The sequence below is a fragment of the Sceloporus undulatus genome, chromosome 1 (assembly GCF_019175285.1).
Source record: "Sceloporus undulatus isolate JIND9_A2432 ecotype Alabama chromosome 1, SceUnd_v1.1, whole genome shotgun sequence".
NCBI lineage: Eukaryota > Metazoa > Chordata > Lepidosauria > Squamata > Phrynosomatidae > Sceloporus > Sceloporus undulatus.
In genome coordinates, this window is record NC_056522.1 from 41,515,990 (window position 1) to 41,617,618 (window position 101,629).

Consider the following 101,629-nt stretch of genomic DNA (forward strand, 5'->3'; position numbering starts at 1 on the left):
TCTTCTGAGGACTATCTTTCTTCTTTTGTGGACTTATCTTTTTTTTTCAAAGGAAAATACTCTCTCCAGGTCTGACTTGGCTGAAATCTTACTACACACTGAAACTAACTAGAGGGAGACAGCATAAGACCCTGGGATTTCCCACAATCCTTGTCTTTCTTAAAGCTATAGATCTGTATTTCCCCTCTTAAACTAATACATAGAAAACCTATTATAATCTTAACTAAATATATGTCTCAAGAGCATCAAAGATGCTCTGGAGGCATGACAATAACATATTTATATCCCACCCTGTATTACAAGCTCATCAGGCAGTGTACAAGTAAAATCAGTATTAACAGATTTAAATAATTTAAGATAAGAAAATAATGAAATAGTATTAAAATTATTAATTAGAATTATTAAAAATAATTTAAATGGATTAAAATATACTAAACACAGTTGAAAATTTAAAAGTCTTAAAAGCTTAAAACTATTTAAAATATTTTAATGCATAATGCATTAATGCATATATATTTTGGAGTGAATCGGTTAAGCCCAAAGGCTTTGGTGAATGTTTTTATTTGGTGCTCAGATAAAACCAATGTTGGCACTAATTGGGCCTCCAAGGACATCTCAGATCTCAGTGTTTGGCTCTTCTTCTCAGGGTAAGGAGGAGGAATTTCTGGACAAGAGTGGCATAAATCTTTGAAAAAAGAGTGAAGGAAATTCCTTACATACATGTTTAAAAAGTGGGGGGAAATGGCAATAATGGGGGCAGAAACAGAATTAGAAATAGACAAGACAAATTAGTCTGAGGAACATCAAAATATGGTTGTCTTTCTCTCTGATCTCTTGAAATAAGTTATAATTAATAACAATGGGCTTAGACTCCTGTTGTAAAATATATGTAAGAAGAAAGGGAATGGGAAATAAGAAAGAAATTATGCAAAATGTAACCAAGCTGTATTTTAAGTGTATTAAATATGCATTGTTGGAAAATATGAAATGAATATTTAAGAGAGAAAAAACAAACCAGGCACTGCTGCTGAAATTCCAAAAGGGAGAAAAAAAGTTAAATGGCATAGATCTGTGTTTTCTTGGGTGCCACAGAAGAGTGTCCAAACAGAGTGTGGAAAAATTGTTTGACTGGACTACAACTCCCATGTGTTCTCAAAAGCAGTGCTCACAGAGTTGTTAAAAAGAGAAAACAAAAAATGTGGGGGGGGGGGCGAGGTTTCCTGGGGGAAAAAATATGGGAAACATAATTTCTAATGTGATAAATATATTCACATATGCTAGAGTTGGTGATATTAATTTGAATTATATGCCCCACACAACTATGATTTATGCTTAATGTGTTATAATTAAATACACCAACAAAGAAGCCAGTATATAGTGGTTTGAGTACTGGACTATGACTGGAGACCAGAGTTCAAATCGTCACTCGGCCATGGAAATCAACTGGGTGAATATGGGCAAGTCATACTCTCTCAGCCTGAGAGGAAAGCAATCCCTATCCCAAACCCTGCCAAGAAAACTCCATTGTAGGTTTGCCTTAGGCTCACCATTAATCCAAAATGACTTAAAGGCACACAACAACAATCTGATTTTGGCCCTGCAATTTTAGGGCAAGCCTTACTAGCATACTCAAATGAAAAGTTTGGAAAAGCTGCCAGACATCAGTGGCATCCCTAGGGTTGGTGTCCCCTCCCCATTGATCTCCTCCCGTTTCACACCATACAGAATCCTTAGCAATGCTTTTTTGCACTGTTACTCATAAATCGTAATTTCCATATAGCACTGAGTGTAATGCTAATAGTTGTGACATAAACAACTAGCAAAATTAAAATTATACCTTCAAATTACAATATCATATGCACAACCTAAATGGATTTACATATGCACAGCAAAGATTTGGTTAAAATGTGATGTTTTTAAAGAAAATTTAAAAAGAATTTTTTAAAAATTAAAATTTAAAATTAACTTTCAAAATAACTCCCCATTTCCATTCTTGTCATCCTACATAGGGTGGAGGTATATCCTTTCTGAAATAGGAGAGGGACTTCTCTGGGTTGGCTTTCCATGCAATTGAGAATCTGGAAAACCAGTGTCCTGAATCATGTGGGAAGCTGACACAAAACAGAAAAGCCTCCTTGTTACAGGGATCCCCTTTAGAAAGGGAACTCTTTCACTCCTCCCCTGAAAGTTTTTCTTCTGTTCAAGGGGGAGGGGTTAAAAATCAATGAGAAAAAATAACCATACGTTGCAGAAATGTTGGTCGTCTTCTCCTCCTCCCAAACAGGAGAAAACAACTATGTATAAAATTATTTCAAGAAAAGAGTGGCAAAAGTAATAAAAACATCTTTAATCCATTTATAATCACCAGGGAACAAGCCTGGTGAGCCATGCACTCTAGATGAACCCAAGGCAGCTAAATGAAGAGGCGGGAGTGATTTTGCCAAATAATTGGCCCATGAGTCAATTAAAAATAGATCCATTAATAATAAATGCCTGTGAGAGGAGAGCCCCTCTGCAAAAGCAAGGGAGATAATGGGCTTCAATGGCATAAACCCCTTTTGCAGGTGTAGTGGTTTTCAGTGATGCATAATTTGTGATGCAAATTACAAGTGAAACTGCATGTAGCAGAAGAAAGCCTGCGATAAAAGCTTTCCTCCTGCATAAAAGTTATCTTGCACCATTGGACATAGACTGTTCCACTGGTAAGGTTGCTAGTCAGTAGCATCAGTAGGGGGATAGAGGGGGTGCGGACTGCACTGGGTGACACCCTGGAGGGGAGTGTCATCCAGTGGGGTGGTACACCCAAAGGAACAGGCACGGCTACCAAATAGGCGAGAAAAGGTGCTTTCCTGCTTGCCAAGCAGCACCACCCCCCTCAGTAGTGGCAGCTGCTGGGGGAAGGGGGAGAGAAAGGAGCCTTTGAAGTTCCCCCATGGCAGTAGCCATGCAGGACTCTGAAGGCTTTGTGGGGAGCCTGCAGTAGTCTGGGTGGGTCCGGGAGAGAGCAAGGCAGTCCCACCCCACACCAGGTGACACCCACCTTAGGGACACAACTGTTGCCAGGTCAGGACTGTCCCAGGCCTTGAGGTTCTCAGGCCAAAATCTGAAATCTAGGAATAACTTGGTGTGGTGTATTAAGAGCTATGCATTAAGTACTAACCACAAGTTCTCACAGCTTGTAATTGACACACAGAGAGACACATATATGCATGTGCACAAGCATGCTCATTCTTCCCCCCTCCCTCACTCTCATATACAAACACAAGCAAAACACAGTTTCCTGCTTGGAGCTTAAGAGAGAAATCATAGTTAAAGGGGATGTTCCCAGTTCTAGTGAAATGGGGAGTTTATTTCTTCTTACTTTGAATCTGAAGAGACAAGATAAGGGACATCTACGTTAACCAGAAGGTGAATGCAGAACAGAGGGTGAGCCTTGTCACTGAAACAACTGGGATGGAAGGGGGAACCTAACTAACTTCATATTCACAGATTCTTTGTCCACAGATTCAAGCATCCATGACTTGAAAATATTTTAAAGACATATAAATTCCAAAATGCCACCCTTGTTTTTGCCATTTTATATAAGGGACACCATTTTAGTATGCCACTGTGTTTAATGTGATTTGAGCATCCCCTGGTTTTGGTATCCATGGGGGCTTGGCAACAGTCCTGGAACCAAACTAAAGGCCCACTGTAAATGCACAGACCTGCTGGAGGGGCTCTGAAAGTTGTAGCAACAAATCATTTAAGCTTTGCAAAATTGTAGGAAGCTGCTATTTTACTAAGCCCATGAAAACTGAGGAATTTATACCCATTTCCTGCCTGGAGATGATCCATGAAAATTGGAGACTGAGGGCCAGGCCCTGAGATCTGGTAAACCTAGGGGTAACCTTCTCCATTAAAGTCTGTTTTAATTTAGGCAAGACCTAAAATAAAGATTGATGTCACTCTGAAAGATGTGAGGCAAACTCGCCCTTCTATATTAAGAACTTTCCCAATCCCAGAGTATTCTTCTCAGCTTGGATTTAAAAAAAAAATTGGATGACAACGCCTAAAATTCCCAGATAGCATGGACAGTGCTTTTTGGAGTACAGTTCCAAGAATCTTGCAGCCAGTGTGGCCAGTACAGAAGTGTTCTTTTGTGCTTCCAAGGTGAAGAATTTGGCTTTCCTTGTTTCCTTGGAAAAATAAGTGGAGTGAATCCAGGGCTTTTCAACTATTGGGCAGGTGTCAAAGGCAGATATTGTCAGGCTCTGCTACCAGGCACTTTTAGAATCCCCCCTGAAGAAGACCAGTTAGGCTTTTTAAGACAGAAAAGTTGTTGACCATCACATAGCACATGGGACTTTGTCTCCTTTGATTCTACTGTGAATACATGCATTCCGGATTTTTATTTTGCTTTGCTCAGGCTTTGCTACCAATCAGACACTTAACACTCCCACCTCCCAAAGTGAGATTCACAGAACTCAAGATCAACCACATCGTTGTATGCCTTCAAGTTGTTTCTGGCTTATGGCAACTCTAAGGCTAACTATATAATGGGTTTTTCTTGGCAAATTTCTTCAGAGGAGGTTTGCCATTGCCATCCTCTGAGGCTGAGAGAATTTGACTTGCCCAAGGTCATCCAGTGGGTTTCCATGGCTGAGCTGGGATTTGAACCTTGGTCTCCTGAGTTATAGTCTAATGCTGCCACCATTACACCACACACAGGAGGCAGAAAATCCCACATATGGCTTTCTCCATCTTTGGCAGCAAAAATATAATAGTAACAAATAATTAACCATGTGCTTTTCATGGGGGCACCCCCAACCCATTTGCCTCTTAAGACATTCACCTCGTCTTGCTTAATAGTAGGGCCATACCCATCAGGCAAATTTTGGCAGATAATCTGATGCCAATGTCTGGGGCCTTTTGGCATAGCTCCTCCTCCTCCTAATCTTGCTTGTTCATCAGGTCACACAGAACTCCAGAGGCAATTCCAAATAGTTTTTGTAGTGTTATTAAGCGAATAAGCACACACTCACGCACACACAAGAACTAACGAAGCAAAGGTGGGAGGCTTTACTAATGGTAATATGATACTAATCCTGATGCACGGTTCCAATTGATGGACACCCGGAAAGGAGATGGCTCAAAGCCACCTCGGAAAGTGAGGTGGCCAGCTTAGTAGAACAGTGTGTCTGCCCAATCCCAAACTAGGCCAAATTCTAGTGTCTAGGTGGTGGTATACATATTCAAAATCATATCCCAGGGCAGTAATCTCAGAATGAATGGGTTAACTCACTGCTAAATTGTTATCCAGGAGAATAGAATGGTCAAGAGATGGAGTAAATGTTCATACAATTGGCTCAGACAATGGTAAGTTTCCTTTGTCTATGCATGCTAAGCCATCTTCTTCAGCCAGAAGCCCATCATTGTCCATTGTTTTCCATAGATAAAAGAGATGAAGCTGATGCCTTCCGTTCTCTCATTGTGGTGGGTGCCTTTGCTTGCTCCCTTTACTAGAGCCAACTGCATTTCCAAATATGGTATGTTCATGTTTCACCTTTCCAGGTCACTTACCTCAGTGTCCTTTTTAATATTAAATTGATATCAAATATAGGGGTGATTGGGACCTGACCTTGGGGTAACACTGGTGTTCTATTCCTGAACTAGGTGTAGCTCCAATTTTCCTCAAGGGTTCTTTCAGTGTCTGACACTGACACACGTTACTGCTATAAGATAAGAAAGGTGGGCTATGAATGAATGAATGAACTTTATTTATAATTATAATTAAATAGGAGAAGGAAGAAGAACATGCAGCACCAGCAGGTACACATCAGATATGTATTCCATTCCTTTTGGTTGTAGGGTCCAGTATCCCCTCACAGTCACAGAATTAGGCCCCCAAACTAATTCTACCCAGACTGACAAATTCTCTATTGCTGGCATATGAGACATGGGAGCTTGAGTGCACCCTCTCAACCAAGGCTGAGGGAAAGGTTATATAGTACAGAAGGAGACAAAAGAAATCAAAGGGCATAAATGTGACCCAACTTCCACCCAACCCACAAGAGCTATGAAAACTGTGCAACCAGGTTAGCAACAGAGGACAAATCACTTTCTCAGTCCATTCCCAGCTTTCATGTCTCTTCTCATCCTCACACTGTCAAGCTATTGCAAAACGTATCTTACAAATTCACTAATAGAAATTAACTTTTCATGTCACTGGATAGTTGTTAACATTTGACCATGATGCCAAGAGGATACAATTACATACAGTAACAGTAATTGTGGGTTACTAGGTAACTAGGGGATGAACAGTCATGGCAATCCCTGTCTAGGAGATTGTGGCTGTTGTAGCAGCCGTAACTGGTCAAGCACACTCCACAGTAGACTACAGATAGCTTAGAAGAATCCCAACACTTTGACATGCCATTTGACCTCACCATGGGCTAAATACCATCTCCCCAAATTCTAGATCCATACACCCACACTAGATCTCTGTAACAAATTGGGCTTTTGATTAAATGATATAAGTTGAGATGAAATTCTGAAAGCATTTGAGTAAGGACCTGAAAAGAAGCCCCGCAAGAGTTTAAAATGCAGGTTCTAGCTCAGAATCTTAAGTGACAGCTGAACATTAGCATGTTTCTTGACACTTTTGTGCATCAAAAGTCAGGAAAATGCAACATACATCACTGTTGCTTAGCCAGCCAGAGGCAGGCCTGAGCTCATAAGGCAAAAGCTTCAGTTATTGTTAAAGGGTTCATTATGATGTCAGTTGCACCTGTCACCAGACCCAGTAAGCCATTATGGCCTCATATCACCCCACCCATAAAGTGGGGATATGCTTTACTTTCTTATAGTATGTTAGGAAGGGAATCCCTTTCCCTTTTAGCCTTCATTTCCCAAAATTTGATATTTTAGTGGAAGGATGAGGTTTGTGTGTTCAGCTAGCATAGCCAATGGTGAGGGTTTGAGGGACAGTCACTTGGGGGGGCCCCAATGACATTTGAAGATCCAAATTTTCCATCTTGGCTTCTGCTGTCTACTCTCTGTGGCAATCGGACTTGAGCATCCACAGGTTTTTGTATTCTGGTGTTTGTGTTCCTGAAACTCCAAGGGACCACTGTATACATTTAGAACATTTTAATACATAGGAATATTTTAATAATTATTAAAGTGGCATAATTGTGTAGTGTGAAAGAGACCTTCAAACTTAGAAGATCCTTCCACTGAAGGTCCAAGACGTTAAAAGGCTGACTTTAAAGTATATATGAAGTTTCTTAATGGAAATTGGGAACCTATTGAGATAACATTGGTATAAGAGTATTGCAAGACATTCTTCGTTGGCCTCTCCTTCTTTTATGGGTCATGGTGCACGTCAATAAGCAATCCTGAATATGCAAAACATTCATATGACCTAGCCCATAAAGACCACATTGTTTATTAAGAACATCTTTGTGTTACTTTTCCAAACTAAATTTTCCAATGGCACTCACTTTAAAAAGTACAGGGGAAATGATCCACCTCCTTCTCAACCTTATAAACCACCCCTAAACTCCACTGGAATATGGTCTCAAGTAGGAGATGGATGGTTCTGTTAGATAACAACCTAATGTGTCACATCTCTTCATAGTCCAACATATATGGAGGGCATAGGTTTGGCAAAGTCTGCCTCAAACTAATCTAGTTTATCTCAAAACTCAATGAAACAGAGTTGGCTTAAATGCCTTTTTTATTTTAAAGCAACAATAATTCCCCCATGAGCTTCATCCAGGAGAAAAGCAACTCAAGCAAGTCTCTGGTTCTAGCTGCCTTTTGTCTTCATGCTTGCTATCATGTCATGCACTTTCTTATTAAGAGCTCCTCCATGGACTCCCTTTTTGCCCATGAGGAAGATGAGAGCTTTTGGAGTCTTCCCAATACAGATGGACCTGCTGTCACCACCTTTGGTACGAGTGTCCATCACGGCATCTTTTTCTACCAGGAGGTTGTCACGTATTACGCTGCACTTCTTCCCAGCTATGGTGATCCCAGTCTGCAAGAATGCTTTTCTGTCTTGCCCAGTGATCAGACCTACTTCCTGGGGAGAGATGGCTGCCAGCAGGCCTCCTGGCTTAGAAGCCCACACAGATTTATTGTCTGAGTGTCCCACAATAGCCACATCTTCAATGTTCTTGTCCTTCAGGACTGTATTTATGTAGGCTTTCCAGTCTCCCATGGTGATTTCTCTTCCACAATTGTTTTTCTTCAGCAAGTCTTCTGTTGCTTTTTTCTTGGTTTTCAGCACTCCCAGTTAATCCTATAAGATTTTATTTACATTTATTAATTTAAAGTGTTAATAACCTTCATCAAAACTATGTCCAAAGAGTTAACAATGCTATAAAAGAATGTGCATAAAATTAAACACACACACACATACTAAACATAGCAGGATTTGAAAAGCATCAGAAGCTGTTATATCAGTTAGGAGAGAAGCACTTAAAACAGCTGGTTGACTGAAAAAGTTTTTAACTTGATAACAACTGATGAAGGGCAATCTGCCTTGGGAGGGCATTAACCAAGGTTTCCTTGTCATCTAGGGTTTCCTCCCATCTGCCTCACTTCTGATGGTGGCAAATGACTAGTGATGGAGGGGAGGTCCCATAATCCAGCTGTTGGTCCACAGATGAACCAGAGGAGGCCCTTCTCTAAAACCTCTCCCTCTCCAATTTACAAACGTGAGCCAGATGGAGAGGAAATTATTTTGTTATCTGACTGGAGGTTACACAGAGATCTCTATCTGTCCCATTCTCTGGCCTCAGGATTTCTCATCTCATCCCAACATTACCTGGATTGCCATATTGGCAACAATCCAGCTCCAGGACTTGAAACAAATTCCCTGCTTCTGCCTTACAGAGTGGGCAGATTGAGAAATGAGTTGCTGTTCCTCCAGACACTTGGGTCCCAGTATCTTTTGGGCTTTGAGAGTAAGGGAATTGGTCCTGGAAGCAACAAGGCAACCAGCAGAACTCTTTTAAGACTGGGAAGATATAATTCAAATGTGTTTGTACAGACAGATACACTGAACTAACTGAAACTTCCAAGCTGTTTTCAAAGCCAGCCTAACATGCAACACATTTTAGTAACCTAAATTTCCACGGCATGGACAATTATGGTAATGACATCACTGTTCAGGAGAAGCTGCAGATGGTCAATCAGCCATAACTGATTAAATACATTAAACAATTTACACTTAAATCCAATTGTTAGCCCCAACTAGAGACAGTCCCAACCAATGGAATTTACATGATTACACAAATGTAGATTTACCAAAGTGGGATTTTTGTAGTTGGGACTAGCATTTAAATGTAGCCTACATACTCCACTTGAGTCTCTAAAAATAACTTTGAAGAGAGAGATCAGTCTAGGAGAACCTCAACGCTGTAAAAAAAAGTTCTGTTAAGAGGAACACAGTCCCACCTTGAACTAGCTAAATTCTATCTTCCCAAATCCAAGAATAATCTACCCATACAATACCTCCTTAAAAACAACAACTCCACAGCACTTTTTAAATGATGCAAAGTGAGTTGAAATCCTGAAAGGATCAGAGGTAAGGACTTGAAGCCCTGGAGAGTTTAAGACTGAGGTTCAGCTCAGGACCCTGAGCTCAACAAGAGTTCAAGATCAGTTTGAACACCTCAAGTCTCAGATGTCAAGAGGTTCAACACACTCCTCTTTCACTTAGCCAGCCAAGGCAGGTCTGAGCTCACAAGGCTATTGTTTTTTGCGTTTATGCATCAACTGTTGCTAAGGGCTCATTGTGATGTCAGAAGACTCTGTCACTATACCCAGCAACTTCCTTTTAACTGTCACTATACCCAGCAACGTCCTCACTGTCACCCATAAAGCAGTACTCTTTACTTTCTAATGGGTACGCTGAAAGGAACAAAAACAGTGTTAACTTCATTTCCCCACACTGGATTTTCTAATGCAGGGATGGGAAACATGTGTCTCTCTGCATGTTGTTGGACTGCAGTTCCCATCAGTCCAGATATTTTAGCTATTGGTCAGGACTGATGAGAGCTGCAGTTCAACAGTATCTGGAGAGCCATATCACAGAATCATAAACTTGGAAGAATTAACATGTAGTCTTATGTTAGGATGTTGCCATGCTGCGATCCCCCGTTAAAGCACTCCTGAGATATAGCCATTCAACCTCTGTTTAAAACCCTCCAAAGAAGAGAGCACAACACCTTTTGAGAGAGTCTGTTTCAGTATTTCTCAGGCTATGTGATTTTGGGGACCAGTAATTCCCAATAGCTACAACTGTTTCTTTCTTTTCTGGACTGGTGACTGATGCTTTGGGGACTTACAATAGCAAAAGTGGTCTATTCTACTGTCCAACAGCTTTTATAGTCACTAAGTTCTTCCTGATGCTGAAATGGACCTTGCTATATGGCGAATATGGGAAAAAGTAGGGGCAAACAATTGAAGTGTGCAAAGGTGTGCAAACAACATCAACAATGAGAATAAAAGTCTAAGTACAAAATTAAACATCTGATATAGATAGATAGGTAGGTAGGTAGATTCAGTATTCCTCCATGGCGAATAGAGACTTTCCCCCTGGTAAAACTCAACTGAAGATAACCTTAATGATGCAGTGATTCAAATCAATTTATAACTGATCATTTTCAACTCATTATTTAAATTCACTATACAGGTATTTATTTATTTATTTATTTATAAGTTGCCTTTCTCCTGGAATAGGGTGGCTTTACAAGGGTTAAGGTTTCTCCATGTGAAGGATTTGGGATTAGGGATCTTTCAGTCTTTTTAGCCAGTAGACCATGGGCATCACCTCTATGCGCTACTTTTGATCTAACCATCTGCATGGTTCTTCTCCACATGGCAGCCTGGATTCCCCTTGCCATTTCCACACTCATTTCAAAATGAATGATTGGCACAGTATTTGCTATTCATGAATTTAAGCAAGCCTCACAAAGTCCCCAGGGTTAAGACAAACTAGTTTTAAAAACCTATGTGATCAATACAAATTGCATAAGGGTTATGGAAGACTGTGACTAAACAAGGAGCACCTTGCTCTTTAAACCCTGCCCTAGCTGCTAAAGCCATCTTCAACAGGAGCCTGATATCAGTTCTCCTGAATTAGGTACTGTATAGCAACTAAGGTCTGAAACACACTGCAGAAATAATCCAGTTTGAAACCGCTTTAACTGCTAAGGAATCCTAGAACTATAGTTTTGCGAGAGATTTATCCTTCTCTGCCAGATAAAACTACAATCCCCAGATGCCTTAGCACTGAGCCAGGGCAGTTCAAGAGGCCTCAATCTGGGTTTACTCCTGCAGTGTTGTTTGGGGCCTGAGACCAGAGCGGCCCCACGACAAACTCCAACTCCCAGAATTCCATAGCCTTGGGTCAAGGAGGCAATGAAAGCGGTGCCAAGGCGGGCCATTTCTCTAGTGTGGATGCATCCAGGACAGTGAAAGCGGCCTCAAAGTGGCTGATGTCTCCTCCAGAATCACCTCTCTCACATTCCCAGCTTTCTCCCCAGTCAGCCCCAGGGCCAGGGCTGCTGCCAGGATTGAAGGCCAGGCCGCTCCTCCTCCTCCTCCTCCTCCTCCGGGGCGGCGGCCCATGAGTGAGGGCCAGGGCCTCCTCCTCCTTTCCTCCCTGCCTGCCTGCCTTATATACCACGGGCGCCTATGATGTCCTCCGAGTCCTCCGTGGCGTTGGCCTGCTGCTCTCACAGTCGGGCCCACAGAGCCCTCCGTCGCCATGGGCGACCCCCGCCTCCTCCTCCTGCCCCGGCCCTCATGGCTCCTGGCCCTGGCCTCCCTGGCCTCCCTGGCCTTGGCCGCCGCCTGGCAATGGGCGCGAAGCCGGCGGAGAAAGAGCAGGAGAAGCAGCCCCCTTCTGAAGCCCGTGGGCACGGTCTCCGGGCTCTTCGTTTACCCGGTCAAGTCCTGCCGCGGGCTGGCTGTGCAGAGCGCCCAGGTGACGCCGCTGGGCCTCAGGAGCGGGGACCTGGGAGACAGGTAGTAGCATCAGCAGCAGTAGTAGTAGTAGTAGTAGTAGTAGTAGTACGGGGGGGCGAAAGCGGGTCCGGCCCGCCCGCTTCTTCTGCAGCGCCCCTCGGCGCCGTGTTGCCTTGCATTCCTCCTTGGCCTCCTCCTCCTCCTCATTATTACTATTATTATTATTGTATCCAGTTGCACCTGAAGAGGTAGTAGGCTGAAGCCTAGGAAAGCTCATGCTGCCACCTTCTTCCAGTGAGTCTCGAAGGTGCAACGAGAGCTCTCTCGCTATTATGATGATGATGATGATGATGATTATTGTATATCCAACTGCAGCTGAGGAAGTGGGCTGAAGCCCAGGAAAGCTCATGCTGCCAACTTCGTTCTTTCAGTTATGTTAGTCCCAAAGGTGTAAGATCGCTCTACATTCTTATTCTTATTATTCTTATTATTATATTTATATCCTGCCTTCCCCCCCAGCATCAGGAATCAAGGTGGCTACTATTACTACTACTACTTCTTCTTCTTCTTATTATTATTATTACACAGCTTTCCCCCCCAAAATAATGTACTTTATTCAACAATTAATTACACACATAAAACCATACACATACACAAACATACATATTTACACAAGAGAGAAAACACAATTTTTTAAGAGCATCAAACAACCTATATGGAAGAAAACCTGCATCTACGCACTGCACCACCAACTAAACAAACAAACATACTACTGCATCTTTGTTATTGTTGTTGTTGTTGTGTGCCTTTCTTTCTGACTTCTGGCCACCCTCAGGCGAACCTATCATGGGATTTTCTTGTCAAGGTGTGTCCCAAGAAGGTTTGCCATGGCCTTCCCCTGAGGCTGAGAGAGTGTGACCTGCCCACAGACACCCACTGGCTTTCCATGGCCAAACTGGGATTTCAACCCCGGTCTATATATGCTCAGTTGCAGTGCTAGAAATTTGGGGCTTGAAGACAAATTTAATGGAAGAGGGCTAAAGTCTTCAGGTGAAAGTGCACTCACTGCTGCCCTCACCCCCCATATCCCTGAGTATGTTTACTCAGAAGTAAACTGCTTTGTCAATCTGGGCTTAATCCAAAGAAAGCATGTACTGTACAAGGTTGGAGAATGTAAAATTTAAGGCCAATGAGTTTGATGTAATCCTTAGTAAATTAAGCATAGGGCCAAGGCCTTTGACTTCGATCTTATGAATGTTTTCTTGGAAGTAACCTAAAACATGCATTGGATCTTGTAATAAATGTGGAATTATAGCTGCTCTAGGATAGACATGGGATACTTTTAGACAAGTTCCTTCTAAGTGCTAACAGTAAAAATTGCACTTTGAAGCTTCCCCTCCTCCACCTTCTTAATGTTTTGGCAGGATAAATACTAATAAAAAGGTAACTTTTCACCATTCCAGTACCTGCTTATAGAAACAGAAACTGGAAAGTTATTATTCCCTGGAGTGTGTCTTATTGCTAAATAAGTGTGTCTGGTTTTGTAAACTATTTTCGAGTGTGGGTTATAAATTATGTAACTTGGTTAAAGTCCATTGAATGCTTACCAGGGAAAAGGTGGTGGCATTAAATTCGGTGAGTAAATATGCTTAGGAACATACTGTATTTCATAATAGGCCTCACTGATTTGAGGACTGAGAACTGAACTGAGGGAAACAATAAAAAGATTACAACTGTGAGCTTTTTAACAGCATACAGATATATGTTTGGTGTTATATGCCATCAAGTTGGTGCTTATTTATCCTGACCCTACTGTAGGTTGTTTTTTTTGGCATGACTGATTCAGAGAAATTTTTCCTTTTTGGCTGAGAGAATGTGACTTGCCCATAGTTACACAGTGGGTTTTTGCGGCTGAGCAGGGATTTGAAACCAGATCTCCCAGAGTCCTAGTCTAACATCACTGCAGGTGTCTGGTTTTCACAGATCCATATACCCAGATGAAAACTTCACCTAAAAAGTTTCAGATTGGGTTTATTCCCCTGTCACTGCCTTTTAAAGAATCTCTCTCTCTCTCTCTCTCTCTCTCTATATATATATATATATATATATATATATAGCAGAAGGTGGGATTGAATATATTTTAGCCTGTTTTCTCCTTTTACAGCTCTCCTTTACCATGATTATTTTCTTGCAGTGCTCCAGCCTTTTGAATCTTAATACTACAGTACCTCATTATCCCCAGTCTTTCTTCTCTCCTTTTACATATCTGTAACTATTATACACAAATTAATTCAGTGGAATTCCTTCCTCCTCCCTTCTTCTTCTTTTGGCTTATTTTCCAGACCGTGAACCTTGTTCCAGGGAAGCTTTCTTCATTCTAACTAACATTCCAGTGTTAGGGAAAGTGTGGCCTTTCAGAAGTTGTTGGACTACTGACTCCCATTAGTCCTTGCCATTATTGTCAATGGTGAGAGATGATGCAAGAAGCAGTCTAATATCTGAAAGTGGACAGGTCCCTCAACCCTCTCTAGTTGATATTCCTGGCATGCTTCTCTCTCTTTTTAAAAGATCTTTGATAGGCTGAAGTTGGTAGATGACATTTTTCATGACATTGCTCTAAACATCTTCACATGGTTATTGTGGCAGGTCAAATTCAAGTATTGTTACAGGACAGCCACAAAGACAAAGGACTCTTACAAGCCAGCCAGAACTGGGCACCCCCACCCCACCCTTTCATCTGCCTGGAGAAGTAGCACATTACTCAGTACACTACCCAAGATGTGGGGAAAGACTGCAACTGGGTTGTGTGTGATGAGGCAGCAGATGAGCCTTGTTTCCAGATGATGCTTTTTACTGATAAGTTCACTGAATTTTACAGGGAATCTAGAAGTTGTTTTCTTCCTGTTGCAATCCTGTTTTTTCCACTGTCATCTTTTTTTTTTCCATTATAAAGAAAATCTTCCAGGGAGGGAAAGATATAATAGCTGCCCAATGCTTTTTTTATTGGTAACACTAGGTTCCTTCCACATGGAAGACCTTGAGATTCATGAAGTGATGGGGAATGTGGTCACAACATAATTGTTGTTGTTGTATGTCTTCAAGTCATGTCCAATTTATGGTGACCCTATCATGGATTTTTCGTGGCAATGTTTGTTCTGGGTAAGGGGTAGCCATTGCCTTCTCTGAATCTGAGAGAGTGTGGCGTGTCCAAGGTCACCTAGTTGGTTTCCATGGTTGAGGAGGGATTTGAGGGGTGTGTATCCTGCCTTTCTCCCAGGCTGGGACTCAATGAAGTATAGTGGTCTCAGTGCTGGCAGGAAACCAGGATTCAATTCCCACTTGCTTAAGGAAACCACTGGGTGACCCTGGGTAAGTCATACTCTCTCAGCTTCAGAGGAAGGTGATGGCAATGTGCTTCTGAATAAATCTTGCCAAGAAAACTGGTGATAAGTTTTCCTTAGAGTCATTATAGTTCAGAAACAACTTAAAAGCATACAGTAACATTTCTATGACATCTCAGTCACTAGGGCCAGTGAAGATCCAGAGGAGAGGAGATCAGAATTAGGAACATCAACAACCTAAGATATGCAGAAAACACAATACTACTAGCAGAAACCGAGAAAGATCTGGAGTAATTATTGAAGAGGATCAAGGAGGAAAGAGCCAGGGTAGGCTTAAAGTTGAACATCAAGAAAACAAAAATAATGATCACGGAAGATGTACAAAAATTCATCCTAGATAACAAGAAAATTGAAAAAGTGAAAGAATCCCCAAAGCTTGGACCAAATATTAATCAGAATGGAGACTACAGTCAAGAAATTAGAAGAAGGCTAGGACTGGGAAGGTCAGCTATGAAAGAACTGGCTAAAATCCTAAAGAGCAAAGATATAACTCTGAACACTAAAGTGAGGTTTGTCCAAGCCCATTTTATTTACCATCACCATGTATAGATGTGACAGCTGGACAATGAAGAAAGCAGATAGAAAGAAAATAAATTCTATAACTTCTTTTGCACAAAGATGTCTCTGAATTCTAGTTATAAAATGTCACTCTTTAAGGTGTCCGTTATCTCTCTCTGTATAATTTGTTAGAATGTGGTTGCAACCTTATTATACCTGGGAGAAAGTCTCATGGGGACTTGTGTTAGAACAAGCATATCAAATCTGTGCAGCCATAAACTAAGTATTTCCACATGTTTGGTGCCATATTTAAAGTTCATAGAAATACTGTGTCCCTTATAGATAATGCAGTATAAATGATTGCTGTTTTTACTGGCCGAACATTGTCAAAGTTAAGTTCTATAAATATTAGTGTTTTCAATAGTGTTAAATGAACTGTAGTCTTTTTTATTATTCAGGTGCTGGCTTGTAATAAAGGAAGATGGACACATGGTGACGGCGCGGCAAGAGCCTCGGCTGGTCTTGATTTCCATCACCAATGAAAATGGTTATTTAATTCTGAGTGCTCCAGAGATGAAAGATCTTCATGTTCCTGCCACTCTATCAAACAAAAATCCAGTGCAGAATTGCAGGTGCTATTGGCTAATGTGTAATATTTCCCACCTCAAACTGCAATAGGAGAGGTTATATACTGTTAGTATTAATGAAGTAAATGTAGTAATGTAACTGATGAAAAGGTTTGAGCTCTAGTAACAGCTGTGGAGAGTTGCCAAGCAATGCTGCTCTGAATCTTGGATCAGATTTGCAGCTTGCATGAAGAAAAACAGTTTGACCCAGTGGGAGGTTTGCCTAATGGACAATACTTTTACAGAAGGCTAGGCTCAGATAAGGATTATACTGTGAGGCAAACAGTTAAAGCACTTCCACTCTGTCCTCTTCCCCACATATGCAGCAGGATTCCAGTTTGGATCCTCTATGCTGCCACTTTGCATTAGATGCAGGGGGGGGGGGGGGAGAGGAACTTCCCATTGTACTGTGTAAGAGGTTTTTACCTAATACAGGTTGCAGTGCTGAACATATGTCAGTTGCCTCTGTGTGCATGTATACCTGTGCATGAGAGAACATGTGGCTGAATGTCTTCACTGATGGATCCCTTTCTGCCCACTACTTTACCTATTTGTTACAACAGTATTTACTTTTACAGTGGACCCTTGCTATCCGTGGATTTGATATCTGCAGATTTCAGCATGAAATGAAGAAACACTGAATTTTTTAAACCTGAGATTGATGGCAGCCAGGCTGAGAAGCTGTCTTGGGGCAGTAAGGGAGGCTTGGACAGTATGCTCCAGGCACCAGGAACATACAGTATTCCCTGTTTCTCTGATTTGGTTAGGAAGGGGCAGCAAGCCAGAAAGCAAGAAGAATGTAGTCATAGTGTTTGGGGATGCTTACTGCCTCCTCCCTTCTTGCTGATTGAAATCCATCCAGGGAAGTAGTTAACTAAGGCATACAGGAGCAGCAAGTGCCAGAATGTCAGACCTTGGGCTTGCCCATGCTGCTTTCCATTTCATTGCAGGCAGAAGCAGTGGGGGAGTGTAAGGCAGTAATGGCAAACCCAATCTCCAAGAAGCAGGCACTTGCTGCTTCTGCCTACCTTAGTAAATATTCCAAAATCTGAAATCCAAAACACTTCTCCCAAGCATTTTGGATAAAGGATACTCAACCTGTACTTTGCACCCCACATTTTAGCTAATGAACTCAAGTTGGCCTCTATGGTCTCTTCCTTCCCAGTTCATTCTCATACTATCTTTGGTGGGTTACACACCGCCATTAAAGTACGGAGTCAGTCCGTACTAGGGTTAGGAAGATGCGGTGCTTCCGCACCCCCCTAACCCTAGTACGGACTGAGTCCGTACAAAATGGCGGCCCCCCTTCCACCTGGGGGCCGCCATGATGACGTCATGACCGCGCCGCCTCTATACGGGGCGGCGCGGACATGACGTCGTCGATCCGCACCAGGGCGCTTAGTGCGCCCTTTCCGCAGACCAGGAAGGAGCTCCGTTTCGGAGCACCGCTTTGCTTCGCTGGGCACAGCTTTCAGACAGCTGCGCCCAGCGAAGCAAGGGAGAAAGGGGCCAAGCGGCCCCTTTCTCCTTCTCCCCGCCGCCGCGGGGAAGCGGCGTTTTGCCACTTCCCCGCAGCCTGAAAAGCGGTGGATCGGGGCCTCAGCAGCTGCCGTTCTGACAGCTGAGGCCCCGATACAGCAGGGAAAGGGGCAGGTGCAGCCCGCCTCAAATGGGCGGTCTATAACCCGCCTCAGTGATTTAAGTCAGGCTGAGAGAGAGTAACTGCTCCAAAATTAACCAGTGAATTTAATGGCTCAATGAAGACTTAAATCTATGCCTCCTGAGTCCCAGTATACTACTCCAACCATCACATAATACCTTTCCTATAAAGGAATACAGTAGTCCCTCGGGTTACGAAATTAATTCGTTCCGCGGCTCCGTTCGTAACCCGAGTAATTTCGCAACCCGAAAAGGCTAGCGGCTAGCGCTGGAATGCCGCTAGCCGCGCTTTGCGGTTTGAATTTCGCGCCGAAAAAAAAATTCGTAACCCGAAAAAAACATTGTAACCCGGAACAGTTTTTTCCTATCTATTTTTTTCGTATCCCGGAAATTTCGTAACGCGATCAATTCGTATCCCGGGGTACCACTGTACTTCATTCATGTTTTCTGCTCTTGATCTATGGGGTTTTCTACAATGTGGTGGTGTGTTATAATAAATCTGTGGGGCCATGGATTTTTTTTCCTGTAGGGGAAAATAGCAGCTGGGAAGGATTATATTTGGGAAACAGTAAGGAAAAATAAAATGCATAAATATAGGATAGGCTTGACAACAGTACACTTGAAAAAGATCTAGGGGTCTTAGTAGACCATAAGCTAAACATGTAGACCATAAGCCAACACAATGCTAGGCTGCCTCAACAGAAATGTAGTGTCAAGATTGTGGGAAGACATGGTTCCACTTTATTCTACTTTGGTCACACATCACCTGGCATACTGCATCCAGTTCTGAGCCTCACAGATCAAAAGGATATTGAGAAGTTTGAATGTATCCCTAGGAAGGCAACCAAGATAGTAAAAGGTCTGGAAACTAAGCCCTATGTGGAACAGCTTAGTGAGCTATGTTTATCTGAGAGAGGATGGAGAGGTGACATGGCAGCCATTTTTTAAATAGCTGAAGGGATATCTTGTAGAAGATGGAGTAAACTTCTTTTATGCTACTATGGACACTAGGACATGAACCAGTGGATTCAAATAACAAGAAAAGAGGCTCCACTTAAATGTTTTCTGACATTTCTCTTCTACTATCCAGTGAAAATTGTGGAATAGCTACCTCAGAGGAAAGTAGATTCTTCTTTCAAGGTTTTTAAACAAAAGGTGGATAACTTCCTTTCAGGGATGCTTTAGCAGTGGATTTCTGCATGACAAGCGGTTGGACTAAATGGCTGATTCCAACCTTAACATTCTGTGGTTCTACAAAAGATGTTAATTCCTCCTCCAGTGTGATCATGATCCAGTTCAGGATTCCTCATGACAATAACAACAACAAAACAGAGATGGGTCATTTACTTTCAGATCTTACATCTAGTGTGGTCCTTAATCCAGTGTTACCCAAGACAGGTCAGTTAGTGTTGTGATATTTACTCAAACGCATGTAACTTGTCTCATAAACATCATGGTGTAAGAGGACTTGTACTATAAATTCAAAATTCTTTTTAAGTAACATTTTGCAATGGTTCAAAGTATTTTTCACATTAATAATTTAAAATAATAATTTCAGGAGCTAGCAGAGATCATAATGAATGCCTCTCCCTTTTTCCCCCACAGAATTTTTGGCTTTGATATCCAGGGCAGAGACTGTGGAGATGAGGCAGCTAAATGGATCACAGCCTTTCTGAAATCAGAGCCATATCGTTTGGTTCACTTTGAACCAAACATGAGTCCAAGAAATGCAAACGATTTAATTGAGCTTTTTCGACCAAGCGATAAGGTAAAAAACAAGCTTTGCATTAATCTATACAGTAGTTTGCAGTCAATATTTTTAAGATCAATGTTTTTCTTTCTTGTTTGTCATGTTAACTTTGGAATGATCTGTGTACCAGTTTAGGATTTATTGTCCATTTCAAAAATGATTTGTAGGAGTGTATGCTGTGTAAGCAGGTTGATGTTAAAAGTGCACTAGTAAACTTTTAAAGTACATGGAATATGTCTCCATCTAACTTTCAGAAAATTCTGAAAGTCAGATTCTTCCTATTTGATGAACCATTGTTTTTGCTATAAGAATATTCTGTTATTCTGTTGAGTTAAAATGCACAAATATGTGATATATTTACAATAGTCCTCAATATTTACAATATGAGACCACCACGAATACAGTTATCTCTCTGCCACTGTTTTAGAACTGCATGCCTCCTTTACTTGTCCCCTCACACATTCTCAGCCCCAGAAGATCCTGTGATAGGTTTATGTTAAGATCACTGACTTGAAGGCATGCAACAACACAACTTGCCTGATACTCATTCTTTTCAGTATAAATGGAAATTCTTACATATTTGATAGTTGTCACCTTAAGTGTCACTCAGCAGTTACTGTTAATTATGCTTTTTTCAGAAACAGTAATTGTAAACCTCCATAACTAACAGAGTAGAAATAGATGTCCACTCTTGGAGAGGGAGTTCTGAACTCACAAGCCTCTTTGTGAGCCTGAAGAAAAGTGCATTCAGTGTTATCCAGTGTTGGGATTCTGATATTTTTAGAGTACCGAAAAGAATTTTGCTGACATGCTGTGAATCTGCTTTATCTAAAGCCCTCCTAATTCCCTATACAGGTGAACAACGTACACTTTCTGTACATATTTGTGTGTGTGCACACACACCTTCAAATCACCTGTAGACATATGGTGGTCCCATGAATTCCATAGGGTTTTCTTAGGCAAGAGAAACAGAGGAGTTTATCACACGGGAGGCATTTCTCTTAGTTTCGAATGAAAAGAAAGTAGGGCCAGAACACATTCACGTGAATTAGCTAGTTCAGCAAATTTACATGAATTCGAATTGCGTTCGAACTGACTTCCCATTGCCCGAAAATAGCTTGCCATTGCCCGAAATTGCATGTGATCACCTCTCACACAATAATGTGAAAACCCATGATTGTGTTCAGACTGACTTCCCATTGCCTGAAATTGCGTGTGGTAGTCTAAACCCCATGATTGCGTTCAGATTGCCATTGGATTATACTTCCAATTTCCCTTGTCTGATAACCCTTTCAGAGATGGTTTTGCCAGCTCCTTCCTCTGAAATTTACCCTATAGCATCTGGTATTTGTTTGTAATTTCCCATTCAACTTCTAACCAGGGCTGATGCTGCTTAGCTTCCAAGATTGGATTGGAGCTATTGCCTTAGGATATTTAGACCACACTTTTAGTGTAGTGTGAATAAATGTCAACTTAATAATACAATGGGTGCAACATCCTTGAACTCACCTGTTGCACAACAGTTGATGAGCTCTCCAGCCACAAAAAGAAAAAAGAGAGGAGGCTACGTGAATGTGTGTGAAATGACTGACTGTTTTAAGAACTGCATTTGCACAACGTTTAAGACAGAGTCGCTGCTTGTAAAACTATGGTCAAATTAGCATGATGCCTCATGGGATTCTAACCATAATTCATTTTCTGCTTCTCACAATTAACAAGAGGGAAAACATTTAGAAAAAGGCATTAAAAATGATTGAAAGGAAAAGTGCCACTCTATCCACATTCAGTTGGACAGTTCTTCCACTGTTGGACCTTCCTCTGCATCTACAGGTTGAATTTTCTTGCCTATGGTCTGTTTTCAAATATTCAATATATCTTAATAACAATTTGATGAATTGGCTAGAGGTCATAACCAAGTACTCTGAGGGCTTCATTCAGTCTGTGCTACTGGCTGACCATCCCTAGTTTAGATGCATTTTCTTTGAATGGTTTTACAGTACTCATTTCATTAAAATGTATGTTTCTAGATTGCCTATCCTGACTGTAGTCCAATTATGGTCCTCTCTGAAGCTTCTTTAGAAGAGCTAAATTCCCGACTGGAGAAGAAAGTGCAGATACGTAACTTCAGGCCAAACATTTTGGTCACAGGCTGTGGTCCTCATGAGGAGGTAATAGAGAACTTTTAAGAAAACAACAATAATAACCTTTGGTTGTACATGGGTGTGAATTACAGTATTTGATAGGAGTGTCAGGTTTGTTGATAAATATTAACCATCATATTACATTATCTAGTGAGCAAATGAATGATATAGTTTTCAAGAAACTATGGAGACAGAAGCCTTCTTTCATTTAACATTTGACTGTAACTTGAGTACCTAATTCAGAGAGATCTTGTAGCACCTTTGAGACTAACTGAAAGAAATAGGCAGCATGAGATTTTATAGACTTCAGTCTACTTCCTCAGATGCATTTGTAAGTAGACCGAAGTCTACAAAAGCTCATGCTGCCAATTTCTTTCAGTTAGTCTCAAAGGTGCTACAAGATCTCTCTACGTACTGATTCTACAGACTAACATGGCTACATCTTTGAGTACCTAATGTTACTGCTGAACTAATTTCCTGTGAAGTATCAAGAAACAGTCTTTTAGTTTTTTAGACTGAAACTTTTTTTACAGCGTGGGGGGGGGATATCCAGTTTAAGTGAATGTTAATAGTCTTGACTATGAGATATTTTATAGAAGCTTTTTGAGTGATCATTTAAAGGGCCTAGTATCAGTTTTTCCATCCTGAAAGATTAGAAATATGTAATAATCAAACCAAAGGCAAAAATCAAAGATCCAGTCTCAAGCAGGTTAAGTACATTACACAGCAAATCATTTTGAATATACACTGCTCCCTCGGGTTACGAAATTAATTCGTTCCGCGGCCGCTTTCGTAACCCGAAAAGCCTTCGTAAGCCGAAATGCCATAGGCGCTAATGGGGAAAAGCCGCGATTCCGTGTAAAATAGCGCCGAAAAGCACCAAAAAATTTTTCGTAACCCGAAAAAAACATTCGTAACCCGGAACAATTATTTCCTATGGGATTTTTTCGTATCCCGGAAATTTCGTAACCTGGGTATTTCGTATCCCGAGGTACCACTGTACCTGCCAGATTCGTCAGGTAACTTATTTGCATTTAGTATTGGGAGCTGGAAAATGTGAAAAGTCCTTTTTTCTTGGGAGGAAAAATTATATCAGGCAACAAACGGCTTGTACCAAAGAATTTTTATTTTAGCAGTTTTCTGAATTTCCCATTGTGTGAAAATCCTCCAGTCCCAGCAGTCCTACCCAAGATAGCCAATAGTGAGGAATGATAGGAGTTGCAGTCCAACAACATTTGGAATAATGCACAGTTTCAGCCTTTAGCCTAGAAGATAGTATAGTAAATCTAATAAGGACTAGAGAAGTCCGTGCAAAAGTGGTGGTGGATTCAGTTATCAGCCAGGCATACATTTATGTATTCATAGAGCTGGATCCAGAATCTGCCCACCCATGAATGGAATGGAAGAATTATCACAAAGGTCTCCTTCTCTCCTCAGGAATCTTCTGATCCAGCAGGAGAATCCCAATGGCAGATTGAAACAGTCAATGGCAAACCTTGCCAAGTTTCCAATTAGTCCTTTATTTCCCTCATCTGCTCCAGATACTTGGGGGAATTTTGAATGGTAGGAGAAATGGTGCTTGGGACTTCAGAAGGACAGAAAGATCAGCAAAAATTGCATCCCTTTTCTGTTCCCCCACCAATTGAGGGTTCTCAGTGTAGAAACATAATTTACCTAATGTGTGAATATCTTTTATGAACTGAACAGACAGCAGTACCTTGGATAATAGTAAACTTTTGTTTCAACGTTCTTACACTTATCTTTGCATGTGTTGTATGTATGTGTGTATAATATACATATTGAATCCCACTTTTTTATTTCTCTATAAACATTTTCAAACCTTTTTAAATATTACAAATTAATATTTTACTAATACAGCCATGGACTGAACTACTCAAGTAATTGTTATTACACCCTTTCATCTTTCTTGCAGTATGAAATAGTCTAAATGCAAAATGTTATATTTCTGTAGGATACCTGGGATGAGATTGTAATTGGAGATGTAGAAATGAAAGGAGCATTGGCCTGCCCTAGGTGAGCACTTTGGATTGCATTTGAAGGCATAAATACATTTTAAAAACATATTTGAGGTTTGAAAGTCAAACTTAAATGCTGTTCAATTATACCGAAATGGATATCAACAAATGAAGCCCTTTTTAATAGATTTCAAATGAATAAAGAAAATGGTTAACTTATGAAGACTTGATAGATAAAAAAATCAAAAGATATGAAAATCAAAACTCAAGAGCAGTTATTATTATGAAGGTTCTAACTGTACATGGTTTATATACAGACAAATCAAAGAAAGATTTCTAATGGATGTAAAAACCAAAAAATTGGCAAAGCAGATCATACTGCAGTGCAATTTAACAGACAAATTCAGGAGAAAGAAGGAAGGAAATGATACAATATTGACTTTTTTTATTCAATGAATTATATGTCTTGTTTTGGAATTTTTGTATACAAGCTGTTTTTCATTTATTGTCATGTTTTTGTGGGGTTTTTTTAAAAAAAGGATTTTTTAAATATAAACTAAAACATGTTTGAGGTTACTGTTACCTCATTCTATATTCTGTATTATCATTTTAGGTGTATTTTTACTACTGTTGATCCAGATACTGGAATTATGGACAGAAAAGAGCCTCTTGAAACCTTGAAAAGGTAATAAATTTTGTTTCTGAAATTTAAATAATAAATAAATAAAATTTTTATTTATATACCGCTTTTCTAAAAATCAAAGCAGTTAACAACATGTGCAAATACAATTTAAACATTTTTATCACCATATAAATTCTCTACATACATAAACATACAAATCAAACAGAAATACAAGGTAAAGCAGGGGGAAACCCTAACAAAATATCTTCAAAAAGGAGAAAAGACAAACAGAAAATACAAATATGATTTTCTTCCCAAAAACATTTGGCTATGCTGTACTTGAAAGTATATTCACAGAGTAGTCTCTGACAACACTGGCTCTTTGGCTTAGTAATGGAAATGAGCCCTATGGTTGGACAGGATTTGACAACCTTGTTAACAGGGAATACCTTTACCTTTACCTTTATAGGTTTACTATAACTCTCCTACTACTACTAATGAATTATAATTATTAGTTGAATCAAGATACTGAAATAAAAACCCCTTTTCCTTTAAAATTGCATAACATCTTTTTTGAAAGGGTTATTAAAACTGGGTGAACATGTAGAAACTGATAAGCTGACAATGTTAATTAAGGAGAAATGGTTCGTTTTTTAAAAAGATAATAAAATATTTTGAGTACCTCTGGTACTGATTTCAAATGGTATAATGCAACATTTAACATGTTTTTTTCAGCGGTCTCACCAAGTTCATTGAGACTTATGACTTGACAAGTGTGTTTAGGATTACAGCCTTAATTTGGCAGTGGTTGTGAGTTAAGAAGGTGTATTATTCTCGGGCAATGTCTTCTGTATCTACCTTCAGAACAAGTTGTTCTGATTGTCAAATGTAATAACTTCATATAGCTATATCGATTACAGTTTCTATCCATCAGCTTCTTATAACCAAAATGCTTTCTTTAGTGGTTCTTTGAAGCAAGTATATTTAACTATTGTCTAGGTGACTTACTGCAGTTTAATATTCTCTACAGTTATCGCTTATGTGAGCCTTCTAAACGGCATATATACAAATCAAGTCCTCTCTTTGGATGGTACTTTGGAATTGATAAAAGTGGAACCGTTCAAGTTGGTGACATTGTGTACAAAATAAGCTGATGGTGGAGCTGTCTTCCAAATGGAAACTATATTTTGGATCTTTTAAGTGCCTTTTTGTGGAAACTGTTGTGTTTCTAATGGATATTTTATACCTTGCATTCAGCAGTAATAAAATGTAATATTTTACTGAACAGTGCTGTTGTACATAATGAGATGATCTTGGAGATTTGGAGAACAAATTGTTATAGTAGAAATATATGTATAGTAGACCTTATATATATAGTAATCAGAAACTGGAGGTGACTTCTTTCAGAATTCAGGAATAAGCAGCACAGTATGATTTGATTACATGTGATGACTTCTGGTTTGGACAAGACTGTATATATTCAGCATCTTGTTTTATTGCAGCACCACTTGCAATGTATTTTCTTCTGTTTCATTTATATTACTACAATTAGAAAATACAATAACACTATACACACATGCTGTCCCTACACAAAAGTATTCTCAGTTTCAAGACATAACTTAATTCATTCTTAAAAGTTCTCTAATTTTGCAAAATATATTTCTGTTGAGAATCATTTTATAAAGAATCAAATTCACTGGCTGCAATGTATATAAATAAATCTGATATTGGAAATATTGTTTGAGTGTATTTTTTATTACAAGAGATTTCCACGTAATTATTCAAATGAAACAACTGCTAGAAAATTCATATGTATTTGTCTACAATCCTGTTTTCTAACATCTGTTTTACAACTGCTAGTAAACTTAATTTACACCTAATTTGAAGTTTTATAACCTAAGGACTTGGCAAAAAATATGGTGTCTTTTATTCTTAAATCCATTTTTAGCAAAATGTACAATGCAACTTAGAGAAAAGTGATCAACAGTGCAATCTGAGGGGTCATTCTCACTGGCAGGATTAATCGCTTCGTGATTCGCTCCTGCCCCGGTTTGGAAAGCAATTTCAAAAGACCCCTAGTTCTCATTATGGAAGGTTTTTTTTGGGGGGGGGGGGTTGAGGCAATTGTGGTTCCCACTGGCAGCACTGCTTTAAAGTCCCCTGTCAATCATCTGATGTAAGCCCGGCTTGAAAATTGGAGGGGAGGGGTGTTGGAGGCTTAGAGAGTGTGTTCTGAGGATGGCAATGGAGCAAGGCAAGACAGAGGAGGGGAGCGTAGAAGAGGAGGAGGATGAGATGGAGGCAAGGATGGGAAGGGAGGTTGGGGCTGGGGAAGGGACATCACCAGGCCAGAAAGGGAGAAGAGGAAGAGGAGGAGGAGGATGGAAGTGGAGGACACCGGGACTCAGGGAGATTTGTGAGAAGGAGGACAGGGCATCTTTTCTTTTTTCTCTGCCATTAGTCTCACCCCTCCAGAAAGCTGCAATTCCAGTCTTTGGTTCCCATTTGCACGACAAGCTTTGGAATCTCATTTTTTCAAAAGAATCTCTTTTAAGCTGGTGTCTGAAAAAGCTGGTTCTTTTACCTTTGCCTCACTCCATCATGACAGATTCAATAACATTGCGACAGGAACCGGTTTCAAATGGGAACTAGGGTCATTTAATTTGCTCAGCAATCCGATGCTGGGAATGGGGCCTGACATACACTTTCTTAGCAAGCCCCACAGCATTCCGTAGTACATATTTCTGGCTAAACATAAGACTGCACTGTTAACTAGGAACAAAAGGATTTCATTGCTTAGTTTTGAATGTGAAAATGATAGATTTCTCTTATTTTTAAGGGCACTCGGAGATAATGAAATGAACAAGATTTGGCAGTCATTGAGAAAATAATTAATTCTTTCGAAGCCTTGCCACGAATAAGAGAATCAAAACAATCTAAAACCATGCCATCTTTTTAGGATATGTTGGTGTGAAAGATAATTTACTTTTCCAACCCGTTTCCTTTCATTGATGAAAGTGAGCTTAAATCGACACATTCTGTAAATGTTTTCTCTATGCATTTCACCTAGCATTTCTCCCTGCCTCTGGTGGTGGACTGTTGGTCCAACGATGTGGTTCACGTCATTAACTGAATGTGTATCACATGCGATTCCTTTCTTGGGAGCTCCTTCCGTGGCGCTTCCGTGTGTGAATCCAAATGACTCCTCATTTGGTGAATTCGGTACAAAAGTGAATTCACAGAATTGCATTCCAGCCTCAATTCATTTCACTCCAAATTGGTCTGGTGTGGAATGCAACTTTGCTTCCCTCCCGGTTACACCCCCCAACCTCCCAAGAGGCAAATTTTCCATGATGCTGCACTGCAATTTTGCCCCATTGCTTCCGTTGCTCGTAAGGGTAGATGACAGGAATGGAGGGAATGACAGGAGGCTTGGGGGGAGAGATGGAAGACTGAGGAGAGAACACAACTCCAGCTCCCTGAATTCCCATGCCTCGCGCCCAAGGACCTCACAACAAACTCCAACTCCCAGAATTCCATAGCACTGAACCAGGACGTGAAAGGAGTTTAAATCGGAGCAACTGTTACAAAGGGAAGGAGAGGGATTGGATTCAGGGAGGTGGTATTTGGAGCTGGAGAATCTTATAATAATTATAATTTTAAAGTTTTTTAATAATAATATAATAATATATAATTATGTTTTTTAGTTGCTGAGGCACCAGAGCTCTCTGGCGCGACGGTCAATTCTCACAACACTACAGTTCCCAGAATTCCATAGCACTGAGCCAGGACATTGAAAGTGGAGTTAAACCGGATTATTTCCCAGTGAGATGCAACCTACGAGAAGGCAACTGTAGGAGGGAGGGATGGATTGGATTCAGGGAGGTGTACTTTAGGAAGATGGAGAATAATAATTATATTTTTTTAAAAAAATTGTTTTAATAATAACAATAATTACCTATAAAATAATAACAAAAACAACAACAACAACAACAAACAACAATAACAATAATAATAATAATAATAATACTAATAATAATAATGGATGGGGCTCTGACATGGAGGTAGATATAGATGTGGCTGAAATGGATGAGGAGAATAACAGGAAAATAGATGTAGCTATACTGAAATAGATGAGGAGATGCGGAGAATAGATGTAGATGTGGCTGATGGATGGGGGCTGGAGGACCCGTTTGAATTTGGCTGACCGGAATGGGAAATAGGATCATTCATGTGAGGCTGTCATTCACGTGAAAGTGGAACCAGGCTCCCTCTTTCACCCCGGAAGTGCAAAGTTCAGGTGCGTTCAGACCCCCCATGAGCATGTGCAAGGGTCCCAATTTGAATCAAGTTGAATCCGCATGGTATGTCCTGTTGTGGTAATACAATGTGCACTCACTCCGCTTGCTTGAATCCGCATCACGTGACTTGCTTGGAATCGAACTGACTTCGCTTCCCCCTCGATTCGGAAGGGCAAGAAAGGCAACCAGGTGTGGTAAAACATCACGTTTTACGTGAATTCGCATTGCTCGGACAGGAGTGACTCTGGATCTGGTGTGAAAAACATCACTTTCACGTTGCTAGCACAGGAGTGACTGCGGATCTGAGCTGCAACCCCCATGTGTGATAGGGCCATTGTGTTACAGCAATTGATACTTTCACATCGTTGCCCAATCACACCATAATGATTAAAAAAAAAAGAGAATTCACTGCATTCTACATACTCCATTCTTGTATTGATTTTGGCTTATTGAGTATTTCCACATGCCACCATTTTCATGCTACTGCACATGTCTGAAATCATGGTCTTGTCCCAAACCGAAGAAAATAAAATGTATATATTAAAGAACATTATTTTATCTGATAGGAACAAAATTATGCCCTACACCTTGATATAAGACCGAAATCTGCTCCCAAAACAATCCTAGAATAAGAGGAATTGCCTGTACTGATACACTCTGGATATAATGTCCCAAATTGCTCCCACGATACATGAATGAATAGTTAGTGCCTTCCTCACCTTCGCCATAGCGTGAATGAAACCTGTCGGCAAGCCATTCATGGGGTTTCCCCCCTGAATAAGATGTTACAGGAGCATTTGTTTATTGACAGGAGAAGTACTGATGAGCAAGCGTTATGTGAAAATCTTTGTGCGATTGAGTGATTATGACGGGAGCATTCCGTTTTTTCTCCATTTCTTATCCCAAGTGATAGTGTCTCTAATGCTCTGACCCCACTTTTGAATGCCATTGGTTCATCCTGCAGTTCTGGGATTTGCAGTTTAGGGAGTAGTACTTTGAATAATCAGCCAGAGAGCTCTAGTGCCTCCCTGGAACTGCAAATCCCAGGGTCCATAGCATCATGCCTGGCAATCAAAGCAGGATCCTAGTGCTACAATATGTGTAGGTTAAGGGGACCTTGGAGGAGCAATCCAAAAGGTAGGTTTCTGATTGATTTGCATGGTCACCCCACAGTGCCTAAACTAGGGTTACTCCTTTTGTGTTGTGTGCTTGTGTTTGCAATCTACAACACGATAATGCAGTTGCAAATCCACTCCTGCAGCAATAAGAAACTGCTCCTACTTGTTTCTGAGCTAGCAGAACTAGAAAAGGACTATCTCCCCACCCATTAAAAGAAGCAGGGCTAAAGTTTGAAATCACCAGGAACAGATAAGGAGAAAGAAAAACTAGCCAGAGGGACAGTTGGGTAGATCTGTGCAAGAGGAGTGGAATTTGAACTTTAAGAGTGGGACTCCGGAAGATCAAAAGAGAGAAGCAGCAGATTGCTGCTAATTGAGGCAGGCAGAGAGTGAAGCAACTGCCTCAGCCAGCAGGTTTTACTTGTACAAAAAATGAAAAGATCAGGGAATAATTATTATATTTATTGTTATATCCAGGGATGGAAAGGGGGTACCAAAATGGCTTAGACAGTGTTGGGTGCTACTATGCATACTGATCTGGGAAAGTGAGGTGTGTGGGAGGGATTAGCTGATCTACCAGAGAGCAACGTATCTGAGACAGATCTGGTTAAGGGAGTAACAAGTAGTTAAGGTAAACATATGATAAGCAATGTCTGGCAAAAGAGTATTGACTGGGAAACTGGAAGAACATTTGGAATGATGCAGGGAACAACAGTGTTTAGTAGTTTCATGGGGAGTTCCAGTGAAGTGCTTCTTAAGATGGAAACTATTTTCAATTGCCCATTTCGATGCGCTCACCCCCAGTTTCTATGATACTTACTATGCAAAGAGATCTTGTACCATCTTTGGGACTAACTGAAATAAAGAAGTTGGCACACGAGCTTTCCTGACTTAAGTCTCATTGAGAAGTAGTCTCAAAAAGTGCTACAAGATCTCTTTACAACTATTTTAAAGACTAGACCACATTCCCACTATGATTTAAAGCAAATTGCTGATTGGGCTATATGACCATCATTCCCATTTGAAACCAGTTCTGATCCTACTGTGATACATTTCATTACAATGAGTGAGGCAAATGCAAAAAGCCCATTCTTTTCTGACACTAGTTCTTTGACGGTTCTTTTGAAAAGAATGGATTCCAGGTGTGTTCAACAAGTGGGAAAACAGGTGTGAATCACATCATCTGAAAGGGAGGTACTAATGGCAGAGGGGTGTTTACCATCCCTCCTCAGTTTTTGGTAGATCCACCATCCCCCCCCCAGCGCTGCCTTTGTGCTTGTGGTGTGACCTATGCAGGGACGTAGCCAGGATTTTAGGAGGGGGGTCCAGACTAAGTGCACCCTTATAATGGGGCTTGGGCACGGTAGCGCAGCAGCACACACCATTCATTTTTCTAATGGAAGGGGGGGTCCAGCTACGCCCCTGAACATTGTAATGCTTATGTCAGAGATGTTATCACACTATGCTCTTAAAGAGGTACTTTCCAGTGTGACTCCTCTAGGCCGCCTCCTGTTTGCATGCTGGGATTGGCAGTTTTAGGAGCTGAACTTTGACACCACTTTTAACTTCCAGGGCTACAAAAAACAAAACCCAAACCCCTGGGCTTTGTAGTTTTGTGAGGCACCCGTACTCTTTTACAAAGAAAAAAAAACTTGTAAAATACCAATCCCAGGATTCACAGAATTGAGCTACAACACTTAAAGTGGTGTCAAAGTGTATATATCAACAGTGTAGATTCCCCCATGCTCTAGATTCTTGTGGCTTTGCAGTTGGTGAGAGGGGCATTTGGAAATCAGCCAGAGATAGAGAGATGGGGGAGGGTCACTGAACTACCGCACCCAAAACCCACAGCACAATGCCCTGGAAATCACTCTATAACAGTGTGATAAACTACTCAAGTTGCAGTGAGTGGCTATTGATGAAGGAAAGGGGTGACCTTTGCCAAGCACCGCCTTTTCATTGGTGCTTTCCTTCCTCGCACTGATGGGTGCTCTGTCCAATCACAGGCAGGAGCGCACGGGACTCAGGCCGGGTCGGGTAGGCAGTTCCATAAGAAACGGACCGTGTCACTCTCTTCTCATATCCAAACAGCCCCTGCCAGAGCCATCCTCTTTTAAAGTGCCTTTTATTCACACACACCCTCCCTCCCTCCCTCCGGCTGCCTGCGACTTCCCCCCTTTTCCCTCTAGTCTCCATCGGAGTCTGTGCTTTGTGGAGGGAGGAGGAGGGGGAGGAAAGTGCTTGAAATCCCCTGTCCTGATGGGGGGTGTCTTGACCCCCAAAAAATCCCTTGGCTACATCCTTGCCTATGGGCATATGCTTTTTAAAAAAAAATGGTAGAAGATTTGATTAATTGATTTTGCAACTACTTGTGATCACTGAGGCAAGTCGTTGCAAAACCAATTAATCAAATCTTCTATCAGTTTTTTTAATGGCGCTTTACAGTCTGCCCAAAAGGGCAGTCTGCTGGTGCCCTTGTTTGCTGCGCGAAGGAGCTGCAGCGGACAAACCACACGGCTCCTCCGCGCAGCAAAAAGAAACCACAAAAAGCGGCTTCTTCTTGCAGTGCCGTTGTGACATCGCAAGGTGCCAATGGCGCCCTTGCGGCGTCACAAGGGCGCCAAGATGTGCAGACGCTAAGCGTCCTTCACATCAAAATGGCAGCACCCATCTGTATAGGGCGCCGCCATTTTGACACCCTCGTTACATGCAAGGGACAAAGCACGTCAGGAAGCGCTGCCCCTCGCGTGTAACAACGGCGCCCCATAGGGCCCGTCGGGAACGCACCACTGATAGAAGATTCAATCCATTGGTTTTGCAACTATTTGCAATTACCCAGGCAATCCAACAGCAGCTCATAGTGAGGCAAGTAGTTGTAAAACCTTCTATCAAATTATTTCATGTTTTTCATTGCTTCTGGATAAGTAACCAAAAAGGATAACTAAACATGAAACCCATCCTTACCAAAACTAATGGCATCTTCATGGACATTTATGCTTTTTTCATATTCGGTTATGATCCTAAGTCCTATGCAGATAGCACAAACAGGGAAAACCATATGTATATGCAGTTTGGGAGGGCATGTCCTTGTACAAATCAGTGCCAGAAGAGTGGTACTGGGGCCAAGAAGTATAAGGCTTTCCTCTCCATTCATTAGTTTCTCCCACATTAGGGTTCTTTGTAGAGCTAAAATGCTGATCTTACCTATTTTCCTGCTAATTCTTTAAATGGAAAGCTGCCCAGAAAGTCAAGTACAGTATACTCATAAAAATATGTATGTCATTTTAGTCTGTTTTTTAAATATTTATTTATAGGTCCCATTTTTAAGGTGGAAAGGTATAGTGATTCAGGCAGTTCTTAATGGAATACAAAGGAATTGTTTGGAGAGTGGATCTAATTGTATTTTCGGTGTAATGTTGCAAGTTATTGGGAAATCTATTTATAATCTCATATTTTTTGTGAAAAATCATAATGATCATGTTTTCTTTTAATCATGTCAAGAAAACAGACATGCATTCTGCTACAAGCAGGGTTGAGAGATGAAAGAACTCTTATGGAGAAGGATATTTTGGTATGAATTCCAATATGGATAACAGAGAAAATCTTGGGCTATAATTCAGCCAAAGTTAATCACTGTTAGGCCCCACTGTTTGCAGCTAGAGAAATTAAAGCTTCAGTTTTTTAAAAAATTAAACTTCAAATTATTCAAATTATTTTATTATGGCTCAAGCATATTCTTTAATTACAAAGTTAGCTACCCTTATGGTTGTTTTTTTATTTCTAGCAGAGTAGAGATATTATAGTTACATGATCTTGTGATGCCACTAGTTTGTCTCTTCTCTATCACTTAAGAAATAAAAAATAGGTAATGCACTCTCTTGCTGAGAGCCAGTATGGTGTAGCTGTTTGAATGCTGGACTAGGACACCAGGAGACCAGGATTTCAATCCCTGTTTGGTCATAAAAACCCACTGGGTGACATTCTCTTAATCATCCTCTCTCAGTCTCAGAGGAAGGCCATGGTGAACCTCCTCTGAACTAATCTTGTGAAGAAACTCTGATAGGTTTGCTTCAGGGTCACCACAAATTAGAAATGACTTGAAGGTATGCAACAACAATAACCTCTCATTGGAGTAATTTCTGAAATAAAATGGTTCAGATGTTCAAGCTTCAGTCAGCTTTTCTACTGAATGAAAAATGAAGGCTGTGTTTTCTTACATGAACTTACACTAGTGCCATAAAAAATGTTACCTATTTTGTGGTTATACTGTGACCAACGTGATCCTATCAATGGCAAACCTTTTTGCATTTATTTGTATAGGTTGCTTATGCTGAAGGCAGTCCCATTTTGCTAATCTCTGAAGCGTCCTTGGATGATCTAAACAACAGGCTAGAAAAGAAAGTTGCAATAACAAACTTCCGCCCAAACATTTTTGTTACAGGTTGTACACCTTACGAGGAAGTAAGTAATATGAATCTCTTTTAATGTGTCTAGTGAAAGCTGATTCAAAATCCTAATTTCTCTGTTATACTCTCTTGATCCGCAGGGAGAGGCGGGAAATATAAATACAAAATTATCATCATCATCATCATCATCATCATCATCATCATCATCATCATCCTACTATTTCCCTAGAAGAGGAAATAGGCAGCTAATACAAGAGTACTAGCAGGACCTAAATACCTAAAGGCACCAGATCCTGTCTAATCTTAGAAGCTAAGCAGGGTCAGGCCTGGTTAGTACTTGAATTGAAGACCAACAATTAATACCAGGTGCTGTATTTCAGAGGAAGGAGCTGGCAAAACCACCTCTAAGTATTAATTGCCTAAGAAAACTCTATCAAATTCTTTTGGCTCACCATAAGTCAACAGGTGACATGAAGGCACACGTGCATGCATGAGCACGCACACACACACATACAAACAAAAAGTACTATATAAGTTGATTAATACTGATAGGTTTTCTAACATGATATAACTGAATTTATTACTTTAAAAAAAAACCTATGGACATGGGTGTCCTTATTAGTATTGGCATGCATGAAGTTAAATATACATGGATAACTGTCTATACTTTTATCTTCATATAGGATTCTTGGTCTGAAATATTAATTGGTAATGTTCAGATGAAAGGAAGAATGTCTTGCCCCAGGTACCACAAAATGTAGGACATTCAATAAAAATATAGGACCTTACAAAATAAAAGCTAAAAAAACTTATATAAATGTAAATTCATGCTTCTTAGTCATGCTTAAATGGAGGACATTTTGAAATTCTTTCTGGAAAGAAGTTTGAAATGTAGGACATCCTGGAAAAGGAGGATCTCTTTACACCCTGTATAAGATCCCTTGGGATGCTGTTTGAAACATTGTAGAAGATTTTGCCATTCACAAGGGATGTCTGCTTGTTTTAAGGCATATATGCGTGAAGATTTTGAAAGGTTCAGAAGACCACTGAGATTTTTTTCCAAATCCTGCAGGGCTAACAGAAGAGGAATGGCCCTGTGCTTCTTCTTGTATACAACAGCAGTGCGTGTTATTAGGAAGAGGATTAGCCAACTTCCAGCAATGGGCACACAGTGCCCTTAATTCGTCGAAAATGGCACTTGGAGTGTAAAGTACAACCTTGGTATCGTTTTCCTGCTTCTGATTAAGTAACAGAGTACACAGTACATATCTACTACAGAACAAATCTTTATATTATGCCACAACCAGTTGCTACTCAGAAACCTTTCATTCTGAGAAATTATTCTACTAGTATAATATAGCTCATTATTTCCATTCCTATAAGAATGTATGATCACTAATATTTTACTATCACTGTAGTTGTTATGTGCTTCCAAGTCACACTTTCTTGGCCTTAGACAAAGGCAGTGGCAAACCCCCTCTAAATATTGTGAAGGCAGCAGATCCCGTTTGATCTTGGAAGCCAAGCAGTGTTAGCCTTGGTTCGTATGGGTTGAGTATGGATTGTCAAATTCTTTAAAATCCAAAACTGTCCACAGTGGTGGCTTTCTTATGCCCCAGTGTACACAAACTTTGTTTCATGCACAAAATATTGTGTACAAAATTCTCTTCAGGCTATGTGTATAAACTGTGTATGGAACATGAATGAATTATGTGTTTAGACCTGAGTCCCATCTCCAATATACATCATAATTAAAAAAAAAATCAAAATCCAAAATACTTCTGGTCTGAAGCATTTTGGATAAGGGATACTCCACCTATACTTGGAGACTGCCAAGGAATACCCAGTGCTGTAGGATATACAGTACTCAGAGGAAGACATTGACAAACCACCTCTGAGTATTTCTTTCCTAAGAAAATCGAAGGAAATTTATGGGGTCACAATAAGTTGTCAGGTGACTTGAATGCACACACACACACACACATATACACAGTCATGTAAAACCTAGGATAGAGTCACCATAAGTCTGAATTGATTTGAAGACACATAAACAACAACAAAATAAATGCTATCTTATGAATCCCACCGTGTGTGCATGTATCTGCCTTTGGGTTGTGTGATTTTACTATCATGCTTGCTATTGTTTTATCATAGCTTGTGTTCTGTTCATTTTGTGTCAATATAATCTTAACTTTATTCTGTTTTACCATCAATAACCTATAATTTCTTATTCTGTTTATAGTTATCGCAAGTGTGGTCCTTCTGAACAGCATGCCTTTTGGATGGCTAAATGGAATTGAAAAGACTGGAACTATTGCAGTTGGGGATACTGTGTCCAATACAATCTACTGATGGAGTCAATTTGTGCAATGAAGCACACTCATTCAGATGTGCAAATGGATTCTTCACAGATTTTCACATTCATTTTTCAGGGAGATTTCCTATAAACTTTCAAAATAGATCTTATAAGTGAGTTGGGTTGTTCCAATATGCTTGGACTGCATGTGTGTCTTTATTGTTAAGGGTCAGACATCTTTTTCATTAAGTGCCAAATTCAGTTGGCGAGAACTTCTCAGGGCTGCTTTCAAGTGATGAGTGGGACCTAAGGACAGGATTAAAAATGCCAGTACACTTATTATTATTATTATTATTATTATTATTATTATTAACCTTTATTTATAAAGCGCTGTAAATTTACACAGCGCTGTACATACAATCTTTTTAATTAGACGGTTCCCTGCCCTCAGACTTATAATCTAAAAAGACACGACACAAAAGGAGAAGGGAGTGGTGGTGGGGAAGGGGCCTGTCTAGTAAGATAATACATATAAAATACATAGCAATACAGGAAATGATTGAATAAAACAGACAACAAAAGAACATCAAATAGCAAGTGAGAATTATGCAATGCCTGGGAACGCTTCTCTGAACAGGATGGTCTTCAGCTCCGTTTTTAGCTGGTATTGTCTTTTGCTATCAGTAACAAAGCCTTAAGAGAAGCATTTTACTTTCAAGAGTGCCGGGGGGGGGGGGGGGGGGCTTGTAGAAAACCAATGATATTATGAAAATATCTTCAGAAGAGCTGGATGCAGCCCCAGAGATTCAAGTATCCCATCTCTGTTTTAAGCCTTGAATGTATCTTTCCACTTCACTGTTTAATGCAATACAATAAATATGTTGCTCTTCCATACATATGGGTCCACGTCTTCATTTGAGGTAGCGCTTCTGTTCCAGAACACTGAAGTGCAATTGTGACTCATATCAAGGCTTTCCCTACATTATATATAGATGAGATACACTATACTTAGGACTCAAAATTCGTGCAAAAGTGAAAATATCTCTGGGACAAAGTTTGCCTACTGATAGGGAAACATTCTTTAATAAGGCCTGGGAATATTAGGGTGAAATTAAAGGATATGTTTAGCCTGGGAAAGAGAAGGTTAAGAAGTGATATCAACAAAGAGAATATATACCCAGCATTCTCAGAAGATACCAGCCAGCCACAGATGCTGGCAAAATGTCAGGAATAAACTCTTCATTTTCTTTTCCATGTCATTTTCCAGGACCTGTCCTCCATTTCAGCCTTCAGTGCAGGAGGAATTCCAACATGTCATCTATTTTGAGCATGACTAAGAACACTGAATTTACATTTCTAGGAGTGTTTTTCGCTTTTGTTTTGTAATGTCCTCCATTTTCTTCTCCATGTCCTTTCCTAGGAAGTGTCCTTCATTTCACCCTTCTTCTGTCCAGGAGGAGTTCCAACATGTCTGCCATTCTGAGCATGACTAAGAATAAATTTACATCTCTATGCGTGCTTTTCGCTTTTGTTTTGCAATATCCAGCATTTTCTTTTCCAGGACCTGTCCTCCATTTCAGCTTTCTTCTGTTCAGGAGGGGCTCCAACATGTCCTTCGCTTTGAGCAGGTCTAAGGAGCATGGATTTATATTAATATGAGTGTTGTTTTTAGCTTTCATTTTGTAATGCCCTTCGTGGTTTTTTGACATATAAAATGCCCTCCCTTTTGAGCATGATGTTTTTAGCTTTCATGTTTGTTTGTAAAAAGCCCTCCCTTTTGAGCAGGACTAAGGAGCATGAATATATATTTCTACATTTATCACATGAAGGAGATTGGGAGTTTATCCTGTAAATATCTTGGACAAAAATTGCTTAATAATCTACATGACGTCGCACAAAACCTGCCATTAAAGCGGTCACAAAGAAGCATCAACGTGCATCGTTTCACTTTTGGGATTTGAGTGACGATGTGTTTCCGACATCGCTTTATTTGCAAGATGGCGTGCGATGATCATTTGTGCAATTGTTTGCCATTTCTGCTTCATTTGCGCGACGCTTTAAACGCACTTTAATGTCTCTTTAATGCCAAAACCAGCCCCCAGTGTGATAAACTAGGTGGTGGTTTTGGGCACTTTCGGGATTTCAGTGATGATGCGTTTCCGATATTGCATTATTCAGGCAATAGCGGCATGCAATGATCATTCGTGCCATTTTCCGCTTCATTCACAGGACGCTTTAAATGCGCTTTAATCTCTCTTTAATGCTGAAATCAGGACCCAGTGTGATAAAAATATCGGAGTTGGTTTTGAGCTTATTGAGTCTGGTTGGTCAGGTCCCTCATTTAGTTTCCTGGAGGGCCTCCATTTTGTGGTGCCTGTGGGATGCTTTAAACGCGCATTAATCTCTCTTTAATGCCGAAATCAGGACCCAGTATCGGAGTTGGTTTTGAGCTTTTTGACTTAGTCTGGTTGGTCAGGTGCCTCATTTTATTTCCCTGAAGGGCCTTCATTTTAACACTTATTTACTTATGATACCCGCTCTTCAGCCAAGGCTATCAAAGCGGGCTTACGATTTGTTCATTAGACATTTTGTGCTGGTGCTTTAAGTTCAAACTTGTCAGCCTGCCAGAATAAGGCTGTGGCTGCTGGCCACAAGGCTCCGAGGAAGGCAGCCAAGAGGGAAAGAAGGCCTGCCTCCTCCTCCTCCTGGCCTCTCTCTCTCTCTCTCTCTCTCTCTCTGGCGCCATGGCCGGGTTTCTGAGGGGGCCGTTGCCCCCTTCTTCTCGCTTGGCCCTCATCGGGGCCTCCGCCGCCATTTTGTCGCTGGGGGCCTTGGCGGCCTGGCGCTGGAGGAGAAGGGCCCTGCGGAGGCGGAGGAGGGAGATGCAGCGCGTCGGGGTGGTCTCCGACATCGTCATCTACCCGGTGAAGTCCTGCCGGGGGCTGCGCTTGGACGAAGCCGAGGTCACCCCGCTGGGTCTCCGAAAGGGGGACTTGCGGGACAGGTATGGGAAAGAAGGGATGCATCCACAATGGGGGGATAACCCGGTTTGGCACAGCTTTAACATGTCTGGATCAGGGCTATGGAATTCTGGGAGTTGGAGTTTGTTGTGGGGCCCTCGGGCCCCACAAGAAACTCCAACTCCCAGAATTCCATAGCAAAGAGTGAGACAGAGAGTTAAAGCGGTGCCAAACCGGATTATCCCTCCAGTTTAAACCCACGCTTCTTAAGTTATGCTCAAAATGGAGGACATGCTGGAATGCCTCCTGGAGATGAAATGGAGGACATGTCCTGGAAAAGGAGGAGGTCTGGTCACACTGTCCTTGAAGTCTGATGGATGGGTCTCATTTTGGGGCCAGGGTGACCAGGTGTCCTCCCTGCAAAGGAGGAGAAGGCACCACCAAAGCTAGGACATTCAAGAAAAATGGAGGACACTGCAAAATACAAGCTTGAAACACTCCTATGAATATAAATTCATGCTCCTTAGCCATGCTCAAAAGGGAGGACATGTTGGAATTCTTCCTGGACAGAGGAAGGCTGAAATGGAGGACATGTCCTGAAAAAGGACAGGGAAAAGTAAATGGAGTACATTACAAATCAAAAGCTAAAGACACTCACATACATATAGATTAGTGCATTATTGTGTTTAGTTGGGACCTCTGAATGTGACACTGAGTAGAAGGACAGCAAAAATGCACACAGAAGCATCGCTGCCAGGCTTATCGGGGCTTCTGTGGACTCTGGGTTGCTTCTCGCCCTTTGCTCTTTGGCACCTGAGGCTGTGTTTCATGGGGCAGCATGGCCATGGCTAGAACTATAAGTATCTTTAGACAGAGACTGCACAAAACATTTTGGAGATTATCGCACAAGGGCCAATTCCACAACAGTTGTGCCATTGGAAGATAATGGAAGCAAGCATAGCACTGTAGCAATCTATAGTTCCGCATAGTCATGCAACTGTGCTATAACAACAAAATAAAAACAGAACAAAAACATAGTCACATTCCCCATTCAAAAGCCCACCGCGTTGCTCTGTCGTTCGTACTGTATAGCAATAATAACGATAGGAAAACGAAAGAGAAATGTAATTGTGTTCTGCATACATCCATTCTTGTATCATTAGTATATCGTGATTGGATGTTTCATGCATGCGCCATTATCCAGCTACTGCGCATGTCTGAAAAATATGGTTCCATCCCAAACAGAACAAAATAAAATTTCTATATTTAACAACATGATATTTATCCAGTTCAAATAAAATAGTCCCCTATACCTCAAAATAAGACAGAAATCAACTCCAAAAATGATCCTAGCAATGAGAGTGAATTGCCTGTGCAGATGTGTAGCTTGAGAAAACCCCTGGACTCTGTTCCGGACCCCCCCCCTGCGTAAGTAAAATATCGCACATGCTCAAGCCCCATTCAAGTGAATGGGGCTCGTGCATGTGGTAGCGTGGCGGCACTCATGCGCCATGGGGACACACCCCATTCATCCAAATGGGACATGCTGCCCTTGCGCCCCGCGCGCTCCTGTGCAGATTTCAGCATATGCTGAAAGCCACATATAGCGCGCCCACGTACTTTCTTACATCACTATAGATTGTTGTTGTTGTTATCCACTCTCGAGTCAATTTCGACCCATGATGACTCTGTAGATGAGACATCTCCAAGACTATGCTCCACTGCTCTGCTCACGTCCTGCAAATCCATACCCATGACCTCTTTAATAGAGTCTATCCAGCTAGCATGTGACCTTCCTCTCTTTCTGCTTCCCTCTACCTTTCCTAGCATTGTTGTTTTTTCCCAGTGAGTCACGACTCCTCATGATGTGGCCAAAGTTTGACAGCCTTAGTATTTGTCATCCTGACTTCCAGAGAAATTTCTGGTTTTATCTCCTCTAGGGCCCATTTGTTTGATTTCTTGGCTGTCCATGGTAACCTTAGCACTAGGGATAAAATTCATTTAATAATAATAAAAAATAGACAGCATGGTTGAATTTCATAAAATTATAACCTGTGACTTAAGTAGTACTGAAACAATTTTGAGGGAAGAACACTCCTTATCAAAACTTTTAAATTTAAATTACCTTTTAGGTTGTATTTTGTAATCTAAATTCTTATTTCTGAAAATGTATCAGTCTTCCATTTCATAAGAAATTGCTTTTTCAGTTGTGACAATTGCAGGAGATATCTCATTGCTACAACATGGTGTAATTTCTTTATTTTAAAGATTTATATCACACCTTTCCATTGCAAAATAGTCCACAAGTCATATAATAGACTCTATTTTAAAATACTGGTACATTTCCAGTGGTGGCTGGCAGGGTTGGGAGAAAGATGTAAGTCAGATGTCTCTGTGCAAGGTCAGAGAGAAATCTGGTAAAACCTTTGAGAAGAATATCTCATTAATCCTACCACGCTAAGCCTGCATTCTTGGGACCACAGGATTCCAGCTTAAAATACTTGTTTTGGCAGTGTTGAAAATATTTTTCTCATGATCTGTGAGGTATTGAAGTCTAAGGGAATAACATGCTTCCCTGTGTTGAACTATAGGTTTTGGTTGGTGATTAAGGAAGATGGACATATGGTCACAGCTCGACAGGAACCTCGACTGGTTTTGATTTCTGTAAATTCCCGAAATGGCCACTTAATCCTGAATGCTCCAGAAATGAAGGAACTGGCCATCCCTGTCAAAACCTCTGGGAAAAATCCAGTGAAGAATTGCAGGTTTCTTTCTTTTTCTTTCTATATTAAGCAAAATGCTATTTTCCTATGCTACTTTGTCTAAACTCCCCCCTTGCCCTTTTTTGATGACAAATATGGTGAATTACCTCTTGGACACTACAACTTTGTTGTTTGCAGTCAAACACCCCCAAATGTTCATGGTCATATGTCTCTAGGACCCAAAATATTTCAAGACAAAATATTTTACTCTATCAGCTGTTTTAAGGCCTTTTCCCTAACAACCTCAAACATATCTGATGAAATAGACCTAGGTTGCTGCCACACTGCAGAATTAATGCAGTGTGAGACCATTTTAACTCTGATGGCTCCATCCTATATGATCCTGGGATTTGTTGTGGCACCAGAGTTCTCTGACAGAGAAGGCTAAATATCTTACAAAACTACAAATTGCAGAATTCCACAACGTTGAGCCATGGCAGTTAAAGTGGTGTCAAACTGCATTAATTCTGCAGTGTAAATGCACCTCCAGTCTATGAAAGCTTGTGTTACAAACCTCTTTCTCTCAGCTAGTCTGAAAACTGCCACAGGACCTCTTTGTATGAATACAGTACATGTTATCTTCACTTTTTTTCACATTGCTGCAAATGGCCAGGATTTTATTCTGGACATTTTTATCCTGATAACCTAAGATCAAAATAGAGGAATCTTCAACATGTAACTCCTTGAACTCTTTTATAATCTTCAACAGGGTTTTTGGGCTTGATATTGAAGGACGGGACTGTGGTGATGAAGTAGCTCATTGGATTACCACTTTCCTGAATTCAGAATCGTATCGACTGGTGCATTTTGAGACCCAAATGGCACCCAGAAAATGTGAACTGATTAATACACCTTTTCGGCCTATTGATGAGGTTTGACAACTTTTTTTAAAAAAGTGATGGTTTGTCTTTTACTGTCTTAGGTTGTTTTTTTAAAAAAAACTTTTAAAAGGAGTAGTTTTATATCTACAGTTGTAGCCTGTTTAAACAAGAGAAGAGCATCAGAAGAACTTTGCTGGATCAAATGAAAAATATATTTACAGTACTCTGTTTTTCTGCTTCCTACAATATTAACCAAATTCCTTTGAGTAGCTAACAAGAAAGACAGGAGGGCAATAGTTCCTACTCATGTTTCCCATTAACTGATGGTCAAAGACACACTGCCTCTGATCCTGGAAATAGCATGTAGCCATCATGACATCTTACTATTGATTACATGATTTGGAATAGAGAACAGCACCCAAATCTCAACTCATTTCTCATATTTTTGCAGATTTTACTATGAAAGCCTGTCTTGAGAAATTCCCACTATAATTAGATACCTTTTTCTTGAAGCATCTTTCCCTCTGTCACTTCTAGGTTATCAGCACTAAATCAGCCTTTGCAGGGAGATTCCATCAGGATGCAGCTGATAAAAGTGCTAATAAAGCCTTGTCACGAGCAGTTAAGCTACCTATAATTGACATCTAAAATAGGGGTGTAAAATAGGCAGGGCCTTTCCCAGCCCATTTTTACAATTTTAGGCCCCTCTTGGATTGCATCTACACTGTGCAAATATAGCATTTTGATACCATTTTAATTGTCATGGCTCCATTCTGTGGAGCTCCATTGCACGACCCTGACCTACAGCAAAAAATTCTAAGTGCCTCACCAAACTAGAAATCTCAGAATTCCAAATGATTGGGTCATGGCAGCTAAAGTGGCATCAAAGTGTTTTAATTATGTAGTGTGGATATACCTCTGGACCCCTGTCCTTCTATGTTGAAAAAAAATAGCTGAAAGTGATTCTGCTTTGCAGGACAGTTTTGCTTCAGTGTGTAGGTGCACAAGGGGTAGTATTTTTAAATTTTTTGTTCTTGCTTTTAAAAATGTAGTAGTAGGTGGAAATTGCATTTTGGGAGAGGATATTGCCCACAGCAGGTTATTTGGCAACAAAATTACCCCCCCCCTCCAGATTCTTGGAAGCCCATCCCAACTCAGAACAAAAAGACATTGAAGATGTCTCTGTTGAAACAATTTGCCTCAGTGGCACATTGAAATTAAAGAAGCAGACCACTGTGAAGTCGAAGGCTTTCATGGCCGACATCCATGGTTTTTTGTGGGTTTTTCAGGTTATGTGGCCATGTTCTAGAGGAGTTTATTCCTGAAAAAACTACAGTGGACCCTTGTAATAATAATAATAATAATAATAATAATAATAATGGATTTATATGCTGCCCAATCACTGGGAATCCGGGCGGCTTCCAACAGAGGGGATAATAGACGGTAGATAATAGATAATATATGCTGGGGTTTGGTTCCAAGATCCTCCGTGGATAACAAAATATGTGTATGCTCAAATCCCATTAAATACAGTGACATAGCAAAATGGTATCCCTTATAAAAAATGGAAAATCAAAGTTTGATATTTGAAATTTATACTTTTACATTTTGTATAGGGAGAAGCGTTTCCGTAAGTAACTCGGACCCAAACCATGTAGGGCTTTAAAGGTAATAACCAACACCTTGTATTGCGCCTGGAAGCAGATTGGGAGCCAATGAAGATCTTTTAAGATTGATGTTATATGGGAGTTTATCAGACAAGGGGAATTGGAAGTATAATCCGATGGCAATCTGAACACAATCATGGGGCTTAACATCATTGCGTGATAACCCACTACACACAAATTTGGGCAATGGGAAGTCAGTCTGAATGCAATCATGTGGTTTCACGTTATTGCATGATAGAATGCCACACACAAATTTGGGCAATCGCATGCTATTTTCAGGCAATGGGGAGCCAGTTCGAATGCAATGCGTATTCACATAATTGTGTGAAACTAGCTACTTTAAGTGAATGCATTCTGGCCCCACTTTCTTTTCATTCGAATTTAAGAGAAATTCCTCCTGTTTGATAAACTCCATGGCCAAACCTTGAAGAACCGATGACCAATCTGCTGCCATGTTTTGCACTAGTTGAAGCTTCTGAACTTGGTACAAGGGTAGCCCCATGTAGAGCGCATTGCAGAAATCAAGACGAGAGGTTACCAGAGCATGTACCACCATAGTTGTTTACATATGGCAGTATATTGCCTGTTTTTTTTTAAGTGCTGAGTGCTTGAAGCAATTGAGAGTTAGGAGGTAGTAGGTTGAGCAAAGCTAATAAAGAAAGGCAATGCCTGTTTATTGCTAAAGAAGCCAACTGTGGAGCATTCTCACAATAAAAGATATTTGCCAGGTGTATAAACAAAGTGCTCATTACTGCTTTCTAGTGTTATGCTTGATAATATTTCTGTATTTTTGCAACCCAGGTTCCATACAGTGACGCTGGCCCACTCTTAGTCATCTCAGAGGCATCAATGGAAGATCTAAATACCAGATTGGAGAAGAAACTGGATTTGCGAAATTTTAGACCAAGCATTACTGTTTCTGGCTGTAGTGCTTTTGAAGAGGTAGATGACATTTTGTTGTTTCGTGCAGTACATAAAATAAAAAGCACTATTGAATAGGGCTCTCATCACAGTTGTGCAATGTGACAACACTTCTGCTTGGACCTTGGCTGCGGGTTTTTTGTTTTTAAGTTAGCTCTTTGGATAACATTGGGAAAATAGTTGACTTATAACAGGGAAGCTATATTAAGACATGGCAAATTAAGAGGATTTTACATTTCCAAATGTCACAATATGTGTAACGCATGATATAACAATCATTTTATTTTTGTTTCTTTACAAGATGCTATTGCTTAAGTAAAGGGAGCTAGTGTGGTTTAATGGTTAGAATCTAGGCTTGAATTTGGGAGATCAAGGTTCAAATCTTCGCCAAGCCATGAAACTCATTAGGTGATCCTTGGGCCAGTCACACTTAGCCTGATCTATACAGGGTTCTTGTTAGGATAAAGTGAGGAGCCATGTACATGCCTGGAGGTCACTAAAAGGTATAAATGACACAAGAAATAAATAACAGAGCAATATTGAAAGGGATTGCCAACAATGGTTGCAAAGAGGAAACAAAGTAAAGACATGCAAGCACATTTACAAACTCTTAGACTACATCTGCACTTCAGAAATAATTGATACTACTTTAACTGCTATAGCTCAGTGCTATGGAATCCTGGGATTTGTACTTTGTTGTGACACTAGAGCTCTCTGACACAGAATGCTAAATGTCTCAAAACTACAAATCCCAGAATTCTGTAGCATTGAGCCATGGCAGTTAAAGAAGTGTCAAACTGCCTTATTTCTGCAGTGCAGCCTTAGAAGGAATGAGTTTTAAAAGTTTCTACATTTTGATACTACCATTTTAAAAAAGATCTCTCTCTTGAGAGTTTGCATACTTATTAAATTTTATCCACTGGTTATTGCACCAGAGTTAATGTTTACATAACTAACAGCAGTATAAACAAATGATTCATTAAAAGACAGTGAACTCCTGCTAGGGAGTGATTATAACCCAGTTCTAAGATTATGAGATGGTGTATGGCAACTGTATTAGGGTACAACTAGTATGCCCTGGGGTAAAATAATACATGTAAATGCAGAGGCTTTTAAAAAGCTTTTTGCAGAGCAAAAAGCTGGAACATATATTAATTCACTGGAGTTTATCAGACAAGGGAAACTGGAAGTATAATCCAATGGCAATCTGAATGCAATTATGGGGTTTAATGTTATTGCGTGATAACCCACTACACACAAATTCGGGCAATGGGAAGTCAGTCCAAACACAAAAATGTGGTTTCACGTTATTGTGTGATAGACTGCCACACACAAATTTGGGCAATGGCATGCTATTTTCGGGCAGTGGGAAGCGAGTTTGAACACAATGCACATTCACGTCATTGCGCTAAACTAGCGACTTTAAGTGAATGCGTTCTGGCCCCACTTTCTTTTCATTCGAATTTAAGAGAAATTCATCCCTTTTGATAAACTCCACTGTGAGGATGCCTTTGCAAAGGATATCATAGTTCTCTACACACCTTCCTTATGTTGTTGAAAATGCAGCCTTTCATTTTCTTTAAGGGAAATTGTTTTGCAAATGCTTCCATTATAGAATTCCTACAGCTTAAGGTCACCTGATGTGGCCTCAGAATTCCTCAGAGCGTTTTTCTAGTTATTAAAATGTTGTTTTTGAAATGTGGTAGGTCAGGATGAATCAGGATTTTCCAGAGCAATATGATAGAATATGCCAAGTCTAGGTCGAAAGGGCAGTGGCAAATTGCCTCAGTTGTGTAAATGTTAATATAACACTGATATGGCAACAGCAGATCTTGAGTCCTCCAGTCAGCATGACCACTGGCTATGAGTGATCTCCAATAAGAGCCTTTCAAGCTTTAGATCATATTAATTTCTGGAAAGTATAGGTGTATGTGGGTGAGTGTGTTGCATAAAAGAGTAGCAACAGTTGTGTTTGTTTTATCACTGAACTCATCTGTTTATTTATTGGATCTAAATATGGTAGTTTGTCTGGGAGCAGACTAATGTCCCATCATCACCTTGGACAAGAAGTGAAGTTAGTACAGTCTTGGAACATAGTCCTCTGAGCACATGGAAGTTAGAAGGTGGGAATCTAGCTAAGACTGGGACCAGAGTTGTGAGGGAGCACTGCATTGTGAGAAAGCAGTTTCACATTGAGATACTACCATATTCCAGCAGAGATCATAGTGGTTGCAAGCAAGGGGTCAAACTGAGAAATCCAATTAAAGGGGAGAGGAACAAAAGTATACAAGAACAGCAGTCAGGAGGACAGGCAGGTGGATAAGGAGGATGATAGGTTGGCTAAATATATGGACAGTCTAGAGAAGTTACACAGAGAGAGAATTTATGCAAAGGAATCTTGTAGCATCTTTGAGACTGCTTTAACTACCCTGGCTCAATGCTAGGGAATTCTGAGCCCTGGTGACGCAGTGGTTAAATGCCTGTATTGTAGCCACTCACTCACAAACCACAAGATTGTGAGTTCAGTACCAGCCAGGGGCTCAGGATTGACTCAGCCTTGCATCCTTCTGTAAGTTGCTGAAATGAGCTGGGGGCAATTAGTTTACAAATTGTAAACCACTTAGGGAGTGGTTGCTATTGCTATTCTGGGTTCTGTAGTTTTGTGAGATGTTTAGCCTTCCCTGACAAGAGAGCTCTGGTGCCACAACACACTACAATTCCCAGGCTCCCCTAGCACTGAACCAGGGCAGTTAAAGTTTTTTTCAAACTGGATTATTTCTACAGTGTGTTTGGACCTAGTTGAAAGAAAAAAGCTGGTAGCATGAGTTTTTGTCTACTTATATCTACTTCCTCAGATTCTTTTGTTCAGTTCGACTTGAGGGTGCTACAAGATCCCTTTGCATACTGGCTTTCCAGACTAACATGGCTATGTCTTTGGATAGAAGCCCTGGTGGCATAGTGGTTAAATGCCTGTACTGCAGCCACTCACTCACAAACCATAAGTTTGCGAGTTCAATACCAGCAAAAGGGCTCAAGCTCAACTCAGGCTTGCATCTTTCAAAGGTTGCTAAAATAAGTACCCAGATTTTTGGGGGCAATTAGCTTACACTTTATAAACCACTTAGGAAGTGCTCAAGTGCACTGATAAGCGGTATAGAAATGTACTTGCTATTGGATTCTGCCAGAGAAAGAATGTGAGACAGTCTAAGGATGCTACAGAGGCAGAGTGTGAGCCACACGAACAACACCAGAGTACTTATCCTAAATAAGGACTATTTTAGAAGCATGTATATCCAGCTTCAGGCAAGAAAGAAACTGACTTAATGTTGTATCTGTGAAACAGAACCATGTTGGAATCTATGAGAACAGCATTACCCCCTTTCACCCACTCTGCAGCCTCAGACTTGTAAATTTGTATAATACTGATGCAGAATAATAGATCTTGAAAAAAAAAATACTTTTTTGGACCTGTTGTTCACCATAACTAGGATGACAATGCACAGGCCAGGAGTTTCCTCTTAAGAATGAGGCTAATCCTGCCAGGTAGGGTGACTAATTAGTAGTTAATAGATTTGTGGGTCACCAGATGAAAGAACCATGAGCAATGCAGAATCAATATAGGTCTTTTGCAATTTGTTTGTCTACCTCCAGTTGTTTTCCAGGGGCTGTTTCACACACAGTTACAGAGCTATGATTCTGCTTTAACTGTCATGGCTTGATCCTGTGGAATCCTGGGATTTGCAGTTTAGGATGGAGTGTTGAGAATTTTCTAAACTCTTGTATCTCATCATACTGCAATCAACAGTGCTCCATAGGATTCAGCCATGGCAGGTAAAGTGGGATCATAGTGCTATCACTATGTAGTGTAAAAGGGCCTCATATCTTTTTTTTAAAATGGTGTATGTCCTGTTCTTTAGGAAGTTGTCAAAATGTAAATATTTAATATTTGGTACCATGTTTTCTAATAGCTTTAAAAACATAGAACATTTCAACAACAAGATGATTAGGGGACTACACAAATATGATCCTGTTTTTTAGATTAGCACTAGTGTGCAACTGTTCCAAACATCACATCCTGAATGTATAAAATCAGTTGCTGAAGACATGATAATTTTAAATTCTTGTTTTTGCTATCTGAAATTATGTTGAGATTTGTAACGTGGGTCATGTGGAGTCTGCAGCCCAAATGGTTACTTGACAAGTTTAATATTGCCATCTTGTGGTGAAGTAAGTGAAATGTGCCTTGTGTCCTAAACTTGGAATGGGCCTACCCTTCATGTGCAATGAACTCTAAATCAAAGTAGGAGAATGGGACAATTTTTTTGTTCTTATAGTAAAACATAGAGATAATGCAGCACTTTACTCTAATTTTGAGAGAGAGAGAAGGGAAGACTGAGGGAGGCTTGCAGTAAAACAGTGACATATTTGTAGAATAACATTACAGATTTGTAATCATAGAGAGAGAGCAGAATTATGCCCTACCAGCACAAACAATGATGTTGTGCACCTATACATGCACAAAGAACTGTTAGATACCTCTTTACTTGAGTTTTGAGTTTTACTTGAGTACAACTACCCACCCAACTTGGAGGTGTATAAGCAAAATGGCACAATTTGATCTTGGCCTCACTGAGCCATTGTTGGGGCACAATGTCGTAGAAAACTGTTTCTTTGTCATGGTCTCTGTGAATCACACAAATGGGTTTTCCTGCACAGAGACATTTGGAACCTTCTAGAATCACTAGGAAAGTTTTTTTTGACGGTAGCTCTGCCCATCCTATACATACCCCTAGTGTTCCCACTCCTTCCACCTGTGGTTACAGCTTGCTAGTCTAACCCATTTGTATGATTCACAGAAACTACGATGAAGAAAGACAGGTTGTTACCTGTAACTAGTTCTTTGAGTGGTCATTGGTGAATTCACACAAACCTGCCCATTGTCCCCTCAAGTCGTGTCCTGCACATGTTCCCTCATTGTGCTGCGTCCAATTGGAAATGAAGGGAAAGAGCGGGAACGCTAGGGGTATAGGGTGGGCAGAGCTACCGTAAAAAAGTCTTCCCTAGCAATTCTAGAAGGTTCCAAATGTCTCTGTGCAGATGCAGGAAAACCCATTTGTGTGAATTCACAGATGACTACTTGAAGAACTACAGTTACAAGTAAGCTACCTGCCCTTATCCATCCTTCCTTTGTTGAGGGAGGGATTTTTTTTAAAGTTTTACTCTTCTCTACACTAAGCAGAAGGAGAACACAAAGGGATCTCCACACACACATACTGGAAAATCCCCAAATCAAATGAAATGGATATCCAGCCACTTCCCAGTTTTTTCTTTTGTGATTTTTGGCATTTTCATCAGTTTTCCAGTTCTGTGCACCTGGGAGTGAGAATTTGGCTTCAAGGCCTTCTAAAGTTATTCATCCATGATCTGCCACTTGATGTGATTCCCTCCGGTCAGCCCTCCATGATCACAAATTCAGTTTATCACATAAAAATATAAACAAATAGCATAATTTTGGTGACTTTATTGGTCATGAGAATTCGGCTTTGAATAATGTAATATTGAGTTTGACTACAACAATTCTTTTTAAAGAATGGTTGATATAACTAGATACTCTTTCTATTATGGAAACTAATTCCAAGGCAGAGTTCAGGAGAGTTCTGTAGAGTTACTTTTTGTACTATAACTGCCAGAATCCCCCAGCCTGCTTTACCATTTGCCATATACAGGGCTCCCCCAGGTTACGAATTTAATTCGTTCCGCGGCGCCATTCGTAACCCGAAAAGCATTCGCAAGCCGAAGCCCCATAGGCGCTAATAGCGAAAGCCGCGATTTGGTGCGAAAAAGCGCCGAAAAGCACCAAAATTTTTTTCGTAACCCGAAATAACCTTCGTAACCCGGAACAATTATTTTTAATGGATTTTTTTCGTAACCCGGAAATTTCGTAACGCGGCGCATTCGTATCCCGGGGTACCAGTGTAGTCCAGATGTAGGGCAAAGTGGTGATAGCTTTCCCAACTTCTTAGGACAGTCCAACAGAATACTGAAGTAAAGACTGGTTTTCTTCCTATTTCAATTATGTGGTTTAGCTACACCTCTCTCTTCCATTAGAAAAAAGAGTCTCCATTTTAGTTTTAAACAGTTGTACTTAAAAGGAGAACTGTTGTATTTGGCTATCATGATAAGTTTTGTGTGGAAGCTGATCTAAATTGTCACTTAATTTCTCTTAGGACACCTGGAACAAGATTATAATTGGTGATGTGGAAATGAAATTGATCATGCAGTGTGGCAGGTAAGTTTGCGGCTGGCAAGGAGAATAGCAAGCTGTTTGACGATGTTTCTTATAAAATCTTGTTTGCCATTGCAGGTGTATTTTGACAACAGTTGATCCAGATAATGGTATCATAGACAGAAAGGAGCCACTGGAAACACTAAAAAGGTAACACATATAGTGTTGTTTTGGAAGAAGCCAAAGTAGTGTTGGTAGATGAATGTGGCACTTCTTGTGAAACTAAGGCCTAAATGCAGTTGCTAGATCCATTAAAACAGTAAGAACCTGGTAAGACAACAATAATTTATAAATTCCGTTTCTTTAATGGTTCTACTCTAATTGGGATTAGTAACTGAATATTGGTCTGACGTAAGATTAGAAATTGTCTAGCCTTTCAAACGTCATTGGACTACAATGAGGAATGCTGGGAGTTGCAGTCAGAAACGTAGAGGTCCATGTGATTTCCACCCTGGTCTAAGGCTTCCGTATTGTATACATCTAGTTGACCAGAATATGGATCTAGGTACATGCACTAGATACATCATACTGGGATCACTGCAATGTGTTCTACATCAGACTGCTTTTTGAGAAGTGTTTGGAAACAACCTTTGACCTAGAATTTAGTGGACAAACTATTAGCAGGAGTTACATATAGGGAGCCCATGTCTTTTTTATTGTAAGACTTATTTGAAACATTTGTAGTGACATCCATTCTGTTCCCTGGCACAATTCAAAGTCCTGGTGATGATCTTTAAAGTTCTAAATGGTTTAGGAGCATGATGCCTGTGCTGCCTTCTCCCAAATGAGTCTGCTTATCTACTGAGATCATATTTAGAGATGTTAATATGTGCCCTATTATCCCCCAAAATATGTTTCATTGGGATAAGGAAGAGGGCATATTTTTTTTGCCTGTTTCATAACCTTTGGTAACTGAGGCTTACGCCATCATTAATGTCCTCCTAGAAGTTATCAAAAACCTCAAATTCTAAGAAAAGATTTAGTATGTAGTTGGTTTATTTGTCTCGTTTTTATGGTTTCTGCTTTTTGACTATAACATTTACTGCTGTTGTTTTCTGGCTAAATCCTATTGTTACTCCAAAAAGAGTGTTGCTGTGTGCTTTCAAGTTATTTCTGATTTATGGTGATCTAAGATGACCATATCGGCCAGTTTTGTTCTGAAAAGATGTGCCATAGCCTTCCTAAGAGGCTGAGAGTAGTGCAACCTGCCCATGGTCATCCAGTGGCTTTCCCTAGCCAAATAGTGATTCAGACCCTGGTCTCCCAGTGTCCTCATACAATACTCAAACAATTTCAAGATATTGGATCTCCCAATAAGAGCAGACCCATTGAATCAATAAGATTTATCTCTGTAAATTGTGTCAGCAGTTGATTCATTTGGAGCTAAACTATGACTCAGACCTTCTTGTCCCATTTTAATATTTTAATCTTTCTGGAACTGATGTTTTAAGATAATTAATTTTACAGTTTGTTTTGTTCTTATTGAGCTCTTTTGAGAAAATATTTTAAATAACGGAACTACTGCCTGCATTGTTGGCCTTCCTACATTATAATGCTCTTCTTATGTGTAAGAAAGGGAAACTGGATTTACTTCTGGGTCAACATGGAAAAGATTGTGCTGGGAAACCAAGAGTGCATCTACACTGTAGAAATAATGCAGTTTAATACAGTTAACTGCCATGGTTCCATCCTACAGAATCCTGGGATTTGTCGGTTTTTGAGGCACAATCACTCTTTGGCAGAGAAGACCATGTAAAATTACAAATTGCACGGTTCTATAGGATGGAACTACAGTGGGCCTTTTCTTTAAGTGGGGGATCCATTCTGGATCCCCCCATGTAAGGGGAATTCCGCATATGCTTGAGCCCCATTCAAAAGAATGGGACTCATGCCCATGGTGTGGCGCACGTGTGTGCCCCATTACCCTTTCCGGAGTGTGCTGACTCTTCTTCTTGTGCAGCTTTCAGCATATGCTGAAAGCTGCGTAAGTTCACGCCCACGTATTACATGGGCGCACTGTACAGCACTTAAAGTTGTGTCTAAAGATGCACCCAGGAGATGCGGGAGGATTAAACTTTACATTTTTTATTAGAATGTTAGAGTGTGGCCAAAATGATATCTAATACAACCTGATAGTAAAGCTATGACTGCATCTTCCTTGTTTGCAACATTGCTCTCATGAAATTATTATTCATAGAGCAGGAATTGTACAGCATCAGAATAATCTATTCAGACAGTGCTTCCATTCAGGGACAATGATTGCTTCAGACAACAGATCCCGGTAGGCAATAACAGGGGTGATGGAGTAGAAAATTGTGGGCTGTGTGGCTTGTCCTAAATGCAAACAGTTTTAATCCTACAATATGGTTACACCCACTGTCCCATTGTCAATGTTGAGGATTGATTCAGTTGCCAGTCCGGCCAGCTTTTCTGCAATGTATGGAACGGAGAGAAAAATCTTCTTATTAAAAATGTCATGCTGGATACCATGAACTGCCAAAAAAAAACCTCTACACAAATAAATAGATACAAGAGCATATGAAGACTGAACTCTTCCTAGACGCCAAAATGACTATTGTACTTTGAACATATCATGAAACAACATCACTCATTACAAAATAGGACAATGCTGGGAAAAGTGGAAGGAAAAGAGAAAGATCACATTACAGATTGAAACCAAAAATATATGGGTCAAATAAAGTGGCTTCTCGCTGTTTTGGGGCATGGCATTTAGACAGCCCACCCCTCCAAAAAAAAAAAGTGGCTGGAAGATGTACGAAGGCCAAGCCAAGCCAGCAAAAGCCAACCCAAAAGTATTTGATTATTCAACACCTTTTTTGCTTTAGTCTTCTCAGAAAAGGCAAAGGTCGCTCAACCTGAGGGTAATGAAGCAGAGGACAGAATAGGGGAATTTCAGCACAGAGAAAGTAAGGAGATAGTACAGGAATACCTTGTTAGTCTAAATGAATATAAGTCTCCAGGACCAGATGAACTACATCCAAGGGTATTAAAAGAACTGGCAAATGTAATATCGGAACCATTGGCAATAATATTTGAGAACTCCTGGAGAACAAGAGAAGTCCCAGCAGAGCAGACGTTGTCCCCATCTTCAAAAAAGGGAAAAAAGAGGATCTCAACAATGATCATCCAGTTGGTCTGACATCAATACCAGGAAAGATTCTGGAGCAGATAATTAAACAGAGAGTCTGCGAAAATCTAGAAGGCAATTCCATAATCACAAAAAGTCAATGTGGATTTCAGAGAAACAAGTCATGTCAGACTGATCTCTTTTTTTGATAAAATTACCAGCTTGATAGATGAAGGTAATGCCATAGATAAAGTATATCTTGATTTCAAGTAATGCCTTTGACAAGGTTCCCTATGGCATTCTTGCAAAGAAGCATGTAAAATGTGTGCTAGACAAAGTAACTGTTACATGGATTAGTAATTGGTTGACTGGCCGAACCCAAAGGGTGCTCAACAATGGCTCCTTTTAATCCTGGAGAGAAGTGACCAGTGGGGTCCCACAGGGCTCTGTCCTGGGCCCAGTGCTATTCAATATCTTTATCAATGACTTGGATGACAGAATTGGGGGCATGCTTATCAAATTTGCAGATGACACCAAATTAGGAGTAGCTAATACCCCAGAGGATCAAAATTCAAAATGACCTGAATAGACTAGAAAGCGGGGCTACAGCTAACAAAATGAAATTCAATACGGAGAAATGTAAGGCACTGCACTTAGAGTGGAAAAACAAAATGCATAGATATAGGATAGGCGACACCTGGCTGAATGAGACTATGTGTGAAAGGGATCTAGTAGTCTAAGTAGACCACAAGATGAACATGAGTCAACAGTGCGATGCGACAGCTAAAAAGGCCAATGCGATTTTAGACTGCATCAATAGAAGTATAGTGTCTAGATCAAGGGAAGTAATAGTGCTACTCTATTCTGCTTTGGCCAGGTACCACCTGGAATACTGTGTCCAGTTCTGGGCATCACAATTAAAAAAGGACATTGAGAAACTGGAGCGTGTCCAAAGGAGGGCGACTAAAATGGTGAAGGGTCTTAAAACCATGCCCCATGAGGAATGCCTTAGGGAGCTGGGGATGTTTAGTCTGGAGAAGAGAAGGTTGATACGATAGCCCTGTTTAAATACTTGAAGGGATGTCATATTAATACTTGAAGGCCTCGGAGGTAGAGAGGAACTGCTGGACCTCATCCCCTTTCCCTCCACCACTCCCTTCTCCTTCTGTGTCATGTCTTTTTAGATTGTAAGCCTGAGGGCAGGGAACCATCTAATTAAAAAGATTGTATGTACAGCGCTGTGTAAATTTACAGTGCTTCATAAATAAAGGTTAATAATAATAATAATAATAATAATAATAATAATAATAATAATAATATTGAGGTGGGAGCAAGCTTGTTTGCTGCTGCTGCAGAGAACAGGACACGGAACAATGGATGCAAACTGCAGGAAAAGAGATTCCACCTCAACATTAGCTGCAGATTCCAGGTTGATTATTGTCCTTATCATTCTGATTAACATGGGTGGAGATGCCACTAGTATACCAGTAAACAATTTGCATTCAACTGTCTTGTTGTTTGATCAGCTGAGGTTCTGGTTTGGAATGAACAGCAGTGCAACTGTACTGAGATTTGGATCTGCCATGGATCAGGGCTAATGAAGTAGGTTTTGCTTGGAGAGGCTTCCTACTCATCTCTTTATCTAGTAAAGCTCATGATATGAATCTTCCTGATGACTTACAGAATGTTTGACTGAATCAGTTATCTCCAGGACTGTCTTTCTGTGAGAAGAAGGATTCACACAGCAAACCATGCCAGATCCTGCAGACAGGGTATGAAAAATGGTCACTCAGGATATGCGTTCTGGTAAATTATTAAGTAGGACACATAAAAGGACATATTAAGTACAATATTTGTTTTTGTTAGTGAATAGCAGGAACTGTTTATTCAGTTGCAAATTATCTCCCTCTTCAGTGTCTAATTGTATTGGTTATTTAATCATTTGTGTTTTAAACTTATTCGTTTTATTTGTTTAATGTATATTCCTGCCTTTCCCCCACTGTGGGATCAAGTCAGCTCACAATATGTGTTAAAACCACCTGCAGTTTTTTAAAAAAATTGATAATATAATGTTACAAAAGCAATTAAATAAGCAAACATATTAAGAGCATTAATTTGAAACTGTTAAAGGGGCCATTGAACATCATAATATTAAGTGATAAAAATCCACCACACCCCAATTAGAAGACCTTCTGCATTCTTTGACTGCACTTGAATGCAGAACTAATCAAAGAACTAATCATTCTTTGACTGGCTGACAGGCCTGATGATAACACAAAAGATCTCACAGGTTACCATCCTGTAATCTGGCCTGTCCTATGATAGCATCCATCTACATTCACAGTAATAAACCTTGAAGGCCTTATGCAGCAAAGGCAATGCCCAGGATTTTACTGAGCCCTTAAGCCATTATAAATATAACTAAGTGTAAACTTTCAAGGGGGGCCTCATAAATTTGGGGAAGGGAAGGTCCTCCATAATCATCCCAAGGGCTCATCTGGCAAATGCAAAGTGCCTTCTATGGCTGCGTGGGGAGAGTTTAGTGTGACAGGACACTAAATCTCAACTGGGTAAATGGCCAAAAGAAAATAATTCTCCAACCACTCTATCTCTGAGATGTCCAAACAGCCAAAGAGATTCCCACCCCTGCCCTTCGGTTACTTGACAAGATTGCAGTAGCCATGGAAAATAAATTAAAATGTAGGCAAGAGATCTTAAAAGAGTTTTAACTCTTTCAGCTCTCTTTAGTATACACATTCTATAACAGTGGTGGGCAACAGAGGCAACTCCGGAGGTCAATTTTGGACCTTCTAGGGGCCACATGGACTACCGAAAAATAAAGTAGAAAACCGAAAGTGGATGAAAATCCACTTCTAGTCCTTGAAAACTGGATTTTTAAAAAAATCGTAACTAATATAGGGAAGTCTTGAAATCTATTTAAATAGTAAATTGTTGGACCCAGTGGCTACTAGAAGCAGCAATTCACGCTTTTTGACTTTGTCTGCACTGGCCAGGATGCTCGCAAGGGATGCCCCACAGCTGCTACCTGGCCCTCTGTTTATTGCCGTGGCAGATGTCTACCTAAGCGACCTGCTAGGCTGCTCAGTCCATCCACTACCACTAGTCAGAAGGAGGTGCCCAGTGATGGCTACATGCAAGGTGCCTTGTTCTGACCTCAGAATGAGTTATACATTGGGTCCTCGTTATCCATGGACTTGTCATCCGCTGATTTAATCATCCACAGACAGAAAACCCCCATTGTCCCCAATGGTGGAGCGTGCACATGGTCGCATCATCATTAGGAATAGTTCTTGTTGTCTCCAATAGCAGCAGATGCACACAACTACGCTGCCATTAGGGACAGTGAGACTTCAGGTAAGCCCCCATTGTCTGAGGGAGAGAGAAGGCTGACCCAGTACTATCAGGGGCTAGCCTGAAGAAGAAGAGCCCTCCCTCCAGTCCATCTGCCTTGGTCCAGGCCTCAGAGGGAGAGAAGAATGCTGGACCTGATTCCCTCCCCCCCCTCACCATTCCCTTCTCCTTTTGTGTCGTGTCTTTTAGATTGTAAGCCTGTGGACAGGGAACTGTCTGTTATCCCCTCTATTGTAAACCACTCGGATTCCCAGTGATTGGGCGGTATATAAATAAAACCTATTATTATTATTATTACCTGAAGACCCATTGTTCCTAATGGCAGTGCAACTGCATGTACACACTACCATTGGGGACAAATAATAATAATAATAATAATAATAATAATAATAATAATAATAATAATAATAATAATAATAATAGGATTTATTTATATGCCACCCAGTCACTGGGAATCCGGGCTGCTTACAGCAGAGGGGATAATAGACGGTTCCCTACCCTCAGGCTTACAATCTAAAAAGACACAGCACAAAAGGAGAAAGGAATGGTGGTTGTGGGAGAGGGGATCAGGTCCAGCAGCTCTTCTTTCCCTCTGAGGCCTGGACCAAGGCAGATGGACTGGAGGGAGGGCTCTTTTTCTTAATCGAGGCCAGGCCCGATGGCGTTGGGCCTGTCCTTTCACTCCCTCCCAGGCCAGAAGATAACAGTGGGAAGGAGGGAGGGGAGGGCTCTTCCTCTTCAGGCCCGATAGCATTGGGTGTGTCTTTTCACTCCCTCCCAGGCCAGAAGATGACAGTTGGAAGGAGAGAGGGGAGGGGCAAATGGTAGCGCCATTCTTGGTATTCGCAGGGAGGACCGTTATGGATCCACTGCGGATACCAAGGTCCCACAGTACATGACAGAGGTGGATGTGCTGGGCAGCCCAGCAAGATGTCTGTGCAGACAGCCATTTCACCCTGGAAATGGAAGGGCAGGTAACAGGTAAGCCATAGATAAAAGGGCAGGTAACAGAAACAACAGGTAAGTTTTAAAAATACATTTTAACCTTGTTTTGCCCTGGTTCTGGTGTGGTATGGGACATGCTGCATGCCATACAGATTGCCTGCATCAGAACTGGGGTTTGGAACATACGTTGTCCAAACAGGACAGTTGCCAGAACAGGACGAAATAGGTCTTTTGGCCTGTGCCTACAAGGCCTTTGGCCTGAAAAGAGTCAGTCTAGACATTCTGAAGCTGTTGAAGGCCACAGAAACATTGTTAGTGAGTCTCATTTTGCCCATCCCTGTTCTACAGTAATCCAAGAAAACCAAATGAGAGTCAACTCTCAAAAGATGGAACACTGCATGGTTTTATTGCCACCATATGACAGTATGAAACAACAAAACTTCTTATGAAATGATTTGTTCTCCTCACTGCTAGAGCAACACGTCTATCATGAAGAGCTTATTAGCCTCTATTGGATTCAGTGAGCCTGTGCTACTTGGACCTTATTGAAGTCAATAGGCTCCCTGTGCCTAAAAAGCCACCCTGTATTTTTGGGACAACAGAGCCAACATGGTGAGTGTTGCATTAGGGCACTGGGAGAACGGGGTTCCAAACCCCACTTGGCCATGGTAGCCCCCTGGGTGACCTGGGCAAGTCACACTTTCTCAGAGGAAGGCAAGGACAACCCTCTCTGAACAAATTTGGTCAAGAAAACCTCATGATAAGTTCACCTTAGAGTCACCATAAATCAGAAATGACTTGAAAGGCACACACCAAAAGCAACAATCTTTGGGCCTCCTCAAAATATGATGAAGTGGCTAGCTTAACATCCAAAGGGTAGGGTAAACAATGTGGTCAATGGATGCTCTGGAGCATCCAGTTTCAGATAATCATTTCCCCTGCTTTTGAAATGTCTACAGGGACTGCAGTAGGGTTGCCAGAGCTTGGCCTTAAGGATTTATTTGTCTGTTTGTTTGTTTGTTTATTTGAGTTTCCAATTTTCATGGGTCTTCTCTAGGATCAGACCTTCAGCTCAGATATAAAAGCAAAAGCTTTTGTTGCTGCAGTTTGCAAAGACTCTTTAGCGGGGTCTGAGTATCTGCTTAGTTAGCTTCCTCCCACTGGGAGATGGGAGAAGAAGATGACAAAGGTGAATAAATCCTGCCAAGAAAACCATGTGATAGATTCACCTCTGGATTATCATAAAATGGAACTGATTGAAGGCACACAACAACCAACAATTTACTATTTTTAATCATTTTATTCATTGTATGACACATCTCATCATGAGATTTTCCAAGTCAAAGGCTTCAGGAGTAGTTTACCATTGCAGTCTTCTGTATAGTACTAGCTTCTTTAAAATAATAGAATCTTAGGGCCTAAACAGACAGGCCAAAATAAAGCTGCTTTGGGTCACTTTGGAGATATGCTATTTAAATGATGCATGCATCCTAAGAGTCTGGAAGCGAAGCCAAAACCACACTACAGTCCTAAGGACTGGAGCGCATTGGCGCAGCATATGGCCTCTTAAGATGTGTGTGCCATTTAAACAGCATACCTCCAAAGTGACCTGAAGCAGCTTTATTTTGGCCTGTATGTTTGGGCCCTTAGAGTTGGAAGAGATCACAAAGGCCACCCAGTCCAATCCCCTGCCATGCAGGAAGAAACAAAATACTCCCAACAGATGGCCATCCAGACTCTGTTTAAAATCCTCCAAAGAAGGAGACTCCACCACTCTCCCAAGGCAGCATCCTCCACTGTCAAACATCTCTTACTATCAGGAACTTCTTCCTAAGGGTTAAGTGGAATCTCTTTTCCTGAAATTGAACTTCCGGGAAGGGGGGGGGTCCCAGAATCCTCAGGGAGTTCTTGGAGTTGTAGTCTCACAAATAAGTTTCCTATCACCTGCTGCTTGATCTTTTTATTGAGAGATTCCTGGAATTGAGCCTGACATACAAAAAAGTATTTGATCTGTTGTTGAATGATGGTCCCTTCTTGGTGTGTGTATGCGGGTAGGGGTGCGGGGGGACAAGATTTATTTTAACTGTTTAACAAGTTTTTTTCTTGACATGCTTCAGGATCTCAATCTATTGTCACAATTTCACTAATGAAGAAACACCCCCCCCCCTTTTTTTTTTTTTTTGGCAGGTATCGTATGTGTGATCCAGCTGAGAGACATATTCACAAAACAGCACCTTTGTTTGGCAGTTATTTTGGTGTAGACAAAACAGGAACTGTCCGAGTTGGAGACCCTGTGTATAAGATAATAGAATGTTAGGGAGGGAAACATTTATCTGTTCTGTAGTACAGGATTAAATTATCATAGAGTACAATCCTGCCAAACTTCTGCATTTTAAAGTTCCATTGATTTCAGAAAGAGAAATGAATTACTATAAATGATTTATCTTTAAATAACACAGACTTAGGGTGGCTTGCATCGTCCTGACCAAACTTATACTAGAAAAGGAGAAAGGTAAATGAAGTTAGGCAGTTTGGGGCCATGCTAGGTTAGGCTTTTTACCCAGGGGATCCAAAGTCCCTTCAGTCTCCAGTCATGCCCCCAGCAGATAGAAGAACTAGCTCCTTCTCATTGTTTGGAATGTGAATTGCTTCCCAAATTCCTTTTCCTCTCTTTCCTCTCCTTGTCCCCCATTCACATAGCTTTGAATGGGGATAGACAACTTTGGGCTATGGGGCCATATCTGGCCCTACTGGGGCTCTTATCTGCCTCTTTGAGCATTTCTTGATGGACATGTCTACTTCCCCATGCCATCATCATTTTAGTGGTTTCTCATCCTAAAGGGATGAGTTGCTGGCAGTCATGGATTTACATTACAATCACCTAATCATAGAGTTGGAAGGACCACAAGGGCCATCCAGTCCAACCCCCTGCCATGCAGGAAGACACAATCAAAGCACTCCCAGCATGAAACCATCCAGCTTCTGTTTCAAAACCTCCAAAGATGGAGACTCCACCACTGTTCAAGACAGCATATTTCACCATCAAACAGCTCATTCTTCCTAATGTTTTGGAGGAATCCCTTTTCCTGTCGTTTGAATCCACTGCTCTGTGACCTTATCCTTGGAGCTACAGAAAATAACTTTGCTCCATACTGAACATGATATTCCTTCAAATATTTAAATGTAGCTGTCACGTCCCTCTTAACCTTCTCTTCCCCAGGCTAACCATACCAAGTTCGCCAAGCTGCCCCCCATGATGACCTTTTTGTTTCCTCAGCTCACTGCAATTTGGCCTCTGAGAACTTTTCTGAAATTACATTTGGTCTTGAAGCTGAGAGGGGTTCCCTAGCCATTAGTTTAGGATGGGGTGACCATAGTGGGGTGACCCTAGGAATCCCTAAATATAGCTCCACAAGCTCCCAAATCCCTAAACCCACTTTTTAAAAAAGAAATTTCACCCGTAAACTGGCCAAAACACCCCAAAGCAGCTGCAAATATTAGGTTCCCCCAGAAAACCCTGAAGAAATGCCCCCAAATCCACCAAAATGGTGCAGAAGTGACATGTCATTTCCAATGTGGATAATAAACATGATGATGCAGTCCACTGGGGAAAATGGCTTTTGCCTCCTATGCAGTTCCTTACCACAGTTTAGAATGTATCAAAGGCTCCAATGTCAGAGCATTATGAATTGACAGGTAGGCTTCCCTTGCTTTAGCACTTACTTTGGCAAGATTACACATACGTTTGCTCCTAATTCTAATTTAATTTGTCTAGACAAAAATGTTTTTATTCTAAAATAAATGTATATAATGTTACCAGAAAGGTTTCTTAGAGTTAAAATCTAAAACTGATTTCTCAAGATATTACTAGACTATACAAAAACAACAACAGAGTCCCAGTGACATCTTAAAGACCAACACACTGATTCTAGCAGAAGTTTTTGTAAACCAGTGATCATTATTTCAGGTGCATGTTGCTAGGTTGCTAGCCTCAGTTCACAAAATGCTTTTTATTGTTACATTTTAACTTGTTTTTATGTGAGAAGCCATATTGTACATCTGTTTTGGAAAGTCAGTAGACATTTAAAATAAATAATAATAATAATTAATAATAATAATAAAATTTTATTTATATACCGCCTGTATAAATCAGTGGATTGTATCTGTACGTGATACTATAATGAAATGCATAAAATAGGTTCAAACCAAATGTTTTAGAAATACTGCAACCAATAGCTCTGGCAGAAGGAAGCCAACCTGAACGCTTTGATTTTCTGTGATGAATGGTAGACAATAAGATTGATAATGTGCTTGGTAAGACTTGTGCCTGTTCAGAGGAACAGCTGGTGGACTCCAGAAGATTGTTAGGATTTAATTAACAGCCACATTTAGAGATATCATGATTCTGCTTAGCTCATTCCTGTGCTATACATTTTTTAAAGCCATTGTTGCATTTTTTAAGATTACAAGCCTAAATACGTTTACTGAAAAGTAAACCTCCAAGGATTAGTCAGCCCTCCAAAGCCATCCACAGCTTGAAAAGCATCCACGGCTTGAATACACACGCACACACGCAGAGTATTTTTAAAAAAAAAACACCTTGATTTTGCCATTTTATATAAGGATTTATATCAATTTACTATCCATTGTATTTAATGGAAACTGAACATTCATGGATTTTGGTATCGATGGGGAGGGGGTGTGTGTCCCGGAACTGAACCCTAGCAGATATTAAGGGTCCACTGTATTTTGTAGTTAATGAAGTTGAATGGGGCATACTCCCTAACAGGTATGCTTAGTTGATGTAGTAAGTACTTTCCTGGAAGTTATCCCCATTGACTAAATATGGGGTCCTTACTTCTTGTTAGAGACATAAAGTCATACACTGTTAGTGCCACTTCTAAAAGGGGACTAGGGCCCTGTGCACTTTGGGTCAGCTTGCGGGTGGAGTCGGGGAATAGTGTCTCCATGACGCATGCCCCGTCTTTGCCCCCAGGGCGCCATGACTACCTTGAAAGAGTAAACTCCATTGTACTCTTTATTTCTCAGACTTATTTCTAAGTAGATCTGTATTGGTTTAGGCTGCTAGGCTGCAGTTGTAAAAACATATGAGGGAGCAAGTTACCTTGAACACAGAGGAGAATTACTTCTGAGTAAATCTGAACATCAGTATAGTATTGTGCTCTTAGGACAGCCTTGCCAGGGAACAGAAGTGTTGAGGATACTTATGCTGGTACAAACTTTGTTGAACAAGTACATAGGTGGGGAGAAAAGGAGAGTAGACACATGCATGCAAACAAATAAGGGGCCCTTTAACTGCATACACAAAAATATAATTTATTAGTCTGAAGGCAAGTATATCTTTAGAAAAAGCACAGTGAGATAAAAATGTTTTGAATTATCCAGTACCATGTTGCAAAATGGTTCACTTAAGACCTAAGTGGAATGTGTTAGGCTTAATAAATTATGTATATTTAGGCACCTAGAAGTCTCCTTTTGTTGCTTTGTTATAACTGAGGCATGAGCAAAAAAAAAAAAAACCTAGTGCAAGGGTTGGGACAAACAAGCTGGAACAAGACATCTTTTGAACCTTCTATTCTTGCTTTGCTGGTCATTTAAAATGGTGAATTGAATAAAAATCATCTTGTTAGCACTCCATGGGCTTCCTGTGACAGCCACCGAGATCTTCTTTCTTTGTTGGAGCTCTGCTTAGCATCACTTAGGAAAGCTTTGGGTAAACAACTAGCTAATTGATTGCTCAGCTTTCACATAGCTACCGCCATGCTGCGCTCATGTCTGTGTACCGTTCCTGTCATCTTAATGCCATAACATTGGAGGAATGATGACTTGTTTCTTCGAGATTCTTATGTGGGCCTAGTTGCCAAGACCAAAGCTGTAATGGTTTGTTATGATGACCTTTTGTTATTCCATTAGGGCTCAATTGCTTGGAGAGAGAGGGAGGAAAAAACCCCCAATGTGTGCATACTGTAGGAAAGTTTTCACCCTTTCCATTGACCTGACATCACAGTTTATACTAGAAAATGTATTAATGACAAAGTAGTGTTTTCATGTCAGGAGGACCGACTTTAACAGCTATAATCTGCCCTTAGTCGTCATAAATATAAATGTATTGGTAAAACAGATCTTGTTAATGCAGCCAAGATAAATGCTAGGCTATATTTCAAACCAATTGAAGCACATAGTCTCTCTGTGTGTGTGTGTTTGTGTGTGTGGGAGAGAGAGAAAGAAAGAAAGAAAAAAGAAAATGTGCGAGTCAGCTAAAACAGCCCATTGGCAAATGATTCCCGCTTTGCTTTCTTTGCTTTTTTCTTTCTTTTTTTTAGAACAACAGTTATTTACTTGGTAGTTCTTGAAAGAGGGATGAAATCTATAGGCTAAGGGAAGGGACTATTTACACGACACTCATAACAATTTCATAGAATAGAATTATAAAATCATAGAGTTGGAAGGGGCCCTAAGGACCATCAGATTCAACCCACTGCTGAATCCAGGACCTCCAGCTAGCTATATCCAGTACCTTCACTAGGGTTGGTGTCACCCAATGTGGTAACTCATGGTGTCACCCCCCCCCCCGACATTGAGACAGAATACTTAGTAATGCTTTTTGTACTCTCTCTCGATCCCTGTCCCTCATGGCTAGCGGCTCAGGGGGGCCCGGCAGTAATTTCTTTACTGCATCGGATTATAAATACATCTATGAGGGAAGGACAATTTCCATCCAGCTTAAAATTGGCCATTGTAAAACCGCTGCTGAAAAAGCCTTCCCTCGACCCCCTGTTGCATAATAATTATCGGCCTGTTTCGCTATTGCCATTTTTGGGGAAGGTGATCGAGAAAGCGGTTGCAATCCAGCTTCAATCGATCCTGGAGGAAACGGAGTATCTTGATCCATTTCAAACCGGCTTTCGGGTAGGCTACGGGGTGGAGACGGCCATGGTCGCCTTGGTCGATGATCTCCGTCTGGGCATTGACAGGGGAAGCGTGTCCCTGTTAGTGCTCTTGGACATCTCAGCGGCTTTCGATACCATAGACCATGGTATCCTTCTGGGGCGCCTGGCAGAGGTGGGAATCGGGGGCACTGCGCTCCAGTGGTTCCGATCCTACCTCTCTGGGAGGTCCCAGATGGTGCAGCTGGGAGACGTGTGCTCCGATGAGAGGCCCCTAACATCTGGGGTCCCTCAAGGGGCCATTCTGTCTCCCATGCTCTTTAACATTTACATGAAACCGCTGGGAGAGATCATCCGGAGACATGGGGCGCGGTGTTATCAGTACGCTGATGACACCCAAATAGTCTTCTCTATGTCCCCGACTGATGCAGTGACCGGGGTTGGCACCTCTCCTCTCGTGGTCTGCCTGGAGTCGGTAATGGATTGGATGAGGGAAAATAGACTCAGCCTGAATCCAGAGAAAACGGAAGTACTAGTGATAGGTTCTCCTGGCCCAGGGAAGGCGGTGGTTCCACCTGTTCTGAACGGGGTCACGCTCCCCGTGAAGGACTCTGTACGCAGTTTGGGGGTGCTCCTTGACTCGTCGCTCCATCTTACATCTCAGGTGGACGCGACAGTCAGGAGTGCTTGCTATCAGCTTCGGCGGATACGCCAACTGCGTCCCTACCTGGACCGGAGGAACCTTGAAACGGTTGTACATGCTCTGGTAACCTCTCGTTTGGATTTCTGCAACGCGCTCTACATGGGGCAACCCTTGTACCATTCCCGGAAGCTACAATTAGTGCAGAACATGGCAGCACGACTGGTCACTGGCACGTCCAGGGTCAGTCACATAACACCGGTGCTCAAAGATCTCCATTGGCTGCCTATTCGCTTCCGGGCGCAATACAAGGTGTTGGTTATTACCTATAAAGCCCTAAATGGCTTGGGCCCAGGGTATCTAGAGGACCGCCTCTCCCCATATATTCCGCCCCGCACACTCAGATCATCTGGACAGCTGCGTTTAAGCGTGCCAGAGGCAAGGTTAATATCTACATCAAAGAAGGCCTTTACCATCCTGGCCCCTAACCTCTGGAACTCGCTACCAGCCGAGCTCCGTGCTGTCCCCTCCTTAGCCCAATTTAGGAAAGGATTGAAGACCCTACTATTTGAGCAGGCATTCTCCTAACACCTACCCCGACTATGCTTTGTTCCTCCCCCTTGCCAGTGTGGCCGCTGGCAGAATTGTGTTTTTAATCTGTATTTAATTATGTATCATGTATTGTATTGATGTTGTAAACCGCCCTGGTATTTGATAGGGCGGTATATAAATAAACATTTTATTATTATTTATATTATTACTAATGTTACTCATTAATCATAATTCATGTATATTACTGAATGTAATGGTAATAGTTGTGACATAAACAATTAGCAAAATTAAAATTATACCTTTAAATTACAATATACGCACAGCATAAATGTATTTACATATACATGTACATAGCTTCATGACAAGTGAAAAATGGGTAAAACATATTTTAAAGATTTTTTTTAAATTAAAATTTTAAACTTTTTAAAAAAATTTAAAACCATGGCCTCTTCTTTCTCCTCCCACCGAGACTCACCCCATTCATACCATCTCATCAGCATTTCTGCCAAAAGGCAGATGTTTGAGGAGCAGTGATGTCCCCACCCCCAGGGTGTCACCTGGTTTCGTCTACACACCCCACATCCTCCCTGTGACACCACTGACTTTACCCCAGCAGGTAGCTGTCCAGCCTCTTTTTGAAGAAGAACCCACCACCTCTAGGCAAATTGTTCCACTGCTGAACCACTTTCACTGACAAAAGGTTCCTTCTAATATTCAATCAAAATTGCTCTCTTGTAACTTAAAACCATTAGACATAGTTTTACCCTCTGCAACAGCAGAGAACAAGCTTACATTCTCCTCTTGGTGGCAACTCTTTTATTTATAATACAATTGATACCATCTATTCTCTGGGTTCTTCTACAGCTTCCCTGGGTTCTTATGTACTTCATCCATCTTTTTAAGGATACTGTACTTCTATTTTCTTCTTGTTATTAGATTGCTTTTGTTCCTTAAATACAGCAACAAAAATTGTACTTATTTAAAAATGCTATGTTGAATGAACTGGCCAAGTAGATAGTATTCTCCATTTCTGTTTTCAAGAGACTCCGTGGTATGACCTGTGAAATATCTAAAGTCAAATTGTTAACTTAGAGTTTATGTTTTCCTTTTCATAGCACAACAGGAAGCTGTAGGGAAACCTTAGAAATAGAATTGCTTGCACAAAAAAGGAGATCAAGGTGGCATTTCTCAGGTGATATATTAAAGAATACCACTGAAGGAACAGAAGGTTATCCCATTCCTTATAGGATTGAGCCAAACCAGTGAAACAGTCCCATAGTCCTGGGACAGCATCACAGGGAACACAAAATCTGCTATTCCAAAGTTGTAGAGTGAAACTGACCTTTGGAAAGGGAGATCTGGCCCAAGGAACCAGCCACTCTTAGTCCCTGCAGAAACTTCCACAGGCATTAACTGTCTAACATCAAAGCTCTAAAACCAGGCACAGTGGACGGGTGGTTGGGAATGGTGAATAAGTGGGGTAGTCCTTCAACACGATGGGGAAAGCTTTGGATCTGTACTCTCCTAGTCCTCCAACTTCGCTCCTCCCTCCTCAGTGCTTGAAAATGTTCTCCTAACTTGGATGAATTCCCTCCTATTACATGCAATGGGAAGGAAATGCAGTTGTGAAGAAAAAAATGAACAACCCTCCCACGCCTTCTCATCTACCCTGACAGCTCATTGGCTATCTCAGCTCAGAATCAGAGAAACACTGACAAAAGCCTTAGGATTTTATCAGACAAGGGGAATTGGAAGTATAATCCGATGGCAATCTGAACACAGTCATGAGGTTTAACGTTATTGCGTGATAACCCACTACACACAAATTTGGGCAATGGGAAGTTAGGCTGAACGCAATCATGTAGTTTTACATTATTGTGTGACAGACTGCCACACGCAAATTTGGGCAATGGCATGCTATTTTCGGGCAATGGGGAGCCAGTTCAGATGCAATGCACATTCACGTAATTGCGCGAAACTAGCGACTTTAAGTGAATGCGTTCTGGCCCCACTTTCTTTTCATTCGAATTTAAGAAAAATTACTCCCGTTTGATAAACTTCTTAGCATTGCTGTGTAAATTAGTTGAACTCAACTCCCACTGAATTTAGTTCACCATTAACTCATGGCAACTGACTTGTCCCATAGAATTCCATGGGAACTAAGGGGCTGTGCACACTGGCCATAAAGGCTGGCCTGGGGGTGGAGTTCGGGTGTGGCATCCACATGACATACACCCTGACTCCACCCTCAGGGCGGCATGATGCTGCATGCCTCTCCTCATGGCGTGCGGTGTCATGGCGCTCCTCTGGCGCTGCATCTACATGACACAGCACAAAAGGGGCGCCTTAAAGCCACGGTGCCAAGGCTATTGCACTCTTTTCAGGGCACAAAAAGGAGCTGCTTTTTTGCTTGGAAAAGGCCAGATCGGGGGCTCTGAGGGCCGGTCAGCACAGCCTCTATGTATTCTGGATATAACCCTTTCTAGACTTACCATGAAGATGAGAGGAGGCACAGTACCAGTGTTGGATTTCCTCCCCCAAGCACTAAAATGTCTTGAGGTCTCTTTGCTTACAAGAGCATAGCAAGCACTGGAAGCATCCAATAGCTTCAAAACAACCTGTTTGTTCAACAGAACAGAATAGGAATAGTCATTAGGCACAGAAGCATCCACTAGGGTTGAGGTAGCTAATAGCTTCCATGTCAGTTCATAATGGAGTTTGATCTGAATTGTAAAGGGGCGGAATCCTGTCTCCAAACCAGACTCCATCCTTTAAAGTTCAGATTAAAACACTCAGTGGATTTAGCTCTCCATTGACATGAAAGTCACCATTATCTGAGGAGCATTGGTCCTACAGTAGAATCCCAATCCAACACCCGTATCAGCCTCAAAACTCTGCAATATCTCTTCTTATTGGTGTTTTTCACATCAGGCAACCCTCCTGATCTCTCCCAAGATCCACTGTATGGAAGTACATATGTGTAACTTGAATGTATATGTCCAGTATTCGGAATGAAATAGTTTGTGCGGAAGTAAATTTATCCTTTAGTATCTGTATCTTGCACTCCTCATCGGGAAGGTCCAAAACCTGAGATTATCATCTCTCCACTTTATATAACAGAAGAGCAAACTACTATTATGGACAAATGGTGTATGTAAGTAAAGAAAGGGGTTGGGAGGGCATATTTAATATTGTCTCAGTCAGAGTCCTGTAATGCCTCACCAGACTACCAGTCCCAGGATTCCATAGGATGGAACTATAGAATAAGAATAAGAAGTGGAATAAAGTTAAAGTCAACATGGAATAGTAGCATTATAATTGGGTAAGTGAGCCCATGGTTTTTTGGGGAACTAATGGATCTTAATTGACAATTCAAGACCAAGCTACCTCAAAATATTTTGCATTTGAACCTACATAACTGAGAACAGTTTTCTGTTTCTCCTCCCCACACTACTGTGGGGACTGCAGCTAAATGCAAAGAGAACAGAGAAGCCTGAGGAATGAGCATGCCATCAGGTGGATCATGCCTTCTGTCCCTGCCAGTCTCAAAAGTTTGGGGCACAACAGCTCTGGAAATACTGGTTGGACTACAACACCGGAACTTTTGTGCCTACATTCTTTTTGCAGTAAAATAACAGGACTGTCCCTAAAGTTTATTATATTTGCATGAATAAGCCTTCACATGGAGTTAGTTTCAAGTAGTTTGCACTTGGTAATTGAACAATGTACAGAGCAGCCCTAAACAAGCCTTAAAGAGCCTGCAATTGGCTCATTTCATTCTGTTTAAGTAGAAGGGAAGTGAGTACAGTGTAATGTGATGGATCACATAGAGGAAAAAATTACAAAAGTGCCCTTTATTCAATAGGAATGACAAAAGACATATTTAGAGGCTCAGTTTTTAGACCTTAATCCCTTTGGAAAACAATATGCCTCTCAGGAATCCTGGAAGGAGAATAATGGTACTCTGTGTTGCTTAACTGCTCTATTATTTAACTACAGTTACTTAAGTCTCTGGAGGGAAGGATGTAATAAATCTTTAAGTATTTGTTCTGGTTTATGGCTGAAGGGAAACTGTATAACTCTAAATCAGATGTTGTAAACATTTGCAGTGGCATATTTTTCCTACGTTGGGGGCATGTTGGCGTAACATTTGGGATGATAGGTTTCTTGGTTCTGACCCTCTCATTCTTTGCAACCTGTGATGTTTGGAAGATGACAGGCTTGTAAAGATGTCATTTTCAGGCTCTTAGAAATTCCATAGGACTGGGATCATGGATACATCTGCTTCCAGGAGAAGATGCCCAGATTGCATTGGGATGTTTGACAAACTGAAATTAAGGACTGGGGAGAAAGGTGGTGACACACCTGGTCAATGGGTCACAAGATAAGTCCTACTATTAGCCATTTACTCCAGGAGGAAGATAATGAGAAGCAGAGTTTGCGGCTTCCTAGCTGTTCGTCCTGGACTCTACTTCTGTTTCCTCAGGCACCTTGTCCCAAGCCTCCAAAATTAGTCTCATGTTTCAGACATATTGAACCAGTGCTTCTTGCCTTTCATATCTCATTTTGCTACATGCCTTCTAGTGGACTCCAACTTATGGCAACCCTGTTACAGTTTTTTCTTGGCAAGATTTGTTAAGAAAAGATTTGGGGCAAAATTCTTACTTTGGAGGACAATGCCCTTATTTTGTCCCCCTCCCATACTCTAATCTAAAGGCACCAGATGCTGTCTGATCTTGGAAGCTAAGCAAGATTAGCCTTGGTTGGTACTTGGATGGGAGACAACCAACAAATACCAGATTCTGTAGGCTGCATATCAGAGAAAAGAACAAGCAAAACCACCTCTGACTATTCTTTATCTAAGAAAACTCTTTATCAGAGAAAACTCGTTGGGGTGAGATTCTTGGGGTTGCTATACATCGACAGGTGACCTGAAGGCACACACACACCTATAGCTAGACGTCTGTATGCTCCACTTATTGAGAATCACCATATTAGAAGATAGACTTTTACTCTGGACCTCTAAACACCTTGAATCCATGTTGAAGTAAAACATTAATGCAAATCTAGTCACCCTTCTGTACATGGAATGAGAAAGTGGTACTATATTGTCTTTGTCTGAGACAGAAAAACATCTTGGACTGCTTCTGGTAAGCTATTGCTATCTCTGTTCAAATTTCTCAGGTCTTTTCAGGACGTTTTGACTGAGGCACAGGAATTGTGAAACCTACCTACCAAATGTAGAGAACATTCTAGGGTACCTACCCTTCTGAATGCATACATGAGTTTTGGTCATGCTACTCAGGAAATTCTGGGCATTGTTGTCAGAAAACTAACTTTTCCAAGATCTGGTTTTGCAAAGCAGATGGCTATTAGGATATGGGACAAAATTGTCCTAACAAAATCATTTGATTTGCATAGGTTACATTTTTTTGTGGACAAGAAAAGCTGATATCTATTCAAACTCCATCTGTTGAGCATGTGTGCTTTCTGACTTTGAGTGTTTGGCTCTTGTAAAATACATTTTGAACTCCCAAACACTTTTGTAAGGATGATGGATTTTATACTATACAATACATGCTCTTTGGGGGTCAGAATATACTGCCCCATTAAGACACTAAATGGAAGTGTTTTTATCTGGCTGGACGAGTGTTTAAAAACTACAACTACAATGGCAATTAACTGCTTGTCTTGAAATGGTAACTGTAACTTTCTTAGAGCTGTCTATTAATTTTAAAATATGACAAGTGTCTTTGTTTTATCTTTGTGTGTCCATGTTTAAACTGTTTGAGTTGCAATGTATTTCCCATATTCAAATGTAGAGGGCAGCCAAGTCCAGCAGAATTGTTCAAATTAAAGCAAGAAAATGCTTTCAGATGGAACTGGTTTTATAAATTCTCAGTACATATTAATCATAGCTTTATTTGGAGACAAGCTTTTTGCTTCTTGGCCTGTATTCCCATATTGGAGGGGTTGAAGGAAGACGTCTGTCAGTGCCAATGTCACTACTTGGGGACTGGATCTAGGCTTTTAGGCATTGAGCATACCTACTATCACTTTTCACAGATTCCATCTGGGAAAAAGAAGGCCCCTGTTCTTTCTTGGATGAGCTCAACAACTACTGGATTCAAAACTCTTAACATGAAATATGTTGTATAGCATCAGTGGGCAATGTGTAGAGGTCTGTGGACCACACAGACCTCCTCAACATCAGCTTCATGCCCTCCAGCGGGAAAAGTCTCAATCTTATGACATCCCAGTTTTTCAGCTGCTTTTAAAAAGTCAAAGTTTTCTCTCACTTTCCGTTTTAATCATCAGCTCAGTATCTGTGTACTGAGTTCAAAGTGCAGAAGTAACGTGTACTCAACTTGGGAGGAGGGGGAGTAGAGGTTGGAATCTTGCTCTTCCCAGAAGGTTCAGGCAAAAGCAAACTGCTGCCATCTCTCCTGGCTTATGTGTTCTTCATTATTAATAACTTTGACCATCTTGGCCACATTCTGATGTTGTTTTGCGACACATAATCCCAGTTTTCTTCTGTGAAATATTGGTGGGCATACAATGGCAACTCCCTTCAAAAATACCTTTGTATCCTCTAGAGGCCATAGGGGCCAATAATGCCAAATTTCCTCCCAATTCTTTTTGTTGCTGTGTGCCTTCAAGTCCTTTTGACTTATGATGACCCCAAGGTGAACCTATCATGGGATTTTCTTGACAAGATTTGTTCGGGGGGGGGGGTTGACTTTGCCTTTCTTTGACGATGAATGAGTGTGACTTGCCCAAAGTCACCCAGTGGATTTATGGGTGAGTGGTGCCTCAAAAGCTGGACTCCAGAGTCCAGTGCCCAAACCACTACACCACTACACTACTACAGTGACATGGCTCCATTGTCATAGTTACTTCTGTTGATGCCACTTCCAAAGGAAAGCTTTCAGCCTAACAGCATCCCAGCCAAAGGTGCTGAGAAATGACATCTGTAGTGCTCTGTAGTGTAGTGTAGTCATTTAGTGCACTGATACAAGCAGTTGCAGCGGGACCCCAAGGGGTCTCTACAGCTGCCTGTTCTTGACCTTAAATGTGAATACCCTGCAGTTCTGAGTTCATAAGTCCAGTTTATGATCTTGCAACCTCTTTAAGAAACAACCTTAGAAGAACTCAGTGCTTTTTGGAATAGCAACAATACTTGCAGCTTTGCATTCTTTTTGGAGAAGGGAGCTGTCTTCTTCACAGATGCATTGATTATCTGTGTGGTCATTTTAGTCAGTGTAGCTGTGAAGAGGTTACTTCCTATCTCTTCCTATCCTGCCAGAAGTTGGGAGATTTATGATTCTTTGTTCTCTTCTCTCTTCCTCTGTCTGCCTTCAGCCAGCATGGATGCACAAGTTGTGCTTCTAAAGATGTTTTTTCTCTTACTTGCACACTTGAGAGTCAGCTATAGGGATTCTTCTACCATGTATAGGTTTTCTCTACCAATTAGTTATTTTTCTAGAACCTAGATGTAACAATAAAGTAAGTTTCTTTTTACCTATCTATGGTGCGTTACAGACCGCCCAAAACGGGCGGTCTCGCACCGCTGCCGGTTGCTGCGTCCAGGAACCGCTGCAGCTAAACCACACGGTTCCCGGGCACAGCAAGAAAGAAGCACCAAAATGGCACTTCTTCCTGTGCTCTGGAAGTGGCGCCGCAAGGCGCGAGGCGTGCACTTGCGGCGCCACTTCCGGCGCGCGACGTCCGGACGCTGTGCATCCGCGACGTCAAAATGGTGGCACCCATCTGTATGTGGCGCCACCATTTTGATGTTCTTGTTACGCGCAAGGGGCAAGGTGCGTAACGATGGCGTCTCATTGGCCCGTCTGTAACATGCCTATGTATCCTGTATATTTACTAAAAGCTCAGATCTAGCCCTTGCTACTGCTGCTAAACTAAGCTTACCATTTTTTATCACAACAATTTTCTAACATTGCTAGCTGGCCTTGTGGGAAGAATAACATATTTTACTGCCTGGTTCTGGGCTTTCTCTTTCAGAACAGATACTAACTGGAACATCTGTATCACCTCTTCACAGGCTAAGGCAATCCTGGGCCTACTAGTGAAAATATAAAACAATAGAGTGGAATTGTTGCACAGAGCTGCTTACTAAATATCATTTATTTGTCTCCTGAAGTTAATGGCAGCTGTTTTTCAAAACGATGCCCCATGCAAAATTGAATTGCAAGAGAAAATCAGACTGGATGCATTTGGGTAATATTATTCCACGTCAATATGTTGCTCGTCAAATATAATATTTTCCAATATTTTACAGGCACACATACACAGCCCTGGACAACAGGGAACCAGATTTAACCAAGAGTTTCCAGTACCTCCAAAGCTTTCTTGGTGACCCCAGGGCCCATCTCCACTCCACCAACCTCCATCTTTGCACTGCCAGCTTCCTCATAAGGTTTTGTGTTGTAGCTATTGTTGTTGTTTTAAATGACAGCCAGTTGGCCACTTCAATTGGATGGGACAGAACTTAAGCCATCCCACTGGGGATCAATAACCCAGAGTGTTTAAGTGGTATGAATGGTTTGAAAAAGCAATTAAGGGTGAGGTGGGGAGATAATAAGGATTCCAAAGGCCTGGACATATTATTTAGATGGAGCATTCTGGTTACAAAGATGCTGCTTATAAAACTGGAAATTGCAAAAGGTTTGACAGTTTGGACAGCTCTAACTGCTCCCTAGGCATCTTTATAATCTGATTTAGAAATTACTCCCAGCTGTTACAAGCATATTAATTGGCGTGATAGTTTTGTTTTGTTGCTTGTTCTAATCGTGGGAGATCCTGGGTTTGAGGACATCTGGATGGGAAAAGACCATCAGCACAACAAAATTAAAGGGGGAAATGCATTATGGCTCATATTGTGAGACATGACCTGCTGAGGTTTTTTCCTGTGCGAGCCCAAGTGGAGTAAACTGGGTTGAGCGAAAGCACAGTGGTGAGTCAACACCAACTTCATTTCCAGTTGAGCAGGACATATGTTTGGTCCTCCTGCATATGCAGGATGTAATCAAAATGCAAGGAGACCTATTTTGCATAATGGCCAAGTGTTTTGAGTCTGTAATCGCAAAGGAACTTGAGTGAGGCTGTCTTGCACACTATGTAGCTAATGGATCATTTAGTTTAGTGGGCAGGCTACCTGGCCACTGCCTCTACACAAGGGTGTACACAGGGGGAAACCTGACAGTTTAGAACAATGATTCCCAAACTTTGGTCCTCCAGGTGCATTGGACGTCAGCTCCCAGGATTCCAGATTGTTGGCCAAGGTGGCTGAGGCTTCTGGGTGCCAAAGTTAAAAACATCTGGAGTGTATCAATGTTTGAGAATCATTGATTTATAACTTGTGGCAGTTACTGACGTTAAATATAGTCGACCCTTGGTATCCGCAGACTTGCCATTTGTGGATTCACACATCTGTGGATGGCAAACCCACATTGTTATCGCCTTCACATCCCAGTGATGTCACTAAGGGGTGCGGGGGGGGGGGGGGGGGGGGGGGGGGGGGTGCGGAGTGTATTGGGTGTCACCTGGTGGAGTGGTACACCCAGAGAAACTGGCATGGCTACTGGGCAAGCAATACTTTCCTACTCAACCAGCAGTTGCACTGGCCCTCAGTAGTGGTAGCTACTCCTTACAGTTTGATCTGCACTAGGTTCTTTCAAAGTTTTTTTTTTTAAATTTGGGCATGGTTTACTGAGGGATAATATTTTCTCTGGGCTAATATTATTTTATCTATAGTGCAAAAGTGCCATTTTACTCATGCATTATAGCACTATACTTCTAAAAATATTTAAGAAAAGAGGATAAGAAAGAAAATATAATGTTCCAATAGTTCTTGGAATGAAAAAGCAACTTACTCAGGGGTGAGGATAAAATGTTGGAATCAGTGCTAGGAATTTCAAAAAAACATAGTCTGGTACAGCAGACACTTTAATTGAATATTTAAAACAAAAACAGCAAGACAAGAACTATAGCAAAATATATTATAACCTTTCAACACAGTTGCTATTTAATGTAACAGGCTAGTTTATTGCACAAAAGTCCACATTAAAAATTTTGTATTAGTGAAAATAATGTTCAAAAAAATCTATTACAGTATATTTAGGTTTTAACTGCTAGCAAAAAAGTGCATATCAATTGCCTGTCCAGCTGCCTTGAGTCCTTCAAGCTGCCTTCAGAGAAAAGCAGGTTCTAAAAAAGGAGTCCATGTGGCGCAGTGGTTAAATGCCAGTATTTCAGCCATTCAAAGCCACAAGGTGGTGAGTTCAATCCCAGGCAGTGCTCCAGGATCCATTCAGCTTTACATCCTTCTGTAGGTTGCTAAAAGGAGTCTCCAAGCTTGATGGGGGCAATTAGCTTACATATTGTAAACCGCTTAGGGAGTGCTTAAGTCCACTGATAAGTGGTCTAGAAATGTACTTGCCATTGCTAAATCAATGGATTGAGTAATTGGTTTGATTGATTTCCTATTGGGCAAAACAGCATACAAAAATGTATGTATAAGGAGAAATACTCATCAAGATGCCTATAGCTTTTCATGCAACCTTCCAAAAGATCATAAATAAAATGAAATTTAACCTGCTACAAATCTCAGTATTTGGAATAAATCAGACTGGACACTGGAAAAGAGAAAGAGAAACCAAAACTGATAAATTTGTCCATGTCCATTTGGGGAAACTTTGCATTGAATCATATGGGATATACAGTGGACCCTTTTTATATGCTGGAGTTTGGTTCCAAGATCCCCCGTGGATAGGGTTGCCATTTCACGGCAGTGGGCGGGACTTTCCCGCCTCCTGGGGGCATGCCCGGTCTTGCCCCGCCCTCCCCCCATTCCCGGGTGGCTGCCCGACTCAGGGCTCCCAGGGCTGCTGCCTCCCTTTCATACAGTGCTGAGCAGCATGTCTGGAGCAGCAGCAGCGGCTGGAGCTAGCAGGGGGCGGGGTCTGCTGCTCTGCCCTGCCCCTATTGGCCAGCCCTCTCGAGGAGCCAGGCCTCTGCTTCCTTATTTGGGCATGCTCCAACTCCAAGCAGGGAGGGCTTTGCACTCAGGCAAGCTGCTTTTAGTTCTTCCCCTCTTTCTCTTTCTCTTTCCACTCCTTCTCTTCTTGTTATTCTGGTTTTTTTCTTCTCTTCTTTTCCCCTCCTCTTCCTCCTCTCCTTTTTCTTCCTTTCTTCCCCCTCCTCATCTTCTTTTTCTCTTTGTTCTTATTCTTCTTCTTTTTCCTCCTTTTCTTTCTCCTTCCCCTTTTTTCTCCTCTTCCCCCTTCCTCCTCTGTTGTTGCTGTTGCTATTGTTGTTGTTGTTGTTGTGTGCCCAACTCCTTTCTGACTTATGGCAACCCTGCCTCTAGCCCTCTTATTTACCCCCCTCTCTCTAAGCCCCCCTCCTCTTCTTCTCAGGGGTCCAGGGCTTCTCAAGGCTTTGCCCCCATTACAAAAGAAAAAAGACTTTGCAAGGGATCTGACCCATAAATCCCCCCTAAGTTGAGACATACCTGGGGGAAAAGAGGGGGTGAGGGGGTTTTTTTGGGGGGGGGGGTTGGAGGAGGCAAGGAAAAGGAGGAAGGGGGGAATTGCTAAGAAGGCTTGGGAGTGGGAAATGTACAGTAGTTTGTAGTGGCAAAAGGGGTGCCTGTGGTCTTTCAAATCCCATGCCTGCTTGGGAGTGGGACTTGTAGTTTGCAGTGGCAAAAGGGGGTGCCTGTGGTCTTTCAAATCCTATGCCTGCTTGGAAGTGGGACATGTAGTTGTAGAATTGGACCGGGGGGGGGGGGGTATTTGGCCAGAAAGAGAAGTACATTTCTGCCATCTGTCTAGGAATAATGCCAAAATGTCTTCCATTTTGAGCAGCCGAAGAAACATGCATTTATATTAACATTTTTTAAAAATTATCAAATTTTTCATGTGTCCTCCATTTTTTAAAAAGACATGTCCTACATTTGAAAATGTGGCCCTACATTTGCCCCAGTTTGGAGGTCCTGACTTATGGCAACCCTACCCGTGGATACCAAAATCCACAGATGTTGGCACAAAGCCGAAAAATCCACAAAAAACTACAGTGCATTGAATCAAATGGGATATACAGTTGACCCTTGTTATACGCTGGAGTTTGGCTCCAAGATCCTCCGTGGATAACAAAATGTGTGTATGCTCAAATCCCATTAAATATAATGACATAGCAAAATGGTGTCCTTTATAAAAAATGGAAAATCAAGGTTTGATATTTGAAATTTATACCTTTTTTTGAACATTTTCAAACCGTGGATGCTTGAATCTGTGTATAAGAAATCCGTGTATAAGAAAGGCTGACTGTACTGTACAGCGCTATATAAATAAAGGTTAATAATAATAATACTTCTGAGGAGATACGCTGCATTGTAAAGTCATTTCTCTGAGTTCAAAAAGGAAACCACAAATGAGGGAATGCACACAAGTCTTGGGAAAACAAACACTATACCTTATTAATCACTAACTAGAGCATCCCTCATAGTCCTCTGAATGGCACTATTTTCATGAAACATTGGCCTTCAGATCCACTAGTTGCTTTTTCTTGTTGCCACTGTGTGCATTAAAAAGAGAGAAAAGAAGAAGAAAAACCCCAAAGCTTGGGTTTTGCCTGACCACTTTGAAGTTGTTATAAAAATAAATCTCTTTGGATATATTCATAGAAGTTAATGGAAGCCTCAAATAAAGCCATATTTTTTCTACAAGCTCAATAAAACATATTGCTTTTACTCCCAACTGGTATTTTATACACACACATACATATATTAGCTACCTCTAGAAGAGACCAGTTCTTGTGCAGTAAAATGACTCCAGATGGAGACCTTGGTGTCGTTCATTGACTCCATGTGCAATGTAAACACAAAAGAAAGGCTTATGCTTCTAGTTCTCATCTTTAGCCAGGAAATAAGAAGCATGCCCATTGGCTTAAGAAACTGTAGATTTATTCCATTGAAAATGTCTGTTTTACTATGTGCTTTTCCATCTGCTAAATGAGAATTTGGTGAATGGACCTTGTATACTGGTAGATACAAGTTGATAGACAGTCTGTGGAAAGTAGTCCCAAAGGACTTGGGGCTACAAGTGAGATTCCATGGCCTAACACATCTGGTAGGTCAACTGTTCACTAGCTTTGAACGTCTCTGCTGTTTTCTTCCAGCTGCCTCCACCACTCCTCTTCCAACCCTGACAGAAAGGAAAGTTATTTTTCCCACTTAGCAGATGGGAACATTTGAAGAGTGGAGGAGAAGAGGCAGGCTAGATGACTTGTCGAGTTGTATGGAATACCAGCCGCTGTCTCAAGTACTACGGTCATGATTCCCTATTGTTGTTGTTGTTGTTGTTGTTTTAAGTCACATGTTCTTCTAGGATTTCCATCTCCTAGAGCAATAGTTCTCAAAAGGTGGAGTGGGAATGCAAGGAGGAAAGAGTTGCTCAAAGGAAGTGCTCTTCTTCCTAAACTTTTTTTATATGTTAAATATTGAATTTATTTAAGTAAAACTGTTTTAATTTGAATGATGTTATTTCCTTCTAAATGTTAAATTATAAATTAAAACATGTTGAAAGTCCAAATTAGGCCATGAGATCAAAGTTCACAGTTAATACAAGGACAGGCATAAAGCCTACTGGATCTCTTGTGTGTTCCCACAACATGATGTAGACATGGCGTGTACAATTCTAACATGCTACTGTATATGCAAGTTCCTTAAGCCAACAATGTGTAAGCTAATTCAATGTCAAGTACTATCCACGTTCAATGTGTGCTAACCTGGCAGTCACATGTTACAATTTGTGACCATTTTACACTAGATATTTAGAGCACTATGTTCCACTTTGCTTGCCAAGGGAGCATCCTATGGAATCCTGGGATTTGTTCTCTGTTAGGGCACTAGACTCTCTTGTTGAGAATCCTAAATCCCCCTCCCTAAAACTGCAAATCCCAGAATTCCTATGGGATAAAACCATGGAAGTTAAAGTAGAATCCTAAGGTTATGATTGTGTCCATGGAAGGGCCTTTGATTGGGTTGAATTCCCATCCCATCAGCTGGTAAGACAACAGTGGCAGCTGGTGGCTCCCAGGTCAAGGGTGAATCTTCTTCTGGGTTTTAGTCCCAGCTTTAAAGGACTAAAATGAGTTCAGCAAGGGTTGTATATCTCCTTCAGAGGCTAAACTAAAATTCAGAGTAGATTCACCGACATGCAAGCCACCAGTCTCAATTTTTAAAAGATGTTTTCTTTTATTGAAAAAATGAATATGAAATACTGTACAACCCCCACATCCACTGGGAGTATGTCTGGAGATTTACAGAAGAACTGTGATACCATGGATAATAGTAAACCCTACTGAGATGAATGACTTCTGGTGGATGTTGACCATCTGTTGGAAAGGCGGTATATAAATAAAAAATTATTATTATTTTCTAATTTTTATTATTATTATTAGTCATGCTGGAGGATCAAGGGGTTACTAGAGAGAACACCTCTCTAGCCATTTCTAGGCCTTCCGACATGACTTTATGGTCAACTTCCACTGGAATCACACTGGAGGATCTAGAAAATGCCTAGAGAGAACCTATTTTTTCAGATGTAGGTATGTGAAACCATGGGTAATGGTCCCACAGATATAGAAGTCATACTGTACAGTTTATGAATTAAACAAAGTTTGCAAATTAACTAACACTGCAAAACATTCACACAATGTACTGTATACAATCAGGCCTCTTGAGCTAATGCTGATTTCAACCTAATGTATTGTTCCATAGGCTGTATCTGCACTGCAGAAATAATCCAGGTTTACACCACTTTAACTACCATGACTCAATACTATGGAATTCTGGGAATTGTAGTTTGTTGTGGTACCAGAGCTCACTGACAGAGAAGGCTAAATCTCTCACAAAACTAATTCTGTGTAAAGGGAATTCCACCTGTGCTCGAGCCCCATTTAAATGAATGGGGCTCATGCACATGGCGGCGCAGCGGTGCACACGCACCACGGGCACATGCCCCATTATTCCTTATGGGATGCGCCACGGGTGCCCTGTACTAATCCTCAAATTTCATAACATTGAGCCATGGCAATTAAAGTGGTGTCAACCTGGATTATTTCTACAGCCCTATACAACCAGGAGTAATCAACACAGATAGCGCCATCAGTGAAAGAACCAAAACCTATGCAAGTGATGCCAGTAAAGCAACTGATTTAAACCAGGGGTGGGCAACTTCATGGGGATCAGGAACCAATTCCCCCCCTGCTTCCCTACAGGCTGCCCCCCCCAAAAGCCCAAGTACCTCAAATTTCTTCTGCGATCCCATTCAAATGGCAATATTTTGAGAGTGACTGTAGAGAAAAATGGGGGTACTTGAGGGTAGTATTATGAAGATAATGACTGCTTGTGGGGCTAAGGGTTGGAGAATGTGTATTTTCACACATTTGGAGGTATATCTGTATGGTTTGGGGGCATAAATTGCCCCCAAATTATATGTATGTGTATGTGTGTGTGTGTGTGTGTGTGTTGCAAAATTGGAGGGGTGAGGTGGGACTGGAGACTTTAGGCGAATGCTGGGAGGTTTCAGGGTCCACAGATGCAGGATCTTAGGGCTTAATTCATGCTTTATGTCCACCTCCAGTTTAAACCTTTTCTTTATAAACACAGTTCCCTATTCCTGCTTTCTCCATAGTTTTGTCCTCCAGATTACTTGGTCTATACTACCACGCCCCTCCTATCATTATTCTTTTCAAGACTAGATCAATTTTTTAGGCTTGGCCTAATTAGTTGGAATATAGTAAATACCTTTAATTTCATTTGCATCACCATAATAGCTTTTTGCTGCTGTTAGACAGTTGCCTTTCTTTTCAACAGGTCCTACAATAAAGACACATTTTGCCTTGTTTACGAACAATTGCTGTAGAAGTCTCTGTTCAGCAAAGTCAGTCTGTCTACCAAGTCAGCATGAGGAGGCAGCCAACACAATAGTTTCTATCTTGTTTATCTCCTAGCACTTTTCCTCTCCACTTGGCCATCTGGCAGCTGAGATGTTATTTGCAAAGATAATAAAGTCCCAGTGCAATGGGTTGACTTTTATGTGCTTGGAAAGAGTTAAGGGAACTGGTGACCTTGCGAACAATAAATAAAAGGAAGCTGATAAAGACAATCACTTCATCAGGGAACTACAGTTCCCAAAGTTTCCTGGGGAGAGGGCTTACATCTGTAGCTTAGACATACTATTTGGGTTAGATCCAGATTTAGACATGTGCAACCTCCTGAAAATGCCCCTTCACCCCCCTGTAATTGATACACAACAGTTTGGAGGACCATGCTGAATGAGATGAGATGAAGTACACTGCATGAAAATAAGGCACTTTCTTGGGTAAAACTCTTCCTTCCACTAGCAGAAGGCAAATCCTCTGTCCAATCAGTCAATTTTAGAACTGGCTGGTAAGAAACAGCCTTGGGGAACTGCCAGTGTGTGCTGCTGCTTTGGAGGGAACCAATGTACTTTAGGAATAGCACTCAAGGCCAGCCCCAAATATTTTGTTTTGCTCCAAATATTTTGCTTTCAAACTGCATACTGAAGAAGCCTGATCTCATCAGATTTTGGATGGTGGATACTTGGATGGGAGAACACCAGGGATCACCAGGGATGGCTAGGAAAGAATCTTGTCTGAAATGCTGCAGGACAGCTGTTGACAAGAGATGGCAATTCTGAAGTTAATGGACCAGTGATCTGGTTCAGTGCCAGGCAGCTTCCCAGCTTCCTAAGGAACATACTGGCAACTTACTTTGGCACCTGAACAGCAAACCCCACAAGCACTTCTCATCCCAGAAAGCAAAAAGACAAACACACACAAAACAAACTCCACATATTTAGTAAATAAATAACTATTTTCTGCCCTTTCATACTGCTGGCAATGGTAGCTTCACTCTGCACTCAAGAGTTCTACTGGCCTGTCTTCCTATTTACTTCCCACTAATTATTACTATATTTATTATTATAATTTTATTTCTATCCCATCTCTCTCCTGGTACAGGGAAGGCGGCTAACAAAATTTTAAACAGTCTAAGTTAAAACAATATAAAACATTAAAAATGCAATGTTTAAAAAACAATTAAACAATTTCAAAAAAGTTTAAAATGTTACATGTTCAAATTTAAAATTTTAAAACTCTTTATAAAACTCTTACAGCCTGACTGCATAAAAATGTCTTTATCTGCCACCGAAATGAAAACAGGAATGGAGACAGTTTCCCTCTCTATGGAAGAAGTTCCAGAGCCTGGGAGCAGCCACTGAGAAGGCCTTCTCTTTAGTTCCCACCAATCATGCCTGAGAGAGTGGTGGAACAGAGAGGAGGGCCTCTCTGGATGATCTCAGTGTTGCAGTGGCTTCGTAAAGGAAGATACAGTCCTTCAAACAGCCTGGACACAAGCCGTATTTAGGATTTGTAAAGAGTGTCCTGATGGGTCAAGCCAAAGGTCCTTCTCATCTGGCATCTTGCTTCGTACCAGACCAAATCAGAGGCAGTTCTTGTAGGTGATAGTCCTCTCCCACTTCTACATCCCAGATACATTGTAGATTGCTTTAGAATATGAGAAGTATACAACACTATAATTGCTAGTAGCCATAGGTGGATGTATCCTCTACAGATATTTCTAATTCATTGGAAAAATTACATTATTTAAAATTAAAACTCTCTGTGGCCATGCTGTTTGGGGGATTCTGGGAATGTCGTCTAAAAAGTAATGATGGCCAAGATCCTGCATCATGAGCTGTGAAATGAAACTTTATGAAGATCAAGCTACACTGTTGAGATGATATACAACTCTGGGCCGAAAAAGATGGCAGATGCAGAATAATAATTTTAAAAGGTCTAATAATGACACCTCCTCTGGACTTATTCATGTGCGTGCATCACTCCCCCCTCCCCCTGCCACTATTACCCCAGAAGAGATTTTCATACTATTGAGATGTGAAGAACATTTGTTCCCATCAACCTTTAAAATGGGATGATCTATGACAATCCTTCTCCCCTTCCATTTCTAAATTTATCATTCTTATTAAAGGAGCACAGCATATCAATGTAACAGATGATGAGGGTCATTATTTTGCTCTTTGCCCATTCCCAACCAGTTATGGTGACTGTTTCTATGGGAAAAAGTCTTGACTCCAGTGCTTCATCATGTCTATTTCTGCTATTTTTACTTCCACCTTTTGCCTCAAACATCGGTACAATCATAATTTCACTGGGAAATAAAGACTTTGCTATAAAACTAGATGTGTTCTTCTCTTCCAAGGAAAATAACGCTTAGTATTTTTGGAAGTATGTCAGGATTTTACTCCCAAATGAGTCTTCCATCCAATTGGGGTGGACACGAATCCTAACAGCCTTCCCCTGTCAGACAATCTCCAGATGTGTTGTAATACAAACTCTATTATCTTTAGCTAGCATTGCCATTGTGGATGGGGCTGATGGGAATTATAGTCCAACACATCTGGAGGGCATGAGTTGGAGATGTACCGTAATGTTCATAAGCATGAATATAATTATCTATGTCATAAAACAGTATTATTAATTGAAATTTTAATCTCACTCTGCCCTTCATTCAGTGAGCTCAAGCTCAGGTATAGATATTGCTAACAATGTATAGCTATAGATATAGGTGGATATGCATACTCTTTATCCTCACAACAGCCTTGCAAAGTAGAATATATCAAGACAGGGTAGCTGTCCCGAGGAGAGTTTAATGGACAAGTCAAACCAAACCTCTACCATACTACAATGTTATAGCAGTTTGATACCACAGTGAGAGCAGCTTGATAGAGTGTATCTGTATTACACAGCTACGATTTGATCATTCTTTAACTATCATGGCTCTATCACATACAATTCTGGGATTTCTAATTTGTTGAGGTACTTGGGATTTTCTGCTGGAGAGCTCTAGTGCATGGGTCTCAACATTTGGTTGTTTAGTTTTGAAGCTCACCTATTAGAATCTCTGATCATTGGCCACGCTAGTTAGGTCCTCTAAGAGTTGACATCCAAACCTTTTGTAGAATCAGACATTGAAAACCACTGCTCTAGTGAACTTCCCAGAATGACAACATGAGAGCTCTAGAGCAAAGAATTCTAAGTACCTTGCCAAATTACAAAGTGTAGTACAAATACTCACATTCTGTAGCAGAGAATGCTAAGTACCACACCAGACTATAAATCCCTTGCCTTCCCTTGCTCCCTTCTGCCCAGGGCTCTTTCCTCCTCCCCCTCCCCTCCGATGAGGGGAGGAAATGCCTTGCCCTTTGCCCACCCTCTGACCTAAATCCCTCCCTCAATTTGCCTCGATCGTGATCGAGGCAAAGTTCTCATTCCCAGGACCCGGGTTTTTTAAAAAGAAACGGCATTTGCGCCGATTTCAAAAGACTTGCGCTAGGGGCCATTTACCACGGAACGGGTGTGCAAGCCCCGGATTCGCTTGTGTGAGATTCGGGGTGAGTAGGAACTTCACGTGATTGAATCGGTTTCAAAACCGATTTTTTTTGTAATGTGAATGGGCCCCTAGCATTCTTTAGGTTAGGACCATGGCACTTAAAGGGTAGACACACTTACACTTTTTTGTGAGGGGGATAGTGTGAGGCTTTGAAGCTGTTCGTGTAGATGATGGTTTCTTTTCAAATTCTTTGAAGCAGCATTAAGACAGGGCTCAGTTCTGGCTTCACCACCAAGTATGTCCAATTCCACCTGAAATATTTTGAATTTGATTTTTTCCTTGGCCCATTACTATGTCGGGAAGCTAACAAAGTGATGTTGAGGCTCAGGGCTATTGTACATTGGGATGGTCGTGCAAAGGTGCTGATGTCCATTGGGTGCTCCAAGTAACAGCTAGGGACTGTTGGTGTGCATCAGTAGAGCCTGATGTGCATTGGGAGACTCTTCCCAGTGCCTTGGTGTATATCATTGCAATACTTCTACTGCATAGTTAAATATGTGTAAAGCTGCATAATGTAGAGCACAGTATAGAATCATGACCAAAGACAGTAAGTAAACATCTGCTGTCCCTTCATGACATGCAAAATCTGATGCCTGAAGCAGCTGCCTTGCCCTTCCTCATGGTAGGGCTCACCTTATGCAGAGATTTTTACTTTCTTAACATGTGTGTGCACACTTTCAAGTTGCCTGTCAATTTATGACAACCCCATCAATTTCATAGGGTTTCTTAGGCAAGGAAAATGCAGAATTCCTTTCCTATTTAACAGGTTCATTACTGCTCTATTTGCCAAGTGGAAGGCATTTTGTGAGACCAATAATTCATTGGATAATCATGACTGTCATAAAAAGTAACATTACAACTCTTCCCTGCCTATACCTGTACTGTTTTTGGAACCTTTTTAATGTATAGCCATGCACCCACATTAATTGTCAGTAGTTTCAGCAGCAAGCCTATTTCTGTTAGTGGTGGTTCTTGGTTTGCTTGTTTGTTTTTAAAATTTCTAGACACATCACTCTGCTGTAAGGTGTTATGCAAAATGTATAACATGCAAAGAAAATAGTCATTCTAATTCAGTCTCCCTTTCTTCTCGACCACTGTAGAAGCACATCCTTGGAAACCTTGTACATTGGGAATACCAAGAAATCAGTAACTTGCTCCCCAAAATCACTTCTGCTTTTGTTAATAATTGTTGTAAGATGTCATTTATAGAAGGAAACCATGTTATATAGAATAAAGATAGATCTTTGGGGAGTTGTCAATGCTGAGAAAGAGTTCATTCCCACCATCTCTGTACTCCAAACAATTTACCAAAACTAGCGTCTTGGGAGCCTGTTGAGGTACATGCAGAGGAAATAGAGAAAAGGGAAATGAAATGGGGCTGCATTCATGGATAAAGTTTAAAGGCCTGTTGCAGAGCCCACTGCATTCTTTCCATAGATTTTAATAACTTCTAAATTGACCAATAGTAAGTTCTGCATTTTAACAGCACTGTAGTCAAGGAATCCCTGTCTCAAACCCTTGAACTGTAGGAAAGATCCTCCTCTTAAGGGACTGCTGCATTTTTGATTCAATGTTTTGCAGTGATGTATTCAAATATTTTACTTATCTCAAGTCAAGTCTCAAGTCCTTGCAAGATACTTTCAACTGTATCTCAAGTCTGGGAGCAACTTTAACACACACACACTAAAGATGGTGGTGGTGGTGGTATGGTGTGGCAGCGGCTTTAGTTTCAATAACTAGGAAATCAAGAAGATATGCACAAAGTTAGATTTTAAAAATCAAATTTTAATAGACAATTTATTACAATTGCATTTTATTAAAATGAGATCTATTTACTCAGCAGCATGTCCCTGCTGCACTTTGGAGGAGCCTTCCAAAGCTTTTCCTAAAAGCAGCAGGCAAGGTTTGCCTCCATAGTGCAGGGTGGCAGAATGCGTTTCTTGAAGGGGAACAGCAAACATGTTAGGCAATGGGCTTGAGGTGGAAGAATCCTTCTAAAGCTTTTGAAAAGCTTTAGAAGGCTCCTTCAATGTGCAGTGGATACAGGCTGCTGAGTAGACTTCAACTTCTGCCTCAAACCCTTTGTCTAATGAGTTTGCTGTTTCTGGATGAAGTTAGGTCAGCAAATCAGTCACTAAAAATATACAAATCACGAATTGCCTCAACTCAGAGCATAATTTATTGCTGAGTAGAGTCCAAGTCAAATCACTGAAATAACTTGAGTCTACATCACTGGTTTCATTCAGAACATGAGCCAAAATATGCTCATTGCTTCCCATTCCCTTTCATTGTCTCCCCACTGGAAGTCTTGGTAAGTACAACCCCATTAAGCTATCACCAGGCATTGCCAAAAATTTTGAAGTCTTTATTTTAAGACACTTGGTTTTGGCCAGTGGTGCAGAGGAGTCGGGTCTGGCAAGATTAAAACCCCATGACCTTTAATTACCTCGGGGACTATGGCCTCATCTGTCACTACCATTGCCTTGGATTCCACTTTTAAACTTAACTGCAGTTCTCTCAATTATTGGAAAAGAAATGGGTTTTCCCAGCAACAATGCCTTGTTATGAGGCTGTCTTGTTATATTTGTAATCCAAAGCATTAGATGGGTGGTTTGGCCTTATGTGGGGAAAACACATTTGCTAAATCAACACAACTTCTTGTATTTTATACTTGCTTTGGGAATATTGCTGTAGGGATTGTCATAGTGAGGGTCTGCACTTCAAAATTTATACTGCATCACTGAGTTCATGTGCAGCTCCCCTGTTCGTATGGTGTGCCTTCAAGTTGTTTCCGACTTATGGTGACCCTAAGGCTATCCTATCATGGGTTTTTCTTAGCAAGATTTGTTCAGAGAAGGTTTGCCATTGTCTTCCTCTAAGGCTGACAGCATGTGACTTGACCAAGGTCACCCAGTGGAGTTAATGGCTAAGCAGGGAATCAAACCCTGGTCTCAACACTCAAACCACTGTGCTACCCTGGCTCATGGGCATCTCCCCTAGTACTGTCAAAACTACAGAGAAGACCAGGTCCTTGAGAACCTCATTCTCAGGTTCATGGCCTTGCTCCCTGCTTCTTCTGTGTCAAACTCCTGTGGATCTTGCAACCCTTGAGGTCATTCCCTGTGAGAAAGAATGAGGAGAGAAGAGAGAAAGAGAAACTTCTCTTCCATGTTCACTTTGTTTGGAGCAGGTCCTGGTGCCTTTGTTAACTTGCTCAGCTGCAAGAACATGCCAACCCCCACCCCCACCCCAGCCTGATGTCCTCTCAACCTCTGTGCTTTGCCCAGGCAGCACAAAATGCAACAACAGCAAATTCCTAGAAATCCCACGCAATGGAAGCAGGGATTTGAGGGAATGGCTGCACAATGCATTGGTCTGGTACTCTGCCTGTAGAAATATTCATGAGTGAATGTTACAGCACAAAGGGGCTAGGACAGCAGCCTTACCTAGTCCTCTCTACATTAGCACATAATGAAAACCATATTGCCCAGTGTGAAGCTCCCCATTGTGGACTAAGGTGAAGAAGTCCCTCATAACACAGAGGGCTCTTAAGATTGCTCTCCCCCCCCCCTCCTTCTTACCTTCTCATTCACCCCTGATCATTTTTCTCTGGCCCTTTTTGGAAAACATCCTTTGCCTACCTCAGAGAGCCATGGTTAACACCTTCTCTGTATTATTAGAACTGTGTGTAGATTTATTCTAAGTCACAGGGGTGAAGTCTGAGAGCATGTGGTGCAGCCGTTTTCCTGATGCTAAATATGCCTCAATCTGGATAAGAAGGTGCTTTGAACACCATGTATGCGGCCTCAGTTTCTATGGTGGGAAGGATATAAACAGTGTGCAATGCAGCCAGGGCTGGCAGAGTGAAAGCAGTGGGACTACCATCCTTCTTAGGCTTCCCTCTTTCTCATGTGTTTAGCTATAATGATCACAGTAGATGGGATATGTGTGAATGGATTTTCCAACAACTGTCCCAATTCAAAAGCATTTTGTGACTTGGTATGAGTGGGCAACTAAGAGCCATTACCTTTACAAAATATCTGCCCTGGTAGAGATCAAAGCTGATACATTGTCATGGACCAAGACAGGTCTCTGCATCTTCATACTATCTTTGGGGTGGTATTTATGGAAACTGTAATGGTGTCTGCTTACTCTTAAAAGTTTACCACTATTCCACTGAACATAATATAGTCATTTGATAAATTCAGTCTAGCTTGTAGATGCAGGACTGCTGATATGTTGCCATTGTACTTGCATCCTTAGTTGCAGTTTATAATGCTTTTCAGCATTAGGAAAGGATTTCAAAGATGGTGGCACAACTAAAGCAAATGACACATCAGCAAGGCCTTCAAATTAAAAAGACACTGTCAAAATCTTCAATAAGATATTAAAAACAATTAAAAGCTTTGCAGAATTAGAGTGGTTCAACACCTTACATGGATGTCATCTATGATTTCTCACTTCTGATGAGAAAGCTTGTGGCCATGTTTCTGCCACCAAAAAGGCCCCATCTTGCAGTCCCAACCAGGTTACCTTTGATGCAACACAGAACAGGAAGTCTGAAGATTATCACAACCCTCCCAACTGTTAAGGGATAATTTACTATTGTTGTTATTAATTATCCTCAAGTCAGTTCTGACTCATGGCGACCCCATGGATGAGACATCTCCAGGAATCCCTATCTTCCACTGCCTTGCCCAGATCCTGCAAGCCGTTGCCCATAACCTCCCTGATTGAGTCTATCCATCTGGTTTGTGGTTTTCCTCTCTTTCTTCTACCCTCTACCTTTCCTAGCATTATTGCTTTTTCTAGTGATCCGTACCTTCTCATTATGTGGCCAGGCCAAAGTACGATAGTCTCAGCTTGATCATCTTTGCTTCCAAGGAGAGCCCTGGTCTGATCTATTCAAGAACCCATTTGTTTGTCTTCTTGGCTGTCCATGGGATCCTAAGTACTCTTCTTCAGCACCACATTTCAAATGAGTTGTTTTTCTTTTTGTCTGCTTCCTTCACTATCCAGCTCTCATATCTGTACATGGTAACTGGGAATACAATGGCCTGAATGATTCGGACTTTTGATCTCAGTTGTATGTCTTTGCTCTTCAGTATTTTTTCAGATCTTTCATTCCTAGTTTTCTTCTTATTTCTTGACTGCAGTTCTCCATTCTGGTTAATGTTTGATCCCAGATTTGGGAATTCTTTGACTATTTCAATAATAAATAAATAAACAATCAAATAATAATAACAATAATTTAATAAATAATCGGGACTGCATATTTTAACCCATTCATCACATTCTATGTCATGTAAAATCAGTTATAATTATCAACATTTCATTAAGTATACATTTCAGTGTTGAGCAAAAGAGTCAGCACTTTAGCAGTGCTTATAGTAGAGATTTTTTTTCCCCCTCCAGGGAATTTTTCTCCAAAAAGCAACTTTTGCAAGCTTTGCATTTCAAGATGCATATTTCATATCTGATTATCATTTGTAGGTGGCCTGTGCAGGATCCACTGAGAAAACATTACAAAGCTGTATGTGACCCTTTAGAAAACAATTGAGAATGAGGCTCCAAAGTTTTGGAAGCATGTTGTGTCAGTAAAGGAGAAAGAGGCAAAAAAGAACTACTCTGTCTATTTTATTCAAGGCTTGATCAAAAGGACTTTCTGCCTGAGGCAAAGTTGCAAATTCTGCTCTCCCTCAGGATTGAGGGACACAACACCTAAGGCATAACTATTTTCCACTGAGGTAAAAAAAAAAACACCCCAACAACCTCACCCTCCCAAATGACAGGAATGTTTCTGGCTTAATTTGTAGTGCTCTTAAAACAATTAAAAAACTTCTCTTTAAAACAGTACAAGCATACTGAATTTCCATCAGTTTGTCCTACTATGCAAACTAATAACTGGGAAATGATTTGAGTTGCTATTGGGAATTGCTGTGAAGAAGTCAAACTCCTTAGAACATCCAGACCCAGCTGGAATAATTGTGGGGTGGATCTGTTTTTTTTCAGAGTGTGTATGTATGTGATGTTCTTGTTATTCTTGATGGCCTTCTGTTGCACATTTGACCAAGTGTGTCAAGCTGAGACCACCACAAACTGTTCTTCCCTCTGAATGTATAACAGCTTGTTGCATCTAAGCCTCAGATGCCTATTTTTACACCCTCTGTTTGTTCTCTGTCACAATCACACCAACTTCCCATTGTTGAACTCCTCAAGAAGAATGTTGTTATATTGGTTGTTTGTACGTCAGCCGCGCTCTCTCTGGAGCTGCACTTGGATGAAATTAGAGAATTTCCATTAGCAGAACACGCATTATTAGTCCCCTGGTGCCAAATTGAGAAGCAAGCCAAGATTACTATTTCTGGCCATGTTCACCTCAGGAAGGAACCTTCTCAGCTTTAATGGGATTTTGCTATTGTTGGTTGCCTTCTGTTTGACAGAAAGCCAGCAGGGTTGAAAATTGTTTAGAAAGCTGCATGAAATATAATAAAGCCCCAGTCATTTGGTGTAGCACATACCAGTGTGGTGTTTACTTTCAAAGAAAGGGGAGAGCAGGAATTATTGTCTTTGGCACATGGGGGGGGGGAGTAAAACTCACCTTCATAACTCAAATCCAAGAACAGAAGCTTCTCATTGCTATTGTATTTAAAAGCAGGCTGCAAGTGGCATTGATTTAAATGATGCAGTGATGGGACAGGTTCCTTTGAAGCACCTTCTTGAGTATGAGCATCAGATGTTATGCTGGTGTCTTTTGCTGGGTGGCCTCCTTGTCAGAAATCCTATTAATGTTCCCTAGAGGAAGTAGAGTCTTCACAGTAATGTATCTCTTCCAGAAAATTCTTCACATCAATGAGTTACTGTTTTGTTTTTCATTAAAAACAGTGAAAAACTTATTTTGATTGTCTTTGTGGAGCTGCAGACAAACAATGATTGGAATCCTGTTGGTTCATGCCAACTAGAGTAGACCCAATCAATCAATTATTGAATGCTGAATCAACACATTAATAAATCTCATTCATGAAGTGGGTTAGGACAAGCAATAGAATTCTGGTCTACAACTTTTAAGAAAGCTAGAAGAGGCTTGAGGCCATACCATCACTTCCCATGGTATGGCCACATGTTTAGGTTTCTCTATCACCTCTGCTTAAACAGGTTTTGCATGTTGCTGAAATGAAACAGAAAATAATTTTACCAGAAGTAAAACGAGGATGAGGTTACATAGGTGAGTAGGTTCACATGGTGAACAGCAAGTTGCCAGTTGTCATCAAGATGGAAAGCAAGACTCCAATTTTGTGCTTTTGGGAGTTCTCTGCTCCTCAAAACATTCCAGGCTGTCACCCCGCAAACCTGAACTTTTTTACATCACTTTATGAGCTATACAACCATATTCATTTAAGAATCCCATTGTGGACCCACATTCTCAGTATATTTTCACTATGCTGAGGCAAAGTGGTGGTGGTCGTGGTTGGACACGGTAGACACAAGAGGAAGCATTCAAATTCCATAGCAATGTATCCTTTTTGCAGTGTGCTGGTTTCTACCACAGAGGAAATATTAACCACCTCTATTTTTGACTGAGAGCTGCTCTTTTTGTTTCAATGCTTGATATTGGTATGAGCTTAACAAATTTACATTTTATTTTATATGTTCAAAATATAGATTTTAATAATAAAAGTAACAATTTAGATGTAATTGTTCATTTATAGATTTTTGCTGCAGCAGGCTAACATGGCACTGGAAAATGGATACTGGGAACTATTTTATTTCAGATATTATGACTGATTACCGTTGAATACATTTCAATTGCTGAAATGCAATTTAAAAACAAAACACACACATGGATATTTACAGCAGGGGTATTTTCCCCTATGAATTCCATTGGCAGCTTTTACCACTCAGAGATTGGGAGAGTTCCCCATGAGCCACTTGCCTATGCTATCAAAAACCAAGTGCTGTAGGCTATATTTCAGAGGAAGGATTTATTTATTTATTTCATTTACATGCCACCTTTCTCCCACAGTGGGATCCAAGGCAGCTTCCAGAAATAGTAAATTAAAAACATTTACAATAACTTAAAACAATCACCTCATAGAACACATTAAAATATTTTTAAAGCATCCAAAAGTTTAAAAGATTAATAAAACATCCCCCCAAGCCCCTCTACTTATACATTAAAGGCCTGTTTAAATAGTAACACCTTTGCTTGTCAGCAAAACAAAAGCAGTGGGAGCAGCCACTGAGAAGGCTCTCTCTTGTGCCATTTAGCAAGCCTGTGATGATGGCAGGACAGAGAGAAAGCCTTCCTCAGATAATCTTACAGCTCTGGCAGGTTTATGTTGGGAGATGTGGTCTTTCAGATAGTCTGGACCCAAGCTGTATAGGGTTTTACAGGTCCTGACCAACATTTTGAATTGTGCCTGGAAATGAATCTAAATGGGATGGGAGACACACAGCCTTCTAAATGTAGCAGGAGTGCACACTCTACCCTAGCAGCCCACACTTTGCCCACCAATGCTCTAGGGCAATGTGGGTTGGGGTGTTATGGGTAGACTGGGGTGACATCCCTGATAATACATGTTTGCATTGAAGTGGGTGCCATTGTCTCCACTGTGGCATACTCATAGGTAAGTGTGCACAGGAGTTTGCTGCATTTAGGTCAAAATCCAGTTGCTGGAGTAGATCCAGTAAGTCAATTTGGTAAGTCAATACTTCGATAGATTCCACTGATTCAATGGGTCTCTGCTTGTTTAGACTGATATTGGATTTAGGCTATAATTTATCTAAGGAGTCCAAGGAACAGTACTTTTATTTCATCCTTTTATGGATAAAAGCATGTTTAAGTAAATGAATAAATAAATGACATGAATAAATAAATGTGATTTTTAAAAAGTTTGCATTGAGCTAGTCAATAAATGAAACTCAAAAGAAGCCCAAATGCTGACTTCATTGTTTCATGTACCAAAAATAATAAAGCATAAGTACTGCCCATAGTAGAGCCAGTGTGGTATAGTGGTTTGAGCACTGGACTATGACTCTGGAGACAAGTCATGTAAACCCAATGGGCGACTTTGGGCAAGTCACACTTTCTCAGCCTCAGGGGAAGGCAATGGCAAACCTACTCTGAACAAATCTTGCCAAGAAAACCCCATTATAGGTTTGCCTGACTCACCATAAGTCAGAAGTGACTTGAAGGCACACAACAACAACAACAACAACAACACTGCCCATAGTAGATGGTAGTGTTAGTTCTGTTTAAATTTTGGAAATGGAAAGATGTTGGCTCCACACATCCTAGCTCAGTGGTTCCCAAACCTATTCAGGCTATTGCCCCTTTTCTTCTTAGTCAGCAGCCCTAGCACCGCCACCCCAATGTCTATTTCTTGATATTAGGTCTACTGTTTGTGCAGCAGCCAGGAAGCCAGTGGAGTCTACCTCAGCGGCACTCAGTTCACCACTATCTCCTTTTCTGCCTCAGCCGCACATGTGCAAATACAACAGCAATAGCAACAGCAGCAGGCCTGCTCCTCTGTCTTGCCTGTGCCAGCCTTACAGCAAAAGTAAGGCCAACTGGCTGGCTCCTTGGTTTCTGCTCCCAGGGTGATTGGGTACAAAGGGAGCAGCAACTGAGCAACTGGCTAACCAGTCAGTTGAGCAGTGACTGAGCAGTCAGTGGAGTAACAACCAAGCAGACATTTCAAGCAGCTACAGAGAAGCCTCTCGTCCACACTGGCTTTGCAGCATAGGCCAACATATGTGAAAGACTTCTTGGTCATTGCTTGATCGGCTGCTCAGGTGCTGCCCACAAGGTGACTGGGTGCAAAGGGAACAGCATTTCCTCAGTGAGGAAAGACTTTGAATGTTGGAAATAACACTATCTTGAGAATTGCTAGAAACTCAGGAAAGTGGGAGAGATTGTTTAATCTCACTAGCAGACCAAACACAGTGGAATATGAGTGAGCAGGAAAAAACTAGGTCCACTTTATCTCCCAGCCCACGTGTCCTCAATCAAAACACAGACACTTGGTTAAAGTGAATAATAAAACAAGTTTACTTACAAAATCATGTGATATGAAGTAACACACAGGTCTAGCTTCATGTTGCAAGAAAAATAAGGTAGAAAAAGGTAGGTTATATACATCATAGAAAAGTTTCTTTTTGGCATGCAAGGAAGCCATGTTCTCCTGAGCAGGAGAGAGAGAGAGAGGGGTAATAATGGTGACCCTTTCTCTCAGGGACAAAAGGCAAAGGTGTGCTCTTGGGTAAATAGGAAATAGAGGAGGGACTGTGAGTAAACAATGAGACTACCATAGACATGCATTATTAGAAGGTCTCAGCATGCGAAGTTGCTATATCCCAGCACCCCTTCTCAACTGAGCATGCACCCAACCAGTCCCATCTTGACTCGTAGGTTCTCGAAAGCATCTCTGGGTAACGGCATGGTCAAGACATCAGCTGTCATCTCAGTGGTCGGACAGTAGGTCATCTTTATCATGCCTTTCTTTGTCCGATTGCGCACATAATGTATTTTCATAACAATGTGCTTGCTTGTATTTTCATAGCAATGTGCTTGCTTCGTCCAGTTATATTCTCTGCTTGAGAAAGCTTGATGATTTGGTTATCTTCAAATATCTCAATTGCTGAGACCTTCTAGTAATGACTGGCTGCTTCTGAACAAGAGAGAGAGAGAGAGACAGAGAGGACATTGTAGGACAGTGCAATGGTGCCAAGATCCAGCTCCATCTGTTGTTATTCAGTTTAACCTGAGTGTGTGCCACTCTTCACTGGCAACCTGGCAGTGCCCCAAGCTCCTTCCAATGTCTAATAAACCTGAATTATTTGAATGTTTGACCCTGGAGTAGTGTTTAGCCATCAAGGAAATGTCCTTTGTTGTTTCTGTTGTTGAGGGGTAAATGTCTGCCTCCAAACTAATATGGAGAAGCCCTTTACTTTAGCAAAAGAGTGAGGAAATATTGATTCCACCTCCCCTTTCTTTCTCTTCAGAAGTACCAGAGTATTCTCAGAACGACATAGGCTGTAATATTACCAGACGACCAGCAGATGATGCCAGAACATACCTTTTCTAGTCCAACATGACTGGAGGCAAGAGGAGAAACCATAAGAGAAGTGAGAGTGATTTCAACTAATTAGAACTAAGCTACTGTCACCAACAATTGTAGTTGTGCTTCATTAAGATAAATGGGAGGTTGCATTAGAATTAAGGGTTGGAAAAATAGCATTTGTGTGTGGGTTTTGTTTGTTTTTTTCATTTAAAACGGATGGGTGATACAGGTTTATATTTGGTTTTGTTATTTCCCATCAAGTCCACTAAGGCTGCATCCACACTGCAGAAATAATCCAGTTGGACAACACTTGTAGTTTGTTGCACATGACAAATGAAATAATAGGATTCATGAGTTCAGCATCGAATCCCCCCTCTCCTTCTTCTTATTTTATTTTCCTGCCTCACTTTTGGCACCGTCACGAGGAACCAAAAGATGGGCCATCTGGAAAGCTTACTCTTTGGGGATGACCAGAACACACTGCAGAAATAATCCAGTCTGAGACTGCTTTAACTGCCCTGGCTGAATGCTAGGGAATTCTGGGAACTGTCGTGTTGTGTGACATTTAGCCTTCTTTGTCAGAGAGCTCTGGTGACACAATAAACTACCATTCCCAGGATTCCCAGAGCGGTTAAAGTGGTGTCATAGAATCATAGAATTGGAAGAGAGCACAAGGGTCAGACTGGATTGTTTCTGCAGTGTGTTTTGGACCTGAGTTGTCCTTATAAAGTTAGTGCACTGGGACTTTGCCATCTGTCTTCCACCTCCAACAAAGGTAAAGCAATTTCCCCCCAAATATTGGCACTGATTGGCATGCTTTGCCTCTACGCCGCCTAAAGTTTTCCTGATACAAAACATGAAGACGTCTTGAGCAATTCAGTGTTCTCTACCTACATCGTGGCTTCACAAAGGAAGAAGACACGCTGGATTCCATTTTCTTTGGATTGCAAATGGACATTAAATTTCCTTGACTTTGGAAATCTCCCAGTGACCACCTGGCCAAAGGGGTGTGTGTGTGTGTGTGTGTGTGTGACAGCCTGGAGCTAAGTATCAAACTGGGTTATGTCTGCAGTGCGGATGCAGTATTTAACTGCCCTGGCTCAGTGCTATGGGCATCTAGGGCTTGTAGTTTGTTGTGGCATCGGCGCTCTCTGACAGCGAAGGCTGATACAGCTCACAAAACTGCAAATCTCAGGATCCCATAGCCATGGCAGTCAAAGCGGCGCCATCCTGCATTAATTCCCCAGTGCGGATACAGCCTTATAAGTCGGCCTTTTCCAAGACGTCGATGCCAATTGTGTTCCTGGTGGCAAAGACCAGCTGCATTCTGCCAACCCATAAGAGAGTGAGGCTGAATCCACACTGGAGACATAACCCGGTTTGGCACCGCTTTAACTGGAATTCTGGGAGCTGGAGTTTGTTGTGGGCCCAGAGCATTGAGCCAGAAAAGAGTTAAAGCGGTGCCAGACCGGGTTATGTCTCCAGTGTGGATGCAGCTTCATTGTGTGTTTTTGTGTGTATCCATCCAGCCTTGCAATAATAGGGGCATTCCATGTTTTCAGTGTTATTATGAAATGGGATTTTTGCATTGGGGGAATTGGATGTGCTTTTTTTGTTGTTGTTCAGCTTCAGTGCCTTTTTGCAAGCATCTGTTTGAAGTGGCTGGAGGCAACCCACGCTGGGCCAGAATAAACTTGCCTGCAATTACCCTCCTCGGCTTTTTATCTTCGTGGCAAAAGCCTCTGAAAGCACTCCAGGGAAACCGACAGAGTCAGCCTTTGCTGCAGTTTCTGTGGCCGCCTTGGCTTTTCATCCTCCTTTCGTGCTCTTTCGCAGCTCCGCAATGGAAGCCTTGCGCAGCCTTATACAGTACTACAATTTGGGTTTATAATGGCTTGGCAGCTCCGTTTCTAAGTCTTCATCCCATGATTTTTTATTTTCTTATATTTATATTCCACTTTTTTCCCCTTCTCCAAGGACAAATGATCCCCTTAACACTCCCCAAACCCATATTTTGGGGCCAATAATATCCAAACAATGATGCCTTTATTGGACCAACTTACATGCTGCAAGCTTTCGAAGTCGCACTGGCTTCTTCATCGGGCAAACAGGAGAAAGAAATTGAAGATGTTGGTCACAGGCCTACATTTTCTGTTTCTGGCCTTAGTTCAGATGGAAGGGAGGGCTATCTGCAAGCTGTTGCCCCCCCCCCCACACCCTTTCGCCATGTGGTCACTGCTAGATTTTCAAAGTTAAGAAAATTTAATGTCCATTTACAACTCAAAGAATATGTTTCCTTGAAATCCAGCATCCTTCCTATTACTCTCTTATGCAGCTGGTCTTGCCATCGCAAGGCTTTGGCATCGAAAACACCGACTCATAAGGCTGCATCCGCACCGAGCAATTAATGCAGAGTAATATTAAAGGTTGTGGTTGTCAACTGACCGCAAGACGACTGTTTGCAAGTGGGTTTGGGACTGTAGGCTTGACTGTAGCACCAAGCACAATATGTGATTTTCTTCTCAGGATGAACTCTTGCCAAGGTCCAGTCCAGGCCTCTAACCACTGCACCGCAATGCCTGTTCAGTTTCAGAGATGGCTCCCTGCGCATGTCTTCACAAAACTACAGTTCCCAGAATTCCCTAGCACTGAGCCAGGGCAGTCAAAGCAATCTCAGACTGGATTATTTCTGCAGTGGGTTTTGGACCGTTCTCCTTCTGGACGATGCTCAGTGTCCCTGGTCGTCTCCCATAGGAGAAATTTGGGGACTGAAGGAAAGTCTCATAGGGGGAGGGCAGAATTTTTAGCTGGAAGGCAAGACGCTCATCCCCCCCAAATATAGCTGTGTTAAGAGGTCTCTCATTTAAATCGACTTGACTGCGATTCACAAAGCAACACCAAACAATTGAATTCCATGGGGGTATAATTCAAAGATATAGCCGTGTTAGTCTGTAGAATCAGTATGTAGAGAAATCGCGTAGCACCTTTGAGACTAACTGAGAGAAAGAAATTAGCAGCCTGAGCTTTCCTAGGCTTCAGTCTACTTCCTCAGATGCATTTGCTGGAGTGGGAAGCCAGGGGCAGACATATATATGCCATTGGTATGTGAGAATTTAAACTCAAATTTAAAATCCTTTGTGTATGGAACTGAAATGGCAAGTCCAGCCTTTGTTCACAAACGACCATGTTAAAATTGGACTTGCCACTTCATTTCCAAACGCAAAGCATGTGTAATTCGAATCGACATCCTCACATACCAATTTCCACTCCACTAAATGCATCTGAGGAAGTAGACTTAAGCCTAGGCAAGCTCGTGCTGCCAATTTCTTTCTTCCAGTGAGTCTCAAAGGGGCTACAAGATCTC

At 41.2% G+C, this 101,629-nt stretch overlaps 3 protein-coding genes across 10 annotated transcripts; 2 read left to right on the forward strand and 1 right to left on the reverse strand.

Annotated features, from left to right (window-relative positions):
* Window positions 1–7,702: 7,702 nt before the first annotated feature.
* On the reverse strand, window positions 7,703–12,307 carry PFN3 (profilin 3). Of its 6 annotated transcripts, none has more exons than XM_042477219.1 (2): window positions 12,205–12,307; window positions 7,703–8,287 (listed from the first exon to the last, which is right to left on the reverse strand). In XM_042477219.1, exon 2 carries the CDS (start codon window positions 8,204–8,206, stop codon window positions 7,793–7,795), a length of 414 nt encoding a protein of 137 aa, XP_042333153.1. In that variant the 5' UTR covers window positions 8,207–8,287; window positions 12,205–12,307; the 3' UTR covers window positions 7,703–7,792. The 6 variants fall into 6 exon arrangements, with proteins under 6 accessions (XP_042333153.1, XP_042333121.1, XP_042333137.1 ...); XM_042477187.1 differs by lacking the exon at window positions 12,205–12,307 and adding an exon at window positions 11,942–12,064; XM_042477203.1 differs by lacking the exon at window positions 12,205–12,307 and adding an exon at window positions 11,681–11,793.
* On the forward strand, window positions 11,765–26,371 carry LOC121935538 (mitochondrial amidoxime reducing component 2-like). Its single transcript, XM_042477173.1, has 7 exons — window positions 11,765–12,024; window positions 16,322–16,495; window positions 19,754–19,916; window positions 21,926–22,066; window positions 24,012–24,073; window positions 24,629–24,700; window positions 25,668–26,371. The coding sequence occupies exons 1-7, from the start codon at window positions 11,765–11,767 to the stop codon at window positions 25,789–25,791; spliced, it is 996 nt and encodes a 331-aa protein (XP_042333107.1). The 3' UTR covers window positions 25,792–26,371.
* Window positions 26,372–39,391: 13,020 nt separating this feature from the next.
* LOC121924124 (mitochondrial amidoxime reducing component 2-like) lies at window positions 39,392–98,682 on the forward strand. 3 transcript variants are annotated; one of them, XM_042455271.1, is made up of 7 exons: window positions 39,392–39,762; window positions 42,310–42,483; window positions 43,190–43,352; window positions 45,770–45,910; window positions 52,117–52,178; window positions 52,254–52,325; window positions 80,881–81,058. In XM_042455271.1, the coding sequence occupies exons 1-7, from the start codon at window positions 39,503–39,505 to the stop codon at window positions 80,954–80,956; spliced, it is 948 nt and encodes a 315-aa protein (XP_042311205.1). In that variant the 5' UTR covers window positions 39,392–39,502; the 3' UTR covers window positions 80,957–81,058. The 3 variants fall into 3 exon arrangements, with proteins under 3 accessions (XP_042311205.1, XP_042311212.1, XP_042311196.1); XM_042455278.1 differs by lacking the exon at window positions 80,881–81,058 and adding an exon at window positions 98,207–98,682 and having other exon boundaries at window positions 39,393–39,762; XM_042455262.1 differs by lacking the exon at window positions 80,881–81,058 and adding an exon at window positions 61,768–63,685 and having other exon boundaries at window positions 39,397–39,762.
* The last annotated feature ends 2,947 nt before the right edge of the window (window positions 98,683–101,629 follow it).

Bases quoted from the DNA above. Each gene is read 5' to 3' on its own strand.
- LOC121924124 (XM_042455262.1), top strand. From the start codon at position 39,503: ATGGCCGGGTTTCTGAGGGGGCCGTTGCCCCCTTCTTCTCGCTTGGCC. The intron at 52,179-52,253 runs GTAAGTTTGCGG...TTGCCATTGCAG, and splicing joins TTGATCATGCAGTGTGGCAG to GTGTATTTTGACAACAGTTG. The intron at 52,326-61,767 runs GTAACACATATA...TTTTTTTGGCAG, and splicing joins CCACTGGAAACACTAAAAAG to GTATCGTATGTGTGATCCAG.
- PFN3 (XM_042477219.1), bottom strand. From the start codon at position 8,206: ATGGGAGACTGGAAAGCCTACATAAATACAGTCCTGAAGGACAAGAAC.
- LOC121935538 (XM_042477173.1), top strand. From the start codon at position 11,765: ATGGGCGACCCCCGCCTCCTCCTCCTGCCCCGGCCCTCATGGCTCCTG. The intron at 19,917-21,925 runs GTAAAAAACAAG...GTATGTTTCTAG, and splicing joins TTTTTCGACCAAGCGATAAG to ATTGCCTATCCTGACTGTAG. The intron at 24,701-25,667 runs GTAATAAATTTT...TATTCTCTACAG, and splicing joins CCTCTTGAAACCTTGAAAAG to TTATCGCTTATGTGAGCCTT.